The sequence below is a fragment of the Chrysemys picta genome, chromosome 4, assembly GCF_011386835.1.
Source record: "Chrysemys picta bellii isolate R12L10 chromosome 4, ASM1138683v2, whole genome shotgun sequence".
Lineage (NCBI taxonomy): Eukaryota > Metazoa > Chordata > Testudines > Emydidae > Chrysemys > Chrysemys picta.
Genome location: NC_088794.1, coordinates 134,406,494 through 134,528,389, shown reverse-complemented (window position 1 = coordinate 134,528,389; position 121,896 = coordinate 134,406,494). Strand labels below are relative to the sequence as shown.

The window sequence follows — 121,896 nt, the reverse complement described above, 5'->3', positions numbered from 1 at the left end:
ATTAGACCTGCTGAGGCCCAGGGCAGAAAGTCAAAGCCCCACCACCTGAGAAACCAGCGTGGATTGGTGGGAGAGGATTGTTCTGCACACATGAAACGACTGCTGTAGCAAGAGAACTTCAGGATGGGGAGGGCTACCTTTCTTGAGATCTGTCAGAACTGGCCCCAGAGTTTCAGGCAGAACCTACCAACCTGCAGTGTCCCATATCTATGGAGAAATGGGTCGCCGTTGCCATCTGGAATCTGGCCACCCTGGCACATTGCTCTGTAGCCAACCAATTCAGCATGGGGAGATCAACTGTTAGGGCCATACTCATTCAGATCAGCTAACCATTGACGAATTACTGTCTAACCAGGTCCTGAAGCTGTGGAATGCTCAGGAGATACTTGATGGCTTTGCACGCATTGGGTCCTCAAAGCGTATTGAGACAACTGATGGAACCCATGTGCCTATTATTTGCGCCCCCTCATCAGGGTGCAGAATTTATAAACAAAAAAGGGGTATTTCTTGCTGGTGCTGCTAGGACTGTTTGACCCCTGCAGCAGATTTACAGATATAAATACAGGGTGGTCTGGACATGTCTACCACTCTAGGATCTTTCAGAACTCAGTTTTATTTAAATTAATGGAGAAAGGACTTTTTGCCCCAGGACCACTGTGGACATTAATGTCATGGAGGTTGGCCTGGTTATTCTGGTAGACCTATCTTATCCTCTGATGCCCTGGTTAATGAAGCCATATGCAGGCCACTTGGACACATGGAAGGAACATTTTAACTAGTAGTAGTAGTCAAGCTTGTGTTTAGTTGTTTGAAAGGCTGTTGGCGCTGCTTATGGAAGAGCTTGGAGGCAGCAGAAAAAAATGTTTCTGCACATTGTGTTCTGCACAATGTTTATGAGAGGGGGGAGAAAGCCATAATGATGGGTGGGAGTTTTCTGTGGATCAAGCAGCCAGCAAGGCATCCCATAGAAATTGCTAACACTTGGGGGAATATTGTCAGGGCTACCTATTGGTCCTATTTTAAGTCTCATGTCTGAACGTGTGCAGCTGTTAGCTTGTGAGGGCATGTTGGGACAGACACATTGCAAGCACTGGGGTTTCGTGCCTGGATGGTGGAACGTTCCCTCTGTAATTCTGTAAAACCCTATGAATTATTGCAGATTTATGTAAAGGATTTCCTGAGTTAAATGCAATGCTGCCTCATAATGGATGGATTTAACATGTTTTTTATTATGAAAGAACAATAACAAAAAACAAAACTGTAAATGAACCAATAGAAAAATACAAAAATATTGTTATTTGAAAGTACATTGAATTAAACAATCTACTCCTAACCGACAATAAACAAAGCTTTCATTAAAACAGTGCAAACACAACTGGAAGTGCAACAGTACTAACAGTGTAAACAGAACAATTATTTTTGGGGGAGGGGTGGCAGTAATAGGCAAGTATGCACCTTCCCTCTGCCTCCTCATGTCCATACGGTCTCTAGGGTTGAGTGCCACAGCTCAAAATTGTCAGTGGTGCTGAAAGGCTCGGAACTGCTGGGCTCTCAGGAGCCAGTGTTCTTGGTGCCTGGAGGTTGGTTCTGAGAGGAGAATGGCTACTCTTAACACTACTGCAGGGGTATGGCAGGGAGGAGCTGCTGCTAGCCCAGTAGCCAGTATTGTCCAGGGGCAGAAGGACATGGCTGGTTCTAAATGACGGGGCTCCTGGCCTCGCAGTAGTATATTTTGGAGGAGAGCATTCTGGCTCAGGATAGCATCCATGAGTTGCCTCTGCATCACCTTGTCTTTTTCTATGCTCTCCATGGCCATGGCGATGCTGTCCTTGGCCACTGCCACAATCTCCTGGGAGAGCTGTATTTCTTTTTCCCTCTGGGTCATCTGGTTCTGCCTCCACCTCTCAGCCAGCCTGGCTTTCCTCTGGGACTGTGCCATGAGTTCTGCAAACCTCTTGTCCTGAGTCTTTCTTTTTTACCCCCTCAGGTTGGCCGGCCTCTCGGCAGTAGATAAAAGCCCTGTCCTTGTTGGTCTGACCATTGCAGGTGGGAAGAAAAACAGTCACTTATTGTTCATATTCCAGACTGGCCATCATAGCATTTTTTATAATGTATGTGGGACTTTACCTCCTTGAGACTCTTCCCAGCCTTGGTGGCACCTCAGAGATGGCAAGTGGTTTTGCGTGTGAGAAGCATTCTGGAGGCATTACGATGTCTGTCTGCTGACTACGCTGTTAGGAAGGTTGTGTGGGGAGGATTTGGAATTACGCTCTAGGTTTGTTTTTGCAGGTTTGTTTGTGTGCTGGAGGTGTTTCTGTGGGGTCAGAGAGGTGAAGGGGGCAGGCAAGCTGGAGAATAACCCCCTTTAGGCTGTCCTGACTCTGGATGACATTATGGTGAGGCAGGTGACTAGGAGGCAGAGAATGATCTTAGTGATAAAGGTGAAGGGTAGCCCAGCAAGGTAAGTTATTCATGAGGATGGTCCCCGAGAAATGCAGCAGGAATGGAAGGGGCTTGCAAGCTATAGCTAGGGGGTGGAGAGGCATGTTGCTATTCTCTGTAATGTCAGAAACAAAATCAAGTAATTTCTCAGTCTTAAGTTCTGCTGTATCCCCCCTGCAGACATGAAGAGACAAATATATAGGGTCTTGTAGTGATTGTGACCTATGATGTGTGTTACAGGGTATTTGTACCTCAGCAGAGAGCAGTACTGTCTGTGCCTTCATGGGGCATGCAGTGTACATTTATACTAGGGCTGTCAAGCGATTAAAAAAATTAATCGCGATTAATCACGCTGTTAAACAATAATAGAATACCATTTATTTAAATATTTTTGGATGTTTTCTACATTTTCAAATATATTGATTTCAATTACAACACAGAATATGAAGGGTACAATGCTCACTTTATTTTTTATTACAAATATTTGCACTGTAATTCACCTAATACAAGTACTGTAGTGCAATCTCTATCATGAAAGTTGAACTTACAAATGTAGAATTGTTAAAAAAAACAACTGCACTCAAAATAAAACAATGTAAAACTTTAGAGTCTACGAGTCCAATCAGTCCTACTTCTTGTTCAGCCAATCGCTAAGACAAACAAGTTTGTTTACATTTGCAGGAGATAATGCTGCCTGCTTCTTGCTTATGTCACCTGAAAGTGAGAACAGACGTTCGCATGGCACTATTGTAGCCGGCATCGCAAGATATTTACGTGCCAGATGCACTTAAAATTCTTATGTCCCTTCATGCTTCAACCACCATTCCAGAGACACACATCTATGCTGATGACGGGTTCTGCTCGATAAAATCCAAAGCAGCCCAGACTGACGCTTGTTCATTTTCATCATCTGAGGCAGATGCCACCAGCAGAAGGTTGATTCTCTTTTTTGGTGGTTCAGGTTCTATAGTTTCCGCATCAGAGTGTTGCTCTGACTTCTGAAAGCATACTGCACACCTCGTCCCTCTCAGATTTTGAATGGCACTTCAGATTCTCAAACCTTGGGATGAGTGCTGTAGCTAGCTTCAAAATCTCACATCGGTACCTTCTTTGCATTTTGTCAAATCTGCAGTGAAAATGTTCTTAAAACGAACATGTGCTGGCTCATCATCTGAGATTTCTGCCCTATATTTCATGTTATAGCATGCGGGTAAAACAGAGCAGGAGACATACAATTCTCCCCTGAGGAGTTGCGTCACAAATTTAATTAACGCATTATTTTTTTTAACAAGCGTCATCGGCAGGAAGCATGTCCTCTGGAATATTTGAAAATGTAGAAAAACACTCAAAAATATTTAATACATTTCAATTGGTATTCTATTGTTTAACAGTGTGATTAAAACTGCGATCGATCACAATTAATTTTTTTAATCGCAATTACTTTTTTTTGAGTTAATCGTGTGAGTTAACTGCGACTAATTGACAGCCCTAATTTATACCACGCTTAAACTATGAACACTAACCACACTTCTTTCCCTGTATCCCCAGTGCAATAAACTGTTGAATTTTGCACAAGTGAATGCTTTCATTTTTCAAATCCGCTGGGCGGGGGAGCAGGTTGGGCAGCGTAGAGATTGCAGCTGAGCCTTACTGCTGGTTGCCATTTTGAGACAGCAAAAAAAGGGATGGGTGGGTTTGTCAGTTAGGGAAGATGAGAGAATGGCAGAAGTGCTGGAACTAGGCGTTCTGCCGTACCCCCTGGGTTGAAGTAGTTTCCATTATGGGCAGGGTTTACAGTTTGGCTCACTGGCTCCCAGCAGCCCCACTGTACAAATTGTTCCAGAGAAGCGGAAAGGAAAACAAGCAGATAGGCAAGGGCCCTCTATGCGGTGGTGCTGAAAGCAGGTGAGTGTTGTGGGCTTAGCACATCACAGAGGCCGCTTGCCTGGGCAGAGTCACTGCCATTTTGGAAACAGGTTTGGGAGGACTGAATGGACAGTGTTGGCTGAGGTGGGGGCTGGAAACTCAGAAGGGCTCGTAGCTCACATCCACCTACAATGGCTGAGACCATAGTGCACCTGGCCTCAGCCATTGCCGGTGGATGTGAGCTACGAACCCTCCTGAAGCTAGGGCCACAGTACTGTACAGTAATCATCATAATAAATGGTAAGTCTAGGTACATACATACCGAAGCCTCCAGGAATCTGCTTTATCAGTCTCGGCCTGGGTTCCTGGCTGGGACTCAGGATCAGCTGATGGAGAGCAGGACTGCAGCTAGCTTTCCAGCTGATCAGCGTCAGGATCCTGTGTCCCAAAAAGATCCGGTCTCTCAGGGGACAGCTCCTCTGAGGCAGCATCCTGCTCATCTTCCAACAGATCATCCTCAGTGGGGTAGTGGGAGAAGTGTGGGCAGCAGGATCCAAACGGTGTCTGGGACAGGGAGTACTATAATTGTGTAGAATCCTATCTGGTTCATCAAACAATGGGCATGTCACATGTCCCCTGCCAGATTGTCCCCTTTTTGTCCCTCATTTCAATGTACTTTTTCCTGACCTCCTCGCTCTTTATCTGGCACTGCTCCGTGTTCCTCACAAACATCTGCTTTGTAATGTCCACAAGAAGCACTTTATTCCGGAGGCTGGCCACAAAAGCTTTTTGCACTGACACTTCTCCCCAGATGGTGACGAGATCCGGGGTCTGAGCACAGCACAAGTGGCTGTGCAAGGTATGTTGTCTGGCTTCTAGAGTACTACTGTGGTTGTATTACAAAAATAATGCACAGCGATCCACGAGCAAATGGGCAAAATCTGGCCCCGTGCCAGCTTTTATAGGTGGAGGGGTCATCTTGGGAATTTGACACCAAAGCATGGGAGGGCACACCTGTAAATGGACAGGTCAATAATGGTCCAACTGCAAGGCACTGGGGGGTAGCTATTGGAAACATGCAAGGTGGTGAGAATGAGTTTTATACAAGATACTTTCTGCAAAACAGGTCACAGGAGGTAATTTACATTTATATATGGTTTCTTTCCCTAGAAGAGTATACAGGGGAGTATACATCTTACGCTGGAGTTACATTCCGCAGTCAGCGCCTAAAGCAAAAATCGCGTATAGACAAAATTACATTGAGTGTAATGGCGGGTGGAATCGCCCGCACTACAGGTACAGTATTAAAATTGTCATTTTTCTCTTTGTTTTGTTTTTGCCGACTGCGTAAAGCTGAAATTGCGCATGTTAAATGCGCGTAAGATGCGACAGACCTGTAGATTATTTCATTGGACAGAAATACAATCCTCTCAGAGAGAACGTAGCAACTGTTTAACAAACGTTAAACACTACAGTTCAGAACAGGAAATGAAGATACTTTCTCCATTTTTACACACAGGGTGCACATTGTAGTTACTCCACTTGGAACTGGGCCAGGGTACCATGCCCTTCTCTTGCAAGAGTTATAGGGGAATTTTTAATAACCTAGTCCGCAATTGTGTCCACACGAATAGACCAGTCTCATTCAATTCGAAGCAAGCCTAGTCCACATTGCAAGAGAACACCAGAATTTGTGATAAATGTGGAGTTAATGCACAGTAATGAATTTGTGCCATGTGTACCTGTTTTCAAACTGGATTAACTTGATCAGGTTTAAAACCCCACATAGTCAAGCCCCAAGTCCCACTGAAAGTCGATGAGATTTAGGGATTTAAGTGCTTTTGAAAATGTTGCCCAAGATCTTTTGGACAAGACCACTACCTACGTTATTCACAATTCCCATACAACTCTTGCAAGAGAAGGGCATGGTACCCTGGCCCAATTCCAAGTGGAGTAACTACAATGTCCACCCTGTGTGTAAAAATGGAGAATGAACTCTTCATTTCCTGTTCTAAACTGTAATGTTTAATGTTTGTTAAACAGCTGGTATGTTCTCCGAGAGAGAGGATTGTATTTCTATCAGATGAAATAATTTATAGTCTTCTGGGGAAAGAAACCATATATAAATGTAAAAAGAACGAGGAGTACTTGTGGCACCTTAGAGACTAACACATTTATTTGGGCGTAAGCTTTCATGGGCTAAAACCCACTTAATTAGATGCATGCAGTGGAAAATACAGTAGGAAGATTTGATGATATATCTCTATCTACACACACAGAGAGAGAACATGAAAAAATGGGGGTTGTCATACCAACTCTAACTAGACTAATAGCCCACCTTAATTGATTAATCTCGTTAGTTAGTATGGCAATCCCCATTTTCTCATATTCTCTCTCTCTCTCTCGCTGTGTGTGTATATCTTCCTACTGTATTTTCCACTGCATGCATCTGATGAAGTGGATTTTAGCCCACGAAAGCTTACGCCCAAATAGATGTGTTAGTCTCTAAGGTGCCACAAATACTCCTCGTTCTTTTTGCTGATACAGACTAACACAGCTACCACTCTGAAACACACAAATGTAAGTTACTTCCTGTGACCTGTTTTGCAGAAAGTATCTTCTTGTATTATGCTATTCAAGGTGACAGTGAGTTTTATACATCATTCCCAATGGGATTCACTGTATGTGTCTGTGTGTGGGAAAGCAATGTTAAGGGATCACTGTTAAAGTAATTTTTCTTTTCTCCACTTAAACCAAGAATATTTGGAAGGTGACTTCTAAGCTGCACTAAACAGAAAACATTCAGAAGGGTCCATTCTAGACAGAGCACAGAGGTTTGAGGTCAGCCCTTAATTGACGAGGACTCAACTTCAGAGTGATCTGCTCCATCAGTGAATGAGAAACATAAAAGATAAGTGTTTAGTTGCGTCACACTTGTTAGAAGATAACACACCAAGGGCTTGATCCTGTGTGGCACATGCACAGAACACTGGGAGTATAAGTACAAGGGGAAAATGTGACGTGCATGACAGGGAATGTCAGAGTACCCGAAGAGGCATTATCAAGTGCACTGCCCCATGGATGCCAAAGCTGCAGCCCTTACAGCCAAGGAAGAAAGATCTAGCTAAGCACATTGCGAGTGTGCAGAAAGGGTCAACGTTTTCACCCACATCCTCCGCCACATCCATCCACCCACCCAATGTGCCTTTTTCCTTTAACTGTGTTTTGATTAAGATGACGTTGATAAAGGACTCTCCCCGACTTGGTCCACAGGACTGCACCCAGCACTTAGCCATACCCTTCGTGCTGATGATGAAGCTGACCGCCCTTATATTCTATGCGGTGAACCATGCTGATCTATTAAGCCTCCTGGATTGGCTTGGGTCACTCTCAATTTCAGGTGACATTGGAGCATCCTGAGCATCCACTTCATACTCCTGGATTGGAGGAGCTAGAGCAGTGGGTCTCAAGCTTTTTTAGTGGAGTCTCCTTTCACATCGCAAGCCTCCATGTGCAACCCCCTCTAATAAATATATTAAACAGTGTGTTTAATTTAATACCATTATAAATGCTGGAGGCAAGCGGGGTTTGGGGTGGAGGTTGACAGCTCAAACCCCCCCATGTAATGACCTCGTGACCCCTGAGGGGTCCCGACCCCCAGTTTGAGAACCCCTGAGTTAGAGTCATGAGGGAAGCTCTCCAGGCTGCACCTCTAGTCACCTCATAGGACAGGATGACTAAGCAGAGAGATAGATGCTGCCGAGAGCATAGCCTTGCCACCAGAGCTGTAATTAGAGAGACACTGGACAGTGGTTTTCAAACTTTTTTTCTGGCAACCCAGTTGAAGAAAATTGTTGATGCCCATGACAACGGAGCTGGGAATGAGGGGTTTGGGGCATGGGCGGGGCTCAGGCTAGGGCAGAAGGTTGGGGTGTGGGCTTCAGGGTGGGGCTGGAAATGAGGGGTTCAGGGTGTGGGAGGGGGCTCGGACTAGGGCTGGGGTGTGGGAGGGGTCAGGACTCTTGGCTGAGGATGAGGGGCTTGGGGGTCCAGGAGGGGGCTCCAGGTTTGGGGGACTTAGGACTGGGGGTGCAGGCTCTGGGGTGGGGCCAGGGATGAGGGGCTTGGGTGCAGGAAGGGGTTCCAGGTCCAGGGGGGTTGGGGTGCAGGGGGGGTCTGAGGGCTGAGGTTTGATGTGCAGGAAGGGGCTCTGGGTCTGGGGGGGGCTCCGGGCTGGGGCGCAGGCTTACCTCAGGCGGCTCTCAGTCAGTGGTGCAGCAGGTGTGCTAAGGCAGGCTTCCCGTCCTGGCACCGCGGACTGTGCTACACCCCAGTCAATGGGAATGAGGAGCTGGTGCTCGGGGTGGGGGCAGCGCATGGAGCCCGGTGGTCCCTCTGCTGCTTCCAGGGCAGAGTGCGGTGTCAGAACAGGTAGGGACTAGCCTGCCTTGGCCAGGCAGCACTGCCGACGGGACTTTTAACGGCCCGGTCGGCGGTGCTGACCGGAGCTGCTGTGACCCAGTGCCTTACATTCTGCAACCTACTAATGGGTCGCAACCCAGAGTTTGAAAACCACTGATGTAGGATATGGTTCTACCCATATCTCTACAAGCAGAGGCAAGGTGAGGACTATACAGTAGGCCGAAGAAAGTAAAAAGGAAATGGGAGGAAGACAGAGAGAACGAGGGGAATGGAGAAGACCGGAGGTCAGGAGATAAAAGAGCAAATTGCAGTTTGAGAAGTTTGTATGGTTGACAAAAATGAGATGTTTTACCCCTCACTGTTGGTAACCACAATAATTCCCATTATCATTCAATTGAAACTCAAATGTGAATGAGCAACAACATAACTTGCGTGATTTTGAGAGAGCATGTAACTTTGTGTGGACTATCTAAATTTGTTACCCTACAGGCACGTTGGAAATATTGTACGTCTCTGCTTTTCTTTTGGTTTCAACTTTAGAACTCAAAAATCCAGTAACTTTGTTGGAGGAAAAAATAATTTCCATTTTTTGGAAATTCAAGGCACACTCTCTCCCTTCAGTATCCTCCTGGGGAGGCAGTTTCATATGAATGCATGAAAATCCATCTTAATTGGTTCTACTCTATCTGTCTGGTGACTATGCTATTGTTTTGATGTCAGACTAAACACTAATTTCCTACTTTATTTTACTTGTGGAAGTTTGGATTTTATAAAAATCCAAAGCAAAGAATCGTGTGGGAGAAGGTGGTAAATGTTGTAACAATAATGTGATACAGGTCTATCAGCTGCATGTATGCATGGGGCCCTAACTAGTCATCATATAAATGAATACAAAGGAGGTGAAAGATTACATTTTTACTCTGTAAGTAAGCTCCAGCCATTCAAATTCCAATCCACATCTCATTTTTAAAAATATGATTTCCTACTTAGATTTATTTTTCCTTTAATAACAGACAGTTTAGCATTTCATAGTTTTGCATTCTACACTCTTATACACACTGTCCTTGTATTAGCATTAAAACACAAAAGACATAGCAAGACCTCCAAACACAAATAAATACCAAAAAACACAGTATACAACAAACTGAAGTACAACATATAATAATGCTATTGGAAAATTAAGACATGTTGCTTCATTATTATTATTATTAACAACATGGTTATTGCTGAGCAATAAATTAGACATTTTTAAAGTCTGTCTCTCCCCACCCCCTTAAAAAAAAAAAAGTACGAATACCACTGGTTACCAGATCACTTGCACTGTATCCTTACAGCTATTGATAATTAAGACAGGCAGAATATACACAATCAAATGAGGTTGGCCTTCTTTGGTCTTTGTTTTTGGATCGTAAAACTGAACATAACAGGTGTACCATTCACTGAAGAGTATGAGATAAAATGTAAGTTACACAAGTTTTATAAACATTAATTTGTACACTTCTTGATTACTCATGTATTTTCCACAGATATTTCTTAAGAGAATTTCTTGGAAATGTCAGCTTTTAGCTTTTCCAATTTGTATGTTGTTTTGTGTGTTTTAAAGGTTATCCTACTTGCCTGAGAAGAACGGACCTACTTACAGCCCATCGCTTCTGAAGGGGATATTAACATCCCCTAGTCACCACTAAATTATTGGAGCTTTATATCTCATAAGAAATCCTGAATTTCCCCCTTTATTCCCCTATAAAACTGAAAAGTTATATAACCCCTAACACAACAGCTACAAGGAAAATAAATGTGTGGATCATATGGTGCATCAGCAATGATGGAAGCCTGAACTTTTCCATTCCACAAGTGCAGATTATACAACTCGCTGCCAGTGAGACAGGTCATAGTTGGAAAATGTGTTCTTTCAAAAATGAGCTACAACTGAATTTAAAGCTCAGAACACTCTATGCAGGAGAATGACCTTTACGTATGGCAATGCTGGTTTATCTCAGTAACCCTTAGACAGAGTCAAATTTTCTCACTGCGCATCCCACTGATAGCAATGGTGCGAGTGGACACTGGCATTGCTAAGAAGTTAAAAAGTCCTGGTGGAACTGGCAACCAAATTAACAGTTTAGTTCCAAAGGACCAAAAGGTAAAAAAAACACCACGAACAACAAACCCTTGCTTAAGTGGGTTGATGAACCAAAACCACAGAGTTGGGATCCAGATCTGAATTTACATAAATCCTGGGATATTGGATCAGGCGTATCTCTGTGACATTTAGATGTTATTTGAACCCTAAGGAACTAATCCTAACTTGGAGAAAATGTGGCCTAATATAGACACTAAGATCATGAAATGGAAGACAAAAGCTACAATCTTGCTACTAAATTAGATGAGAAATAGGATTAAACAGATCCCTTGTGTGCTGTCTCTCTCAACTCTTCCAAAATTTAAGGGATGCCTCTGAATTTGCACCTAAAATTTCTCCTCGACCTTCCCCCATTTGGCACTGTCTTGAAGACTCAGATTAAAAGGCAGGAAGTACAGTTAAACCCTCAATTTTGTTGCTCAGCTAAATTGATTAAGAAAGGGTCACAGTAAAGGTTGACAGAACCAAAATAAATCCACTTAAACTGTTTTTGGTCCCCCTGCCTACTTGAGCCCTTAAAATCTATTCCCCAAAATGAGGGCACCATAAAATGAACAACTGAAAAGGACCGTGTTTGGTGACATGTGGGCTGTCACATGCATGCCCCTAAATCATGACAGCTCGTATGTTTAATTCTAGCCCTTACAGTCTTGACTGTGGGTCTTTAAAATATGTTACTTCATTTGTTTTTCTGTTCCTTTAAGGGATAAGCACATGAAAAGGTGAGGTCCAGTGCTCTGAACATAGTACTAGGAGACAGGAACCTCTAATCTAACCTTGGCTCCAATACAGGCTCCTTTTGTGGCTCTGGGCAAAGTCATTTAACCTCTCTACCTCAGTTTTCCTGTCTATAAATTGTGAATGCGTCTTGTGAGGATTAGTTCTTGTTTGTAAAATGCTTTGTAAATGAAAAGCACTACGTATTATACAGTAAGCACTAAGAATCACTATCAAATAGACCAAAGTCCAGGGTAGACTTTTTTTTTTTTTTTTTTGAAGTTACCATGATTTCTAGGTCAACAGAAGTTGAGAGGTATTGATTGAAGTAAACTACAGGAATCCCAGGAAGAGGTGGGCAGAGGACTAGCTGTTTTTCCATTTTCTTACCTTCCCGAATAAAAAAACAATAATCTTTCGCCCCACCTCTTCATTCTGAGCTGCCCAGCACCAACTATATATTTTTTAAAAAACCCTGAATCTCCTGATTAGCTGAGTGAAAGGAAGGATGTGTGAATAGACGCCACTCCATGGAGCATCCATATAAAGTTTTCAGAAGGATCCAGCAAGCTACCCACTTCCCACGAGACAAAGCAGATTGTGTGTGCAGTGTGCTGAGTCTTCATACCTGGAATGTGGGAATCCAGGGCTTGCTGCTATACATGAGTCTCCCTTAACAGCAGCAAAAAATATTTGCATCAGTCAGCGAAGACTGATTTGGGGGCTGGGATTATTTTGACAACTTCTATATGGTCAAAATTCTTTGCCTGATGACAAACCCAGAATATATATATAACATTGTAACAGTGAAAACTAAGGTACTAGGTTTGTAACTAAAATTCATTCGCTAAGATTTTTTTTCTCCCTCCACCTATTAATATATTTGCATAGTTAAACATCAAGGCATCAAGACTGCAGTAACATTTGATATAGTCAGGAGGTGCAGAATACTTCTCTACATTGCCTACAGGCTTTTCTGTCTTGCACCACAGAGCACCAATGTTATTAGAAACTGCATTGTTGGTGAAATGCCTATTCAGCATGATGGACTACAGTTAACAAATAGGTGGGTTTTAAACTCAGTCGCAACATGCCATAATCAGGGCAAGTTGGTAGCAACTTGAGCAGTACAATCGTACCCTAACATTCATGGGTTCAGTACTTTAAAATTACAACTAACACAGTTCTCCATTACCTTGCATTTGAGAGATTCATCAGGCACATTTCATATCTTCAACTTTCCTTTTCCAAATAGGAAAACCAATTTGGAAGAGGAATTAAACTGCATTTTATCTTTATTTTTTTAAGATAACTAGCATGTTACCCATTACATTTCATTATCACTGAAGTTGAGCTACCCTTTTCTGTTTTCCTATTGCACATTCTCTTTGAGAAGAACAAATTTACAGTAAAAGGCTGAAATCAACATTGCATATAAAAAGTCAGCAGTTGACTTAAGTTGTGAAGGCGTACATGTAGACAATAGCTAAACAAGATCCCTCTAAGATCAACAGAGAAGTAATGCAAACGCGGTCATGTATAAGGATCACAGATTGGTCTTTAAACGCTGAAATAGATTCATCCTGTTTGGAATTTGAGACTTTTTTTAAATAACAAATGCAAATGTACTGTATGTATAGCGTACAACAGACAGAAAACTTCGGGTAGATTTCAATCTTTTTGCTAGATGTACCAATGGAAGTGGGAGATGCATATACATACACTTAGAAGGTCACTACTGTGGAACAAACAGCGAGAGCATCTGGCTGTGCACGGCTAATGAATACTAAACAGCAATGACAAGATTCCATTATGAAGAAATTCTGTTTATGGTAATGATTAGCACTGTAACTCAAATACCATGGGCCCTCCACTGCATTCATGCAACTCTACTGAGGCTCATGGGGCTTCAAGGGTGTGATCCGAGGGCAGAATATAGCCCTATGAGTCATTTTTACAGATAGTCCCCAGAAAACTTCTGAAATATCTGGGAGGAAAAAAACCTGAATGTTCAGGGAAAAAATAAATGTTTAATAACCTTACTGGACCCACAGGGCAGTAAAGCACAAGGAATCGTTGCCCTAAATTTGGATGACATTTCATGACCTTATTTCTCTAACTGCTACATACTTTCATTGCTGGGAAGCTGAAGGAACCCACTTACATATACAGCAAAAATCTCAAAGTCCAGGGATATCTGGTGATTTCTGCAGATATAGGGATATTATAATGATGTACTCCACAGCAGGATATAGTTACATTTTGCATAAGATTGTTGGATTCTGCAGAATTAAGGGGAGCAAACTGGAAATTCTGTGGCAGCTTCACATCATTTTTAAAAATGAAAATACAGCTTCCATGTTGATTATCTTGATATTAAAATCAATGTATATGCCAAAAGATTTTTGTATTGACAATACATTACTGCATTACAGAAGCTGTCAGAATGAAGTTGGAGGTTTTGGCAGCTGGGACTTCTGGCATCTGAGTGAGCATGGAATGAAGTTTGGAGAACTATGGATTAAATACACTAGCTGATGTTTCTGGTAAAATAACCAGCAAACAATTATTGTTGACATTTAAATTTTCATCAAGAGGTTTCAGAGTTAACATCACACTGAGATGAACTGGTGATTCAGACATCCCAGAACTATTATTAAGCTGTATGCAGACTCAAGAAGACTACACTAAATTTACACTTGTTCCTGTTTCATTTTTTGTTTAAGAGCTTGAATTCAGGAGCATAATTCTGCTGCAAGACTTGTAGCCTGCAGCTACAAAATTGCAAAACACACAGGGGCCTGATTATAATACAACTCTCACCTAAATCAGTCCCAGATTCAAACAGGATAGAAACTGTTCTTATGTGACCATACATTTTCATTTAAATTTCACAATACATATATTAGCAATGGGAGCAGAGCCCTTTGGACATTTCCACTTGGGAATCCTGTTTTCAGTAAAATTCTGTGATGCACATACACAAAAGCTCAGCTGCCTACATTCATGACTATTAGAATGGTATGCAAGTTGAGTGAACCTTTGCTCTAAAGCATAAGTGATGGGTTTACTTAGGCTGCCTGCATAAAACTGCAAGTGCCATATAGATCTTCTGCAGGAAGTCCTCCTTCTGTGCCAAAAGTGAAACATTAGCACAATAGCTTGCACCTGTTGTCACCTATGTACCATAAAAGGAATATAGTACCTAGACAGTGGAAGGCAAGAACAGGAAGACTGATTGTTATGGAATGTTTTGGATGCCAAGAAGCAGGCAGTATTCTAGCAGGTGCCTGGAAAACCCATGAAGACAACTTAGCATGCACTGTACATTTGTAACAGGAAAGTACTTCTTGCAGGCACAGTTTGTGAAGGCACAGCCATAAAAGACAATGGCAACAGAGACAAGCTGAACTATAAAGGCATGAATTCAACTAAGCCCTAAGTAAATATTGTGGCTACGCCCCCAAAAGTGGAAAACGGAATGGGTACAACCCTGACTGTCAAGACGACCGGCACAATTCCCTCTCATGTGCACAAAGGTGTACTAATTAGCTTCTCCCATTAGCTCTAAGCAGCACTCAGATTTTAAAGTAGCACCCAGATGGCTGGTATATAGTTAAGTTATGCCATTGGACTTTCTATTTCCAGACTAACAAGCAGAAGTAGATAAACACAGTGGGTTGCAATCAGCACGTTTCAGGGCTGGGAAATGCTTGCTGCTGAAGTTCAGGCAGTTATAACAAAGAAATCCGGGCATTGAGCGTATACATTAATAGCCACTCAGAATTCTCAGATTAGTCAATGTAAAGTGCTGCCACCTTCCATGCACAGGATTGGGAGGAAGCACGACATCTTCCTTCATGTTAGCGTGGGGGCACTGTCGAAGTCCAAGCTCCATAGGAGCAGTGTGCATACAAATTTGGCACTTGAACATGATGGATTCCACAGAAGCTCTCGCAGCCAAACCTGGACTTTGGCTTCTATTCTGCATGTTGCAAATTATCTAAGGGCTCTGAAGACAAGGCTACACATTTTGCCTCAAGTCCAGTTAAAACTACCATTTCGGGTATTATAATTAATCTAAATACCAAGCTATGGTTTATAAGCAGCACATCACATTTAAGGCACATGTATGCATGCAAGCCACCATCATCTTTCCATTGCTTTCTGATCATATACCCTTAATAAGATGCAATGATCGCTAGTATAGAATGAACTTAGAGGATCATGACTGGCTGTTTTTCAGCACTAATCCTCTTTCCCCACACTGAAAATATTAGGTGTTGCACATTTATGCTGTCAGCAATATATATAGCTTGATTGGAAAGCATGAGGCAGAACTTTAAAAGCGTACAGGATTCCGTTTAGAACTCCAAAGTTCAACAAATGCCCTATTTTAGGGTTAAAACAATTATAAATCTGATAATGATGCACAGCATCCATGAGTGATTTTTCCTTAATTTTGAAATAGTGTCATTAACTACGACATATATTGTAGGTTTACATTTCTAAAGAGAAATAACATCAATAGTTGAATAATTTCTTTTTTTATCACAAGTGATAACCAGTGTTTGATATCTTCTATTTTTCTTCCAAGAAATATCAGTCTATCAACGGCTTTAAAATAAAATGTTTTCTGTAACAATTATTAATAGAACTTTAAATAAAAATATGATTCTGATTTAGATACTTTCAAGAAGACCTGGATATTTTTCAAGGTCTTCTGACAAAGTAATTATTAAAACAGAGACCAGATGAGGCCTTAAAAAGACAATATACTATATTTCAGACACGATTGCACTTAGTTTTTCAAAATAATTATATCATAGTTGCAACATTACTTCATCATTTCTTCTTTTACTTAACATGCTGACAGTTTCCAGCTAACCCACATGTGAACTTTTTTGTATTCTAGTCTAAATGAAGAAAAGTCAGGTAATTTATTCAGCACATACTTTACATGTCTTTTCACCTCCAATTGACTAGATTAATAAGTTAAATAAAAAAGCCTCTCTGACTGTAATCATTATCCTCATGAGGGATAAATAATTCTTCAGAGTTTAAGTGTTACTAGTTCTATTAGAAAATATACCATGGTATGATTTCTTAATGTGTTGCTACTTTCGCCATTGGACCCGATGAAGTTATGCCTTCAAACTCTTCCTTCTGTTCCACAAGGTGGTCCTTTGTGCTTTAGGACCTCTGATTGAAGACAAACTGATAGAAAACCCCCAAATGGAGTTGTCTTCTGTTTAACTGCCTCCCCATTTATATGTCAGGGGTCTGGTAGATCCGAAGTATCCACTATGACTTTAATAAAAATAGTATCATCTTTAATATACGTTCCATTTTCTAGAACTGTTTGAGCCACAAAGACTGGGCAGCCAGATGCAATGTTCATTTCTCCAGTAGGCTTCTTGAAACTACTGCTGTTTGGATCTGGCTTGAAAGCATCTCCTAAGTGACGTCGAGAAGCTCCCTGATCCATTAGCATCAGAGTCACTTTCTGTTTAAATGGCCAAGGAAGTAAGGCATCATATTCTCCACGCATTATGACGAAAAACAGTGACAAGTGCGTCCCTTTTCCCATGCCATCTCCATTAAGGTAAACTCTGGCACACATCTTATAGCCAAAGTATCCAGTATAGAAAGGCTGGCTGTACAATGACAGAGTCTTCCCCATGACGGCCTCTTGTTTCCGACGTTTATAATCTCGAATTTTCCAAATTAATACTCCATTGTAACTGGCAGTTTCTAACACCTGGAATCGGAGGTCCATGTCAGCCAACCGAATATCATGAACACTCAGCATTTGATCGTGTCTACTTAGCTGTGTCTCTAGTACGGCTAGTAGAAAATGGAGAGGGGGTTTGTGAGAAAAAAATAATTTAACTTTTTAAAAAAATATATAGGATTAATAATCAATAGCACAACTTTAATAAATAAATCTCACAATACTATAATAGTATAGAGTAAAATAGTATAAAGTTAAGAACCAACTCACATTTAGCCACATACATTAATTTCCACTGCCAGCAAGCAATGATATTAATTGGCTCTTTTATAAAGCTGATATTTTACTGTATTATAGAGGAAGTTGGGAACTGCACTACACTTGGTAGAAATGTCAAGCACTCAAAACATCCAGCATAAATATAGTTCAAATCACAACGCAATACTGCTATAGCTAAAAAACAAAATTTGACATTTTTGCCTAATCAGCTGTTTGCCAAGAGTCTAATAATATTAACTATAGATTTATCATTGTGGAAACCTTTGAAAATGATGACAGAACTCATGTGATCCCATTTAAATGAAGAAGACCCGTGGGCTGTTTCAGAATCTTCATCTTTGCCTGATCCTTCATTGGGGATCAGCAGCAAATGTATTATGAGTAAAAGCTGAAAATTCAAGCTATGTCCTATTACTGATAAATAGTTTTCTGCACTACATGGTACTAAGTACTCCCATCTCCCCAAGGTTTTGTTGTTTGTTCATTTTTTAATGGGTCCTTTCTTCCCCTCTCATGGAAGATAATAGTCATCACTTTATTCCTTTGTATTTTACACTCTGGCAACGATAACAAAAATAGGCAGTGTGGATTAGCAGAGGTACTTACATGAGGCAGTTTTTTGCTAAAATTATCTTTACATAGTAATTTGTCTTTGAACCAAACAATATTGCCTGAACCCTTAAGAATGGTCTACACTGTACTGCTAACTTGTGGTTTTCATCACCTTGTTCAATGTGTGAGGCAATGACCTTATTATTCAAATAGATTTCATTGTGTTCTTCACATCAAACATTCCTCTGTACTAGACATAAAAGACTGTAAATCGACATCTGGAAGCATATTTTCAAGTGAATAAAAATAAAAATAACTGATCTGTTCACTGGGACAATATTACTCCAAAAATACTTGTCAATACACTGAAAATATTTTATAAAGAAGCTACTAGAATCTATTAGCTTTTTAAGACCAGCTGAGAAAATATTTGCAATTAACTTTCAGTGTAATCAATACTATGTTCAAGAGAACAAAGTAAGATAGGAATGAAGTCTAAGGTACAACCGGGAAGGAAAATGTCATGCCTTTAACAAAAAGATTACACACCTAATTTCCTTTTCAATAAACTGAAGGATCAGTGTTACTGATGTTTTCAAAGGAAAATCACAATGGCAGTTACATTCAAAATAGCTCATTTGGTTTTTTTACAGTAGCTACTGGGTGGTACTTTACTCCAGTGTGCTTACACTCACCTGTATTTCGAGCTCCTTGTCCTGCAGTTTTATCAACGCTTTCCAGTTCACTGACTCTATTCTGAAGGGACTCCACACTGCTCTTCATGATGTCTGCCTCCTCCCAATTCTGTCGGAATGGGCGGATCTCTTTGTCCAGTTCTTTCAATTTCTCTGCTTGATTGTCTATCACTCGCTTTATGAAACAGTAAAATTTAGTTAAAAGAAAAGGCAACCACCAGGAAAAGCTGGAAATAATGAAGATTATACAAGGATTGTGCCTGTGACAAAAACCATTTAAAATAAACTCACATCTCTTAAATGAATCTTAGTGGTAGCATAATCTAAAGGAACAAGGATGGGACTAAAACAGGAACAGTTTTACTACTGGTTCTGCCCCACTGATCTCCTGGGTGGCTTTGGTTATGACACTTAACCTCTCAGTTTCCACGAAGTGTGAAACAGAGATAACTACTTCATAAGGGTGTTGTGACAAATGAACGTCTGAACAGCACTTTGAAATAAGAAAGTCGTCTGTATGTGCTGCTATTATTAGAGTACTGTCAGGATACCCAGTAAAAATAAGATTTAAGAACAAGTTAGAAAATTTGTATTTTGGCCTTTGATTACAGAAGTTGGTTTCAATAGAAGGTCTCATAATGAAGGTTTTATTCATTGTTGAGTTTAATTTGGGTGGGATTTTCAAAAGCATCTAAGTGATTTAAGAGACAAAAGTCAGTAGAACTCATGCTTCTGGTCACTCAAGCACCCTTTGCTCCTAAATTTAAACAGGCCAGGCATCCTGAAGGTGCTCCCTGGTTCAGCTTTATGTTTACAGTTATTCATAATTTTAAAAAGCCATGAGGCCTTTGTTCAAGAGAAGTGCCGAAAATCTTCTCATCTCTGAAGCAGGCACACTCATTTCATTTCTCACTACTCTATTTTAATCAAAAAAAATGAAGGACGGAAGAGCACACCCACCAGATTGCTTCAAATCTAATACAAAAAATATGGAACGCTTTATACTGTCACAGCTAATTTAGAACAGCAGGAATTTTAGCCAGAACCATGTATTCAATTATAGAGTTAAAATGATAGTGAAAGTATTTGAAACAAGAAACTGCTTTGGCTACCAGCTACAGTTAAATTCCAGATCTGAGTTGATGGTTTCATATAATCTATCAGAGTTTATTAAACAGCCCCAGCAAATTTCAAAATGTTTCACTTCTACATTTTCTTTTTTTTTGCATTTTAATACAAAGACAAGTTCAGTTTATTTTGTGTCTGCCTTCTGGGCAGATAACCAAGCATTCAATGTTCTTTGTGGGGATAACCCTAATGTCCCACACTTCATTCACTTCCCCTTTTGGATGTCTATTTTAACCATTCAGTTTCGGTACATACTGGAAATCTGTAATAATTAAATGAAGGCTCCAAATTTGACAGTCTGCTGGTAGAATTATTATATTCTAGAGGTGTGTTTTATCTTGCTATATCTAAGAAATACTAAGCTGTGGTATGTTTCAAGAATAACGGTTACATATTTTGAAGCATCAATGTAAAAAAAAAAAGTATGTATGAATCTTGAAATGACGACTATGTGAGGCAAAGCTCTGCACTAAATCAAATGTGTGGATTTGTGCTTCCATCAAATAGATTAATGTCACTGTGTGTAGTGATGCTAATCACAAACTACGAAGACAAAAAACTTTATTTCACCACAAAAGACCACAGAGGGGAATAAAACAGAGAACAGCCTTGAGCTGTATATGTAAAAGGGAGCACATCATGAGATGGCCTAACCCAATTGTATAAGAGCATATCAACAAACTTAGACCAGGAGTTCACAAATTCAGAATCACACATAAATTTAAAATATACCCATAAGTTGACTCTTGACTTGTATTCATGGCACTAGAGTTAGACTGCAAGTTCATTGGGACAGTGGCCATCTTTTTGTTACATGTTGTAGATTGCCTCACACAATGGGGCCCTGATCTCTGACTAGGGCCAACAGACACAATACAAAGAAAAATAATTTTCATATGAACCAGGCAGTGCCACTATGGGAAAAATACAGAAAAAGTATAGGCAAGGTTTTTCCTGGGAACAATAGTGCCAATATGGGAGAAAATTATCGGACTATTTTTTTTTTGGAACAACTTTTTCTCCACCAAGCCATATTTAATATGCTATCCTTGACCACAATGCATCCAGGTTTTACAAAGAGAGTTTTGTTTATTGCCAGAGTGTGTTATATTTTATCCCTCAAAATTGTTCGGGATAATTCCAAATACATGGAAATAGGTTTGTAATCTATTGAAAAGGAGGCTCTGGGATTTTTTGCCTCTTCCCCTGCAGGAAGGCAGAGGATTTTCACACTGGGAATACTGAAATCTGAATTTAATGCAGCAGTGGAGAATTATATTTTCTCTAATTATGTCATTAGTCAGCATGCAGATGTCGCACATTGTACTCATAAATTTTCAAGCAGATATGAATTTTCTATATATGACTTTCTATTTCAAGCACTAACTTCTCCAAATTATTAGCACACCCAGCTCTATGCCTGCATTAAGCCATACATGCCTTTTCTGAATACTGAAGTTGATGATTTTTAGTTTTCTGTAGGTAGATACTCATTTGTTATAGATATTTTATCCATTTATAAAAATCGTATACATTATTTCTGGACCAATCCTGGCTACTAAAACTAAGCATGCTTCAGAACTTAGACCAGGGGCGGGCAAACTTTTTGGCCTGAGGGCCGCATCGGGTTCAGAAATTGTATGGACAGCCAGTTAGGGGAGGGGAGCATGGCCCGGGACCCCCCCCCCCCCCAATATGCGCCCCCTCCACCACCCGGGGCCCCTGCCCCATCCAATCAACCCTGTTCCCTGACAGCCCCCCGGGACCCCTCCCCCATCCACCCCCCCACCCGCTCCCTGTCCTGACTGCCTCTGGAACCCCTGGCCCTGACTGCTCCCCGCTACCCCATCCAACCCCTCCCTCCTTCCTGACTGCACCCCCGGGACCCCTGCCCCCATTCAACCCCCCTAGCAAAATTACGAATTTAAGCTCCCAGTCAATCATATCAAAAAGCAATAACTGGTTCCTTCATGGTAACTGTTCTTTTCCTTCTCAGCTTTACCACACTATGCTAAAAGATACTACAGCAGTTCCCCCTATAGAAAAAAAGTGTAAATCAATAAAGTGCACCTCTACCCCGATATAATGCGACCCAATAAAACACGAATTCGGATATAATGCAGTAAAGCAGTGCTCCGGAGGGGGGGGGGAGCTGCGCACTCCGGCGGATCAAAGCAAGTTCGATATAACGCGGTAAGATTTTTTGGCTCCCAAGGACAGAGTTATATTGGGGTATAGGTGTAGTGCCTATGCACTGAACAAGTAGGATTTAATGTTTCCTAAAAAATATTTCAGGAGGCCAGTGAAATTGCCCAACTTCTTCTCTTATTCTCTGGCTATTACAACGCAGCCATATTTATATGGGATGCCAGGCCTGGAGATACAAGTTTCAGATTCTTCTCCTTTAATGAAAAGTGTTGTCTGCCAAGTGACTCCACATACGAACAATTGCACTTGGAAAAAAAACACCACCACTTGTGCCAGGAATAATGTGCAATGCAACTAAGAGGAAGTTACTCGCCTTGCACAGCAACAATGATTCTTTGAGATGTGTCCCCCTATGAGTGGTCCACTCTAGGTGTGTTTGTGGTCCCATGCCTCTGATTGGAGATTTTTAGATAGTGTCTGTTCCGCTTGCACATGTGCCCTCCCTCCCTCGTGGTCTGCCTCGAGGCTAACTAGCACTGTGCAGGCGAATCACCCTCGGTTCCTTCTCTACTGTGGAGCCCTTATTGAGAACTCCGAAGTATAGGGGAAGAGGGCAGGTTGTGGAGCACCCATAGAGACACACATCTCAAACCACCATTGTTACTGCTCAAAGTGTATAACTACTTCTTCAAGAAGCATCCCTATGGGTACTCCACTGTAGATCAATCCCGAGCAGCATTCCCAATGGAAGGCTGGGGTTTTGGAGTCAAGACTGTTATGGATAACAATACCGTGGAGCCAAAGATGGCACTGGAAGCTGAGTCTCTAGTAATCGCATATTGTTCTGCCAAAGTATGAGGAAACGCCCAAGTCACTGCCCTGCAGATTTCTGGGATGGGGACATTCTTAAGGAAGACAACAGAGGTGGAAACCGATCCCATAGAATGTGTGTGGATTCCGGATGGAGGTATCAAATTACAAGCATGTTAGCAAGAGTTAATACAGTTCGAGACCCATTTGGAAAGTCTCAGTGATATCACTGTGCCTTTTGACCAGTCCGCAATTGAGAGAAAGAGCTCAGTAGATTTCCTAAAGGACTTTATCATGTCCAAATAAAAGGCCAAGGCTCTTCTAACATCATGTGTATGCAGTATAGCCTATCTGTTGTCACGGTGAGGCTTTGGGTAAAACGTGGGAAGGTGAATGAACCGGTTCATGTGGAAAGATGAGGTCACCTCGGGGAGGAACTTTGGGTGCAGCCTCAGAATGACGTTGTCTTTAGAGCTCTGTGCAGATACAAAATTTGTATGTGCATCCAATCCGCAAACATGGTCTGCAGATATCCACATCCACGGATGCAGATATCTGTGGACATAAAGCAGATATCCGCAGACTTCCAGGCTCTAGTTATCATTAAAGAAAATTGTGAAGTGGTGGTGTGCCATTAATGCCGCTATTTCCCCTATTCTCTGTGCTGAGGTGATGGCTACTAGGAACGCTGTCTTCATTGATAGATGCGTAAGAGAACGAGTGACCACAGGTTCGAAGGGCTGTCTAGTTAGGCTCTTTAGAATTCGATTTAGGTCCCAGGTGGGGTGCCTGGTGTATGGGAATAGGTTTCCTATGCCATTGAGAAATCGGTCACTGGATGGATGAAAATCAAGTATCCATCTATTTGTTGGTGGCAGGCCGTTACGGCTGCCAGATGTGCCTTGAGGTAGCTTAGAGATAGTAGGCCTCAAGAGGAGGGAGTGATGTAGTCCAGCACAAAGGGGAGGGAGGAAGATACTAGGTCGATTTGTTTGGAATTAAATAAAACGTGGAATTTTTTTCCATTTTTGTAAGTGAGTGTGGCAGGTAGCTGACTTTCCACTGTGTAATAACACTTTTCACCTTTTCAGAGCAGCAATTCTGTGTGTGTCAGAACCATGAAGGAGCCAAGAATTGAGCCGCAGGATCTGTAGGTTGGGATGGAGGATTTGTTCATCATTCTGTGAAAGGAGGTGAGGAGTGGGCTGAAGAGGGATTGGTGGACACAGTGTTAGCTGTGCCAGGTATTGGTACCATGTCAGTCTCAGCTAGGTGGGAGCAATCGGTATAATTTTTGCTTTTTCTCTCTTCATTTTTTAAACAAGAGTTTCAGCATCAGAGGAAATGGAGGAAACGTGTATAGAAGGTCTCTGTCCCATGGGAGAAGAAGAGCGTCTCCTAATGAGGGTTTCCCAAGACTGGCCTTGGAGCAATAGAGTGGGCATTTCCTGTTCAGGTAAGTGGCAATCAAGTCTATTGTTTGCGTTCCCCAGTGATAAAATATGCAGTGGAGTACTGTTGGGTTTATTTCCCACTCATGGTCATGTGAGAATTTGCGGCTGAGGCGATCTGCTGTTATAGTCTGTACTCCTGACAGGTAAGTGGCGGATATGAAAACATTGTGATGAATGCACCAATTCCATAGCTTTAGTGCTTCCATGCACAGGGAGGATGATCTAGTGCCCCCTTGTCGATTTATATAAAACATGCACACTATGTTGTCTGTCATGATTTTCATGCAAGTGTCCTTTATTAGTGGAAGAAAGTGTGCACAAGCATTTCTGACTGCTCTTAGTTCTAAAAGGTTGATATGGAGAGTCGATTCAATAGGGGACCATTTGCCCTGAACTTTGTGGTTGTTCAAATGGGCTCCCCAATCTATTAGGGATGTGTCCATTGTCAAAAGTAATGTTGGGGGGGGGAGGGGAGTGGAAGGGCTGCGCGAATAAGATCCCTGCAAAGACGTTTGTTGGGTCTTTCCACCATTCCAGTGAGTATTTGACCCTGCAGGGGTCTGTCTCTGTTTGGTGTGTTGACAGACCTCAGCCATACGTGTAGACACCTCACATGTAGTCTTGTGTGAGATATCATGAACGTGCATGTCACCATGTGCCCGAGAAGCTGGAGGCAATGTCTGGCTGGTGTTTGTGGGCTGGCTTGAACTGTCTCTATGAGAATGGCCAGGATGTGAAATCTGTGTTGCGGGAGGAATGCTCTCACTTGTACTGCTTCGAGATTGGTCCCTATAAACTCCAACCGCTGTACTGGAGTCAAGATCAATCTTTGGCATTGATTTGCAAACTCAATTGTGGCCCATAGGGTGTTGAAGGAGCAGTCTCTGAGGAGACAGTTGTCCAAGTAAGGCTAAATCATGATCCCCACGGTGCACAGATGAGCCGCTACTACAGAAAGGACCTTGGAGAATACTCTGGGTGCGGATGAGAGGCCGAAGGGAAGTACTCTGTACTGGTAATGGTCCTGGCCAAGGGTAAACCTGAGGAATCGTCTGTGGATGGCTGGCTCGATATATGGAAGTAGGCGTCCTGGAGGTCAAGGGTCAAGAACCAATCTCCCTGCTCTAGAGATGGAATAATTGCTGCTAGTGTGACCATCTTGAATTTTTGAGCCTTTAGGTAACTAGTTTAGTGTTCTTAGATCTAGTATGGCTCTCCAACCTCCTTTTCTCTTGGGAATCAGAAAATACTGGAAATAAAAGCCTTTGCCTCGGAGGTGTACAGGAATGGGTTCTATGGCTCCTAAGCATAGTAGATGATCTATTTCCTCTCTTTACAGTCTGGTGACATGGATAGAGTAACCTTGGAAATGATCTCCAAGACCGATCTGTTGGAAATTAAGTATTCCCAGTGTTGGAGGAAAAGATCGAGGTGACATCCAAAGGGATGTGAAAGGTCTATAGGTTGCAGCTGATGTGGGGAATGGTCTCTTGGGGCCTCAACTAAGGCATTCAAACTGGTATTTTGAGGTCTAGGGCTGAGATTGTAAGGATTGAGTGGTGATGGTTTATGCCTTTGAATTCTAGGCTTCTTTCTCCATGGCTCATAATAATGCTGTGGTGGCAGGTATTGGGGTGGTTGGGATGCATGGGATGACGGAGGACTGAATTTCCATTTCTGTCCTGGTGTGTAGATCCCTAGTGAGCGCAGTGTGACCTAGAGTCCTTAAGAGTATGGAGTGAGGCATCGGTCTTGTCTTTAAAAAGTTTGGAGCCCACAAAAGGGAGGTCCTCGACTGTTGTTTGTACCTCTTTCGGCAGTCCTGAGAAGTGTAACCACAATGCCCATCACATCACCACCACTGTCGATACCAAGCAGGCTGCTGTTTCTGTAGCATCTGGTGTGTCTGGTGCACTGTTCTTCCTAACTGACCCTCATGTATGACTGCTTGAAACTGTTCCCATTGTGCTTCTAGCAAATGGTCAATAAATGTATTAAGTTTAGCATAGTCCATGTGGTCGTACTTCCCCATTAAGGCTTGATAATTTGCAATCCTGAATCGTGAAGTTGTTGAGGAGTATGCCTTCCTACCAAATAAATCAACTCTTTTCCAGTCCCTGTCATAATGGGTGGATTTAATATGATGCTGTTGGCCATGGGAATTCACAATGATGGAGTTAGGTGGAGGGTGTGAAAAAAGGAATTCTGCATCCTTGGAGGACACATTGCACTTTTTATTGGCCCTTTTATATGTTGGTGTGATAGATACTGGCATTTGGCAAATGACCGTAGCAGGATCTGGAAGTGCCTCACATTGACTGGGAGGATGAGTCTTGAGGAGGAAAATGAGGGGTGCAGTATATCCACTAACCCGTAATGGGTATCTTTCACTTCCACCAGCGGAATCTGTAGTGTGTCTGCCACACTTTTTGTGAGATCCTGAAATAGTTTAAAATCATCCACCATGGATGGTGGAGGAGGCATCACCACCTCATTTGGGGAGAAGGAAGAGATATTCATTGGTGGTGTAACTTCCTCCTCTAAGTCTGGCCTCTTGCTCCCCAAAAGTTTCCTGAGGTTCTGGGGCTCTAGATACCGAAGCTGAAGGAGACAGTCTTACTGATTCTTGGTAGGAAACACCAAATGTCTGAGAAGTATGATGCCTGTGGGCTGCCCATGGGTCCCAGTATGGCCACTGGGGTGATGGAAAGGGCATGGGTGGTGGTACCCAAGGGCGGCCATACCAAGAGGATTGAGGCTCGGAACAAGAGTGTAACGGGGAATGCCCTGGTTGATGTAGAGATGGGCCATGGTGTGAGGGCTGTGAGAGGATACCATTCTGGTCACTATCTGAGACCTCGCTGCATAGCGGTGGAGGAGACGAGGAGACTGGAAGTGAATGCCCCAGCACTGGTGGTGATTCCAGGGATCAAGATGGGCTCAGAACCGGGACCCTGGTACCAAGCAGCAGGGACTCTGGAGTCTCAGCCACCATGACATCACTAGAAAAATGAAACTCTCATGGTACCGCAGTGATTGGTACCGACAGGGCTTGTCCGTGTTGACTCGCTGGTGCTGACCTGCCAGTACTGAGGAAACTGGCGGAGATCTTGTGCGAGATGATCGGTCCGATGCGGGTTGTTTGGAAGTAGTTAGTACCATAGGTTTCCACTTTTGTACCGTCTTCACAGAGACGGTATGGTCTTTGCTCTTGCCTTTAACGGGCAGTACTGCCACTACAGAGCCTGCGCCCTTCAGGTCTTTAGGCTTATAGGCAGTGTCTGCACCAGAGGACCCATCTGACCTATGGTACCATGTTTCGGAGCTGTTGGTGCTGCCAGTGCAGAGGTGACCAATCACGCCGTGAATCTCCTCTGGCTGGTCAGGAGCTCAGTTTGAGGGCTTTCAGCCCTCTTTTTGGAAACTTTGCGAGGGTAGTCAGAAGATTTCCTCCTTGACTCTCTCTCAGAAGTTGAAGGGTCCGGGGACGATCTTTACCATGGAGGGGATTCAGGACTGGGGTCAGATGTCAATTTAAGAGTACCCTCCAGGAGGAGGAGTTTCAACTTTAATTTCCAGTTCTTTTGGGATCTAGCCTTCAATTGTTGGCAGAAGGTGCACTTCTGCAGAATGTGTCAGTTTGTAACCGGTACTGCTCCCTGCAGGAGAGGCATCGCTTAAACACAGGAGAGCTGGGCATGCCTCTTTCTAGGGACAATTCCCAGACAGGGGGAAAAGGGGAAAAACAGGGATAAGGAAAAATGTATTATTTTTTTAAATGGGGGGGGGGGGGGGGGAACCTAACAGAAACCCTAAAAGCGAAAAAAAAAAAAAAAAAAAAAAACAATGGAAAGTCTAGTAGGAGCTAGGAAAGTGAACTCTAAAACTCTGAAGAAAAGAGAAAGTGGACTGCTATGTGCTCTGTCTCGGACCATGGGGAGTTGAGAAGGAACTGAGGGTGGTTCGCCCCTGCAGCACTAGTTAGCCTCGAGGTAGAGTGCATGTATGGGTCAAACAGACACTGCTATCTAAAATCTCCTATCAAAGGTGCAGGGACGCAGACAGACCTACAGTGGAGCACCCATATGGACACTACTCAAAGAAATAGTTTAAAGTTCTAGAAAGACTTGGCTTTTCTAGAGCATTACTATCCATTGATGATGGAGATTTAACACTACATGCACAGGCTGCTTCCATGAAATGGTGGCTGAGAAAATAGTTTGTGACTCCTTTGCAAGCTGATGAAACGGAACCAAAGAAAGTATTAAAATTTACCTTGGAGACCAGTACAGAGAAAATTAGTCTGAACCAAAAAGACCTAAGTCCTGAGGTTCCTGCCAGCATCCAGATGCCTTTTGATGCTTTTATGCTCAGAAGAACTGTTAAGAATGCTATTGCCAAAGTGTCTTGCAGAGCAGACAACAATACCAATTGTAATCAATGAAACACAGCTGTTCCCAATACTAAGGAAGTTTGCATGTCAACTAATACTGATACAGTAACTCCTTGCTTAATGTTGTAGTTATGTTCCTGAAAAATGTGACTTTAAGCGAAATGATGTTAAGCGAATCCAATTTCCCCATAAGAATTAATGTAAATAGGTGGGATTAGGTTCCAGGGAAATTTTTTTCACCAGACAAAAAACTATATTTAGATAGAGTATAAGTTTTAAAACAAAATTTAATACTGTACACAGCAATGATGATTGTGAAGTTTGGTTGAGGTGGTGAAGTTAGAGGGTGGAAGAGGGTGGGGTATTTCCCAGGGAATGCCTTACTGCTAAACGATGAACCAGCATTCGGCTGAGCCCTAAAGTTAACACACTGTTGTTAATGTAGCCTCACACTCTACAAGGCAGCACGAATGGAGGGAGGGGCGACAGCATGGCAGACAGAGACACACACCCTGTGTGTGGGGGAAAGAGAGAGAGAGAGATGCACATTGCCCCTTTAAGTATGCTGACCCCACTCTAAGTACACTGCCTTTTTAAGTGGATCAGGAAGTTGAGACAGCAGCTGCGGCCAGCAAGCTCTCTCCATCCTGAGCCCTGTGGTGTCCCCACCCTGCTCTATATGGAGAAGGCGTAAGCAGGGGGCAGGAGCAGGGGGGGGAGGGGGACACCAGGACATTAGTCCCCCTTTCCCCGCCCCCGCACAGCAAGCAGGAGGCTCCCGGGAGCAGCTCCAAGGCAGAGGGCAGGAGCAGCACATGGCAGTGGGAGGAGGGACAGCTGAACTGCCAGCAATTGATAGCCTGCTGGGCAGCTGCCACATGGGGGAACTTAGGAGAGTGGGGAGCTGATAGGGGGATGCCGGTCCACCCTGGTTCCAAGCCCCCACCAGCTAGCTGCAACGGGCTGCTCTTCCTGCAAGCAGTGGACAAAGCAGGCGGCTGCCAAACAACATTATAAGAGAACATTGTGTAACTTTAAACAAGCATGTTCCCTAACTGATCAGCAACGTAACAACATTAACTGGGACGACTTTAAGTGAGGAGTTACTGTATCATACTGAAAGTTATCAGTACACATAGGACTCACATGCTGAACGATTAATGCCTGCCCAAACGCAGATTGTATAGCACTAAACTAGAAGTATTTGTGGCTTTGGTACTTCAATGGCTGCTCAACACTGTCTGGAAAAAGAATAGCTCACAACAGGTAATTAATGGTTTCAGCTCCTATTGGATGACAGACACTGACCAAAGAGTTCGCAGGAAATCAAACTAGGATATATTCATAGACTGCCCTTGCAGATTTGATGGAGACCAGGATTTCAGCACATGGGAGAAATCAGACTGAAGTAACATTAAGGCACTATTTGGCTTGGAATAATGTACGTAGGAGATGGGGACAAATAAAGGGGGGTGGGGGAAAAACTCTTCGATCCCCATCTACCTCCAAAGGGCCATCTATTTGATTCTGATTAAAATTGATTTCTTTAAAACACAACCCCTTCTAAATAGAACCAGACCAGTGCCATGGCTTAAGCAAGCTTGAAAAATTACAATAAGTTGCCAAGACCTCATTAAACATTGCTATACCTTTTCCTAGATTTCCTCTCTCATCATTACCCATAAAGAGAGAGAACTGCATATAAAAAGAAGACTTTCAAGGTAACTTACCTCATGCTAGAGTCATTCAGCAATGAATACAGAGGCACATAAATTTAAAGCACACCAATAAGTTGACTCGTCACGTTTATTCATGGCACTAGAGTTATAATCTTAATTTTCCGATGCACCAGGAAGTGCCAAGATAGGAAAAATATAGAAAAAGTATGCCAGACCCTGAATTACTTCCACGGCGTTGGAATGCAATACTGCAAGCATGCCACCATATCTTAGACTACCACTTAAGCAGAGTTAGGCGGCATCACTACTTGAACAGGAGAGGCCAAGACACAGGTGCTGTGGGAGGTAGTGCTGACGTTTCAAACAGATGGGACTTCTAGATGGTACTGAAGCAACGGCCCCAGCATGGTGGTTTAGGGACACTGTCCTGTTGGACATGCCAACTTTTGGAAGAGACCTAAAACTGAACCTCAGCCACATTCTGCCTACAATACCTACATTTCTCCTGCAATATCAACTGGATATGATACTTTTACCTACATTATTTTGAAATCTGATGTATACTACTGCAGTGTGCAGTTAAAGCTGCTATGTTCCACTCTAGAGGTGGACGTGTTAGAATCTTGTTTGCAATGATGCCTTTATAACGATAGCTTATAAAGGGATTCTTGGGGGTGAAAAGTGCTATATAAACATAAGGTACTGTTTTCTCTGAAAGGATCATGTATGAAGTCACTAGATATATGGGAGAAAACCATCTACTCAAATGCAGTGCAGAGACGTGTGCTGACTCTGTATAGGGGTGAATTTCACCCATGATGAATATCTTCTTAAGTTTCAATAAGGAGAAAGGAAATACAGAGTGAGCATAGGACAGTTTAAAGGGATTTAACTGGCCTTTGCTTCGAGTTTGGCAGTGGTCTGTTAAGCAGATTTTTGATTTACAGAGCAGCAAAAAGTAATTAAATTCTTAGGATTACAATTGCTTCTATGACTAAGTATCAGAGGGGTAGTAGCCGTGTTAGTCTGAATCTGTAAAAAGCAACAGAGGGTCCTGTGGCACCTTTAAGACTAACAGAAGTATTGGGAGCATAAGCTTTTGTGGGTAAGAACCTCACTTCTTCAGATGCAAGTAAGGGGAATCTCCAGAGGCAGGTATAAATCAGTATGGAGATAACGAGGTTAGTTCAAATCAGGGAGGGTGAGGTGCTCTGCTAGCAGTTGAGGTGTGAACACCAAGGGAGGAGAAACTGCTTCTGTAGTTGGATAGCCATTCACAGTCTTTGTTTAATCCTGATCTGATGGTGTCAGATTTGCAAATGAACTGGAACTCAGCAGTTTCTCTTTGGAGTCTGGTCCTGAAGTTTTTTTTTGCTGTAAGATGGCTACCTTTACATCTGCTATTGTGTGGCCAGGGAGGTTGAAGTGTTCTCCTACAGGTTTTTGTATATTGCCATTCCGGATATCTGACTTGTGTCCATTTATCCTCTTGCGTAGTGACTGTCCAGTTTGGCCAATGTATATAGCAGAGGGGCATTGCTGGCACAAGATGGCATATATAACATTGGTGGACGTGCAGGTGAATGAGCCGGTGATGTTGTAGCTGATCTGGTTAGGTCCTGTGATGGTGTTGCTGGTGTAGATATGTGGGCAGAGTTGGCATCGAGGTTTGTTGCATGGGTTGGTTCCTGAGTTAGAGTTGTTATGGTGCAGTGCGTGGTTGCTGGTGAGAATATGCTTAAGGTTGGCGGGTTGTCTGTGCGCGAGGACTGGCCTGCCTCCCAAGGTCTGTGAAAGTGAGGGATCTTTGTCCAGGATGGGTTGTAGATCACTGATGATGCGTTGGTGAGGTTTAAGCTGAGGACTGTAGGTGATGGCCAGTGGAGTTCTGTTGGTTTCTTTTTTGGGCCTGTCTTGTAGCAGGAGGCTTCTGGGTACACGTCGGGCTCTGTTGATTTGTTTCTTTATTTCCTTGTGTGGGTATCGTAGTTTTGAGAATGCTTGGTGAAGATCTTGTAGGTGTTGGTCTCTGTCTGAGGGGTTGGAGCAGATGCGGTTGTACCTCAGTGCTTGGCTGTAGACGATGGATCGTGTGGTGTGTCCGGGGTGGAAGCTGGAGGCATGAAGGTAGGCATAGCGGTCGGAGGGTTTTCGGTATAGGGTGGTGATAACGTGGCCATCGCTTATTGTACCAGACTAACACGGCTACCCCTCTGATACTTGACACCATGCAAGGCACTGCATTTAGCCGTATGGAATGGAAATCTATCAACCTCATGAAGAAACTTGCACAAATACAGACAGATATCATATTCCTTTCAAAATGCAAACGGATGGACATCATACCAAATGGACTGAAGGTGAAAAATCCATTGCTATCTACATACTGCACAGACCACAGTGAGAGATTATGCCATACACTATCAAAGAAACTGAGGAACCACCTGATCAGCATCCTATACAGCAAACAGAAAAACATCAAGAAAGAGCTCTCCAACCTGGAGACTTTCATAAATAACCAACCCTCCACACAAATGGACTTTCCTAAAATAAGACAGGAGATCTACATTACACACTTAACCTCTCTACAAAGGAAAAAGGACCGTAAGCTTTCTAAAATCCTACCTGCCACATGGGGCCACAACAGGGGTACCCCTAACTCACCCAGCAATATCATCAATTTATCCAGCTACACACTCAACCCAGCAGAAGAGTCTGTCCTATCTCGGGGACTCTCTTTTTGCCCCAGCACCGCCACGAACACGATACAGTTCTGTGGTGATCTGGAAGCCTACTTTCGCCGCCTCCGACTCAAAGAATACTTTCAAGATAACACTGAACAGCGCACTGATACACAGATACCCTCCCACCAACAACACAGGAAGAAGAACTCCACATGGACTCCTCCTGAGGGTCGAAATGACAGTCTGGACCTATACATAGAATGCTTCCGCCGACGTGCACGGGCAGAAATTGTGGAAAAACAACATCGCTTGCCTCATAACCAAAGTCGTGCAGAACGCAATGCCATCCACAGCCTCAGAAACCACCCTGACATTATCATCAAAGAGGCTGATAAAGGAGGTGCTGTTGTCATCATGAACAGGTCTGACTACCAGAAGGAGGCTGCCAGACAACTCTCCAATACCAAATTCTACAGGCCACTTTCCGCAGATCCCACTGAGGAATACACTAAGAAACTGCACCATCTACTCAGGACACTCCCTACACTAACACAGGAACAAATCAACATACCCTTAGAGCCCCGACCGGGGTTATTCTATCTACTACCCAAGATCCACAAACCTGGAAATCCTGGACGCCCCATCATTTCGGGCATTGGCACTCTCACTGAAGAACTGTCTGGATATGTGGACTCCCTACTCAGACCCTACGCCACCAGCACTCCCAGCTATCTCCGTGACACCACAGATTTCCTGAGAAAACTACAATGCATTGGTGACCTCCCAGAAAACACCATCCTAGCCACCATGGATGTAGAGGCTCTCTACACAAACATCCCACACACAGATGAAATACAAGCTGTCAGGAACAGTATCCCTGATGATGACACAGCACAACTTATTGCTGAGCTCTGTGACTTTATCCTCACGCACAATTATTTCAAATTTGGTGACAATATATACCTCCAGACCAGTGGCACCGCTATGGGCACCCGCATGGCCCCACAATATGCCAACATTTTTATGACTGACCTGGAACAACGCTTCCTCAGCTCTCATCCACTCACGCCCCTTCTCTACCTACGCTACACTGATGACATCTTCATCATCTGGACCCATGGGAAGGAGACCCTGGAAGAATTCCACCATGATTTCAACAGCTTCCACTCCACCATCAACCTCAGCCTGGACCAATCTATACGGGAGGTCCACTTCCTAGACCCCACAGTACAAATAAGCGATGGCCACATTAACACCACCCTATACCGAAAACCCACCGACCGCTATGCCTACCTTCATGCCTCCAGCTTCCACCCCGGACACACCACACGATCCATCGTCTACAGCCAAGCACTGAGGTACAACCGCATCTGCTCCAACCCCTCAGACAGAGACCAACACCTACAAGATCTTCACCAAGCATTCTCAAAACTACGATACCCACACAAGGAAATAAAGAAACAAATCAACAGAGCCCGACGTGTACCCAGAAGCCTCCTGCTACAAGACAGGCCCAAAAAAGAAACCAACAGAACTCCACTGGCCATCACCTACAGTCCTCAGCTTAAACCTCACCAACGCATCATCAGTGATCTACAACCCATCCTGGACAAAGATCCCTCACTTTCACAGACCTTGAGAGGCAGGCCAGTCCTCGCGCACAGACAACCCGCCAACCTTAAGCATATTCTCACCAGCAACCACGCACTGCACCATAACAACTCTAACTCAGGAACCAACCCATGCAACAAACCTCGATGCCAACTCTGCCCACATATCTACACCAGCAACACCATCACAGGACCTAACCAGATCAGCTACATCATCACCGGCTCATTCACCTGCATGTCCACCAATGTTATATATGCCATCTTGTGCCAGCAATGCCCCTCTGCTATGTACATTGGCCAAACTGGACAGTCACTACGCAAGAGGATAAATGGACACAAGTCGGATATCAGGAATGGCAATATACAAAAACCTGTAGGAGAACACTTCAACCTCCCTGGCCACACAATAGCAGATGTAAAGGTAGCCATCTTACAGCAAAAAAAAACTTCAGGACCAGACTCCAAAGAGAAACTGCTGAGCTCCAGTTCATTTGCAAATTTGACACCATCAGATCAGGATTAAACAAAGACTGTGAATGGCTATCCAACTACAGAAGCAGTTTCTCCTCCCTTGGTGTTCACACCTCAACTGCTAGCAGAGCACCTCACCCTCCCTGATTGAACTAACCTCGTTATCTCCATACTGATTTATACCTGCCTCTGGAGATTCCCCTTACTTGCATCTGAAGAAGTGAGGTTCTTACCCACCAAAGCTTATGCTGCCAGTCTTAAAGTGCCACAGGACCCTCTGTTGCTTTTCTCTAAGTGTAATTTAGCTTTAAACTATTTTTTTTAAATTAGCTTTTCAGGCAATGCATTTTTTTTTTAAATGTGGGTTAGTCAATTTAACGTTTTAGTGAAAACTTTATAAACCCGTCAAGAGATTTACATATGAAAAACCAGCTACTGAGCAGGAAAAAAGGTATATTTCAAAATTTTATTTTTTAATAAATGTAAATGCCTCCTTTTGAGTGAAATAGTTTTTTTTTTTTAAATTAGAACACCTCACTTTGCAAGCGTAAAGGCACAGAACAGAAACTACTGTAATTTTTGTTTTAACGGGGAGAGTCTAAAATTCTTACCTGTAAATGATGTATTTTAGATTCATTATTCCGCAGCATTTCCTTCTGTCTTTCAATTTCTATTTCAAAGCTACAAATCTGATTATGTAAAGTTTGTATACTCTTGTTCTTTTCCAAACTTTCATTCTGGAGCATGGCCACCTGGAAAAAATTCTACAATTACTCCTGCCAAAACTTGTGAAAAAATACCTGCAACTTCATTTTTTAAAACTGTCCTAGAGTTTTCCCCTTAAGCTCAGAAGAGAGATCCTAGCAAAATCTCTCTCCATGTCTAGAAGACTACCAGAAAAATCTGAAGTTTCTAATAATTTCCCCCCCACTCCCACAGTGTTGTACTGATACAACCTGACCTAATAAATGAGAAAAAGTGATATGCAAAAGCAGCAATAAATCTTACTTATAAACACAACTGTTTATTTGGGTCACTATTTAATAGGTCAGTGTCCAGGCTTTCGACTCATTCCCTGATATGGAGGTGGTTAGCTATTCAGAGGAAGTAGCCTATTTAGTTCCAGATTGGGGTTGGTGATGCTAATATTGCTTAAAAAGAAATGCCAAAGAAAAGTAGCACTGAAAACGCCTATGTAGGAAGGAGAAAGATTTAGTAAATACTACTCCCTCAATCTAAGTCATTGAATTGAGCTCACCAAGTATGGTAATTGTCTGGGAATGGATGGCTGTGTACTACTAAAGAAAGTGGTCAAAGCAGCTCAACTAATATTACTGTAGATGGAATCTGTGCAGTCCAGAGCAAATCCAAAAGCGCCTACTAGCACCCAAAGAGACCAAGAGGATGCACGGAGTGTTAGTGATGATATTCTTTTTCTGTCTGGGAACACCTTTTCATAAATCTTATTTGTTTGTGACTGGTTTTCATTTTAAACCATCAGCCATGTTGTTGGAATGCTATGGGGAACATCTAACAGGCACTGCAAGGGGCGTATATAAAAGAGTGTCAGCAATCTATTCATCACTAGTTTTGTTGCTTGCATGTGCTACACTTTTACACAATTTCCTTCTTGCAAGAAGTGTGCATGATCTATAGGAGAGACACAAGGTAGGTGAGGTAATATCCTGCGACCAACATGGTTACAATTACACTGCATATATTATCTGTAGGTTATTCAACAAGAAAACTAAAAGTATCTGACATCTAGACAATGTTTGACTCATTACATCTCAGCATTGCTTCTGATAGACGGACGATACGAAACACCATTTTTGATCCAATTAAACAAATGTGAAAGTTTCTCTTTCAGACTAATTATTTTACACCACATTCAAACAATAAAACTAAACAACCCCAAGACAACCTCTAGTGCTTCTCAGGTTCAGACACCCTTGACTTATATCATAAGGTGGGCACAACTCTTGGTGCACCACCACTTCTGCTGTTTTAAAACCTTGTTTCAGTATTTTCTGCTGTTGTCACTTGACCGCCAGGCCAAGAGTCAAGAACTAGATCTTTTCAAGGCAAGATAAGAAAAAATGATTTCCATTCCCACAAAAGTCGCTGAAGACCCATACAAATTAACAGTGCTGAAATCTTAAGGGGACAAGATCCCACCTAAAAGTTATGGATGTTGGAACAAGATCCTGTACCTCATTTCTATAAGGATACAAGAGGGCCTCGTAGAAAAAAGGCATGAAGCTGATTTTTTCCCCTTGCATTAAAGAGAGAGAGAACTGCCAGTCATGGAAGGAAAGCAAGCCTAGTGTATTGGGGATATTTTTCAAGAACAGTTTAACCATGTGAAAGTTTGCCTACCATATAAATCAGACCACCTGGGTAGCTACTCTAATTTGTGCATCCAACTTTTCCATAATGAATCAGAGTTCTTTACTTATCAGTGACATTTCCATTCTCTTTCTTTCATTATTTCCTCTCCATACCCCCAGATCACAAGCCAGTTGCACTTGTGCTGCTGGTATTATATTTCCATTTTTACGTAAGGTACAGTATATGGCCGGTCTTGTATTGAGATTTTCCATGCAGTTTACAGGGCCATATCCTGCGGTCCTTAGACAGACAAACCTCTCATTATACCAAATGTAATCTGAAAGTAACTCATGCATGAATAGAGATAAATAAATATACAGGATTTAAATTTCATTTGGCTTGTGCCTTTTGAATTTGAGTACATCAATTTTAAAATAAAGGAGCACAAAGAAACAAAACTATTATCAGTATTTTATGTACTGTACCTGAAATCAAGAATCATGAATTTCTTCACTTACTAGTCATATTTCAATGTTACAGTGGATGCTATTTTGCTGTCTTCCAAAAGCATTTAATCAATTAAGGTATTATTTTACTATTTCAGAATTCTATTATGGGAAACCAATTCACACTCCCAAATAAGAAATGAAAACATTTCTCATCCCCTACAAGATTGGATTAAATAGTTATCTCCACATTTAGATCACATGATATGGCTTTTGTATTTAAACATACATAGCAGGATTTATTAGAGAAGCTACAAAATTTGGATTGAGTCACGATTCCCAGCATCCCAAAATTCCAGGGTATTTGGATTCAGGCTTCTAGTTTGTCCCCACTACAAAGAAAGACTCAGGTCATGAAATTCAGATTCCCCACTACCCAAACTTTTTATTTGATTTAAATTTGTTTCATCTCTCTGCTTTTTGTCAACAGCAATATTCACTTACTGAGGTTATCATTTAGCACATGCTTTGGAAGGGACAATATACAGCAAGCCTGAAGGCTTTCAGTTGGTACACCATTTAGGTGTTCTGTGTCATCAAAGAATCATCCTGAATGGGAGCAGTTAACTTCTTTTATTTCCTTCCATTCAAATCCAGTTAAGTACATAGGATGAAATTCTGGCCTCACTGAACTCAGTGAACGAAACTTCCATTGGCTTCAGTGAGGCCAGGATTTCACCTATATTCTTCAGCAGAAGTTCTCTCTCTGCCCTAACGCATTCAGTGCCAAAAGTTACCTTAACTGGAAGGAGAGGACACTAAGTCACAATCCATTTTATTACACCTCTTGACAATAAAATCACTGACATGTGATGTGTGGTTAGCTATTCTGGTAACTTGGCACTGTCCTGGGATTTCCAGTGATTCAACTCATTTATTATGTATAGGAAGAAGTTTACAAAGCAGGAAGTGCAAAAAGACAACAGTGATAAGCAATTAAGACTGAAAAAAAACTGCACTGAGGCGTTTATTTTCTTACTACTAAAAAAAGAAAAAAAGATATAGAATTGCTCAAGAGTTTTTAAATGGTACAGCACATATCAGTGCAATTACAATTCTTTTAAAGTGCAGTATGGAAAATAAGAAAAATATACTGTAAATCACAGGGAAGAGGCTTTCTTTAATTATGTAAAATAAATTTTATAGCTTGACTCAAATTAGCAAAAAAGGAAATAAGAATATGAACCTGTATTTGTTAAAAAACTGAAACATTTACTACACCTAAACTACACCACTAAATTATGGGAATTTCTTCTTAGATTTGAAGGTGATGGTAAACTGAGATGTTGTTCTCCTCTGCAGTGAAACTAAAATTTACACAAAGAAATACATCTGAATCCTAGAATCCTCCTGCGCAAAAGAAATTGTTTTCTTGTTAGGCTCTGAAGAAAAATGCTAGCACAACAGCATAACTGAAGTTATAGGCTTACATCTCCATTTGCCAGTGGGCTCTCATCTGGATTGCTTTACCTTTCTCTTACTTTAATATATGCCTTCACTTGATCCCCTCCCACTCCAAGACAGGGTAAAGAGGCTCCGAACTTTTTTACTTTTAGATTTAGGAGAATTTGTTCAGAAACATTGGATTAAAAATAATTCAGTATTTGGTTAAACTATCAAAATAATGTTTTTATTTAAAACACTGAACCTCTTAAGACCTGTTTAAAATATGTTGACTCATTTCACTATTGATTGGATGCAGCACTGACACATTTTAAATTCAAAGCCTACGAAAGGCCTGCGTTCTAAACAAAACCTAAATTAAATCATTATTCAAAGGAGTTGAAGCTGTTAGGGAGGTGATCTGCAGCATCTGGTCTCCCAATAAATTCCGCCAAGTCCCAAAAACTCTTTAAAGACAAGAGTTCCAAGGGAGCATTGCACAACATGAACTTAGTTAGATCCAGCATCAGAACAGAAACCAGCCTGCCTGAGAGTAACAGCATGTCAATTAATAAAAGTCTCTTCAGGCCAAGAAGCTTGGAGAGCTCTTGATAAATTTAAAATAAAAATGAAGCCGGTTCAGTATGTGGAGTTTTCTAGGATCTGATCTCCAGAAAAATATACAGGTAGATGCAGCTCCTAACATTGCAGTACTTTTCCTAATGGTCTCTTTCATAAGAAAAGGAAATTGAAGGAGAAATTTAATGTCAGCTGGTTTGATAACTTAAATATTAAAATACTAAATTCATAGCAACACGTGAATAAAAATTACATATTTACTCGTGAAGCCATTCTTATTTTATTTTAAGAAAAGTGATGTTACACTGACTCATTTTACAGCTTTTTGAGCCTACTAGTGCTTTAGCTGTATTTCCAAACAGCTTCTGAACAAAAGTGTTTTCCTCTATTTTTATAGAATTTTAAAAAAATTAATGAAAATTAAAGTGAGTAGAAGATATACCTTATTTTCTAGAGAATTACTCCATTCTTTCAATAAATTTACATGCTGCACTGCTGAGCTGGCTTCATGTGCTTTAATTTGCTGATTTGTTCCCTGTGACAACAAAGAATTTATACATTTTAGCCAATTTCACTTTTTTAAAAAAACCAATAATATAACACAAGAATATAAAACCAGCCCTACATATATTTTGGTACACAGATGTACTTTACAAAAATATAAACAGAGGGGAAATCTACTTGGGAACTTATGAAAAAGTGAGAAATACATTTAAAATCAAGTGTTTTATCCAATTGCTGTATATCTCCAATGCACTTATTTATCAGAGGAAACAAAAATGGAGAAAAGATTTACAAAATGAATGGTTTTAGAACCATCTCCATAATTTTTATACTAAAGAAATCACAAAGCAAGTCATATAACTCAAACATCTGATTCCACAAATAATAGGTTTAACCATTTTATAAGTTACTGTAAAGTTTCCATTGATGTGAATAGGAAAGAAAAACAGTTAAGGTAAATTTATCATCACTGGAAACTGCCAATTTTGTAGAATCTGCCGACTAAAATAGTTTACAGTGGCTAATTTGCCATTATACAAAGTTAGCAAGACACATCCATTGTTGCTTTATGATGTTCAGATTTCCTGCCCCTTCACAATCTGCAAATGTCGGTACAAATAACCACTGTAAGTTTACAAAACACACATAGATAATATACAGAGTACATAAGATGCAGATCATGTTACCTTCTACTTCACACTATACTTCTGCAAATGTTTTGCAATGCAGTTTATATCTGTTTAGATGCTAGATATGTTGCAAGCAACTGGAAAAGTTTCAATGATCTTCAATGTATATACTCTATATAAAATATTCAAAAATATATATGTGGATATATGTACATATATACACACATATACATACATAAAAAGAATGAACAGTGATACATAAGACATAACAGTGGGCAGTGCTACATCATTAATTATTTCTACAGTTGAGAGAGCAACTGTGTGTTTAAATTGTTGAATGCTTTCTTTTTTACACTGGCAGAATATTAAGGGCCTGATCGAAAGTCCTTTGATATTAATGGGAAAAGACTCTCATTGACTTCAATGGGACTTAAAACAGGTCTTAAGATATCAATGGGAAAGAAGGTTTATAGGAGTGTTGCACACGTACACAAAGATCTAGTTTCGTGGGTCACCGTGAGCTTCAAAATTATGACATTTAATTTGATAAATTCCGTTTTTCCGGTCAACAGCTTTTGAATTTTTAGTGTAAAACTGTCAGAATTCGCTGACACTCTCAGATGCATGGTATGAAAAGTAAGATATTGCAAATATGGAAATAACAGTGTTGAAACTATACTCAAGTTTTTTCTTACTTTGTGGTGACGTCTAGGATTTAAACTGTAATTTTTATTAATTCTATGCTGTGGTTTGACTATGCACCTATATGCACACACACATATATACATATGTATATATGAATGTACATAAAATAAACATTCTAAGTGGGCCCACCTATTTTTAATCATAGTGTATATAGTCACACACACAAACAGAAGAAATTAAACAAATTTAATTTGGGGAAAAAGTTAAATACTTCCATAGAACAGCTGAAATTACTAGACAGCTTGTGGAGAACAAAAAAAATGACTATTTTTCTCTTATTTCAAAGAAGAGAAAAGTTAAAGTTCTTCATGTAATTATGTCTTCTGATCTCAGACATCTGTAACTGGCTAACTGAAATCCAAAGATATCGCCAGTATGTGTATGTGCTTTTTATAATTTTACATATATAAAAATATATGCAAAAATGAACACCTGCTGCATAGTCTTAATCACTCATGCAACTGGATGAATGTTTCTTAACCAAGAGTAGAGACGTCCAGAACTTTCATGTCAAAATGTTAAGTTTTCTTATTGCAGACTTTCATCAATTGGGAAGTATAATTGTTATATACTGACCTGAAAAGTGCAGCCATAACGCTTAAAACTACAGGTACTTGGGGCATTAATACATTCTGACAAATGTGCATTCAACTGCAATAGGAAAAAAATGTGAGTTTTGGCAGAAAACGTTTGCATGATAATGCTCAGAACATATAAAGGGCACAGATTATCAGATTTGTATTGTGTGCCATTTGTAAAACATACAGTACATGTGTGTATATTATCTCCACTCTGACTCAGAGTGCATAAACTGTATATACACATGTAACCACACGTACATGCCAATACAATATACAGAGAGACACATTTAATATACAGTGAAACCTCCACTGAAGACCATTCCTATAGGCAATCCCATTTAAAAACAAAACAAAAACAAAAACAAAAAACACTTTAAAGAAACCCAAGGCTTTCCATACATTTTTATTTGATTTTTAATTAAAGGTCAATCTTTACTTGACAAATGATTTTTGCTGCTGTTGGGTAGTCACTCAAGACCAGTTTCACTGTAGTAACATACGACTTTTCTAACTCTAGTTTCATTATGAACAGATTGTCAAAACGTGACATGCAATTCTCAATATCAGAATTTAAAATAAAACAAAACTAAACAATGAAGACTGTAAACAAATACTGCATGAAACAGACAAATACTTTATATCAGGGTGTAGCTGAGTCACATTTATAATGCAGTACACAGGATTCAATGTTCTAAAGTAGGAAAAGACCTGTATTTTGCACAGATCCAATATTCTGAATGATGATAAACATAGAAAATAATTTGTCCTTTAAAATAAAATCACAGAAGTATATACGAAGAGCCATAATGAAATGCAGCCATTTTTAGGGGACACGGCAGCAGACAGATGCAAACTGCCTAAGAGCTGGAATGAAGGGCCATTTTGTAAAGGACACCATGACAAACCTCACCTCTTCTGACAAGTGCCTTAAGACCTTTATTTCCATACAGAGCAGAGAGGACCTAGGGGCCAGATCCTCACCTGGTGTAAACTCTTATACCTCCACTGAGTTCAAGATATTTAAAAAGACCCACACACAGTAAGCCCTCTGGTACTCAATTCATCCACCTCCAGAAAAAGGCCTGAACGGATCCTGCCTGCTTATGAAACTGTGGTGCTAAAGAAACAAGGTTTTTCCAATCTAATTTTGAAATGTTTAACTCATCCCTCTCTGGCATATGCAACATCTACTTTGTTTTAAACACTTACTGTAGAAATTCACAATGAAAATTCAAAAGAAACATTTCAGAAAAAAAAATTAAAATCAAATAAGAAAAAGTACATGTGCTATACGAGATTTAAATGGGGGCACTGATTCTTCAACTTCCTCAAAACTAAGGATTGTGCCAACCAGTAACCATTTACACGTATTAAGAGTTGCTGTATTTCTATAATAAAATATCATGTTCACTTTTTGTACACTATTTGTACACTATTGAGAATGGCACAACACAATTTTCCCAAACTGTTAGGCAGCCATTTGCCTATATCACCTTCGAATGGCTGTCCTTAGTTACCCAACTGGGCTTCAGATTCATTTTCTTAACATCAGAAAAAAATGAAATAACAATCAACAAAATGCTGCAGGGATAAGATGGCAGCTGGTTAAAGTCCAACCCTACCAACAATTTTTAGAATCCAATACTGCCAACCCTTATCATCAAGCCTCGTGCTTATTGATATGAGTTGACCTATTGTTTTTAATGGGACAATTCACAGCAGTAAGGACTAAGCACTTCATTCTTAAGTCCCTCACTACTCAGGACAGCATTTAAGCATTTCTTATTGACTTCAGTAGGATTTAAGAACATGTATAAGTGTTATTATGAAAAGGAGTGCTTTCCTGAATCAGGATCTCAGTTGGTAAATATATACTGGCAGAAATGAGCCCCAAAGGTGGCCCTCCACTTATGTTATTAGACAGATGCCTAGATCATCTTCTCAAGAGCATAATGTTTATGCACAAGTATGCACAAGGCCTACTATACATTTTAGATTGCACATTCCTTGGGACAGATACAGTTAGAAAGTGCCTAGCACACTTTGGGCACTAAATATGATTATTCACTTATTGTAACACTAAAATGATGTATTCCTATATCAGGAAAACATAACCCAAAAAAATCTAATGGAGTATCAGTGAAAAAGGATACCTCAAAAAATGAGTTTAAAAAAATGAATATTTTAAGGAGTGCTGGAGACAAATACGTGCTCCCCATTCTAGATCATACAAAAGGATTTATTTTTAGAAAAATATGCACATCGGCCTTTACAGATACTACTAACGGATCAAATAAAGGAATACATTCAGACACCACAAGATACAAATGAAATTTATCGGCTCAAAATATTAACTGAATTTTCTACATATGTTAGAAGCTTTAGTAGCTTGTTGCACCTGATCACAAGAAATGCCATACTGGAACAGACCAAAGGTCCATCTATACCAGTATCCATTCTCTAACCGTGACCAGTACTGGAGGCTTCATGGGAAGGTTCCAACCTCCCATGATGCAACTAGCAAACATCAACAGGAAATTTCTTCTTTATCTCAGTTATGGATAAGTTTTATCCCAATCGTGTGAAATACAGACACTAAATATTAAATCCTTTCTTGAATAAGATTAAACTATTTACTTAACATTTATCCTGCGGCAGTGAGTTTCACAGTGTTTCCTTTTAAACGATTTAAACTTGGTGCCTATTAATTTCATCAAAAGTGCCCTCTTATCCTTGTATTGAGTAAGCATTTAGCTGATTAAGCATCAGCTAAATCGGTTTAACTGAAATATTTCTAAAGCATCTATACCAGCATGATATCCAAGTGTCAGGCCCTTCATTCTCCTTCTTTGCAAATTTAACAGTCCTAACAATATTTTTAATCTCTCGCATGGACCAACTCCACACAACAGCTGTTCAGTATCTGCTATAATCTTTTCTGAGATGAGGAGACAAAAATCAAAACAGCATTTAAGGTCAGGATGTACCTCTGGCTTGTATGCCATATGAGACAGCTCTAATGTCAGTATATGCTACTATATTTTAGATTTCTCATTCTATTTGAATATTGAGACTTGAAGAATACACGCTGCCTAACACTATCCAAAGGTTCTGCTCTACTGGCCTCGATAAGTGCTTCTAACTCAGTTTTCATTGAGAGAGAAAGCAGGAAAGATAAAAGCTAATCTTTTTTGACACGCCATGTGTAATAAATACAGAAAATTAAGAAAGTAATTTCTGAAAGATAATTTCCTAAGAAATCACTAAAAAAATTATTAAAAAATTATCACACTTAACTGTAGTGGTAGATAAGCCTTTTCTTTAGATCTCACATGGTAATAAGGAAATGGCTTCTGGCAAAATTCTTGCGAGATCTTACTAATAAAAGTTCTAAGCTGAACGCTGTTGAATAGGGATTTATTTAATATTTCAGCACAACTCTGGGCATGACTTCTTACCTCACTCCTCAAGAGTGATGTAACACTGCATTTATGAGGACATGAAACCGCGACAGAGGGGCAGTCTGTATCTTCATGTTTCTAAAAGAAAAAAGAAAAAAAAGCAAATTACAATTTATACTTTATCTATATTTAAAATTACAAACCATTTTATAAAACAGGACTTGCCTGAAAAAAGAAGTAACTTACCATGCTATAATTAAATATATATATTTACATGGTGCTATACAGTGTGCAGTACAGTTAACATTGCAACATTTGTATTTGTACAATGTTTGGAAGGAACAAACACAGATGTTACACTTTCAGTTGATATGTATTTCTCAACGGTTTTTGATTCAGAAAAATAAGGGATTTATCATATTTTCCTATGGAAAGAAGAGCAGTTTCCATCATCCTTTATCAATGAAACCTCAATAAAATCTAAGTTCTCTACCCATGAACCATGTAGGTGAGTGCGCATTATTGGAAGAGAGAATAATTGCCAAGATGATATTCCTTCCAATACCACCATACAGTGCATTGGAAAGCTCTTCAGATATTTATGCTTCTGAATGGCAGAGAACCCTGTAAATCCATCTACTCGTATTCACTCTTTTGACCATCCTTTAATTTTGAGTCTCTTTACCATTTGATACAGAATTCTTGCACTATACATCAAAATACTGAAGCTTATTTAAAGCTTCTTTTGATCAAACCACAGTGCATTGTGTGTGTTCATCTCCTACTTTACATCCATTTCTCACTATGTCAGACAGGTCTAGAAGACTAAGGGATAGACTGAAAGTTTACTCTTAGCCCACAGTAGAGGGCACCATGTAAATCACTGACAATTCTCTCAGGTTCCCACCTTGCTTCAGGTGGTGAGTAATCCGCTATTGGTTCATGGCCCAAATCCATGCTCCCTGAAATTAATGGGAGTCTTTCCAATGTCTTCAACACACATTTGATTTTGGTCCCTATTCCAGGAATAGAATACTACTACTTCTATTTTGATCAGCAGAACTCATTCTTCGCCCCTGGGCACCCACTCTCCAGGGAGGCTGCTCTCAACTCTTCCATATGATGTGAGATGCAGGTTGCACATAATCTTGACTTACATTAGGCTAGGATAACAAGGTTTTCAGAATAGCAAAGGCAGCACGCAAACCCATTTTATAGCAATTTTAAAAATTCTCTTTTTCTGTAGAATACTTTGATGCTTTAATAATAAAATACAATTTTCACTTCTATTTTTGCTTTGAAGAAGAAGCAATTTTGTCTGCCAGAAAGACACAGTGGACTGTAGAACATGTTGTACTGTACCAAAAGCTTTTTGTTTGCTTCAAATAAAATAAAATAAAATTGTGTTTAGAAATGAATTCACCTAGGGAGATAAAGCATTGCAGTATAGACTAGACAAATACTTGCAATTAAAATTTAAAAAAGCACAAGTCCATATGACTATCTAAATAGTCTGTCAGCCGCAAAGGGGATTTCCTACGCTGCAGGGCAGGCAGATTCTATGAAGACGAGAACCGTACATGAAACAAGAAAAATTATTTTTGTTTCCATTTGCATACCTTTGGTTTTTTCTTTGTACAGTCTCGAAAAAATGTTTGTACTGCTTTTCATTTTCTGTTCAAGTCCCTGAAATGCCTGCCTGACTCATTAATGTGCTTATAAACCTGATGGTCTGCACAGGCCAACAGAGATGAACTTAAGCTCAGGGTGAGCAGATGGATTGCACAAAGCAAATCTCTCTTTCATCTAACTGAGTGGTCTGGTTACAACCCGACTAAGTCTTGGTACTCAAGTATAGTCAGGTAATGTTCCAAAATAAACCCAAATTTATCAGCATTTGTATAATCTCACAGACTACATTCTTCCAGGCTTTTAAAACAATGTCGGCACAAAGATATTTACTGCTTGATCAGTGGCTGATCTCTGCTCCTCCAGGATTTTAACGCTGTGGCTATTGTTGCGCTCCTGAAACACCAAAACCACCACGACTGGAAGCTGGTCCTACATAGCAAACTATTAGTTTCATTAATATTTTGAATATAAGAACACCTAACACTTTTGATTTGCTGAACTCCTACAACAAGCAGGCATTGGTTTAATTCTACAAAGGTTTCTGCTCTCCCCCTTTTTATGCTTCAGTGCTTCATTTTAATCACAATTTTCAACAGAACTGAGATGTTTTTGCATTCCCCTCCACTAGTCACAGAGCATTTGCTTGCCATCTATAACACCACTTGCTACATCCGAACACTCTTGTCATTTTTCTTTAACCTTACAGATCCTTTCAATTCTGCAGGATAAGCTCTTAAAACTTTAATTTGAGATCTATAGATTGTTAAAATAAAATGTTGGATGAAAAGCAAGGGAAGGTTTTTCCTATCTGTGCAATTAGCCTGCTCCTACCATCTGTAATCAGACAAATTGGAAACTAATCCTTAGTGACCATAGGCTCTCATGGGGACAAGACACTTCTTGGGGATACCCCAATGTCCAGGTCAGTAGCAGCTGGTACAGGTATAGGAAGGACTGTACTTACCAACTTGCTCTTGTTAAGAAATTTATAAAGAAGCAAAATACGAAAAGGACTGGCTAACACCTCAGATTTTTACTACATGTAAAATTAGACATCTCAGTATACAACTCAATTTAGTATGAAGTGCATTCCCTTTGTGGACCCTGAAAAAATACTATGGTCTCTGATGAAGTTACACTTTTTAGAATGCTCTCATTTTATCAAGTTTTGGGGAAAATACTTGCTCAATTTTTTTTCCTCGCCCCCAGAATTACAGAAAACAGTATATGTAAATCAAAAATAACTGCTGGTCTTGTTAAAGATAGGAATTAAAATATAAAAATACAACTCTTGAAAGATTGAAGTCTAATAACATAATTATAGACAAAAATGCATAACTAAGTTGTTTCAGGAAATGCAGCAAGAGAAGCTGAGAAACTTCTGCTTCTGTTATTCAAATCTCACTGTCATAAGACTAGACCTTTTAATTTTTCTGCTCCCTGAATAAAAAAAAAAAAAGATATTCAGGAACCCAGGCTGCATTCTATATGAACATATTTAAAGAATCACTAAAGATTTACTCTACAGACAGAATATTTAACCCCTAAAAATTAAGTGCAGAACGGCTTTAGACATCTCAATTTGACTATATCCCCAACAACTCCAACCTACAGATAGCAGACTTTCAAGTTTTCCTTTAACAGACAGTTTTGAGAGCTGAGTGAACAGAAGGAATGATCAGCTATATAAAAATAAGTATAACCAAAACTGTAGCACTGTTGTAACCTCTCTCTCCCTAGTTACAATGATGTACTTAAGTTATCTTATCTTTGTTAACTTTTTAAAAAAAACAATCGAATCAGTAAAAAGAACAGGAGTACTTGTGGCACCTAAGAAACTAACAAATTTATTTGAGCATAAGCTTTCGTGGGCTATAGCCCACTTCATCGGATGCATAGACTGGAACACACGGAAAGAAGATATTTATACATATAGAGAACATGAAAAGGTGGAAGTAGCCATCCCAACTGTAAGAGGCCAATCAATTGAGATATCTTCTTTGTGTGTGTTCCATTCTATGCATCCGATGAAGTGGGCTGTAGCCCACAAAAGCTTATGTTCAAATAAATTTGTTAGTCTCTAAGGTGCCACAAGTACTCCTGTTCTTTTTGAGGATACAGACTAACACGGCTGCTACTCTGAAATCGAATCAGCATATCTGAATAAAAGGAGTATTTTAGAAAGTCATCCACTGGTTCATATCACTTACTAAATCTGGACTAACATGGGAGAAAGGCATCAGAATCTCTCTATCGTGTAGACTGTATATGACATCTGCCTTTCTCCCATATTTTATTTATATATTTGCCTCTGTATAGTAATGCCTACAGGGTTAGAGGCTAATATGCCTCTATACAAATCATATTAAATAAATCACCAATGCCTCCTGTTAACCCACATATATTTGCTTTGTATTTTCAAAAATACACCCTTGTGAGCTTTGTCCCCATCTAACAGTAATAGCTAAAAACAATTACTAGAAAGTGGAAAGTTCTAGCCATTCTCTAAGAGGTCCAGGGAGTTGTAGACATGGAAACATTGCACAAATATATAAAAAATAAATACAGTGAATATATATCAGAGTGGGCTCAATATCATAAGATGCAGTGTGTGATAACATACAAAGCCAAGCCACAGAACCTCCACAAATTCTGCCACGCATGACCAGAATGGTAGCCCCAATCTCTAGCCTATAGTTCTGTCCCACTTATAACACACTGCTTACCAGACACCCTACTCTTGGACCAAAAATAATAATAATGCTTTCTAAATATGATCGCATATGGTACATGATATGCAGAGACAGTAAGTATTATTGAATTTGATGTCATGTTCATTTTCTTCCTTGCCAGTTTATACAAGAGTATCTAATTCCCTGCCACAACTGCAAAGGTGACGTAAAGCTGTTTTGGATGAGACAGCACCCAAACAAAGGAAAAATGATAATGTGCTATTCCTTTGAAACACATACTCCTGCTTGATGGTATATTGTTAGGATGGTAGATTTGCACAATATACCAATTTAAATAGGATGGAATAGAAAAATGTATGCCAAAAAATTACTTCAGTATTGCAGTTGTTTCCTGCATCATGTGAAAAATGTACTTTAAAAAACAACAAAACAACAACAAAAAACTTGGTTCTTTCTATTTCTGGCATTCAAATGTTTCCTGTTCAATTTAATTTATACTTGGGTTGTAACAACTTCCTCGACAGCAAGTATATCTTGACAGTTAGAATATTTTACTTTTGAATTCAAAAGTGCTGAAGCAAATTTTGCCTTATTTAAGACTGAAAGCCCAATACCTCGGATGGTTGCTGAAAAAGAAGCATGTGAAAATTGGTCATTCTACATTACATGTAAGATCTGATTTTAGTGATGGAAGAAAACACTGCACCTGTAATGTAATCATTGGGACTTGGCTTTTACAGTATTTACATGTAGTTTCCCGATATTTACAGGTCTTTTCTACATGGTCTGGCAAGTCCTTCCGCAATATTTTCTCTCTGCAATCAGCACGGTGGCATGAAAGTTCTTCGAACTGACAGTCATTTCTCAAATGCATCTGTAAGATAAAACAATCAAGTTAATGACATTTTACATGTTTCTTCTTATCATACCCATGAAAGATAACTCTCCCAAAATAAACTCAGGACCAGAGTCTAATCTTAGATGTGCACCATGTTGTACCTCAGAACATCTGCTAAGGCTGTTGTGCATGACTACACAGTAATGGATTTACTGAGATACATACTTCTGAAGTTAGAATCTGACTCTCAGACGACTGCTATATTATGTCTTGAAGAGCCAAAATTTCAGATTATCTTAGATATTCAGAAGTACCAGAAGCGTCACAATTTCAAGTGTAAGTGGAAAAACCTTCATATTAGAGGCCCAAAACTGGTAACAATGAAATATCAAAAAGGAATTCAAACTAAAAAAGAAAGTATGTGAAATAGCAAAAAAAATAGCGCAGTGAAAAACCACTTACATATCAGCCTTCCCGATCTGCAAAGCAACTGCATGTTACAGGTTTTCCAAATGAGCATCTAAGATTTGTTCTTAAAGTCTAAACTTTATAGCCAAAAACTTTTCCAAATGGAGAGTCTAAAGTTTAGGCACCTAAATAAGTAGCCTGATTTTCATAGATACTAAGAACACAGGACTCCTACTGAAGGATTTTTAGGCACCCCAAACCGAAAATTTTGGCTATGACTAAGATTCTTTATGGATCAATTAAAAGTCAATCAATTAGAGTTTCAAAAAAACTATTTATGATCACTTCTATAAACAGTCAGATTAGCTCACATCACTGATTAATCAGGAAGTAGGTGGATTAAAATTGAATTCTGTAGATTTTCCCATTCTTTAATTTGAAAGAAAGCTTGTGATGGCATCACAGTACTTACCAGTAATTGTGCCAATGTTAGTAGTTCATTGCAGCCTTTGTTTTCATTTCTGCAATATATCTGAAGGGCAAGAAGCTCTCTCCTACAGCAGTTATCCTTAAATACCTGAAATTTGGAGTCACTTTGTTTTAGAGATTTAAAAATAGTTGAAGAACATAACTTCAAATAAAGTAAAAATACTTTTTAAAACAATCCCAAAATAGCAATATTAGTTCATTCAGGCTTTGAGTGCAGGGAGCTGACTGACACTGGAAACCAGAAAAAAAAATCCACACAATTCACAGACTGAGAGGCAGCCTAACAAAGAAAAAACAAATAGGGCCTGCCTCTTTTTTTATTATTATTCTGTCTGGCATATGAAGAGGACTGAAAGCCTTCCCACACTTCCACTTTTTGAATTTTAAATATTTTTCTGATTGTTTCTCACATTGGACCAATTTCTGTTGGTGAGAGAGACAAGAGCTCTGTGTAAGCTCGAAAGCTTGTTTCTCTCACCTACAGAAGTCACTCGTGGCTGGGGGAAAGACTAGGGGTAAAACAAAGTTTCGCAAATGAGGAAAGAACAGAGTGATTAACACAGAATAAAAAAGAGCATCCTATATGTAGTAACAAAGCATACATCAGAGCACAGCATGCCCAGCAATAAAAATAGATATACCAAGACAGCGAGTAAATAGTTCCCAGTTAGAAAGACCACAAAGGATTGAACTGAGTTGTAGAAAACTGAAGAGAGAGAACAGCAATAATCAGACAGGTACTTATCTATTTAGATATTTATATGTTCCTAAACCATAGTATCCAAGTAAACACTATTCTTTTTCTTCCTTCCTATTCTATTGAAGATATAGCTTCATTAGTGTGTCCATATATAGAACATATGAGTACATGGGCTTTGTTAAAGAGAGGACTTTTGCATTTAGTTCTTAACCCAGCGATGTCAGTGGTCTTTCCTATCTTTTACAGGTATGAGTTCCACAGCTTAGGCTGGCTCCTGTGAAAGGTCAGTATCTTGCAAGCCTCTACTTATTGGGCAACAGTTTCATTCCCAGTGGAACACAGCTGTTGTTTGGGGTTGTGGAGGGAGAGGTGACATCTCAGCTATCAGGAACAATTCCATCAAGGGCTTGGAACATCAATACAGAGACAGTGAAGTGAACTCTGTATTCACTTGGAAGACAGGGCAGAAAGAAAACAGCAGAGTAACATGCTCCCAGCAATCTGAATTAATACAAGAGGTTGCTACACTGTATGCTATGGATACTATTTTTAAAAAAGAAAAGAAAACTGGGTGTGGCTTCATTCCTAGATACAAGTTGCAATACAGCAGGTCTGGAGATCATGAATACATGGATAATTATGGTTAGTTCTGCGTCCAATAGGAAAGAGTACAATCTTTTAGTCAGTTGCAGTTTGCCAACACCTCTGGCTACTTTACTGGGAAAGCAAGCTTATAATGCTGTCAGTACTGCAGAGAGAACATACAATAGTAGAACTTCAGAGTTACCAGAATTATGAACTGACCGGTCAATCACACCCCTTATTTGGAACTGGAAGTATGCAATCAAGCAGCAGCAGAGAGAAGACCAGACCAAAAAAAAAAAAAGAAAGAAAGAAAATACAGTACAGTGCTCTGTTAAATGTAAACTACTAAAAATATAAAGGGAAAGCTGCATTTTTCTTCTGCATAGTAAAGTTTCAAAGCTGCATTGAGTCAATGTTCAGTTGTAAACTTTTGAAAGAGCAACCATAATGTTTTGTTCAGAGTTCTGAACATTTCAGGGTTATGAACAACCTCCATTCCCGAGGTGTTTGTAACTTTGACGTTCTACTGTAGTTGCATGAGAATTATTTCGCCTACTGCAACAGTAATAAAATTAAAGCAAAATTCGGATCACAGAATCTTCACTGCGATAGGGAGATGAAGCAAAAAGATTTTTGTATGCTTTTCGGACACCGGGTTAAGTTTAATGAGCTGGCACTTTTTCCTCACACAAATCTATGTAACATGGATTTTTGTAATTTTTTTCCAAAATAATTCATAAACAATTTAAAGAGGCTGTAGTTTTGCATATCATAATAAAGATAATGGAAAGAGATTTTTGAATAATTTTACAAGATGTTTCGACAGTTCTGTAAAACCTTTGGGCCGTTCCATTTTGTGAAAGCAGAAGTTCGTGTGGAATTTCAGTTTTACAGAAAATAGTCATGACTTCCACAGTAAGTCTGGTATGTGTTCAATAATCCACGTTCTCCTTAGTTTCCTCCCCCTGTGCTGGTAGGAAAAGTTGAAGGTACCAGCATATGTAGCCAGGTTTCCCAGCATATATAGCCAGGTGTCTGTCTGTCTGGGGTTTTTTAGGTGGAAGAGGTAAGGGGGAATGTTACCTTAAGGTGATGACCTGGCTGGACATTTTTATTATTATTATAAATTATCTGCTTGATAGCAGCAACTAGGAACCCCAGCACGGCAACCACATCAGAGCTCCATTGTGCTTGGCACTGTTCGGAGAAGTAACAACAGATGACAATCCCTGCCCCAGACACCTCATAATCTCTATGGTACACAAAACAAAATGACTGTAGGGATGAGGTAACAAGATGAACTGAGTCTTGCACAAAAGCTATTTTTAAAATAAAAAATAAAAATCTGATTTAACTTATAGATACAGGAAATTGGATATAGAGGTCATTAAATGGGAGGAATGCCACTGCAGAAGACCTAAACCTAAGTGCAACAGATGTGTTTCTACTAAGGGGTCGCAGTGATAGGAAGATACCCTGTATAGCTAGCTACACTGTCTACAACACAGCACTCTGCAGAGCTCTCTGCATCCTGGAAGAGAACAATTTTGTGAAAAGGCTACGGAGAGACTGATATATCCAACATCTCTCTCTTGAGAGTAAGGGAGTACCTACATCAGCATAGAACTCATCTCAAAGCTTTGATAATCAAGGTGTCGGAACTGAATAAACGGTAATTACTATTCAAAAAGAACTTTCTTTTACACTGATGAAAAATTACGTAGTCAATAACCTGTTTAAAGTGTGGGTGAAAAAATGGAAAAAAGGATCTCAATGAAATAACCTGTGCACATAAAGCAGTGGTCTCCAACCTTTTTACGCACAAGATCACTTTTTGAATTTAAGATCAATCCAGGATCTACCCCGCCCCTTTCCCCAAAGCGCCATCCCATTCACTCCATTCCCCGCTCCCTCTGTCATTCGCTATCCCCCACCCTCACTCACTTTCACCAGGCTGGGGCAGGGGTGCGGGAGGGAGTGTAGGCTCTGGGCTAGGGCCGAGGGGTTCAGAGTGTGGGAGGGGCTCTTGGCTGAACCTGGGGCAGGGGGTTGGAGTGCAGGAATGAGGGGGGTACGTTCGGGGAGGAAGTTTGGGTGCAGGGGCCATTTGGTCACACTGCACCTAATCTCATAGAATCCACTGGACATTTCATGAGTTTTACTTTTTACTTGAGTCATTTGTGGTTTACAGATCCAAAATCCTTCAGAGATTGTCATAAATCAGTGTAACATTCTCAATTGTGGGGTATGCATTGGTTGAGCCTGGGGCAGGGGGTGGGGTGCAAGTTCTGGGAGGGAGTTTGGGTGCAGGAGGGGACACCAGGCTAGGGCAGAGTGTTGGGGTGCAAAAGGGGGTGAGGGGTGTGGGCTCTGGGAGGGAGTTTGGGTGCAAGAGGGAACTCCGAGCTGTGGCAGAGTGTTGGCGTGCAGGAGGGGGTGAGGGGTGTGGGAAGGAGTTTGGATGCAGGAGGGGGCTCTGGGCTGGGGCAGGGGAGGGGGTGCGAGGTGCAGGCTCTGGCCGGGAGATGCTTACCACAGACAACTCCTGGTAGGTGGTGCAGCGGGGCTCAGGCAGGCTTCCTGCCTGCTTTGGCCCCATGCTGCTCCCAGAAGCACCCCCAGGGCGGGGTGCGGGGGAGGTGGCTCTGTGTGTTGTCCCCGCCCCCAGCACCATCCCTGCAGCTCGGTTCCCAGCCAATAAGAGCTGCAGGGGCAGTGCTTGTGAGCGCGGGCAGCACATGGAGACCCGCTGCCCCCTCCCCTCCAGGGGCTGCAGAGACATGCCAGCAGCCAGTCACTTCTGGGAGCGGTGTGGGGCCACGGCGGGCCTGAGCCCCGCTGCGCCAGACCAAGATCAGCTCCTCGACTGATTCACCTGGAGTGGCACTCGGGTGAGCTCGGAGGAACTCGGGGCCATTCGGTCAGGATCGGAGACGACTTTTAGCTGCCTGGAGATCGTGATCGAATGGCAGAGGCTCCAGGATCGACCAGCATAAAGGCTTCCAATCCTGTATGGTTACTACTTTAGCATGATGTAAGACATACGAGGCTCAAGTTGTACAATAAATTTTTTTCCCCAAGACAGCATTATAGCGCTTTAAAAAAAAAAAAAGATTTCTGCAAAGTAGAAAAAACACATTTTAAATAAATCATAGCAATTGAATATTAGGAATAAGAGACTATTTTAACAACAATACCTTATCTTTAACTATGTTCTCTTGACACGCTGTACATTTTGGATTAGAAGAACTGGAGAGAAAAAACAGACAAATTATTTTCTATCCCACTTTGAATTTTCTGTATTTATCAGGTTTTAGATTGGTGCTAGTAAATCAAAGGCGTCTTGTTTAATTATAATTGCTCAAAGTATTTAAAAATATTAATGATTAAGAAAGTATAGCTCAATGAAAGTTAGTATAGAATCAAATGGAACAAATACTGCTAACATTAAAGAAAACAAAATATAAAATAATCCTTTAAGAGAATTTGAAAACTGAGTAAATAGTTGAATTCAACTTCCACTTACAATGGAATTCTTTTTTAACTATTAAAAAAACTGTATTTAATAGCAGCATAAAATGAAGTACAGACTTCCTTTGCCAGGATTTTTCTTCTTTCTTGTTGTGATAGTCCTGAATATAGTCATTTTAAACATCTACTTATTTCTTCATAAGATACAAAGATCAATTTAGATGCGTTTATACACCATAAAGTATGGGAACAATATGAACAGCCATAATGGATGAAACCATTGGTCCATTCAGCCTGGGGGATTGTACCTGGCATTCCAAAGGAAGGAAAAAAGAAAACAACCACCACCATAATGCTTCCAGCCAATTGTTCAATGCTTTACATGGAAAAAATAACATCCATTCTTAACTTCTACAGCAGGGCTTTGGGCTGTGCTCCGGCTCCGCTCCCGCTCCAGGCAAAAACCTGCAGCTCCACTGCTCCGGAGCTGCTCCGCGCTCCAGCTCCGGGCTCCGCTCCAAAGCCCTGTTTTACAGCACGCCTGATCCAGCAGCTCTGGTTACCTCTCAGTATTTCAGCATGCATAGACAAAACGATTATTAGTGTCTATTACATACCTAGCTCTTTTTAAAAAGCCAGGCATAATTTGACTCAATCTCCTATGTCAGTAAATTCTACAGCATGATTATATAGGCCATGAAATATTATTTAAAGGAAACCTAAATTTACCTCACACCCCTCCCCCCGCGCACACACACACACACACACTTCTCCCAGTAATTTTCCCTCGATTATTAATCCCTATTCCATCCCTTATTTGTACAGTTGCTTTATTTGTGCTTGGATTGTAATCTCTTGTAGAACAGGTAAATTATTCTATTTTTATAAAGTGACTTGTACAGTATAAATAAGTTATTGCTGTTAATAATATTATGGGTCGCTAAAGGAATGACTGATCAACTGTTGCTGTCATTCAGGTTGAATATTCCAATCAAATCCCACCCCATCCCAATTAACTAATCCTACTCCTTGTAATTGCACATGGTATGTAAATCTCAACATGCTTCTGAGTATCTTCATTGCCTCACAGCTTCAATATCGTCAATATTTTTCTTAAGGCGAGGTGAACAAAATTGGAGACGGTATTCCACATGAGGGTATATACGGTGTGATACAAGGTCATCATTTTCTAGCTTTTATTGAATGCACTCAAGCATCCTATTTGCTCTTTTAAACTACTGCTGCATACTGAGCAGATAGCTTCACTGAAGTTTCTCCTCAGATGACCCTGAGAGTGCACAGCTCACTAGCATATAATCAGTGTGTACTTAACTGTATGTTGACAGTGGATGTGAAATATTTGTAACTAATATCTGTTATTAACCACAGACGACTGCTTCCTAAAAATGTATATTCAGAAAAATTACTAGATTTCTTAGCACAAACAGCAATTTATCAGAAAATAATATATGTATCACAACAACTCTTTTTCCTATTATAAATTTGATGCACTGAATAGGAGAGAGAAAAGGATTTGTTACTTAAATGTATCTAACTCCATTAGCCCTGCACACTCAACCTCTGAAACAAGGCTATATTTCCACAATGAAATATAGTCTGTTGCATACACCGAGCCAGAATAGTTATGGGGAATAAGTAGAGGGAAGAAAACTCCCAAATTCTATTTCTGCTCCATTCCTGGTGAAGGGGGTGGCCTGGGGCAACTCACTTCTTTCCTCTGCTGCAAGTTTCCCATCAATAAAAAGAGGATATTACTAAATATCTACCCCACAGGTATGCTGCTCGGATTAAAGTTTGTGCAATATTTTGAACATGCTAAGTGCTATGCATTTATCGTTATTTCAAAACTCGAACTAACGTGTACCGAATACCATCAGCAGCAACGTATCAGAGATGAGATGCAAATGAAACATATTTAAATTGTCAGGTATTACTAAAAAGCTAGATTTTTACTTTTAAAAATAACAGCTGCATTTTTATTCTCATGTTACCATGAATAGTTGCATAACTCAGCATTCTTATGAAAAAATAAACTATTAAATTAATTTGTTATTTTGCACTCTATCTCAGGCCCTATAATCTTTAAATTGCTAAAAAAAATTTACATGCAAGACAAGATGGAAAAATAAGACATTTGTTTAACCTGAATTTTCAATCGTATTAACATTTTTAACACAGTAAGAAACACGTACCTTAACAATGCATTAATGCAGGTTTCACAGAATCTGTGGCCACATTCCGTCTGTTTAGGATTGCACAATATGAGATGACACTTTTCACATTTATATTTGTCCTCCACTGTGTTTACAAATCTCTCTTTGTAACCGCCTTGTTCTGGAACATAAATTGATCCTGGAGTGTGATCAGGGTTCGCCCTTTGTTGTACCATTTCTACAGACACAGGGGGTTCTGTCTTTTTACTGGTGTCCATATTGTAATAGGTAATTTCTGTGAAAGAAAAAAAAAGCATAAGGCATAGCGCTCTACAGCTCTAACAATAACTCATCAGTGTATATAGGCATACACATACTTTCATCTTTCTACAAACATTTGTAATAGCTGTAAAAAAATGATTAGTTTCTCTATACACATTTACATACACAAATATAAAAATGCAGGTGCACATATGAACATAGATAGGCAAAGTTAGCATATTTGCATAAAATATTAAAATGTGGTAAATTTGTAAAAATATTGTTCCTTTTTCAAGGGCTCTAAAAGGCTAAGAGCCAAATACTGGTCTTGTGAGCAAAACCTTAATTACCTGTGGAAAACACACTGGGATTTGTGCAGAGGGAGTAGTGAAAGACACACATTCCTCCTTTCATTCTGCCAGAAATGTCCCCAGTACCTGCACTGCTAGGCCACAAGCACCACTACTGGCTGCGGCAAGAAGCAGCAGATGCAGTCTGCCTCTGCCCTCAGTGTAGGAGTTTGGGAACAGTGGATCCACAATGTGCATAGAACCACTTGGCCACACCCTTGGCCCATCAACATTACTCCTCTCTGATGAGCAGCACCAGATCACAGCAGAGCTCTGCATCACACAGCACAGGGCTCATGGAATGGACTCCTCCACTGTTCTGGCTTTTCTGTTGCATTTTAGGCCATGGCTACACTCAAAACCTCAAAGTGCTGCCGCGGGAGCGCTCCCGCGGCAGCGCTTTGAAGTGCGAATGTGGTCGTGCATGAGTGCTGGGAGAGAGCTCTCCCAGCGCTGCAGATACTCCACCTCCACGAGGGGATTAATTTACAGCGCTGGGACACTGGCGCTTTACAGCGCTGTAACTTGCTGCGCTCAGGGCGGTGTTTTTTCACACCCCTGAGCGAGAAAGTTGCAGCACTGTAAAGCACCAGTGTAGCCAAGCCCTTAGGCCTGGGGCACTGACACAGTGCAAGCCAGAATTTGTCTGAATACAGGTGAAAACCCATATTTTTATTATCTCAAACACCATCCAAGCTTTTCAACCTGCATTTCCAAGGGAAAGAGATCAGGTGGTACAAGTCCACTCCCCAGAGGAAACAGGTCCACATAAAGTGACTGCTCTGTTAATGTAGCGGAATGCAGCACAATTGGCCTGTTCAGGAAAGAATTAACACAGTTGACTGAATTACTGTATCTATTATGGCAGAGATTGTGATACTGTAAGGTCAGTGTACGAAGAATTGGCAGAACAACTGAAGGGAGAATATATTTATTCAATTTAAAAATGCTTTAAATATAGTTTCCCAACCTATCTTGTGCACCAAAAATCAAGAGATGTTAATGGAGAACCTAGGCAAATACAGGAAATAGTGTAACTGGGCATTAAAGAGTACCTGCTTATTTACAGGAATGATGTATACATGGTTATCAACATGGAATCTTTCTACCACGCAGAATCAGAGGGTAACTAGTATCTGAAATATGAATGAACTTTTGGTAAAAGTACATGGGTATCTCCTAACCACTTCTATTAGAAATGAACCCTTGTGGTTACTCATGTATTTCACCTTCCTTAAATTGAAAGGGGCCCAATTCTCCTCTCTTATACACTAGTGTATCTCCACCAACTACAATGGCAGTAATATACCTTCAATTTCAAATATACCACACTGCAAACAACCCCATAAAAACAAAATTTACTTTATACCTGCACGTGCTATTTATGATTTCCTAGTTCCTTTTGTTAAATATGATATTTATATTTGTGATTAAACAAAGGTTCCTTGTAGTCCATTTTTGAATTTACAACCTCACAATTCACCTGGCAACAGTGCAGCAGCAAACACCTACATATAACTTAATTGCAGAATTAAACAGAAGATTGCATGGTATGGGAGAAAGAGCTCTTATTCAAATACTAGTTTCTAGAATAACTGGAGTATAAAGAAACCAGACCAAGTCTGCTGCACTGAAGTGTTCTTCAGATATCAGAGGGCCTGGTGTCTTGGTAAAACATGATTTGAAGAGGTATCAAGGAGGAAAGAGAGACAGTGTGTGTTGGATGAGAACTAGAAGACTTGCACCAGAACTCTGTGGAGAGCAAACCTGGATTGCCCAACATAGTGAATAGGGCTGTAATCAAGCCAAGAGAACAACAAGGCCTGGCAAGGGTTTCAGCAGCAGGCATAATGAAGAATGAGCAGACTGTGGTGATACTGAAAAGGAAAGTGCCAGGACTCCATGAGGGTGGTTATGTGGATGAGAATAAGAAGAAAGTCAGAGGTAACTGAAGTTCAGAGTCTGAGACAAGAAGGATAGAAGAGTTTTAAAGGTGAGAAAAGTTCAGTTTGGGAGTCTCTTTTTGATTAGTGAGCAGTACAGTTGAAGATACACTGCTGGACAGAAGGAGGTGAGATCAGTGTGAATTTAGGACCTATCTGTCTGGAGGTGGTTGCTGAAACCATGCAAGAGGATGAGATCACCAAAAGATAAAAAGAGGAGAGGGCTGAACCCTGGAGAGTGCCCAAAGAAAGATCTGAATGCGGGAAGGAGTTGGGAAAAGGAGCCACTGAAGTTGATACTGAAGAAGCAGTCCACCAGTTAGGAAGCCCAGGAGAACAGAGCTCTACAAACAGGAGCAGTAGAATGGTAAAGAAAAACAATGGAGAACAGGCAATCAGGGTTTAATGCACAAAAAATGGTATCCCAATGAAGGGAAGAAATAAAACTAAATGAAGATGTTCTAAAACCTAAATAGTACTTTTGCTTCACCAAGAACTGAGCAATTAGCCACAACAAGGGGGGAAAAGAGGTAATATTCAAGATTCAACCGGTAATGCATATTGAACATAGAACAAGCAGCAGGTGACAGTTTCATAGAGATATGAATCTGCTTGAAGGCTGGATTGTCAGCTGGCAAATGAGACTTCATACTGATATATCTACACAAGGCCCCACAGGACTCCACTTTGTGAAATGACATATATTGGACATCTCTTCAAAGAAAATTATCAGTAACATTCCAGTAAACAGTATCTTGCCAGGTAACTCTCTTGACAGTGAGATATTTTTTGCCTTTTTTCAAGAAAGTTTGTCATACATGAAAAGCTAAAAACGTTCAGCATCTGGTAGCCAACTGGGTGAAGAATTCTCTTCTCTAGCACACTAAACTAGAAAATTCTTACAAAGCAAAACAGTTGAAACCATCCACAAAGCACTACAGTAATAAACACAGAACGGATTTAAAAGCACATTGACAAGCACTTTATTATACTATAAGGACTGTATTTCAAAAGGGCAGGGAATTCATATGAATACTTCACATTAGGTGCTCGAACTGACTAATTGCATGCATGGGGGTACTTTCACCTGCATATGCATTAGCTAGGTGCATATGCAATTAGAGGTAAACACAAATGTGGGTAATACACAGATCTCAGCTTTTGAAAATTTGGCACTACATTTTTGTTTATATACGCCCCTACAGATCATGGTGCCTTTTTTCATTTGGGCGAACTTTAACGGAAGGACTCAGTTTACATACACTAAGCAAATTTTTCAAAGGAGATGTAAATTTCAGGCACAAGGTTCCATCTAGGTAAGTTACTATTGCACCCACAGTACAAAGAAGCAGACTTCCAGAAAACAGAACCCCTGAAGTTAAGAGCAACAACGGATATCTCAGTTTTCCTGTGCACCTTATCACTCCATTAAAGTGACAGCTGTTTCAAGAACAAATTCTTAAGGGATCTTCATTAGAAAACACAAACTGGAATCCTGTAGCATGCCTGTGCACAGTATTTTTCAGAAATTAAAACAGAGCCGCTAGTCATTCTATGACTAATCCCATTTTACTCACTAGAATTCTGGTGCAAGTTCCATACTATAAGGATTTTCATTTTTGTCCCCAACACAGATTTTACATTTTGCAGATACTTGCAGCTATCATAATACTAAATCAACATGAAAAGGTGATGTACAAATAAAACCTTTAGGCGTGGGAGGCTCTTACTTAATTCACAAGGGCAAATCAAATTTTAAGTCAGGAGTAAAGATCTGGGCAGACATGACTCCAACCTTTGAGCAGCTGAGCTTAAACAACAACATAAATCCAGGGTGCTAAACTATATTTTAAAATTTATGTGTGAATGTAGCTTGTACCAAGACCTGTGGGGTAGCGACTAGGACAACAGCAGAGAATAACCTGGAACTTCAACTCATGCTACTCATTGTGAGGTAAAATCATTAATAAAAACACCACCATGCCAGATGAAGTACTCAGTCTGGCATGTATAGCTGAGCTCAGCCGGATGACTCACATGGGCTCAGTTTTGGAGGGGATCATTAGTGTCTCCGAAAGGGAGAGCAAACTGCCAACAAAACCTCAAAGATCCAATACTATGGTTCTTGTTCAATAAACCATTTCTTAACACAAGTGTCATCGTTATCTATTACCCAGCCTCTAACTTCCCTTTTCTGGAGAAAATAATTAAGAAGATAAGTAATGGAGAAACTTTCCATTCTTTTAACATCAGACAATCACATTTCAGACCAGGACAAGTATGGAAACAGCAATATCAGATGTGTCTGCTAGCTGTGTTACATTTTTCAGTAACCTTTGATACAATCAACTACAAGGTGCTATTTACATCTCTGCTGGATTTGGCAGAGGTGGAAGTAATTGCCTTAAAATAGTTCTGCTTTTTCCTCTCATAGAAATGGAAGACTGCTCTTCCTCTTTGAGGGCTCTCCTTTGTGGTGTTCCACCAGGCTCTGTCTTGTCACTTCTCTGATTCAACATGTAGATGAAGCCTTCGGAGGAAGATAATGAAACAGGGGCTACAATGTCTTCAATGTGCTGAAAAACTAGACTCTGTTGTTGCTTGAACTTCACACATTTTGTGTTGTTTAACCTTAAGTTTTTAAAAAGCATGTAAACCTATAAAGGCCCACTTTGTATACAAAATTTAGGCATGTGCTAGAGTGTAGCTTTCGATCAGTAACTTTTAATCATGTAATGCTCTAATTCAGGAGATTCTATCTCCAAGCTAATTGCTAAGCAATACCATTTTATTGCTCAAAACTATACTGTGTATCATCGGGCCAGCTTCAGAGTCCTTAATTTGAAGCTGCCCTAGCAAACATCTAGCACAGACTTTATGCTTATTTGTGTAAGGGTTGAACTGCAGATTGTTGAAATGAAGAAAAAAAAAATAAAAGAAAAAGAAAATGAATGGCGAGAACAAACAGAACTATCTTCCTGAACATGCAAAAGAAATATAGTTTTATAATTACAAGCCTATATTAGCACCAAAGATTAGAAACTGGAAGCAAAAGTTATCTGCTGACACAAGTGTGTTCCAGGAGCTGGAAAGCACGGGGATTCCCAAACAAGGAACAAATGGGTAAAATAAGGAAAACAGCTCTCACCCGTAAAACGAAAGATATTAACAGTCAAAAAAAAAAAAAAAGGTATAAAAGTAATATCTGTTTAAAAGGTCAGAAGAGATGATTAAGGTGGAGGTACAGTTATTTACAAACAAATTTACCCTCAATCTTTGAGGAAAACAATATCTATGGGCAATTCTGTAATTCTCATTTGAGCTAAGACACCCATATTGAGAATTATGACAAGACTAAGACATGCAGACCTCTTGGGGGGGCCAAATCTTTCTATGCAGCAATAATCTATACAAAATGTTTTTGTGCGTCACCTCTAGCAATATTAAGAATATTTTCAATGTAGAAATATTCATTCTGCATTCACATCAATACTAAGTTTTAATAATTTTCTTTATCCTTCATATACAGAGCCTCTTAACCATAAAATATTCAAGAAACAGTGTATACCCATGACAATCTCTCTCAAAAATATTATCCTATTACGGTACCTCCTGAAGGCCTCAATAAAAATTGGGGTGCCAGTGTTTTAGGCACTGGATAAGAATACAATTATTTGCAGAATGCAGTGAATAATAGGAATATTGCAGATACATGTAGATCTAAAAGTCCTGGTCTTATTACTCATGCCCTTTTAAACTATAACAGGAGGTACATGTAATGACCAAACATCTTACTAAACTATATAAGGATACCATGATTAGTTGCACTAAATATGAATAGTTATATTTCCAATATTTAAAGGAAATGTGAATGATTTTTCTTAACTAACCTATCAGTTGTAAATGGTTACAAAAGTAGAAGAAATAAAAAAAAAAACCATTAGTTCCAGTTAAATAATTAAACTACCAAAGAAGAGAATGAATGAAGACAGACTAATTTAGTTACTGTTTAGGCAGGAAAAAGTTATCTGATCAAAATCTTAAGATTTGTGCTTGGAACAGAATACAATTTCTTTAGTGGTTTTCAAACTTTTTAGGCTGCGTAGCCCTTTCCAAATAACATAGTCTACTATGTACTCCCATATGAAATAGGGTCATAATATAAATATGAAAACAGAAAAATAAAAAGGTCTGTAAGGGATAACAGGATACAACACAACATACAAGTCCTAGAATGTGTTGTCTTGGATACTACTATTATTATAGCCAACAATTTTATTATATATACACTTTCATTTTGGATAAAAATAGTCCCTCATACAAGTTTCTAGTTGTTGATTAGATGCTAAGTTGTACTATATAAAATGCGTTGTCTGCCATTACAGGATTTTTCTCACATACCCCAACAAGAGCTCATGTGCCCCAGTTTGAAAACTACAGAATACAGTAGCATACCTCTATATCCAAACAGGAAAAGGACATCTAAGCTTGGACAGGAAGCAAAAGACAACAGAAAAATGAACAGTGAAGCAGTATCCTTTCAAACAATGATGTGGATCCCTTCATCTACAAAATAAGCAGAACAGACACCAGCTTAACTTCAAATCAAAATAGGATTTTTACTGTGTTTATTTTTCAGAATTATCTCAGATGATCAGATTGCTAGATGTTTTTAGCCTTTTAATTTTGTTGACAGATGTCAGTCATATCAGTCTTTAAGAATTACTCTTAGATTGCTTCAGTATAAGGTTACCATGAACAAGCTAAGACATTTCTAACTTAAATTTCAGAATTCCTTATTTTATCAGTTATTTTTGTTTTTTCATATTTCCCTGTTATACAGGGATTTAAGGGCACCTCATTCACTTTTTATTAAATAGAAACACATTTTCTTCCACCTTTAATTTCAGAAGCAAACCTAAATAGGAGACTACATATTTTACAAACAGAGGTCTCTGCAGGGCAGAATATGCATTATAATCAATTACAACTCATTACAGTGAAAAAGTGACAGGAAATTTCATTCAGAGAGATGCTTCCACCACTCTCATCGGTCCAGTACATACAGCAGAATACATATCTTTTGCTTAGCGTTTTCCTTCTAGAATCCTCAAGCATAAGTGAGGATTTCTTTATTATAAAGATTTCTTACTGTAGACTACCATTCCTACGATATCCTACCACCAATACAAAATATACACAATAAAAAATTCTGCCATGCACCATTCCTACCCATCATCCAAATGACATTCAACTGGAAGTCCCACAATTTAGTGGAAAAAAGACAGAGAAAAATGTAAGTATCTTGCATTGTAGCATAAATATATCTAGGCGATGATGGACACGTCAGAGGAAAAGAGTTCTAAAGCCAAAGGATCTTCCACTGAGGTGGTCATAATTCTTGTTTAAAAAAAACCTTTAAGCAAACATCACACACAAATTAGAATCAGGAATTAAATCCAGGGACAACAGTAAGAGTATTCAAACAGCAGCAAACGACTGCCATGGCATGACACACAGTCTTTTAAACAATCTGAGGTCATTGTTCTATCTTGCTATAATATTTACAGAACCTCAAATATTTTCCACCAGGTGGATCAGAATCTCATACTAAACATATATTTTTGAAAGTGCATGTTCTTTTCAAAGCTATCGTCCCAACTGACATATCTAATACAATTGTGTTAATGTACTTACACATTAACTAACAACTAGATATAAATAAATGAAAAGGGGCATTTTCTCTACCCTTGCATTCCAAGTATTAGTGGGAAAAAGACAAAAGTTCAGTTTAAGACAAAAATACACTGATTTTCTTTTTTTAAACTAACAACAGGTTTTTGGTGGGAGAGTTTCCCTACTATAGCATAATCTCCCCCACCCCCCTCTCTATTTAATCAAAGTTTTGGGAAACTGCCATATTTTAAGCACCATTCCCTATTTTTATATCATATCTGTAGGATCAAGCAATCAAAAGTGAGAAATCTGCAGCAACTAATATAGCTAAATTAAAAAGTTCTTGGGGAAAATGGTATTTTTCCTCATTTCTAACCATCAATGCTGGTTATTAAATCATTTCATATTAAAAAGAGGGTGAGTTATTTCTATCTTCCTCTGTTTAATATATATAAACTCAAATTCCTATACACAGATGAAAAGAACATGTAGATTTATCACAGATCTTTTTTCCCTGGTTTTGGGGAACCCTTGTAATTTAATGATTTAGGGTGAGATTTTCAAATGTGCCTAACCTCTATAGGCATCCAATCTGCATTCAAATTTCAATGAGTATAGATAGTGACTGTGAAATGCTCAGGGAGATTAGAGCAGCTATAAAAATAAAAGACTCAATAATAATGAGTTTATAATGTCAGGATGGGATGCAGAGATAAAGTTTCTTGACACCTTAAATGACTGCTTCTTGAAGCAGCTAGTCCTGGAACCCACAAGAGGAGAGGCAACTCTAGATTCGTGAAGCACAGGATCTGGTCCAAGAGAAGAATACAGCTGAACCGCTTGGTAATAGTGACCATAATATATTAAATTTAACATCCCTGTGGCAGGGAAAACACCACAGAAGCCCAGCACTGTAGCATTTAATTTCAGAAAGGGGAACGACACAAAAATGAGGAAGTTAGTTAAACAGAAATTAAAAGGTACGGTGTCAAAAGTGAAATCCCTGCAAGCTTCATGGAAACTTCTTAAAGACACCATAATAGAGGATCAACTTAAATGTATACCCCAACTTAAAAAAAACATAGTAAGAGAACCAAATAAGTGCTACCGTGGCTAAACAAGAAAGTAAAAGAAGCAGTGAGAGGCAAAAAGGCATCCTTTTAAAGTGGAAGTTAAATCCTAGTGAGGAAAATAGAAAGGAGCATAAACTCTCGCAAATGAAATGTTAAAATATAATTATGACAGCCAAAAAAGAATTTGAACTGCTAGCCAAACACTCAAAAAAAAAAAAATTTAAGAACATCAGAAGCAGGAAGCCTGCAAAACAACCAGTGGGGCCTCTGGATGGTCGAGATGCTGAAGGAGCACTCAAGGACGGATAAGGCCATTGCAGAGAAACTAAATGAATTCTTTGCATCGCTCTTCATGGCTGAGGATGTGAGGGAGATTCCCAAACCCGAGACATTCTTTTTAGGTGACAATTCTGAGGAACTGTCCCAGATTGAGGTGCCATTAAAGGAGGTTTTGGAACAAATTGATAAACTGAATAGTAGTAAGTCACCAGAACCAAATGGTATTCATCCAAGAGTTCTGAAGGAACTCAAATGTTAAATTGCAGAACTACTAACTGGTATGTAACCTATTATTTGAATCAGCTTCTGTACCAGATGACTGGAGGACAGCTAATGTGATACCAATTTTTTAAAAAGGCTCCAGTTTTGACCCTCGCAATTACAGGCTGGTAAGCCTAACCTCGGTACCAGGCAAACTGCCTGAAACTATAGTAAAAAAACACGATACGTTGGGGAAGAGCCAATATAGTTCTCGTAAAGGGAAATTATGCCTCATCAATCTACTAGAATTCTTTGAGGGGGTAAACATGCATGTAGACAAGGGTGATCCTGTGGATATAGTGTATTTAGATTTTCAAAAAGCTTTTGACAAGGTCCCTCACCAAAGGCTCTTAAGCAAAATAAGCTGTCATGAGATTAGAGGGAAGGTTCTCTCATGAATCAGTAACTGGTTAAAAGATAGGAAACAAAAGGTAGGAATAATGATCAGTTTTCAGAACGGAGAGAGGTAAATAATGGTGTCCCGCAGAAGTCTGTACTGGGACCAGTCCTATTCAACATATTCATAAATGATCTGGAAAAAGGGGTAAACAGTGAGGTGGCAAAATTTGCAGATGGTACAAAACTACTCAAGATAATTAAGTCCAAATCAGACTGCGAAGAGTTACAAAGGGATCTCACAAAACTGGGTGACTGGACAACAAAATGGCAGATGAAATTCAGTGTTGATAAATGCAAAGTAATGCACATTGGAAAACATAATCCCAACTACACATATAAAATGATGGGGTCTAAATTAACTGTTACCACTCAAGAAAGAGATCTTGGAGTCATTGTGGATAATTCTCTGAAAACATACACTCAATGTGCAGCGGCAGTCAAAAAAGCGAACAGAATGTTGGGAATCATTAAGAAAGGGATAGATAATAAGACAGAAAATATCATATTGCCTCTATATAAATCCATGGTATGCCCACATCTTGAATACTGCATGCAGATGTCAGCGCCCCCTCTCAAAAAAAGATATATTGGAATTGGAAAAGGTACAGAGAAGGGCAACAAAAATGATTAGCGGTATTCAACAGCTGCCATTATGAGGAGAAATTAATAAGACTGGGACTTTTCAGCTTGGAAAAGAGACGACTAAGTGGGGATATGATAGAGGTCTATAAAATCATGACTGGTGTGGAGAAAGTAAATAAGGAAGTGTTATTTATTTACGCATAACACCAAAACTGAGGGGTCACCAAATGAAATTAAATAGGCAACAAGTTTAAAACAAACAAAAGGAAGTATTTTTTCACACAACGCAGAGTCAACCTGTGGAACTCCTTGCCAGAGGATGTGAAGGCCAAGACTATAACAGGGTTCAAAGAAGTACTAGATAAATTCATGGAGGATAGATCCATCAATGGCTATTAGCCAGAATGGGCAGGGATGGTGTCCCTAGCCTCTCTTTGCCAGAAGCTGGGAATGGGAGACAGGACATGGATCAGTTGATTATATGTTCTGCTCATTCCCCCTGAAGCACCTGGCATTGGCCCCTGTCGAAAGACAGGATACTGGTCTAGATGGACCTCTGGTCTGATCTGGTATAGTCGTTCTTATGTTCTATGCTAGTACCTCCCCCGCCCAAGAAAAAATGACCTGGTAATTTCTGAAAAATACAAAAATGATGAAGATCAATCGGAAAATGTAACATTTAGCTATAAGCTATACAAGAAAGAAATTATGATACAACAAGAGAGGATTAGCTAATCATATTTTGTTTGAAAGAAACTCTCTCTATGGGTAGCATATTTCATAATTATCTATTATAGTGATTCTTGCATGATCTTCTGGTACCGGTCGCTGTTTGAGAGAGGATACTGGGCTAAATGGATCTCTGGTTTGATCCAATATAGCATTTGCTATGTTCTGAAATGGCCAGGCTATGTTTCACCATGATGTTTAAGAGCCCAATTCTGCACCCATTAAAATCAATGGCAAAACTCCTATTCCCTTGAATGGTGTAGGGTCAGGCCCCAAGAGGCTCTTCCATGACTTGAAAAAACAACAACAACTAAGCAGTTCTGACACCTGAATGCTCTTGCAACGGAACACCCATTCAATGAAACAGAATCACTGACACTTTGTATGATTCCCATATTTCAGATTACAGAGTGACTGAAATGTAGAAAGTGAAGTGAAATTTAAACATAAAATAATTCTTTGCCAAGTTTTATGTTTATAATATTTTTTTCATTTTCCTTGGCTAACAACAGATTCTTTATTGCCTAATAAAGCTTCAAGTGTATTGGCTGAATGATTTGAAATGTTTTGTAACAATATTAAATAAAACAGCATCACATTGTGAAGAGCTGGTTTTGGCAAGCATATTAAACGGGGTTTTCTGTTGACCATGGAAGCTGTCATTTCCAATATACTTACAGCCAGGCTAATCAAGACTGATCATTTTGATACTGTTTATAAAAGAAAGCTTCCCATTGAAGCGTCCAGTAATTACATTAATAAGGAAGATTAGGAATATGAATATTTATAAATAATTTTTGTATTAATTCTAGCTGGATTATCCAGTAATCCAGAAACGATATAAATGAGCTTTACTGACCATAAAACTGGACAACTCTCAAAAACCTAAGTGCAACCCTGGCCAACTGAAATATTTTTCTTGTTTCTTTCTTAATTTAAGGATTGAAGAAAACAATGGTAGATGGACAAGCAATTTAATGTGATTTAGGAAAGCTCACTTTAAAATATTGTTCAAACATTAGTTTTTTAAAACTGTCTATTTTTATTGTAAATGGTGGCATATGCAATGCCAGAATATCTTAATATATTAAGATTCTGCCTAGGGCAATGGTTAAAAGATTATTTTTTTTTATTTCAAGCTACCCTTGCTAACTACAACTCTTTATTAATCATTATTTCATAAATACGTAATCTCAATGGGGTATGTTTTTTGAAATTCAAGAAATCAAAAGCATTGTTTAAAAAAAAATCAGACAAAGATCACTCATGCTTTGCATATCTGGGTCATGGTACAAATACTCATGGATAAAACATCCTGTCCTAGCCTGCAGAAATTGCCTTCCTCAGTGTTCTGAATTCCAACTTGTGTTCTTGTCTGTAAAACAGATAGAGACTGAGAGGCATCCTCACTCCACCTAAGAACTTAATCCACAGTTGGAATTCAGAATACTGTAGAAGACATTTAATTGAAATGTTTGTCTAAAGAGTTGGAAAAATTAAATCTGATCAGATTATCTCAGGACTAGATGCACTTTAATCTCTACCAAAAAAAGAACAGGAGTACTTGTGGCACCTTAGAGACTAACAAATTTATTATTGCTCCCTGACAAAGCACAGGAACAAATCTGTACAGACACATGCCTAGAACCCCGACCAGGGGTATTCTATTTGCTACCCAAGATCCATAAACCTGGAAATCCTGGACGCCCCATCATCTCAGGCATTGGCACCCTAACATCAGGCTTGTCTGGTTATGTGGACTCTCTCCTCAGACCCTACGCTACCAGCACTCCCAGCTATCTTCGAGACACCACTGACTTCCTGAGGAAACTACAATCCATCGGTGATCTTCCAGAAAACACCATCCTGGCCACTATGGATGTAGAAGCCCTTTACACCAATACTCCACACAAAGATGGACTACAAGCTATCAGGAACAGTATCCCCGATAATGTCACAGCTAACCTGGTCGCTGAACTTTGTGACTTTGTCCTCACCCACAACTATTTCATATTTGGGGACAATATATACCTTCAAGTCAGCGGCACTGCTATGGGTACCCGCATGGCCCCACAGTATGCCAACATTTTTATGGCTGACTTAGAACAACGCTTTCTTAGCTCTCGTCCCCTAACGCCCCTACTCTACTTGCGCTACATTGATGACATCTTCATCATCTGGACCCATGGAAAAGAAGCCCTTGAGGAATTCCACCATGATTTCAATAATTTCCATCCCACCATCAACCTCAGCCTAGATCAATCCACACAAGCGGTCCATTTCCTGGACACTACTGTGCTCATAAGCAATGGTCACATAAATACCACCCTATACCGGAAACCTACTGACCGCTACACTTACCTACATGTCTCCAGCTTTCATCCAGGACACACCACACGATCCATTGTCTACAGCCAAGCTCTAAGATACAACCGCATTTGCTCCAATCCCTCAGATAGAGGCAAGCACCTACAAGATCTCTATCAAGCATTCTTAAAACTACAATACCCACCTGCTGAAGTGAAAAAACAGATTGACAGAGCTAGACGAGTACCCAGAAGTCACCTCCTACAAGACAGGCCCAACAAAGAAAATAACAGAACACCACTAGCTGTCACCTTCAGCCCCCAACTAAAACCTCTCCAGCGCATCATCAGAGATCTACAACCTATCCTGAAAGATGATCCTTTACTCTCACAGATCTTGGGAGACAGACCTGTCCTCGCTTACAGACAACCCCCCAACCTAAAGCAAATACTCACCAGCAACCACACATCACTGAACAAAAACACTGACCCAGGAACCTATCCTTGTAACAAAGCCCGATGCCAACTCTATCCACATATCTATTCAAGTGACATCATCATAGGACCTAATAACATCAGCCATACCATCAGGGGCTCGTTCACCTGCACATCTACCAATGTGATATATGCCATCATGTGCCAGCAATGCCCCTCTGCCATGTACATTGGCCAAACCGGACAGTCTCTCCGCAAAAGAATTAATGGACACAACTCTGACATCAGGAATCATAATACTCAAAAACCAGCGGGAGAACACTTTAACCTGTCTGGCCATTCAATGACAGACCTGCGGGTGGCTATCTTACAATAGAAAAACTTCAAAAACAGACTCCAGCGAGAGACTGCTGAGCTGGAATCGATATGCAAACTAGATACAATCAACTCAGGATTGAATAAGGACTGGGAATGGCTGAGCCATTACAAACATTGAATCTATCTCCCCTTGTAAGTATTCTCACACTTCTTATCAAACTGTCTGTACTGGGCTAGCTTGATTATCACTTCAAAAAAAAATTTTCTCTTACTTAATTGGCCTCTCAGAGTTGGTAAGACAACTCCCACCTGTTCATGCTCTCTGTATGTGTGTACATATATCTCCTCAATATATGTTCCACTCTATATGCATCCGAAGAAGTGGGCAGTAGCCCACGAAAGCTTATGCTCTAATAAATTTGTTAGTCTCTAAGGTGCCACAAGTACTCCTGTTCTTTTTGCGGATACAGACTAACACGGCTGCTACTCTGAAACCTTTAATCTCTACCGTTGCTCTTCTGGGGAAAGTCCATGATTGAGTCACGTCTGAGGAAGTGGATGAATGCACTTAGCTGTTTAATCTCCTGGTCCTGCACTCTAAGGGAAATAGCTAACCGTTGCGAAACATAAAAATTATTATACATATTTATAAAGGCATTCCTTAAGTATCTAGGTACCATAATAGACTAATGACCATTTCAAGTTGAACAGTTTCCTATTACTGAAGTAACAATCACCAGTTTAGGGAAAAAATTAGCAATTTCCCTGAGTTCTAAACAATCTGTTACAGTTCATACTTCCTCAATTCTCTGTCAAATCCCATAAATCTAATCCGACAGCATGCTAAAACTTTTTCATCACTGTATTCATTGGGTATCATACAAATCATTAATTGGTGTACCACAAAGGATAGGCTTAAGTGACAACATCTAAAAGGGACTGGTAGGTATGGTTGTGTGTGTATTCATGCCTACTGTGGAAGGCAGACAGTAGTAAAATTTGAACTATTCATTAAATGAGCTGATTAGTCTCAAAAGCATCAGACTCTGATGGGTTCAGCAAAGGAATTTGCTTTCTAGGTGATCCAGAAAGGAAAAAATAGACTCAGACAAAAGTGATGGTGCACCTCAAGTGTGTGTCTGTTTTAATGGTCCTAGACAAGGAAGCATCATCTAACTGGTTGGAAGAAAGTCTGGTTCTCCTCCTTCTGAGGTGAGCCTCCAAGGTATTTGGGCCTGGATTTTATATGAAATCCTTGCCTGCAGAACCGGATTAACCAATACCACCAAACTCCATGGAGCTACAGTCTCATACTGCCATGAAATCTCCCTGCAGCAGAGCACCCCCAAAGTTCCTGCCCAGCTGATGTTCTTAGTCTGATTATCTTTTTCACTGAGACTCAGTGAGTGCAATTATTTTTCTGTTCAGCAAACTGGTTTTTAAGTTTTCATTCTCTAAAACAAAATTTAATTATCTTCTCATTCTGCCTAGTGGAACAGTAATTGAGATAATATATTATTAATTATTATTCTTATTAATTCTTTGAACAATGTCTTGCTCTTTACATGACCTGGTGGTATACATAGAGAGCTACCCCTGTACTGTTCATTTCTTGGAAGGATGCAGAAGCTCAGCCAATCCAGTCTTAAAGTCCAGTATGTAGTATCTTGGAATTCTTTTGTCAACTTAGAGATATTTTAAAAATACAAATACCAAACATAGTATCTGAAACAAGGAACTCAGCACTAACATGGTCATACAGCAAGACCATAGAAATACATACGAATTCTGCAGAGATACAACAGACTCATTACGCAGATTAAAAGTTACAGGAAAATTGTCTCCTCTAAAGTGCACCAAAATATTACTAAATCTAATTTAAAAATGCAGGTGATGTTTAATAGAATTGTCCTATGAAATTTTAATATTGCACACTGTAGGGGAAGCCAATTAGTGAGTATCAGGGGGTAGCCGTGATAGTCTGTATGCACAAAAATAACAAGGAGTCCGGTGGCTTCTTAAAGACTAACAGATTTATTTGGGCATAAGCTTTCGTGGGTAAAAAAACAACAACACTTCTTCAGATGCAACTAGTGAGATAAATATTTAACTACATATATGAATTTGTTTAAATTTAAAGTTTAGATAAAGTAACATATATTAGAAATACCTATGTTAAAACCTAAAGTGACATATCCACTGACTTACACAAGGGGTTACTTCAGCAAAGGCTTCTCGAACCTATATCCAGAGCTCAGAAAACAATGCACTATAGTCACCCTAAGGAAGACAGACTGACTGACTGACTGACCGACCGACCCCCCCTCTCCCTGGGAAACATTATCTAAGATAGCTCTAGTCTTCCATTTGCAATAATTGGTTACTGAACACCATACACAGAAGACCAGCAAAAAGAAATATATAAATTAAAATAAATAATTTGTTAAGCAAAACACTGCACACATTGGCAAGCACAGCAAAATATAATTAAAATGTTTTCTTTACATTAAGGTGGCTGGAGAAAGTCCTTTCACACTCAGTGTACATTAGGACCTTCCACATTATCTTTCAGGTAGGCTTTTGTATAATTTTCAAGAGGTCTTCAACTTGGCCCACAATAATTGTTTACACTTTTTCTGGTGTCCTACAGATGTAAATACATCCAACATGATATACTCTCAGTCCTGACAGAAAAAAGGATAGGTAAGGCAATTTCCCATTCAACTGATTGCTTACAAAACAGTGGTGAAAAAACTCTTCTTATTCCTTAATTTAGCAATATGGCCTGCAAAATTTCCAGTCTCAGCTCCAGCTCATTTAAATGTATCTTTTGATTGTGCTGCTTTCAAAAATTCGGTTTTGATACTGTGCTGCTGACTATCACCAGTTTTAGTATTAAGAGAAGCTGCGACTTCTTTTGTGGGTATTCCAGCAGAATCCAATTGAAATATATTCTTGGGCTGTAGAAAAAAAGAACTATTTTCCTAAGACATGCTGAAATAAAGTTTCGGTTTCTCCTTTTTTCCATCTTTTCTGGTATAGCAATAATATTTTGTTATTGAAGGTCAATTTTCAAGAGAAAAAACAATGCCTTATGATTTATCCAAACATTAAATTGCATGTGGATCTTTCAAGAACAGAAATCCCCATGCCCATTTCTTTTCTTTTAAAAATTTTCTCTATCTCAAATTCTTCTCTGAACACCAAAACCTAGATTTAAAATGAGAAAATATGGCTTCTACGGTGAAGATTCTAGACACTATGCCAGGGAGAGGTGGGTTGGCTGCTATCTTTGCTAGCATCTGACACAAAGAAGAGAAGTCTTTGTTTTATTTGGTTTAGACATATGAAAACACACAGTGTTGGTTGTCAGATCTTTACAAATGATGGATACAAATTCCCCAGGCAAAGAATTGTTGTTTACATTCCCAATAAATAAACTGGAATAAATTGCCTAGGGAGATTGTGGAATCTCCATCTCTGGAGATATTTAAGAGTAGGTTAGATAAATGTCTATCCGGGATGGTCTAGACAGTATTTGGTCCTGCCATGAGAGCAGGGGACTGGACTCAATGACCTTTCGAGGTCCCTTCCAGTCCTAGAATCTATGAAAGGTTCAGTAAAAAGAGAGTCTTCGTCCTGAATTGTGCATGCATGTGACCACTTCCCTGTGTAGAGCCATTTTACTATGTGGAATCTCCCAGCCTGACAGTCGTGTGTTCATTGCCCACGTTCTCTTTGGGTCCTGAAGCAGGAAAAGCTTTGCTAATATTGCCTCCACATCTACCAAAACGGGGTTGCCTATATAAGGCTTGGCAATTCCAGGATCTCCTCAACTGTTATTCTGCAGGTTTTAGATCAGTAGATATTGTTGACGTTCCCCAAGATGCAGCGACACTCGTAGCATTCGTTTTGGACCAGATAAGGACCAAAAGGATTAGTATCTCTGAAGGTTCATTTCCAATGTTGTACTTGGAGAGTTAAAGTAAAAATAACAACACTCTTATAGAATCATAGAAATGTAGGGCTGGAAGGGACCTTGAGAACTCATCAAGTCCAGCCCCCTGCGGTGTGGCAGGACCAAGTAAACCTAGACCATCCCAGACAGGTGCTCGTCCATTCTGTTTTTTAAAACTTCCAATGATGGGGATTCCAAACCTCCCTTTGGAAGTCTATTCCAGAGCTTAACTACCCTGATAGTTAGAAAGTTTTTCCTAATATCTAACCTAAATCTCTCCTGCTCCAGATTAAGCCAATTATTTCTTGTTGTACCTTCAGCAGCCATGGAGACAACTGATCATTGTCCTCTTTATACCAGTCCTTAACATATTTGAGAACGGTTATCAGGACCCCTCTCAGTTTTCTTAAGAAGAAACATGCAACAGAGGCCTATGAGGAAAGGTTAAAAAACTGGGTACTTTTTGAAAATCTCAAAAGTGCTTTACAAACGTTAATTAATTAAACGTTACAACATTCTTCTGAGGTAAATATTATCCCCACTTTACAGGTAAGGAAACTTAAGCACCGAAAGGGTAAGTGACTTGTATATGATCACAAAGTCAATTCAATCAATTCAATAAATCGCAATAAGTCGCAGGCAAAATCTTTCATTCCTGGATCCCAGTCCTTTGCCATAATCACAAGACCATTCTCACTCCACTCCCTTGGTCTTGTAACTATACATGATGATAGAGTTAAATAAATAAATAAATAATCAGTGCACCTAGACAAGAGAGATTTCAGGATGTTATGATGAATCTTTTTCAGTTATCACAAGGAACTGAGTAAAATACTGTTCTTACCCTCAGGACTGTGTATACTGTTTCCTGATGGGTTTTGGTTCTAATAAGCCAGCTGTCCACATAAAGGATTAAACAAATACAAATATAATGGTGGTGGTAGCAGCAGCCATAGAGAGTAAGTATGAGACAGCTGTATAGTCCAAAAGAAAAGATCGGTTGTAAGAGTAAACGACCCAAGGCAAACCTGAGAAATCTCTGATGACTTGTGACTATATGAATATATAAACAAACATTACATAAAGTCTATAGTGGCCAAATAGTTCACTTGGCTGATGCCAGCTTAGATAAAAATTCATCCATATGGGATAAAGTTCTTCCATATCAGGGCCCAGAGGAGAACATGTTTGTAATGGTGGATGTTAAGCATGATTGATGGATTTCCACCAGAGATGCTCAGAATAACTGTGCTAGCAACAAGCATGTTGGAAAATGGTTACCAAGTACATTTCTGGGAGAAACGTATTTGACAACCATTTCTGAATAGCTGTACAGAGCAAGCCATTCTGACAAGGCCCCAGAAAAATAATTTGTCCCTCATTAGAAGACCACCCTTAAAAGGCATAACATTTTATTTATTTTATTTGTGCCTAAAGCCACAGGGGTCTTCTACTAAAACTAATGAGATGATATTTTCTGCCAAATGAATACTGAACAGAGCAATTTTATTTAATACATTAATGGCAATTTAGCATTTAATAATGCATTTTTATTTTAAAGCACTCAAACCTGAAGGTCTCAAAGCAGTCTGACGAAATCGTTACTGCAGCGCTTGGAGATTCCTTGGGGATTTATGTTGACAGGCATTTGTCTGCTTGTATTACACAGACCCATATAAGGATGCTGCAGATATGCAGGCTGCATATCGACAATAGCTTGGGAAAATGCCAGATAAAAGGTATTCAGACTCCCCCCACTATTTTATGTCTTGTAAGTCCTTAAGGCAAGACATTAGAGTCTGTAGGAATGGAGGAGAATTTAATTCATGCTGCCTCAACTATGTGTATTCTGACAGTAGCTAACCATGACTCCCAAGCTTTGCCAAACAATCTGTATCATTAGTTTGGGTGGAAGTGCTGTCTAGTGTTAGAGCAGGGAACTGGGGTTTTGTTGCAAATTCGATTGATTGGCTATGTGACCTTAAAACCTCTGTACTTCTGCTTTCCCCATCTGTAAAACAGGGATAATAATATTAATCTTTCACCACATCCTCATAGGAAATGTGCTATACAAGTGTGAAGTATTATAATTATATCTGGCATGTTTTCCTAGTGAGACTTCAGCATGAGGAGTTGCTCACCCAGCCTAAATCCACAATCTTCTTCAACTGAAGTCTGGCTAAGGAGGGATTTTTTCCTCTCTCATTCACTCAAGAAAATAGGTAATTTCCTGTCACGATAATTCTGTACAGGACGCTGCATCCTGAGGCTCAGCAACTTATGTTAAGTAACACCAGTTCTCTGGCAATATTTAGTGGATTGAACCTAGCAGATCAGAGCAAATTAATCACTCTCCCTTTTTGGGCGGTGAGGGGTAAGTGGAGTGAAACAAAAAGTCGTAGAGCCCGAGGGGGTGCACAAGTCATCATTTTTGCTTGTTGATCCCATCTGACCTTCCTGGGCTCAGAAGCAGAGAGAGTCCATTTCAGTATCTGAAAGGCTATCACATAACCCCCAGATAAAGAGCATTTGATTAAAATGGATCCTGTGCCAGCAGTCTGGATTCTGCTTCCCTCTTGAATTCATACATACACATATACTAGGGACACTTACAACTCAGTATTTCCTTTGGTTTTAAATTTTATTGCCTTTCAAATTGTATGTCCCCTTGTTCTTGAACTATGTGACTGGTTAAACAGAAGCACCTGATTAACCTTCTCTATATAACTTCTATCAGTTCTTCTCTAAGGCTTTGTCTACCCTGATTATATGCCCAACTACAGCCATCGCTGTCCAGCCTCCATCAGCAGTGATGCACTGTGCAAACAGGTAAGGCTGCTATTTGCACAAGTGAAGGTTACCCCTGTTTGAAACTAGAGTAAGCTCCACCAGTGTAAACAGTGCTCATTCCTGTCTACAGCAGGGGTTTGCACCACTGCAGCTACATGTGGTGGATGGCCATCTATGGCTGAAACCAGGGAAATTCCACAGTGAAGACAAGACTTTATTCAACTCCATTCTAGACTAAACTGCTCCAATCTTTTCAATCTCTCTTCATATGAAAGTTGCTCCTTGCTTCTAAGAATTTCTAGCTTTCCTCTCTGGGCCATTTCTATTCCTTCTATAACTCTGAGAAGTAACTGAACATAACATACAAGGGAGGACATCTTATTTATATAGATGCATTGTGTTTCAGTACTTACTATCCCATTCTTTATACATACACAACATTTGTTTGCTTTTTTTGAAACCACGAAGCCTTGATCATATGTTTTCATTCAGCTGCCCACAATGAAACAGAAATCTCATCTTAAACTTCTCACAAAAAGTACAACATAACGCAACCGCCTCTGGGGTATAAAGTCCAGACAAAAAAAACGGATACTGCAAAATTGTGCAGCAGAGGGGAAATTTTGGTCAGACACTAAAGTAAATCTTTACTCTTGCAGAAAGTTCTATTAGATCTTTAATGGTAAAAAGACTCCAACTGCAAGACAACCTCCCATTGCATTTGTCTGACTAGTAGCTAAAGAGACAGCAAGACATTTAGAGAGGAGACTTTCAATGGGAGTTAGGCACCAGAGATCAGAGGTAGTCGCAGTCTGGAATCAGGAGGCAGGAATCAGGGTCAAAGTTAGGCTAGAGTCAGATCAGGAGACAAGGTGAAGTCTGGTGTTGCAGCAGGCCAAGGTCTGTGTGGTTGCCCAGACAATTTCCAGGGGCAAACCCTGGGGTTAAGTAGGGGCACTCAGCCAGAGGACTGCAGGGTACTGTCACTTTGGGTCAGTACTTCCTGGGGTGCCTACTCTCTACAGTGCTTCCTGGCTGTAGCTCTGCATGGCCTCCCAGTGGCAGTGTGGGAATATCAGCTATCTGAGGCTCAGCAGACCTGGGTTCTAGTCCTCGGGTCCTTATACTCAGCAACTAATCTCTTATATCTTCTCACCATGAAGAAGCAAGATCAGGTCGGTCCTGGGTGAAGCAGTGTCCACTTCAGACACTCATTTACAAAAGGAAGTGCAACACATACTCACCCCAAGGGAGGGTAGGATGATGCACAATTCCCATGTATATCACATCCTAAATGCATGTCCAACTTCCGCACCAGGGCGCCTTCTAATCTGATGTAAGCAAGGGGCCTCTCAAGTAGTCAAGAAATTAAGATCCAAAGACAAAATGTTGACAGAGAATTCCACCCTATTACAGCCACAGAAAGCAGAGAGAGCCTATAATTTTTTTAAAATGTGTTATCCCTAAGAACCACATTGAGCAAACTGCAGAGAACTCACTAACTTGGAAAGATTGAAAGCAGATTCATCCTACTGGGATTTGAAACCATGGTCATAGGGAGTCTGTATATTTGCTTGGAACAGTAAGTCTTCTCTTCAGCATGGGTTCCCTTGAGCAGGAGGCTACAGGAATGTTTTTTAAACCATTTATGCTTCAATACCATTTTAGTGGCAACTTCAAAGCTGCTGTCAAATCGAAGTGTTACTGTGGTCTTCACAGCATTGCAGTCTTTTACATAACTTGTCCTTTTGCATCCCATCCTTCATGTACCTTCCAATTCTTGCATCTGGACTCTTCTTCTAGCTCCTCCTCCATTCCCTGTTCTCCCAGCTCCTTCCCCAGTCATCCTCTACCTGTTAAACCAATCACATACCCAGCTGGAATCTCTGAAATCCACTTTTGGTTTGTTTGTTTATTTTTTAATAAGCAATTCCAAGATGAGGAGTTAAAGATCCCTTCTCAATAAACCCTGTTCTTGCATAAAGAGGACAAAAAATGGCTAGTTTTACTAAAACCAAATTCTAGGCTTAATAGATACAGACTGGTTTTATGGAGTTGCACAGTGCTAGTTGTACTGGTCTTGGTGAAATCTGTACCCTTCTCTCCCCTCCAGCCCCTCGTATCCCATTTCTGTTTGGAATAGTTTTCTTTTTGACTGCTTACATTTTCCTAGCTTTAGTTTCATTTCAATAGATTTCGGGGTTTCCCCACCTCTCTTAAACACTTCCTTTGAATTCTCAGAGTTTGCTCATTTAACACTCAAAAACCAGAAACTGATAACACTGCCTTGATTCAGACACCTTTGAATAAGCTTTTCAGCACCTTTAGGGTAGACTAATGGAATTAAGAAAATATCAGATAGGCTGCTAACAACCAGGCACCGTTAGTTGCCAACATACCACCTCAGATGTCCCTCACTTCAAGGGATATCAGTCATTTAAGTCCCAAAATTACTCAGATCCCACTAAAATTTGGTGTCCCATCACTTTTATTGTTGAAAATTGTTTATATCAGAAATAATTATGAAACTGGGGTTATATAAAAAGACTTATTTAACCTAAATGAATTAACAGCACAGATTTAAATGTCTTCAATTACTCACTTTTGTATCTTGACCTTTTGTCACGTCACACCTTACACGGGGCTTATCAGGCTGAGAGGTATGGCTACCACTATTAACAAAAACAACGAGGAGTACTTGTGGCACCTTAGAGACTAACAAATTTATTTGGGTGTAAGCTTTAGTGGGCTAAAACCCACTTCATCGCATGCATGGAGTGGAAAACACAGTAGGAAGTTATATATACACAGAGATCATGAAAAAAATGGGTGTTGCCATACCAACTTTAACAGAGTATCAGTAATGCGGTGGGTGGACCAGAACCATGTTTAAAACAAGTTATGCCAGTAACTGATTACAAACTCAGTTAAATGCAGTATGGTAGACAGAGACATACTAATGCAAGCAAATTACCAGTTTCATACTGGAAACGAGATATCTTTAAAAAGAGCCAGATATACGAGCTTGCTGTCTAAGATTTAAAACAGTCTTATGAAAAATTAAGAGGACATGTGTTTGCAAAATCTTTTTCTAGCCCACAGTAACATGCAAAAACAACCCCACTAGCTTTATGAATGTCTCACCCAGAGTAGAATTTTCCTGCATTAAATACTAATGTGGTATCTCGGCAGGAAATCCAAATTCCAAAGTGTTTAAACCCAAGGACGAGCTCTGAGTCATACATGTTCACTGCGGAATGTAGAACTTTGAATTTCCAGACTGTTGTCCATTTAAATTCTGAGCGATATCACTGGATTTAATGCAGGATTTTGTTTGGGTCCTCCCCCTCGATTCATAGAAAACTGGACCCTCCAACTTTTGATTCTGGCTATAACCACTGTACTTGACAGCTAAACAGCTGGAGTTTGTGGCAGTGTTGTATCCTTAATATGCATATAACCATGTTAAGCTAAGCAAAAACTCTAGCTAGAAAACAAAATCATAAGATCATTGGCTATCAAGATTAACTGTAAGAAAACTTTAGGTTTCCAAACCAATTCTTCATCAAGAAGAATTCTTTATCTAGTTTTTATTAAATGACAAAACATGAATGTTACATATCATTCCAATGTGGAGTTCAGATACACTTAGATAATTAAAGAAACTGACTCAAAGGAAATATATTTGGTGCATATTTGACATAAATGGCTAGATTTGTCAAAGCGGAAATTCAATCTACTAAATTCCCTAAATCAATATTTTAATTGGTTACTAGCAACAAAATATGTAACATAAAACATTGGCTAGTAATTACAAAACAACGGAAGGTAAGTTTTTGTAGCATGTTATAACATATTGAAAGTTACTTCCATTACTGTTATAAATTGTACACAACAAAAATAGTACCTTACCTTATTCTCCACCATCTGAGCACAGAGAATTAAAAATAAAATATTATTAGGCACAAATTGCAAGAGTTTTCATATAAAGGGGATATCCCAACACAATCAGATATGCTGCATGACGTGCACACACTAGCAACAGTTTACAGAAAACTATTTAGTTTCTTTTTGGTAACCAGCCAAACCTCGAAACTTTGAACCTGGAGGCATCACTTCATTATCTCCTTCTCTAAAATGCAGACCTCAGTCAACAATTGCGTAAATGGTGGGGGGAATAATTACCACAGCTTGGTTTTCTCTGCTAACAACAGCCCTTACCAATTATTTCACTGCAGTCTTTCTGAAGGCAATACAACGGAGAGTGTAAGTGAAAGAACTCAAGAAAGAATCACAAGGTTACAGTAAACTTTCTGTTCAAGACACGTCTAAAGAAAAATGACTTAATGGAATGCTGCATATAGTTCAGTAGAATCTCCATGATTCTGCCTCCTCCTCTTTCTTCCAGGCCTCAACATCTCCACCCCCACGTTTAAGAGTGGGGTTTTTTTGGAGGAGGAGGGGAAATGTTGATTGAATTTAAAAAACTGTTGGTTTTGTTTTAGTTTTTAACATAAAATGGTTATTTTAAAATAAATAAATGTGAAATCACACTGATTTGTTTATAGTAATTTCTTTTTTTTTTCTTCTTTTTTTTAAACAAACTTCCACTTTTTTTTTTTGGCGCTAAAAGCATGGTGAAACTTCACATAAGCAATTCTTACCACACAACTGGCAAAATCTAGTTTGCAAAATAATTTTTAATTACAATAAGCAGCAGTATGTGGCATGCTGAAGAGTAATATTAGCACCACAAATAGCATAGGAGCTAATTTCAAAATTAGTTACGTGTATTGAAAATGAAAACAAGCAATAATCAGAACAAAAGCTTTAAAAATTAGACACTGCCAAGTTCAAAGTCTTTAAAAATACGTGTCCTTGTTGCTACTAGTATTTAGTTTAATAAAACAGATTTTAAGGTCAAATCCACTTTTCTTAAGTCATGCTTGTTTGTTTTGTCTGAATCAGGAGATGCAAAAATGTAGACTAACTGGTTGCATAACGAGATCCTCACCTACACTAAAGAAATAATCATGCTTACACATGGGTGTGGCAAATTCATATTCTAATATTACTATAAAATATATAACTTGACTGTACATCTTGCCCCCCCCCGCCCCCCCAACAGCACATGTTAAAGGAATGTTAGAGACTATGTTTTAGCTTAAGCATCTACCAGGCCTCATCTACACTAGGCCTACATCTACCAGGCCTCATCTACCCTTGTTTCTTCAGATTCCACAGTGGTGCACCAGTGGCAGCAACAAGAAGAACACAAATGAAAAAAAAAAAAAAAGTCAACTGGCAGCTAGTCAATACTACTGTAACTCCCTCCTGCCTCTACCACATAATTCATGAGCGGGGATCAAAACCAGCTTTTCCTGCACTTTGGCATAGACCTCTACCCAACTAAGCAAAAAGAGCAACCCTTTTAGTTGGCAGAACTAGTAGGCTATTATCCTCCCATTAAACAGAGATTAGAGAGAGACATGATCCATACTTTGCCAGTGTGTTACACTAACATCAATGAGGACTTTTTGTTTTGTTTGGGGGAGGGAAGTGAGAGAGAAGGAAGAGAAAGGCCAGCATTGACATAGTCTCAGAGTTAAAAGATGGTTCTCTAACATGGTTATAACTTGTTTTTTGCTACTCACACAAGCAAGAAAAAAAAGTGGTAACAGATTACTCACAAACATGATATACTACCATATATGATGGGGTGTCCACCCCACACAAGGCAGAGCAGGTTGAGTGAAGTCAATTAAGCTGGTGAGCTGAACCTGGGAAAGAGCCAGGGATTGAAAGGCTGACTTATGATGGAATCCAGCTAAGAAGGAACAAGCTGGGCTTGTATAAAGCCAGGAAGCTGACAGCAGAAAGGGGTTGCAGGGCAAGTAGTCTGCAGTCACTCCCTGGGAGGGGGAAATTTGAGCTGGTAAACCCAGAGATCGGGGGAGCCAGAAGATAGAGCAGAGAAGTAAGAAGGAGTCCAGGGAAATAGCAACAGGGTCTGGGAGCAAGGAGACACAGGTTGATGGACACGGGGTCCCTGGACAGGAACATGGAGTAGTGGGTGGGTCTGGATTCCCCTATCAGCTGCTTGGAAAATGGCACAGGACCTGCCTTGGATTGGAAGACCATCTGAAGCAGACAAGGACAGCAGTGACCCAGCTGGAGGGCCAACCCATAAAGAGGGAGCCCCCTGACTCCAGAGAGAGAGAGACCATGGCGTGAGAAACACAAGGAGGGGCAGCCGACTGTTCGAGAGTTAATCCACAAGGAGGTGCCACAGTGGTGATTAGTGAATCCCAAAACAGCATATTAAAAGTCTGTTGGGGGGGGGGGGGTTCCTTTTTAACAGGGTCCCTAGGTTCTCGTGCACAAACACAATACTGTAATGTTTACACCACAGTAGAATTATTTTAAAAATTGTTTCTAATGCACATCATAATTCATGGAAACTATTTAAAAATTATGGTTTTTACTTTTAAAAAGACACTTTAAAGATGGATGACTCAGAAAATAGTTGTGCAAATATGTGACACTAGTGGTTCCCAAGCTGTGGTCTATGGACCACCAATGGCACACAAGAAGCAGTGGGGAGTAGGAAGGAAGGTGGGGCCAAGATTGAATCTCACTCTCAGAAAATGCTTAGCAAAATGAAAGAGTTCAAGATCCTCTGAACACTCTCTAGGAAACATATAGTTCAGGATAGTAATTGATCATTCCAGCAGAAGACAGTGCTTGCCTCCCCCCACACCTTCTGATGCCAGGCCTAGATTGTAATCTCCAAAGGACTTAGCATAATATTAGGTGTTTGAATCTGCAGAAAGGCTTCTTCCATGACAGAAGTATGAATCCTATGTGTTGGCTAAATCTTGCATTTTTGCAAGTTCACTACTTTCAAAAGATTCAATTTCTTTGCTATTGTACCTTTAAGTAATATAATTTATTTTTAATTAATTTTTACAAGGGTTTTTCTGCTCTTCTGCTGGGTTTGTAAGAGTTTTATCTGCTTCGGAGGTTCGTGCCTTGGAACCTCAAGTTAATTAGTTTGCTCTTCTGCTGCTACTATCCAGGTAGGCACAGGGCCTCTAGACTCTTTAAGCCATGCATAAAATGGACAGGAATCGCAAGCAATGCTGATCCAAAGTTCCACTTCCATTGTCAAACGCTATGCTTGAACTTCCACAATAGCCAAACAGTACCACTGACTCTAGACAGGAAATGGTTGTTCAATAAACTCAAGAAAGCAGGGTCTGGGAAAAGGAAGGGGAGAGAAGTCACAATGAACAGGTCTGCCCATGCATAGCCTTCAGAAAAATCAGAGTACCTCCTCCTGCAGTCTAATTGAGGTATTGTATAGTTTTCTAAACTGGCCATCACTATGGCTTTGTAAACTGGTTATGGCTTGGATGTTTACAACCAACTTTAAAATCATGTCTGCAAACTCTAACCTTTCCTTTTCAGCTGTCTAACGAGACAAAAACAAACAAACAAACAACAGATAAAAGTCATCAAAGACAGTTTATTTAGAAACAAAACTATTATATCTCCATCTACTCTCAGGAAGGAATAGCCTTGGTTGCTAACCAGTGCAAGCAAGCAAAAGAGGATGTACCTGCTAAATACCCCTGGTAAGATTAAGTGGAGAGTAAACAGGGTCAGATCTACAAATTGGCCCAGTTAGAGGTTTGAAGCCACCAACTTCAGTAACCTGTGAGCCTGAGCATTATGTTAACTATCCATAAAAAGAAATTCACTCTACACACAAGGAAAGAAAATTGAGAAAGTTGCATGTAATTTCATTTTATCAAGCTTCATGCTTGTAGGAATATAAACCCACATTAGGCCTCAGTGAACTCTGATTTAAAGTTGAGTCTGAATCTTGACATGCGTGATAGGCCTGAAGCATGTGACCAAGAAGCATGAGATCATGAGAAGCTACTGTCTGCGTTAAACTTGTAGCAACCCTGAAAATACCCATGTTATCTTATTTAAAGGCTTGGGCTAAGAAATAGAAATAAAGAAATCATGTCAACTGGGTACCAGGTGAAGTAATTAACTAGTTAGAAATGTTTAGTCCAGTAGCTAGGGAAAAACAGTGCGGAGTGAGACAAGGGGAAAAATCTTGAAGAAAGAGTGCAGCCCTAAACCATTTCAGTTAATATTAGCTAAGGTCCAATAACCAGCAAGGACATCCCTTGTTTGTTATAGTGTATAAAGAGCAAGATTTTCTAGGGATTCTTCAGAGATTTTCCTTGCCCAGCTGGGGTCATGCCATGATGGGAAGGTATCCTGGGCCTAATCTGGTTGCGAGTATTTGGCCAATGCTTATAACAATATTACTGTTTGGGTATAGAATAGAAGGGTGTATATGCTTATATTGGCATTTTGGATGTAACCAACACAAAGCGGCCTTTGGACTAATAAAGGAACACTTGTGTGGAAACTGAGTCATGGTAAACCTTAATAAACTTATTAGGAAAATTATTTCCAACAATGCAGAAGCAAAACAGCATCAAAGTAGAAGACTGATGCCAAAAAAAAAAAAAAAAAAAAAAAACCCAGCATGGTATACCTGTCATGAGGTTCCTAAATACACACAAGGTAAACACATCATGCACACTGAGAGTTCTATTAGTACCTACCTACATGAAAAACACCATTCACAACACAAACTGCAAAGTGATATGCAAGACTCCACTCTGTGCTTCCAATGGATTAATACATTATCTCCCACTGTTGAAAGCTGGTCTTGAGTCTGCTGAAGCCTAAGCACTCCAGTTCCCCTGCTGGGAAACAAACAAATGAAGCTGGTTTTAAGTGTCTTCTATTAATATACTGAAACAATTCTCACAAGCCTGGAGGCGGAAAGGATCAATAGGAAACTGAGATAGCATTAAATCATGTCAATGTACCAATATAAACAGGCTACATGAAGATTTACTAAGTCACTAAAAACTTCATTGTAAAAAAATAGATCTACTTCCTGCAGGAAGAGACTCCTGCCTGCCACCACTTAGTGAGTCAAGCCAATCTGTAAGATGTTTTACATAATTGGAAAATTTGTATTGGCCAAAAAGGTTCAGAATGTTCTTATTAAGTTTCCAGAAATGGCAGATGTAGAGATACATAATGTTAACCTGAACCAAGACCAAGAAAAGAAACTATTTGTGATAGAAGCTCTGTTTCACTGCACAGCAGATCTAATTTTATACTAGCTACTGTACTTCAACTTACCCGGAGTAGGAAAGATTTACACTTTAATTCCAAAGGCAGGAAATATTAATTTTGAAGATACAGGTAATGTTAATAGCATTTTGGAAATGGTATTAGCACATAGTGGCCAGCACGATGGGGACATTTCTCTACGACAACGTTGAAATCTCAAGTAGCTGAATTATCATTTCTGTTCATACAAAACATCAGTCTGAGCGAAACATATGGAACGGGTTTTTCAATATTACCAGAAAGCACAGTGAAAGAAACAGCAAAGAAAAGAGCCATGAATCCCGACAGACAGTTGGTAAAAGATTGAACGGGGTATTTCTTTTCTTCAGCCAAAAAAAAAAAAAAAAAAAAAAAAAAAGTAATACATAGTTAGAGAAAAAAACAGTTAGCTCAAACTAAATAAGACAAACAATTACACAGTCAGTCCTCATTTCTTTTAGATGGTTGACTATCACCTTAGAATTATAGTTAGCAGTAGACAACTGAAAAAATAAAACCTAATGGAAGATATGTTCTTATTTCAGTGCTCACACGCAACCCCATTTTACAGGAATCTTGCCCAGGTGAAAATATGTCTCATGTCACCTTCTTCTGCTACAAATATAGGAATTTAGGAATACTGATGGTTAAGAATACAGCGTACATTTTAATTATTCCACTAAAACAAATACTTATTTTTACTGTGCACTGAGCTCATTTGGATTAATTTTCTTTAAAGCAGCTCTAGGAAATGAAGATACATTTTGTCTCAATGTTGTGGGTCACTAATTCTCAAGCAGTGAACCTTAAATCAAACCAACTTTAAAATTAAACCTAAAATTTTTTTTAATCGGGTCAAGTTTCAACATGAAACTACACTCTATTATGCAGAGTTTCAAAAGCACATAGGCCAACATTATTTTAATACTGAAGAATGAAATACAATGCTGCCACCATTTTAAAGCATTAACATACACATATACAGAAGGTTCCACTCACAATTTCAAGAAAACAGAGTTAAACCTATCCTGTCACCCTAATCTCCCGCTATTTGGACTACATTCTGCAGCTCACGTGGTACTGTAGGGCCTAGTGAAGTTCATGCTGCCTCTTACTCCTGCCACCACATCCCCTTTAAAAAAAAGCTTATTTACCCTGATGTTCTTACCTAACCGTGTTGCACGTTAACACAGCTCTACACGAGAATTTTTTTACCTCTGTGGGTTGAACTACTTCACTTTTTTCAATGAAAGCCAATACTCCTATGTACATGAATTATATTTGTATGAAGGATTACTGCAGCACCATAGCTAAAAAGACATCTTTGGCTCAATTTCTTCAATGGTCACTGCCGATTTCTGATAAAAATCCTAAATCTATTAAGAGATCCTTCAAGTGAGAGCCTCCTCCACTCTGGAAGAGCATCAACCTGGCCATTTGTAAAACAGTCTATGCCCTTTAAAAACAACAAAAACCACTCGCACGCACACACAACCTGGTTCTGCAGCTGGAAGTAATCCAAAAATGCTTACAATCATCCATTTCATGGAAGCATCAGCATTCTATCACAGCAGTGGGGTTTAGGACTGAAACCACGGACCACTCCTGGTTGAGGAATCACAGTAGCACCTCCAGAATATAACATCCCTCTGGTATCAGGGCCAAAAGAATCTTTTTTTTAAAACTGTTTTATGGCCTTTGACACCCCAAAATGACTAACAGTTGTGTAACAGGCAGATTGTGTCAGAGCGTTCCACTATCCTCTGGGAATAATCAGTTACCATCTCTCTCCATCCCATCTAGATTACCACCTGCAATAAAGCACACTTCCTCTTAGTTCTAAAATGTCTCACTGTGCCTCCATTTGCTCATTGAAGGTAGTAACTCTTCATCAACCCAAGGAGCTAATGGCCTATTCTTTTCTCTGAACCAGCATGTTGCACTCCTTTTGAAATACTGCAGCCAATAGGATATTGGATTTGTGGGCTGCCTTGGATTTTCCACTTGCCACTGGCAAGAGCTGCACCTCAACCCACGTGGATGAGCACAGATCTTCCCTGGTCAATGTCAGAAATCATACTTGCACCATTTATTCACCCACTTGGCAAGATGGTCTTGCAAAGATCTGAACCATCTGAGATACTGTAGTAAAACATCGTCAGTCCATATAAGCGACTTTCACTCACACAAGCAGGGTTTAAGTGTTTCACAGATTTCATGACTACCAGTAGCTCTTGCCTAATAATACAGTAGTTCCACTAAGTCCATGACAGGGCCTTGATGAAGTAGTAACCCACCACAATGAGTAGGAAATGAAAAGGAGAAAAGAATACTAGAAAAAAGTAGGTCTGTGATAAAATGGAAGGAATTCATGCAGAGTCAAAAATGGCTGAAATACTGAGCTCTATTTTAAATTAGTCTTCAAAAAGAAAAATTAAGAAGTTTGGGCAATTAGTGCTATTAATATAACAGCAGGTAACATAATATTTGAAAATTAGCACACCAATCTGATCTGATGCTATTCAGAAGCCTGGGCCGCAGTGAAACTGACAAGGATCAGATCAGCTTCACTCTTCTGCTGCTTGGGAAAGCTATCAGACTCCAACAGAGATGCTATTCACTGGTGTAGACCAATCCAAGCCAGAGGCTAAGGAAGGAGCATAGTAGCAGAGACACCCACTCGATCTAATTCTCTGGGGTGCGTGTGTAACGAGGAGAAAGAAAAATTCCCTTTTCTTCTAGCAGAAAGGCTCCCCCACCCTCTTTTAGCATCCAGATGCACACTGTGCTTGTGGACTGAGTAAGATAATGGAAAAAAGCCTCCATGCCACAGATGAGAGCCTGGAGCTGCCTACTAGCCTATCATAATTCCCAGATAGCTCACATCTAGTCCTACATTTAGGCTTTTGGGTAATGGAGCTGGAGACGTTCTTGGAGCCTCTGTGGCTTAAATAAGCATCAGAATTCATTGTATTTGTGTGAAATCTTCCTCTTCACCTCAAAGAATCATGGACTTAAATGTGCATATCTGAGAGTGGGGTGCTACAATTTCTGACACAGGAATTTCCACCATTAGACATGTCAAATTCCAGGGTCTGCTCTCCTCTCAATGCACCAAGCATTAACTTATGAATTATCATTACTGGTAGCATGTGAACAGTCTTACAAATGTCCATAAATCCAAATGGGTGATCAGTCTGATGTAGATTCTCTCTCCCATCAATTTCCAAAAACAAAAGAAGAGATTTTGATTTGTTTTTTTAATTCACAATTGTCACCTTTATGGGAAACTATGGGCTTGTCTACACTTACCGGAGGATTGATGCTGCGGCAATCGATGCATCAGTGGTCGATTTAGTGGGTCTAGTGAAGACCCGCTAAATTGACCGCTGATCAGTCTCCCATCAACGCCTGTACTCCACCTGACCGTGAAGAGTAAGGGGAGGCGACGGGAGAGCATCTCCTATCAACATCGCGAAGTGTGGACCCCGTAGTAAGTAGCTCTAAGCTACATCGATTTGAGTTACGTTATTCACGTAACTCAAATTGCGTAGCTTAGATTGACTTTTCTCTTTAGTGCAGACAAGGTCTATGACTGATGAACCTTACATACTGTCTGAAAGCACCCAGGCTTACGTTCATTCTTACCTTTGGTGGAAGGGAGTTCGATAGTCGGGGCCAACCACTGAAATGTCTGTCTCCAGCTCAAAGTAATCTTATTCCAGTTACTGAAAACTCCATCATTCCTGAGGATCTTAGTGTGATGGCAGTGGAGCTGCTCTGTAATAATTTGAGTATGATATGTTGACCTGGTTATTGCAATGTTTATACTATGAACATCCTGGTTTAGTATAACAGCAATAATATAATAGTATATAAGGAAATCAAACCGGAAGGAAACAGAATGTTGCAAGACAAACCAGTTCTGGACAAACACTTGAGGGTTGTAAAGAGACAATGTCATTGCAGCAAAAGGCTTGGGAACCAGAAGATCAAAAGGATGATAGCAGTTTAAAAAGAGTCTCTCAAGAGGAGGGGGAGCTGTTCAGGAGGGGCCACATTAAAACACAGGCACCCACTGGGGATGTATGAAGGAGTTAGGTCTGCTTAACTTACCATTGGGACATAGTAAACCTAAGGTGTTTTAAGATCCTTTTCTCTAAATGCTTTGTTCAAATAAATAATACTTTGGTTTCAAGAACGCTATGTGCATGTCTGGTCACAGACTCTCAAAGAGAAGAACCACAGGTGCCGAACCCAGATGGACTTGCTGTGTAAGCCCAATTGATATACACTGGGTATTGTAGCTTAGGGTCCAGTCTAAGAGGAGAGAATTGCAGAATTCCACCCCAGTATAGGCAAAAGCACTACATCTGACACTTGCACTGAAAGAGACCAGGAAGGAGACAGAAGTGCAGCTTGCCTTGCAACTGTGACTCACAGGTGTTATACCTGGTCTTCATTTTGGAGCAAGGGACTGTCTTATAGGTAGCCCAGACCTCAACACATTGAGCTCTGAAGTTCAAGGTCAGTATTCGACAGGTGGCCAGCGAGCTGGGGCACCAGGGCGATGTACTTTCATTGCCATTTTGATCAGAAGTCTGAACTATTGCACCACTTGGCAAAATGTTGATGAAACGCCAAGTCTAGTGCAGTGCAGCGATAAATCCTAGAGGCTACAAATGATATGGCCAAGCCTCAGTCTGTCAGGATGGGAAATAGTCCCCTGGTGAGAGAAAAAGGGTGGGTTTTGCTACTGTTATTATTTGGGTATCTAGCAACAACAGGGAGTCAAGCAGCACTACCTCCTTCCACCCTCCCACCACCACTTTGACAACATTACGATCAGTGCTTGCAATGCAAGGTGATAATATGTTGCTTACTTCTAAGGCTAGGTCTTCACTAGAAGCACTGCAGTGTGGACATTCGCTACAGAGACGGGAAGGGTTCTCCCATCACTGCTATTAATTAATTTACATGAGAGGCAGAAGGTTGGAAGAATTCTTCCACCAGCCTACAGCTGCCTACACTGGAGGTTAGGCTGGCTTACCTACATAGCTTAGGGGTGTGGATTTTTCAACCCCCTGAGCGACAAAGCTGGGTTGACCTAACTTTTTTGTATAGACCTGGCCTAAATATTTCCCTCCTCCCACTAGCATCACTTCCATCGTGTGGTTATCCAAGAGTCGACCTCACTAAGGAATTCAAACTCAGATAGCTGAGGAATGGCAAGTTCACACACAGCTGGGTGTTGTCAGCATATTGTTGGCCTTTAATCCCCTCAGGGGCTTATGTAGAGGTGAATAGAATGAGGGAGAGAATGAAAGCTCATGAAATATCATAGGCGATATCTGAGAACAACAGGCAACAGCACTTCCACAGTCCTTTGGGCACAAGTTTGTGAGGAAGGAAAAGAATGATCCCAGTACCTTGCCAATGCTTGGTCTGCTAGGTCTCAGAGGAGAACCTGCAGCACCTCATAATCAAGGATGAGGATGAACAAACAACTGTCCATGTCTGGGAGGTGGTCCTCCACCAATGCTACCGCTGTTTCAATTCCATATTCCCACTCTAAAGTAGGTTGGGAAAGGTACAGGATACTGGAAGTCAGATGTACATGGCTTTTTGCTAGCGTCTCAATTAGTCTACTCAAGAATGGAAAATTAGACATCAGGGAACAGTGTAAGAGATTGTTTGCATCAATATCTGAATATCTGCTGGATAACTATGGTTCTAGAAGTAGGAGGTAATTCTCTCTGGAGAATATTGACAAATCAGTAACCCCATTGGTTTTACCTGAGTAATCTCCCTCTCCTTCCTACTGTGGCAGGCACCTCTTTTCTCTCACCAGACTTAGCGTTTCCCCCACCAGCGATGGTGGGCCTGGGGTAATCAACCCCACTCAGGCAGGGTTTAAGAACATAAGAATTGCCATACTGGGTCAGACCAAAGGTCCATCCAGCCCAGTATCCTGTCTGCCGAAAGTGGCCAATACCAGGTGCCCCAGAGGGAGTGAACCTAATGATCAAGTGATCTCTCTCCTGCCATCCATCTCCACTCTCTGACAAACAGAGGCTAGGGACACCATTCCTTACCCATCCTGGCTAATAGCAATTAATGGACTTAACCTCCATGAATTTATCTAGTTCTCTTTTAAACCCTGTTATAGTCCTAGCCTTCGCAACTTCCTCAGGCAAGGAGTTCCACAGGTTGACTGTGCGCTGTGTGAAGAACTTCCTTTTATTTGCTTTAAACCTGCTGCCCATTAATTTCATTTGGTGACCTCCAGTTCTTATATTATGGGAACAAGTAAATAACTTTTCCTTATTCACTTTCTCCACATCACTCATGATTTTATATCCCTCTATCATATCCCCCCTTAGTCTCCCCTTTTCCAAGCTTCCAAGTTTGCCTTCCCCCTTCTGTACTCCCTTGGTTGTATTTTCAGGGTAGGCCTGAGGGTCGGCCTAAGGGGTGATCCTCCACCAAACAAAAAGGAAACAGTCTCAAACAAAAAACCCAGGGGGGTACCTTTCGCTGCCGCCCTCCCTGGGGCAAGGTGTTATCCGGTTGGTTGCCCTGGGGAGTCAGTCCTTCCCCTAGCAGGCACTCAGATTTGCCTGTTTCCCCTATGGGAAGGAGCACAGCCTCCCAGCCTGGAACAGCCTATTTCCCTGCTGCCTTTAGCCTAGCAGCAGCTTGACTTTCTCTCTCGCTTTCTCTTGCTCTCCCCAGAGAAGGGGTTTTTAAAGGCCTCAGGCAGCCCTTACTTGGATTCAGGTGTCCCTAATGGACCTGAGGTAACCCCTTCTCAACTTGTAGGAAAAAGGGCCTTTAACGTTCTAGGGCTAATATATCGGCCTTCCAGGACCATCTTGCAGCCGTCCGGCCTGACTTTGTCACACTACTCAATAGCCATAACAAAATGGCTACCACTCCCAAGAGGGCTGATCATTTTACTTACTGCATGTGTTGTGCCCATACCAATATGGAGGGAGGGGAAAAAAGTCATCCACAAGGATAGTCTCTCAATAATTCTCAATCTGATTATTCTGCAAGCAACATATCTTTGTGAAATCAAAGATGAAACTAGTTCTGCAGCAAATTTTGGTGAGTTCTTCTAACCAATTTGTCACCTGAGAGTTCTGGTTAAACGTAGTGAAACTGCCCCGCTTTATTGCTGGTAAATTCAATAGAAGAGCTGAGAGATTTCCAGCTAAGCAGAAAGTTTTGTCCGCTAAAGCCATTGGTTAAACCGCAGACTCATATCCTTTACAGTCAGAAGGTACCATTGTGATCACCTACTCTGACCTCCTGTACATTGCAGGACACAGAATCTCACCCACCCACTCCTGTACAACAAACAGACTTTAGCAGACCAGCCAACTGATGCAGCCTCTGGATTTGACTTCCAAGGAGATGTCCTCATTTGGTGCTGAATCCAGGGTTCCATCGGTCATATTCTCAGCTCACTTTCACAAGACCTCTCTCCAAACATGCTATATGCTACAAACAAGGGGAAAAGGTGCTTTTTTAAAATAGTTAGACAATATGATTTTAAACAACTCCTCTCTTTCAGAACTTCATCCAAATTTATCTGAAGTCATTGAAACTTTTGTTTACCAAAAAATGGGAGTTGGTAAGCCATTTACGAAACAGACAAATTCTATAACCATTTCAATGATTATTTCAAGTTACCACAGTGCAGTTAATGTCTGCACTGTGGTAAAGATCATGGTTAGTTATCCCTCATCTAACCATATCCTTTCTTCCTACACAAACACTTTTAAAAACACCTTTTTCCCCCCTCTTCTAAACAGGGCCTCTATGGGTTAGGAATATTCCAGGAAGCTTCTAGTCAGACACTTCCATCTTGCTGTCTTCGGACACAGAGAGCCGCTCATGTGTAGACTTGGAAAATCAGGGGTGTTTAGCAAATGTATTCCTAATATGTATTAATATATTTTTGAGCATCAAAGCAGCTAGCATAGACAAAAAGTGTTTTTAAAAGTTTTAGGTTTTTACAGTCCACTCTAGGGGTCAGTTATATGTTTTTAAAATGTATTAGACCTAGCCTACACTAGATGGTAAGTGGTATTTAAAAAATGCAAGTTAAAACAAATGAGGCAACACTTTTTTAAAAAATATGCCTTTTTTCCCCTAGTCTAGACAGGGGCTCATTAATGGGGTATTAAATATTTAGATAAACTAGATTAAATGCCCTTAGGTAATGGTCAATCAAGGATTTTTCCACAGCAGACTCCTCCAATGTTGCAATACTTCTTCCAAGTTCATGGTAGCACTGTACCAAGTAACACACCAAATCATTAATTTAGATAAGAGCTATAGCTAGGGCCCTACCAACTTCACGGCTATGAAAAACGCATCACGGATCGTGAAATCTGGTCTTCTGTGTGCTTTTACCTTGTACTATACATATTTCACAGGGGAGACTAGTGTTTCTCAAATTGGGGGTCCTGACCCAAAAGGAAGTTGCAGGGAGGTCACAAGATTATTTTAGGGAGGGTCGTGGTATTGCCACCCTTACTTCTGCACTGCCTTCAGGGCTGGGCGGCTAGAAAGCGGTAGCTGTTGGCCAGCTGTCCAGCTCTGAAGGCAGCGCATTGCCAGCAGCAGTGCAGAAGGGTGGCAGTACCACAACCCTATCCCCCGCCACACACACACACACCAGTCCTATTTGGGTCAGGACCACTACAATTACAACACCGTGAAATTTCAGATTTAAATAGCTGAAATCATGAAATTTATTATTTTTAAAATCCTATGACCGTGAAATTCACCAAAATGGATTGTGAATTTGGTAGGACCCTAGCTATAGCTGCTAAGACCTAAGATCACCCATGTGTGAAACAGCTGATTTACTATTTCTCCTAAAAACTCTGGCTGTTTAATATCTGACCTATTCATTTTTTAAAGATTTTCTCCAAATGTAACACAAAAATCCTTGCATGTCTGCCAACCTATGAAAACTATTTAATAAATAAAAGTAGAGTACGTCATAAAAATGCCATCGTCTATAATACATACCAATAAAGTCACAGGAAGTGGCCCATTTCCATTCACTTGTGCAAATATTTTAATCCCAGCAGCACCATCTAATGGAGAGCTCACCAATTTTTTTTTCCTGTATGTAACAATGTATTTATGCAAAGGCACCAGCAACGGATAACATTCTATAGAACTGATTCAATACACCGTGTCTTGCTGCTAATCTTTCTTTAATAAAGGCAGGCTATTTCTACATGGTAGATTGTATTCTACATTTCTCTATGGATAGTTCATGAACACTACATTCATGTGCGGATTTATTTGCATGAAAGATGAATAATGAGGCTTTAGCTGGAACTGCTTTCTTAAGTTTTAAATGTAGAAAAGCCAAATTTAAAAGAACAGCAAACTTAAGTTGCTTGAAGTCTGCTTACTCCCTTCTTCACAAGCAACCAGAGAGGGGCATTCATACCTCTGACTGAAGTCCAAGTACCTCTAAACTGTAATAAATCCCAGGTAGGAACAGAGGATCCAGAAACCTGGATCTTATCCATGGCAATACAGGTCACTAACCATTATCTTATATTCACTTAAAATAGAAAGTTTAACAAAACATATAACTTAAATTTGCTCTCCTGCTACCAGGGCCGGCTCCAGGCACCAGCTTGCCAAGCAGGTGCTTGGGACGGCCCCTTTGGAGAGAGGCAGCACGTCCAGCTATATGGCGGCAATTCGGCAGACGGTCCCTCACTCCGGCTCAGAGTGAAGGACCTCCTGCCGAATTGCCGCAGCAGATCGCGATCGCGGCTTCTTCTCTTTTTTTTTGCCACTTGAGGCGACAAAAACCCTGGAGCCGGCCCTGCCTGCTACAGTAGGTACCAGATAAGGTAAATAGCAGCACACAAGCTCTCAAGAACAGCAGTGCAACATATGGCAAGATAACTATTGGAAGTCACTGTCCGCTATCTTCTTTACATGTTTTTATCTTATACCACAAACAAGCCTGGTTTGAAGCCATATAATTGTGTAACCTACATACATACATTTTCCACATTGCTTTTCCCACTCATACTACCTCCCCTGCTCCTTCCTATCATTTTACATCCATTGTTGTGACAAATTTAAGCCTGATCCTACAGACATTTAAGCACATGCTTAATTTTAATCACACGAGTCCTATCCCACTGAACACACTCATGTGACTGGAGTCACACACAAGCGTAAGGACTGGCACTTGAGACAGTAAGATCTTTGGGGCAGGAATTGTCCTGCTATTTTGTATACAGTACCTAGCACAATGGCAACCAAGCCCGATTAGTACTGTACCATAAACAGTATATTTACCTGGTTTGCTCTCAATACAGTCAACCAACATACTTCAGAGTGCTTATAAAAATTAGATCATATACAGTCCTGCAAATGACTGCAGAATAACCTCAGGTTATGTACGCGTATAGTTGTGCGCACATGCATGTGCAGGTACACACACACCCCAGAGTACTTACTCCTCTTCGTCTAATCATTTTAGAGAAACCCTTCAGGGAAACCAGCAAGAACATGGTATGTGTATTTAGAAGAACAAACAAACTTTGGCCACTCAAGCCCACAAAATGAATTAAAGCCCCAGAAACTACCTTAAACATCCTCATGTGAAATACTGGAAGTGAAATACATAAATTCCATTGTGCTTTTCAAAATGAAAGTGAAGGTTTCATGCATTTGGAAAAAGGAAAAGTCCAGACAGAGGTAGTTTATAGTCCCAGATCCCTGAGATCAAAGAACAGTTGACATAAATCCCCATGTATGATTTACTAAAGAAGCTGATTGGGAAAATAAAGAGAGTTTATCACAGAGATTGCCCAGGGCATTCTTCTACATATGTTCCAAAAGAAAAATTCAAAATACCTCATAATGTGTCCATGTAGAACAGATAAAAGGAACTGCTAAATAGTAACGGCAGCATTGTAGCAACATCCACTATGAGAATAACAGAAAAGGGTCTATTGGTATTTCCATTTTAAATCCATTCCTTTGATAAAAATATCCAGTTTTTCATTAATCATATGGAACTGTCTGAAGTTTAGCAAAACCAGGTTCTCTATATAGGTGAAGCATGATCCAACTGACACAGAAACCAATGGAAAGACAACTACCTTCACACGAATCACTGTGGATATTCTTTGACTTAAAGAGATGTGCAAAAAACACTAAACTGTTGAGATATTATTGCAGCAATAATTCAGAGACTACTAGAGAGAGACATGCGAGTTAGATGATAACTAGGTGAAGGCTATGGCAAGTAGGTGACTACATCTTTACACCCCTGAATTAACACCCAAGTGCTGTCAGCTTGAGAAAAAGAGTATTTTGCAATCCTGTAGTCAAGCTCTTTATTCTTAGGCAGGGGCAAATGTAGCCTTCCAATTCAATGGGTGTGGACACAGGGGGCAGGGGAAGTAATGGGGAAGGAGGTGTCAGAGAGGGCCCAGGCCCGGGGGGGGGGGGGGTCACTGCCCTCCCTGCAGGGCTGGGAGCAGCCCATGGCCATGGGATGTGCTGTTCTTCCTGTGGGGATGTGGGGGTTCTACCCTGTGTGCATCCAGGGGGCCACACCTAGTCCTGCCTCTCCCTGAGCTCCAGCCCCTTTGCAGTGGGAGCGCCCCCCCCCACCCCACTCCTGCCTCAGTGCAGATCGGACTGTCAGGGCAAGAGACCAATCAACGGCAGGCACAAAGCCTGATTGTCGCTGCAACAGCGAGCGCCAGACCACAATATCAATCACTCAAATTTGGCCTAACCACCTCTCCATTCACACTCAATCACATACATGCACACCTCATGATGGAGGGATGGCCGGGCTAAATTTGAGCGAGTGGCATTGTGACCCTGTTCGCCAGGTTGTTGTGCCACTCAGTTTGACTTGAGCTGGCCTGATTTCTGCAGGTGCAATTCCACCCATGGACCCCAGGTAAAGCCACCCTTGCTCTTGGTACCTACTGAGACTAGTGTTGGCAACCCTAATCAATTTCAACCAAAGCAGGCATAATAAAGGCACAATGCTCCTCTATTAAGGATGCTGGGATAAGCATCAAAGAAGAGAAAGAGAAAAGAAAGGGTGTGTGAGGGAAAGACAGCAAGTGTACAATATTTAGAGAGCAATGTCCAAGGAGTGAGTAGGGACTGATGTTGGATTCACACTGTAGTTAAATGTTTAATGATCTAGAAGAGACTAGAGCAGAGTATGTTAATTAACTTTGAAAATGATAGTAAATAAGTAGCCACTGTGAATACCAGTGAGGTTAGAGAAAAATGGATTTAGAGGTTAGAAATATCAGCAGGTGGTACATAAATGAGTATAATCCTAGAAAAGCAAGCATATCTGAGGGGGGAAATAAGCCAATATACAGAAATTAAATGGAAGGGAGACACTTAGAGAGCAGTGAGGCCAAGAGACACCAAATGGGTAATGTTGGATAAGAACAGCTAATTCGATATCCATGCAACTAGACAGAAAAGAACAATCCAAAGTACTGTAGTACAGACAGCAAAGATGAGACTGACTACTCTTACAACACCACATTTCAACTCTTATCTCAAAACCAAAGAGATGTTGACTGATTGGCAGAAATTCATAGAAAAGGCTGCAAACATTGCTTTAAAGGGTATAGGAACCAACATGAGAAATTGGATGTACCTTATACTGCTTGGCCAAATTACAATTAAGGGAGATGCAATGACATTTTTCTGAAAAGCATGAACAATTACACCAGAGAGAAGTTATTTAGGATGGTCCAAGGGAGAATAATAACCCAATGAAATGTAAGAAAACATAGGATTAAAAGAAAAAAATCCCAACGATGAGGTCTATTAGGCTGTAGAACTTTGTCTAAGAAATCCCTTCATTAAAGAGAACCTACCATATGGGAAACTCCTGCAATGGCAGGGAACAGAAAAGATTCTGCAGGACTAAGTTTTCAGAGGGTCACTATTTGGTACAGGGTGCACCCAATTTCTATGATTAAAATATTCATTGTATCATATATAATTGCATTCTTAATTACCCATTTCCTCCCGCAAATGACTGCATGTATAAAACCAAGGCCCTTCATGCTGCCAACTTTTAGGGGGCGGGGGTGTTGAAATTGATTTTAGGAAATTTTGTTTTGTTATGGATGATGGAAATTTATTATCACTCGAAGTCCAAAACAGAAAACAAGTTGAAAATCACAGTTTAAGAGCCAAAACAGATAGCATTTTGACATATATTATATTATACAAGCAGTTACATATTGTTTATATAGCACTGCATATACACTGTAAAGAACAACAAGAGAACTGTGACAAACAACAGGTTTCCTGCCCCAGAGGGCTTACCATTTAAAGGCACAGTCTGGCATAGTACCATAGACAAAGCGTGGCAGGAGGTTACTATAAACTGAATGAATAACAAAGCAGCTCTATGCACGTATCTATCTAAGGCATTTAGATGGCCGCAATATTATCAGAGCACCTTGCACATCTTCAACATATTTATCCTCACTACACCTCTGTGAAGTAGAGGTTCTATTATTCCCATTTTACAGATGGGGAACTGAAGTACAGACACTCAGGCCACATATATACTATGGGGACTATAGAGACATAGCTACAGCACTGTAGCTATGTCGGCATAACCCCGTAACGTGGACACAGCCTGCAGTGACCGAAGGGTTTTTCCATCGATGTAAGAACAGCTCCTCCCCGAGGAACGGAAGCTAGGTCAACAGAAGCATTTTTATTTATTTATTTATTTTTAATAACCTAGCTGAGTCTACCCTGGGGTTAGGTCAGCATTGCTACAGCTCTCAGGCATGTGGATTTTTCACACCCCCATCGTGCCGTAGCTACGTGGACCTAAATGTTAAGTGTAGTTTAGGCCTAAATGACTTGCCCAAGATCACACAGAGGTCTAACGGAGCAAGAAATCGAATCCTGGTCTCCCAGGTTTTTAGGCTAGCGCCCTAACAACTAGATCATCCTTTCTCTCATGATGGATTATCAAGGAGTTCTGTGTATGCTAACTAGGAAATCATTGTAAGCATAAAGTGGCAGCATGGAAGAATGTATTTGTATTATGGTAGTGCCTACAATATGTTAGTTAAGACAGAACAAAGCAAAGCAACTATTTTGCTAAATGCCTAAGAACATGCTTGAGAATAACAATGTTAAGTTTTAAAAACATCTACTGGTCATGTCCTACTTTTCTTACAGTATTCACTATGCTTTGCTTTTCTTATTAATGAAGATACTATGAAGAGAGACACATTCAATATGATTCTGAATGTTGAACTTGTATGGTTATGACAAGAAGTCTCAGTATAGCCTTCACCATAGCAATGAAAAGAACCATAAAGCTTGCATTCATGAGTATTTGCTCTGGAGCACCTTGTGTGCAGATTATTCGTCAATGGATCCATTTCACTTTAGAATTCATACATTATATCACAGGCTCATCAAAGTTTTGTTCGCATTGCACATGGTCTAAAGGATCTATTATCCCAATACATTATAAAGAAATCTGTTTCTTAAATGATCTTATATTAACTACAAAAACATTACACTAAAGTTATAATTCTAACTTAAATAGGAGCTTCATTAATGACTTGGATAAAGGAGTAGAGAGTACAGTTATAAAATTTGAGAATGACACCAAACTGGAAGAGTTTGCAAGCATTGTGGAGGACAGGATTAGAATTCAAAACAACTTGGACAAATTGAAGAACTACTCTGACATAAACAAGATGAAATTCATTAAAGACAAGTGCCAAGTATTATACTTAGGACAAAAAAAATCAAATGCACAAATAGAAAATGGCTAGGCACCAGTACTGCTGAAAAGGATCTGGGGGTTATAGTGGATTACAAATTGAATGTGGTTAATATTCTGGGGTGTACTATCAGGAGTGTTGTATGTAAGACACAGGAGGTAATTGCACTGATCCGTTTAGCTGAGGTCTCAACAGTGCTGGAGTACTGTGTCCAGCTCTGGGCACCCCACTTTAAGATGTGAACAAATGAGAGAGTCCAGAGGAGAGCAACAAAAGTGATAAAAAGTTTAGAAAACCTGACCTATGAAGAAAGGTTAAAAAACTGGGCATGTTTAGTCTTGAGAAAAGAAAAAGGGGCAGGGGATGGATAACAGTCTTCAAATATGTTAAGAGCTGTTATAAAGAGAATGGTGATCAATTTCCTCCAGGTCCACTGAACACAGGACAAGAAGTAATCTGCAGCAAGAGAGATTTAGGATAGATATTAGGAAAAACTTTCTAACTATAAAGGTAGTTAAGCTCTGGAACAGGCTTCCAAGGGAGGTTGTGCAACCCTGGTCATTGGAGGTTTTTAAGAACAGGTTGGACAAACACCTGTCAGGGATGGATTAGGTTTACTTGGTCCTGGCTTAGTGTAGAGGGCTGAACTCAATGACCTCTCGACATCCCTTCCAGCCCTACATTTCTATGATTTTAAGCCTTGTGGTATGGTGGTCTGTAAAAATGAATGTTACAGAATAAAGCACGAAAGATGTCCCAGGGACACAGTATAAGGGAGGAAATTAATTATATACCTCCCATATAAAATGTTGGTCTCCAGAAACATGTTAAAGATTTGCCTTTCCTTTGCTGCCACTCACTATATTTCTTCCCATATTATTATTTCCTTCCCATCCTTATGCTTCAGAGCACAGGATTCTAGTAAATGTACATTTTTTACTGCACATGCACACAGTGTATAGCAGCAGGCAAGAGCAACAGCATGGAAATCTAAGGCTTACCATTTTGGGGGTGGGGGGAGCGATTGGAGAGGATTAAGGTCCTACTGTTGTAGTATATAAATGAAGAGATACTTGCCCTGCTAACCTAGTTACAAATCCAACAATAAGCAGCAATTCAACTCAAGTCACAAATGCTAAAATATTCTACCATCAGTGCTCCCCTCCACATCTGTCCAAGTTGACAGTACAGTGGAATGCATTCCCAGAAAAATACAAATGCACTGAGGAACTTAGAAACAAAAATTAACAGACTCAGTAATGAGATGTCTTTTCTTGCCTTTGTTTTCCCGTTTCTATTTTCTTGTCTCCCTCTGTCTTCTGTTTATACTATCTTCCATTTCAGTTTTTTTCTCCCTTCTGTTTTCTTTTCTACTCTTCCTCTTTTTCCCCATGTTTTTCCTCCCCTCCCCGCCAACACCACCTTCCTGTTTTGTGGGTCCCCTCCTTCATTACTTGTAGTCAATCTCTTTCTGCTACTCCTTCTCCCCATTTCCTCTCTCCACCTTTCTTTCTACCCCCTTCACTTTCCCTTATTAGTTTTCTCTCTTGGCTTCTCTCTCACCCTCCAACGTTTGCGTTCTCTCTCTCTCTCTCTCTCTCTCCTCTTGACATCCCCATTTTTCCCCATCTCCCTTCTTGGTCTTCTTTATCCATATTCACTGACAAAAAGCTTCAGAGTTAAGGATGAGTTTTGCAGAACTCAGCATTCTAGAAGAGCATGAGATACCACCAGGCAACCTTAACAAGTTTTTTTGTCAGTTAATTTCTTAGTTTTTTTTAAATGAAATGTTTTTGGTAGGAGACGGTGGTCATTTAGACAATTGTAGTTATGTAGGGTTGCAGCTGAGATGCTACTGTAGCCAAGTAATGATTTATAATACCTACCTTTTACATAGCACTTCATCAGCAGATCTCAAAGTACCGTACACCAAGGAAGGAAGCATCATTATTCCCACTGTATAAAGGAGGAAACTGAGGCACAGAGACATGTGAAGTTGCCCATTCATCTCATTCTCACTGGGGTGTTCTCATTCAGTTGAGATGAATACAGCCTGAAACAACAGCTCTAAGACCTGAGAACTGCTCCATTCATTTTAGGCAGTGTTCTCACCCCACCGCCGGTTCTGAACTCAGCAGTGTGTTCTTGGTTCATGCTACCAGAATGCTTGTTCTCAACTGCCACCCAAAAGGGCGGGGCTTTCCCAGATCCCAGCCCATATGAGGGATCTGGGAGAGAGGCTCAGCCTTCCATATCCCAGCTCTCACATGGGAGAGAAAAAGAGAGAGGGGCTCAGAAACCCCTGGGGCAGGACCCACCAAGATCTGAGCTCCCACATGGGGGACAGGGAGAGAGGTTGAGAAACCCCTCCAGAGGGTCAGTGCCCCACCTCCCAGAGAGCAGCATGCACGTGGGATGGGAAAAAGTAGGATAGGCACCCCAGCCCCTAATCCTCCCCACTCACCTGGCACCCACCTTCATGTCATGCCTCAGTGCCCCACCCCTCCATTCCCCCGCTGCCTAATCCCCACCCTCTCCCCCAGACCCTTTCCCCTATGCTATCACCCATCTCCATTTATGCCCCTCCCCTCACTGCAATCCCAAAGTCCTCTCCCTCAACCCCTCCCAGCATATAAATTTATTTTCTTCCTGAAAATAATTTGATCATCTTCTGAATTTTCTGCCGCACTCAGATTACATTTCCCCAAAATAAAAAAGGCTTTGAGAAATGCATGTTGCTGCAATCTGCCTACGTTACACTTTCAGCTTTCTGCCAAGGGTTGGGTTGAAATCTACAATGCCTGGGGGCTGTTCAGGTCCTGTTGGTCATGGCAGGCTAGCAACTCCCTTGGACACGCATCATCATGAAGCACACCAAATTTCAAAAGCAACATGAGCAAACATGGATTTTAGAATACTTAGAAGAATCAACTTCTAAAATAGAAAGGCATTCTCAACCTTAACTATAGCAGAGATGTTGCTATAGTTCAGAGGCCAAAAAAATGCCAGGAGGTTTCAAACATAGGTACCCAGCTCAAAAAGTACCCATCCCTGAGCATGAAAAAGAATTTCAAACCCTTGCAATTCTTAAAAAGGAGCATCCAGAGGGATATTGACCTCCAAAACTGATGTATAGTGAGCCGTCTTCAGACATCATAAGACTCAAGACCTTGAATTAAGCAGCTCTGATAAATCAACAAAACTCTGAGAAATTCGGCTATTGCATCACATAGGATGTTTGAGATCACAATGTCCTGATATCCCTGCAACATCTATTCACAAAAGGGCAAATAAGGACAGTGGATCAGCTTATCTCATTCCTCTGTTTTATTGGTTTAATTCACGTTTCCAAAACTGGGGGAGGAGAGGGATGTATTTTCTCTGGTAATTTAACAATAATGTAAGTGAAATAAAGATTTTTGGCTTTTTGTATTTTATCACAATTTTCACATCCATTAGCAGAAGATCAAAAATCCCCTATCTAAAAGGGTGCTCCTCTTTCCTCATTTAAACATATTACTACAGACGAAAAGAAAGAAAATATAATGCAGCAGGATTTCAAAGCCATTTTGAATGCCAAGGCAACTATTTCCATCTATGGAATCTCAACAGTCACACTAAAGGATATGATATCAGCAATAGGAATTGAACTAGTAAAATGTTACATATTACTTCAAGATATTAACAATAGTAGAGATGCTTAGAAGATTGTTATGAAGATAACCCAAACTGTTGGTCTATTCCACTATCTATTTGCACTGGAACTCTGTCTTTCAAACCAATATTAACACCAAACTTAAATTCAGGTCTTCAGAAAACCACAGGGACTGAGACCTTTAACACCCACTTTTAATTCATATTAGCTGCTTTGCTGTTACATGTAAGGTTGCTTTTCTATGTTCTAAATCCAGTGCCAACTGAAGCTTCCAACCAGGTTGCATTTCAGTGACACACCTTACATTTTAAAGTAAGAACAAGACACCATTTACAACATTGTATTGGTGTCCGCTTGTGCTGCCCAAGCTCATGATATGTCAGTGTCTCCATTATCAACCTGTATTATAAGGGGTTTCCCAACCTGACCATAAAAACTCAGATTCAGGATGAAACATGGTATATTTTGTCTCAAACTGGGAACCTCTTTCTGTAAACACATTAAATGTGTTATGCACACACTGTCATTTTTACATTCCAAACTGTAAATAGAACTGTACATAAATTGCAACGCTTGAACACTTTTAGACTCCTGTAAGTTAAAAATGGCTCATTTTATCAAATAAAATGTTGTATGTCAGTCCAAATATACTGTAGTTTGAAAAAAGATTTGATATAGTAATTAAAATACAGCTTGTGTATAGACGGTAGTATTTTAAATATGGATTTTTACTAAATATGCAGCATTATGATAAATGATGTGCACAGGCTTAGCATTGCTGATATGCATTCACAGCATACACTGAAAAATAAACACCTTTTTCTGGTGTATGAATGTGAATTAAGATTAGTACACAACAATGCTAAATACATTCTCTAAATAAGAGATCTATAGTACAAAATATAGTACACTATATTCAGTAAGCTTCTTTTGATTAAAACATACACTATATGTCAAGATTTATCTGAATCTTGTAATCTAGAGAAACAACTGACCCGAAGAGATCTCACATTTCAAAGCATATCCTTGGCACTACCCACATCTTACTACTATAGAAACACAGGAGATGACACAACATTGTTCAAATAGATGCTGAGCAGCCAGATATAGGAGTCTATATAGTCTTCCAAACCATACATGAGCAATAGCGTGGCACAACATGATTGCACACTAGAATGGTAGACATAATTATGATTTTTTTTTTTGCTTTTCTGAAGTTTATTTAGACCCTTGATATTATCTGAAGATAAAAATAAATCACAGATGTAAACGGCTTGCCTTTCTATCTTACAAGCCACTGCAGTTCTCTGATTATGAGTCAGTCATAGGTTCATCTGCAGAAGAATGACTCAGTATAAACTTTTAAACAACAGTTATTTTTCTACTACACTATCAAATGAAACAATTAAAACACTATGCAGTAAGTAGTGCACACATTTACTAAATATTAAAATAATGTAAAATTAATGCCGTTTTTGTTCAAGCTAGGGAGATCATTTTATAAAATATGGCCTTGGTACATATGCAGTACAAAAATACAGCTCTTTTTGCAGTAAGTATGGATAGCTATTTCTACTTAAATACTGAGAGAGGATATTCCCCAATAGGAACATGTGAAACCCACATTAAATTGAATGTATTTTACATCCTTCACTGGAGAAGCCCGCCTTGCCCGCAACACACACACATCCAATATGGTAATGGTTTGCTAAAAGCCAGCTCAACGCAGATATTAGATAATGTTTTCATCCCCCCCAGCCAAATTCTACACGGTTAACAAAGCAAAGCGGTCTTTGGAGGGGCAAAGTTAGCAAAATAAGCGTTTGCCACAAGTGAAAAGAACAGCTCAAAACACACAGACACTGCCCCTTTAAAAGCGTATATGGCCCGCCCACACTGCCTATGAGAGAGCCAGAAATTGAGAGAGCTTTCTGCATTCAAACAACACATCAAATACATGCAAGAACCCTTAAGCACATCGCCTAGCAGAGCGACAAGTGGAAGGGGTTTTTTGCATGGAACACTTACTGATCGGCTCCTCCAGGCAGGGAGATGTCAGGCGGGTTTTAGCCTTGCAAGTACGTCTCCCCCACCTCAAAAAAAAATGAAAATAAAGCAACAGCCCGGAGTATGTCTGTGTCTGGGCAGGGTCTGAGCGGCAGCCCTGAGTACGAATGAGCCCCGGCGGCAGCAGCAGGCGCCGCCTGAGGCTGAATCAATCCCTGGGCAGCAGCAGCAGCCGCCGCCGCCAGATCCTGGGCAACAGGCTGAGTCTGGTGTGTCTGTCCCTGGCTGGTGGCTGAAGCCGTGTCCCTCACATGAGCTAGGCAGCAGCAGCCGCCTAAGCCCGTCTCAGTCCCTGGGCAGCCGCCGCCGCCTTGCCCCCAGCAGCCAGATCCAGAGTCGGAGCCGAGCCGCAGCGTGTCCCTAAGTGGGAGCGGGTGGCAGCAGCCCTGCCCCTGGCTACGAGCCTGAGCCCGGACAGCCGCCGCTGCCGCCGGGCTCGCTGAAGCCCCTTCCCGTGCGGGTGCGCAGAGCCCCCCGCTGCCCCTACCTGCCAGCGTGTGAGGGGGACCCACTGCAGCCCGACGGAGGCGGCCGCTGCCCGGCTGGAAAGTCCCTGGTGCTCTGCCCCGGCTCCCCCCGCCCCGCACTTCCTCTCCCGCCCGCCCGCCCAGGCTGGAAATCCCCGGCACGGCGCGCTGCTCTGCCTCTAGTCCTCCTCGCACACCGAGGGGCGGCTCCCTCCAGCCGGGCTCCTTAGCGCGCAGGCGAAAGGGGGCCGGGCCTGGCCTGCGGCCCGCCCCGGCTGCACCTGATGCCGCCGCCCCCTAGGGGAACTCGCTGGCCGGCCGGGCGGCTGGCCGGGCCCGTGCCAGTGGAGAGCTGGTGGGGGCTGGCACCGGCACCAGCCCAGCCCTCAGCAAGCCGGGGGACGGGGTGGCCCCCGCAAGGCGCAGAGATGGTACCGAGCAGTGTGGCCGCTGCCGGTAACACGGCTCCTCCGCCGCACCCACGGGCTCCTCGGCGGACGGCTGGGAGGTGTAACGCGCGGCGTTGCCGCGGGGCCCCCCGCAGGCTGCTCCAGCCCGCACAAATGCACATGCGCCCCGGCTGGAGAAGTCGAGCTGGAGTAGACGGTCAGGGAGAAAGCGGCTGAAGGAGGCCGGGGCAAGACAAGCGGGGCTATGGGGCAAGAGGTGCAGTTGCCCCCACCCGCAACCCTTGCTTTGTCCCTGCCCTTAGATTTTTCCTAGGTCTAGATGCTCAGTTATGTCTTCCACAGTTTGCTCCCTCTCCCCCCCCCCCCCCCAACTTTACAAGATATAATAGAATCACATATAAAGTTCTGGATGCTGTCCCATTTTCCCCTCCCCTCAGAAATGATGTCCCCGGGAAAAAGTGAAAAGGGGTGAGGGAAAGAGGAGATGGAATGTGAAGAGGGAGAAAATCATGCAGAGGACTAGAAGGGGAAGAGGGAGCATAGAAAGGAAGGAAATGGATTATCACACATGAAAATACAATCCATTTTTACCTAAAATCACTCCATCCTCAGCTGCACTAAACTCCTAACCAATGGGGACCAAAGAACCCCACCCAAAATTGAATGATCTTCAGGAGAGATTTCAGAGTAGCAGCCGTGTTAGTCTGTATCCGCAAAAAGAACAGGAGTACTTGTGGCACCTTAGAGACTAACAAATTTATTAGAGCATAAGCTTTCGTGGACTACAGCCCACTTCTTCGGATGCATAGAAGGTGCCACAAGTACTCCTGTTCTTTCTTCAGGAGAGAGTGACTAGACCAAACCCCTAAAATACCAGTATACAAATCACTAGGACAGATCATAAAAACAAGCTAGACTGCTAGTTCTCTACACAAAACTAGCAAATTGCTTCAGTGCAGTGGAAAGTGCAAAACTAAGACCTGCTCTCACGATAAACTAGAGGTAACACAGAGTCACACAGCTGTGCAAACCCAGAAAGAGTGTGCAACCACCGTGACAGAGAACAGATTGAAAGAGAAAGATATTTTCTACTCCAGTGTCCAAAAGAAAAGGAAGTATGAGAAATGTATTTACTCAATTATAAGAAATGATAAGAGACTTCACATTAAACAGCAAAGGGGGGGGGGACGGTCCATAACTGGGAAAAAGGAAAAAGATGGCAGCAATAGTATCACGTTATTTAGAGCAAACTGCTACTAAATCAGCAGTAGATAATGTTAACTAAACACAAGGGGTTTAACCCCCAATATAAAATGTTAAACTCTGTCCTGGGCAGATGCTTTATGAACTGAATCTACTGGTTACAGATAGAAGATTCTCTTTTACACATGGACAACTTTTGTATAGTTTGTCACGTCAGTAAAACATAGCATTGAACTGAGAGGAAGTGAGGGCGGGTGGCGGAGGAACAGACAATTGGGGCCCAGTGCAGGTTTTTATTGTGGACCCCCTCCCACAGCAGTGCCATCCCTAATCCAGGAGCGCCGCCAGCTTTTTTGCTGCCCCAGGTGGCAGAAGGTCCCACCCCCGAAATACCGCCCCCGACAGAGGTGGTGGAAGGTCCCGCCCCCGAAATACCGATGACAACGGGGGCGGCTGAAGATCTGGTTGCCGCAGTCGCCAAAATGTTAGCGTCCTAGGTGACCGCCTAGGTTGCCTAATGGGTAGCGCTGGCCCTGCCCTCATCCCAACTCAGTTCAGGGGTGCAGAGGGAACTAGAGAGCGAGCCTCCCCCATGCTTACCCTGCAGCAGCAGCTCCAACAGCTCCTGTGTCCAGTGGGGCTGAGCCCAGCACCTGCTCTCACCCTGCAATGATGGCTTCCGTGGTTAGTGTGTCCACAGGGCTAGGCCTGGCACCTTGCTCCACGCATTGCAACATGGTGTGCAAGGTCACAGTGCCACTCAGGTTTGGCCCACCAAACCTCATATGATGGTCGGGTGGGCCAAACCTGAGGGGCATTGTGACCCTACACTTCAGGCTGCAATGCATGGAACAGGCTGCCAGGCCTAGCCCCACAGGACACAGGAGCCATCCCTGAGGGGTGTGTCATGGACACAGAAAAAAGTCACTGATAGATGTTATCTGTGACTTTTCACATAATGAAAACCTGCAGCCTTAATAATGATACAAACTTGCAGACCTCCCAGGGCCTTCTGAGGTACTTTGCCCCCTGGGCACCTGCACTGGCTGTTCCTCTGCCCGTGGAGAGGAGGTTCTGTGGCCTTTGTCTACCTTAGACTTTTCTGAGAACTGTCTCACTATTTCACTAACAGTGCTGCCCCTCCAGCGAGAGGAATGGTGGCAGAATTGCTGTAAGCTAGCCACCAATGGTTTTGACACATTATTTAGACCTGCTAAATATTAATTAGATGGAACATTAAATAGATGTCCTAGCGAACAGGAGTGGCTAACGGGAGGATTTTGCAAGGGAGTTCTCCAGGCAGGGACGGCTCCAGCTTTTTTGCCGCCCCAAGCGGCAAAGCGGAAAAAAAAAAAAAAAAAAGATAAAGCCGATCAGCAGCAGCTCAATCGTGCCGCTCCATTCTTCGGCGGCAATTCGGCGGCGGGTCCTTCACTCTCTCTCTTCCTCTTCGGCGGCAGTTCAAAGAGGAAGAGAGGGACTGAGGGACCCTCTGCCGAATTGCCGCCAAAGACCCAGATGTGCCTTTCCATTGGCCTCCCCAAGCACCTGCTTCCTTCGCTGGTGCCTGGAGCCAGCCCAGTCTCCAGGTGAAGGAGGAGTGATTACGTCATCCTGGGGGTAAGTTTGTCGTCTGTAGTGTGTGTGTTTGTGGTGTGCTTGCTGCTTGCCTGAAACATACCATGTGGTCTGTTTGTTTGTGGGACCGTGTGCTGACTGTATGTGTGCTGAGCCTAGTGGCCTGTTAGGCAAGGATTAGATCATCACTAGTTGCTTGACCCGATCTTTGTGCTATATTTAAAAAGTCAGCTCCTAAGCGACCAGAGGAGCTAGTGGATGGGAGTGGCTAACAGGGAAGTTTTACGAGAGAGTTTAGAGGGGGAGTGTGAAGACGGGGGGGCTAGATACACTTAACATTCTTTAAACTTAAAGCCAAACACCTCCTGATAAAAAAACAAAACAACAAACGAATGAGCTTCAGGAGTAAAAAGATAATGCAGGCAGAAATCCAGCAACAGAGTGGGGGCTATCCAGTTTATTTCACCCATTGCAGCATCTACGATTACCTGCCTTATGGGCAGGTGACATACATGTGCATTTGGTGGAAGGAGTTCCTGGCCCTCAAAGACCGTGTACGGGCTTTGGAGACCAGAGTGGCTGAACTGGAGAAGCTAAGGGAGACAGAGAGGTATATAGATGAAACTTTCAGGAACACAGTAGAATGGTCCCACCCCCGGTCTGACAGCCTCTGTGCTCTTGAGGAGAATGAAAGTCTCAGGGAAGGAGAACATCCAACCTGAGCAGAGGGAAATGATCCCATAGTTGGGATCCTCCTTTTAGGTGATGTCATGGTATCCTTTTGCACTGAGGATACCTCTCTGGGGTAGGGAACCCCAGTTATTAGGAAGAGACAGGTAATAGTTATGGGGGATTCGATCATTAGAAACATAGCTAGCTGGGTTTGCAATGCCCAGGAGAACCGCATGGTGACTTGCCTGCCTCGTGCAAAGGTTGCAGATCTCTTGAGACATCTAGATAGACTTATGTGTAGTGCTGGGGGGAAGCCAGTGGTCGTGGTACATGTCGGTACCAATGACATTGGGAAGGATAGGAGGGACATCCTGGAGGCCAAATTTAGGCTGCTGGGTAAAAGATTGAAGTCCAGGACCTCCATGGTAGCATTCTCTGAAATGCTTCCAGTTCCATGTGCAGGGCCAGTTAGACAGGCAGAACTGCGGGGTCTCAATGCGTGGATGAGATGACGGTGTAGGGAGGAGAGGTTTATATTTATTAGGAACTGGGGAAACTTTTGGGAAAGGGGGAGCCTATACAGGAAGGATGGGCTCCACCTAAACCAAAATGGAACCAGATTGCTGGCACTTAAAATTTAAAAGGTCGTAGCGCAGTTTTTAAACTATCCGGGGGAAAGCTAACAGGTGCGGAGGAGCACGTGGTTCAGACAGTGACATCCTTTAGGGGAGGATCTATTAATGGAGATGCTCTATGTCCTAGTAAGGAGGAGCGGATGGAAGATGATAAAATACGGTAGGATCTGATGAAAAACAGTCAAATGAAAAAAAATCCTATTCAATTACATCATGTAATGACAGACAGCTAAAAAGTGACAAGTTTTTAAAGTGCTTATATACCAATGCTAGAAGTCTAAATAATAAGATGGGTGAACTAGAGTGCCTCGTTTTAAATGAGGCTATTGATATAATAGGCATCACAGAAATTTGGTGGAATGAGGATAATCAATGGGACACAGTAATACCAGGGTACAAAATATATTGGAAGGACAGAACGGGTCATGCTGGTGGGGGAGTGGCACTATATGTGAAAGAAAGTGTAGAATGAACCAAACTGTACCATACAATCTCTGTGGACAGTAATTCCATGCTCTAATAAGAAGAATATAGCAGTAGGGATATATTACCGGCCACCTTACCAGGATGGTGATAGTGACTGTGAAATGATCAGGGAGATTAGAGAGCCAATTAAAGTGAAAAACTCAATAATAATGGGGGGTTTCAAATATCCCTATACTGACTAGGTATACGTCAGCTCAGGACGGGATGCAGAGATAAAGTTTCTTGACACCTTAAATGACTGCTTCTTGGAGCAGCTAGTCCTGGAACCCACAAGAGGAGAGGCAATTTTTGATTTAGTCTTACATGGAGCACAGGATCTGGTCCAAAAGGTGGCCCGCTTGGTATAGTCACCATAATATAATTAAATTTAACATTCTTGTGGTGGGGAAAACACTCCACAGCAGCCCAACACTGTAGCATTTAATTTCAAAAAGGGGAACTACACAAAAATGAGGAGATTAGTTAAACAGAAATTAAAAGATACAACACCAAAAGTGAAATCCCTGCAAGCTGCATGGAAACTTTTTAAAGACACCATAATAGAGGCTCAATTTAAATGTATACCCCAAATTAAAAAAACATAGTAAGAGAACCAAATAAGTGCCACCGTGGATAAACAACAAAGTAAAAGAAGCAGTGAAAGGCAAAAAGGCATCCTTTAAAAAGAGGAAGTGAAATCCTAGTGAGGAAAATAGAAAGGAGCATAAACTCTGGCAAATGAAATGTAAAAATATAATTAGGAAGGCCAAAAAAGATTTTGAAGAACAGCTAGCCAAAGACTCAAAAACGAATAGCAAACATTTTTTAAAGTACATCAGAAGCAGGAAGCCTGCCACACAACCAGTGGGGCCACTGGATGATTGAGATGCTAAAGAAGCACTCAAGGACAATAAGGCCATTGCGGAGAAACTACATGAATTCTTTGCATCCGTCTTCCCGGCTGAGGATGTGAGGGAGATTCCCAAACCTGAGCCATTCTTTTTAGGTGACAAATCTGAGGAACTGTCCCAGATTGAGGTGTCGTGAGAGGAGGTTTTGGAACAAATTGATAAACTAAACAGTAATAAGTCACCAGGACCAGATGGTATTCACCCAAGAGTTCTGAAGGAACTCAAATGTGCAATTGCAGAACTACAGGGGAACCCCGCTATAACACGCCCCGGGATAACGCAAATTCGGTTATAACGCGGGGCGAGTCTGGCCCCGGCGGCTACAGCGGGTGCGGGGCGAGTCCAGCGGGCGCGGGGCATTTGGGATCCATGCCCTGGCGGCTGCAGCAGGAGCAACTCTCCCTGCAGCCCCGGCGGGCCCCTGGGGTTCTCACCTCTGTCCCCGGCAGGGCCAGCTCCAGCCCACCCCGGCGGCTGCGGCGGGCGGTCCGGCCGGGAGAGCGGGTCTTCCGCGGTCCAGCCGGAGGTCTGGGCAGGGTCGTGGGGCGGGGCTGCCGCGCTCTGGCCAGCAGTCCGGCCGCCGTTGCAGGGCTGCCGCGGTCCGGCCGGGAAAGCGGGGCTGCTGCGCTCCGGCCGGCGTCGCGGGGCTGCCGTGCTCCGGCCAGCGCTCTGGCCAGGAGAGCGGGGCCCCCCGAAGACAACCGCCACCAGGGCGAATCGGCCTAAAGCCGGCCCTGCTGGCTGCCCCCCTTCTCTCTCTCCCCCCACTCTCTCCCTCCCGCTAGCTAGGGTGCACACTCTGCTGCAAACTGAACAGAAGTACAGTGGAACCCTGCTATAACGCAACCCCGCATTTACCGTGATTGAATTTTTTGGACCCCAATGATCGTGTTATAGTGGGGTTCCACTGTACTAACTGTAGTCTGTAACCCATCATTTAAATCAGCTTCTGTACCAAATGACTGGAGGATAGCTAATGTGATGCCAATTTTCAAAAAGGGCTCCAGAGGTAATCCCGGTAATTACAGGCTGGGAAGCCTGACTTCAGTACCGGGCAAACTGGTTGAAACTATAGTAAAGAACAAAATTGTCAGACACATAGATGAACATAATTTCTTGGGGAAGAGTCAACATGATTGTTGTAAAGGGAAATCATGCCTCATCAATCTACTAGAATGCTTTGAGGAGGGTCAACAAGTATGTGAACAAGGGGGACCCAGTGGATATAGTGTACTTAGATTTTCAGAAAGCCTTTGACAAAGTCTGTCACCAAAGGCTCTTAAGCAAAGTAAGGTGTCATGGGATAAGAGAGAAGGTCCTCTCATGGATTGGTAATTAGTTAAAAAATAGGAAACAAAGGGAAGGAATAAATGTTTAGTTTTCAGAATGCAGAGAGGTAAATAGTGGTGTCCCGCAGAAGTCTGTACTGACCCCAGTCCTATTCAATATATTTATAAATGATCTGGGAAAAGGGGTAAACAGTGAGGTGGCAAAAGTTACAGATAATACAAAATTACTCAAGATATTTAAATCCCAAGCAGACTGCGAAGAGATACAAAAGTATCTCTCAAAACTGCGTGACTGGGCAACAAAATGGTAGATGAAATTCAATGTTGATAAATGCAAAGTAATGCACATTGGAAAACATAATCCGAACTATACATATAAAATGATGGGATCTAAATTAACTTACCACTCAAGAAAGAGATCTTGGAGTCGTTGTGGATAGTTCTCTGAAAACATCCACTTAATGTGCAGTGGCAGTCAAAAAAAAGTGAACAGAATGTTGGGAATCATTAAGAAAGGGATAGATAATAAGACAGAAAATATCATATTGTCTCTATATAAATCCAAGGTATCCCAATATCTTGAATACTGTGTGCAGATGTGGTCGCCCCACCTTAAAAAACATATATTGGAATTGGAAAAGGTTAAAAAAAGGGCAACAGAAAAGATTAGGGGTATAGAACGGCTTCTGTATGAGGAGAGATTAATAAAATTGGGACTTTTCAGAGATGACTAAGGGGGGATAGGATAGAGGTCTATAAAATCATGACTGGTGTCGAGAAAGTAAATAAGGAAATGTTATTTACACCTCATTACACAAGAACTATGGGTCACCAAATGAAATTAATAGGCAGCAGGTTTACAACAAAAGGAAGTATTTTTTCACACAACACACAGTCAACTTGTGGAATTCCTTGCTAGAGGATGATGTGAAGGCCAAGACTATAACAAGGTTCAAAAAAGAACTAGATAAGTTCATGGAGGATAGGTCCATCAGTGGCTATTAGCCAAGATGGACAGAGATGGTGTCTCTAGCCTCTGTTTGCCAGAAGCTGGGAATGGGCGACAGGGGATGGATCACTTGATGATTACTTGTTCTGTTCATTCCCTCTAGGGTACCTGGCACTGGTCACTGCCGGAAGCAGGATACTGGGCTAGATGGACCTTTGGTCTGACCCAGTAGTGCCCACCTATGTTAGTATTCCCACAATCTCTCTTGTGAAAAGGACTGTAACCTAAGTTGTCCAAAGTAACAAAAGTCCAGCTCAGCCTGTTATATAGAATTGTTCATGAAAGTCAGCAAAAGTCAGAGACAAATAGACTGATACAAACTGCCTTGCTTAAGTTAAAGGAACTGTGCTAAGGCGGCTTCAAGTCTGCTGGTAAGGTGATTGGCTGACTTGGCAATAAACTGAAAGATTCTAGATAGGAGAGAAAATGTTTATAATTGAAATCACTGAAATGTGTTTTGATTGGTTAATTTTAATGAGATGAGGTTGCCAACTCTACTTGGACATTGTTTAGTGAGGAGGGAGGGGGTCACTAGATCGGAGCAGCAGGATCAGTGGACCAGAAGCAGCAAGATTTACCATCATGGCTGTCACCCCCTCTGTGTCCTGGGACCACAGAATCCACCATGACACCCTTGGGCCTTCATTATCCAGATCCTGAAAGATATCCTGTCCAGGCCGGAGAGAAGGAACCAAATGACATCACCACCTCAATCAGTCTCAGCGAGGTCCTGAACACCACCTGGGATATGAGACTTTGTTTTCACTGTGATTACCTTCTTCATGTGTTACTATTCTTCCCCATATACTTCTCCTCTTTCCTACATCTCTATCCAAGAAGAGTCTGGCCCATCTGCCAAGACAACTACGCCTTGTTCAACAATGCTGTGAGCCTGGGCCCGGAAAGGCAAGCGAGAAGCAAAATTTTAAACAGCCCCTACACGCTCGTACAAGTTTACCAGGTCTCAGAATAGCCGATAAGACTATGCTGGGCCTGTGTTTCTCCAGTAACAAGGCTGCAAATAAAAGTCAGCACCTGCTTTTTCTTTTTATGCATTTTTTGGTCTTCCCTTTTGTGCGTGGTTTGTCTTAAAGTAAATAGATTTGGACTCCCAAAAGCGCCGTGCCATCTAAGCTAACTTTTTTTTTCCCCCGAAAAAGGGAGTGAATACCATCTAAAAGACTGTTTGCAGTGTTGCTGTTGCCCAGACCTGAATAAGAACTCCGTGTAAGTTCAAAAGCTTGGCCCTTTCACCAACAGAACCTGGCCCAATGAGAGATATTACCTCACCCACCTTGTCTCTCTAAAAGACTGTCAAATAAAGAGTTTCCCTATTAAAAAAATCTTTATACAGCAAAAGGGAAAGGAAATTATTATTATTCAATGAAAGCCTTACCTAATACTTTACATTTCAAATGTTTTAAATGTTGTTCCTTCTTTTTTTGAATCTTTATAATAAAATATTACAAATATTTTTAGCGGTGGGTGTTATAATGGGAGGAAGCCAGTAATAACTTGACACAAAACTCCAAACTACATTTCACTGTTTAATGTAATAAATGAATGAGGGTTTTGTTAACATCTTGTCTCTTGTTGGGCCTAGGACACCCTTTACCAATACAGTGTACAATTGCCACAACAACAATGCATGATTTTTTTTTTCTGAAGCTTACAATAGGCTACTGAGTGTGAGAAAGATAAGGAAGCAGAGAATCCTTGTCTCTAGTGAAGGTGGGATTGTCGCAATTTACAGCAATTCATGTGAACGGTTGTAACTTGAAAGTACGGTGTGTCCAACCCTAGTTCTGCTGTTTAGGGTGCATCTTTGCCCAGCTCCTGTGCATGGCATTCCCTCCAACCATTGCATACTAGTGATTTGTGCATGCCTATCCCACAGTTTCTATTCCTAAAGAAGGTGCTTGAGTTTTCATTCCTAACTGACGTATTGGTTATTTGGATAGGACTTAACTGGCAGAACCCAGTTCCTACATTTCTTTTACTACAAAGTTTTCAGGCACGTTGCCTCTTTGCCTTGTTTTTATGATACTACATGCATATTGACACTAGGGGATTATGAATTTCTCTCCAGTTCAATAATTTGAGTTAAGATAATGTTTCCAAACTCCAAGGTTGGAACACGTGTACAGTATAGTTTCTCAGGTATTCATCTTTATGACCTTTGTGACTTTCTGTTTCACCTGAGGAATAACTCCCATTATAAACAGCATATTCTTCAGATTCACATTATGAAGCTGCTGCTTACACTACTTCTTTACTGCTGTGGCATCGCCTGGGAGAACTGCTGTTTTTCCTGCCCCTTGGGCATAGGCATTCATTTATTGCATCCCAGGAATGGTATAAGGATTCCCGTGGGCTCATTTCAGCTGCTGCTAGGGAATAATCTTTGATGTAATAGCCTTGCTTGAGAAAAGATTTATCCATTTGGTGTCTTTCTAGTTTGAAATTCCTGGAAAGTGATGGCTTCCTAAGTGAGAAGAGTATCTGAAGTGAAATTTTCCTCTGAAGGTTATTTATTTAAGTAGCATGTTTAAGGGGTATGTTAGGTGAGGTTCCCTTTTTTAAAAAAAAAAAAAGCTAATTTGACTCCTGAGTTGCCTTACATGTCTCTTTCACAAATAGTAGTTGCCATCCTGCTGAAGGTGCTAGCATTGCACATCGAGACTCTGATCCTGGGGCCTCTCTTTACGACATTAACTAGCTAACTAATCGTGGTAGACTCTCCAGTGTCTTGAAACTATGGAGAGAGGTAACGAGCCAGCTCCCCAGCTCTCCCAACCCTACAGCTGCTGGGCTGATTCAGCCCCCAGCATAACTTAGTTCATGATCCAAAGCCCATTGAAGTCCAAACAAATTTTCCCATTTATTTCAATGGACTTTGGATCAGGCCCTTAGAGATGCTCTAAATTATGCCTGACAGCAATGGTCCCAAGAGGCAGTTCCACAGAAGAGAAATCAATGGAGCACAGTAATGCTCCAGTCAAACCTCTTCTCCCTGAGCCCATCCCCTAAGCTGGGGTGAGAGGGAGAGTGGTGCAGAACTAGCAACAATTTCTCTGTGCCAGCCGGAGAGTCCCCTATGACAGCTGAATCTGCGTGTAGCTGGCAAGAGCATTTTTAAGGCTTCCTTGTGCACTGGAGCAGCACAAAACACCCTTAGCAGGAACCAGATTTGGCCTAAAAGCTCTCCCCAGATGTAATATGCCTGTTGTACATAACTAACAACTTCAATGACTCTACTAAACACCTGGCAGAGGAGAAAGGCGGACAGAGCGTAACAGACCATCTCTGT

The 121,896-nt window shown here is 40.9% G+C and overlaps 1 protein-coding gene across 10 annotated transcripts; it reads right to left on the bottom strand.

The window, feature by feature from the left end:
• Positions 1-9,693: 9,693 nt before the first annotated feature.
• TRAF3 (TNF receptor associated factor 3) lies at positions 9,694-110,885 on the bottom strand. Of its 10 annotated transcripts, XM_065593648.1 has the most exons (14): positions 110,435-110,540; positions 109,909-109,973; positions 88,848-88,991; positions 82,799-82,868; positions 65,846-65,956; positions 58,876-59,131; positions 56,389-56,440; positions 51,890-51,994; positions 50,878-51,045; positions 45,904-45,984; positions 40,469-40,561; positions 35,839-35,979; positions 18,851-19,025; positions 9,694-17,437 (listed from the first exon to the last, which is right to left on the bottom strand). In XM_065593648.1, exons 6-14 carry the CDS (start codon positions 59,112-59,114, stop codon positions 16,866-16,868), a joined length of 1,626 nt encoding a protein of 541 aa, XP_065449720.1. In that variant the 5' UTR covers positions 59,115-59,131; positions 65,846-65,956; positions 82,799-82,868; positions 88,848-88,991; positions 109,909-109,973; positions 110,435-110,540; the 3' UTR covers positions 9,694-16,865. The 10 variants fall into 10 exon arrangements, with proteins under 10 accessions (XP_065449720.1, XP_065449717.1, XP_065449719.1 ...); XM_065593645.1 differs by lacking the exons at positions 82,799-82,868; positions 88,848-88,991; positions 110,435-110,540 and adding exons at positions 42,441-42,515; positions 110,850-110,885; XM_065593647.1 differs by lacking the exons at positions 65,846-65,956; positions 82,799-82,868 and adding an exon at positions 42,441-42,515.
• Between the last annotated feature and the right edge of the window lie 11,011 nt (positions 110,886-121,896).

Excerpts from the sequence above, each read along its gene's own strand:
- TRAF3 (XM_065593645.1), bottom strand. The coding sequence starts at position 59,114 with ATGGACACCAGTAAAAAGACAGAACCCCCTGTGTCTGTAGAAATGGTA. Across the intron at positions 45,985-50,877 it reads TCCCAATGATTACATTACAG|AAACATGAAGATACAGACTG; the intron begins GTGCAGTGTTTT and ends TTTTTCTTTTAG. Across the intron at positions 42,516-45,903 it reads CATCACTCTTGAGGAGTGAG|TTGAATGCACATTTGTCAGA; the intron begins GTAAGAAGTCAT and ends TTCCTATTGCAG.